Source organism: Sinohyriopsis cumingii, chromosome 9 (genome assembly GCF_028554795.1).
Source record: "Sinohyriopsis cumingii isolate HCF-2022 chromosome 9, ASM2855479v2, whole genome shotgun sequence".
Classification (NCBI taxonomy): Eukaryota; Metazoa; Mollusca; class Bivalvia; order Unionida; family Unionidae; genus Sinohyriopsis; species Sinohyriopsis cumingii.
Genome location: NC_142969.1, coordinates 74687797 through 74831975, shown reverse-complemented (window position 1 = coordinate 74831975; position 144179 = coordinate 74687797). Strand labels below are relative to the sequence as shown.

At 37.7% G+C, this 144179-nt stretch overlaps 1 protein-coding gene across 1 annotated transcript; it reads left to right on the top strand.

Moving 5' to 3' along the window:
* The first annotated feature begins 65892 nt into the window (after positions 1 to 65892).
* On the top strand, positions 65893 to 133716 carry LOC149792039 (uncharacterized). The gene is made up of 2 exons (XM_089970533.1): positions 65893 to 66173; positions 130059 to 133716. The coding sequence occupies exons 1-2, from the start codon at positions 66135 to 66137 to the stop codon at positions 131187 to 131189; spliced, it is 1170 nt and encodes a 389-aa protein (XP_089826659.1). The 5' UTR covers positions 65893 to 66134; the 3' UTR covers positions 131190 to 133716.
* The last annotated feature ends 10463 nt before the right edge of the window (positions 133717 to 144179 follow it).

Here is a 144179-nt window from a genome sequence, read left to right as displayed (position 1 = left end):
ACACACGCGAAGACGCAAAAAAACATAATCGCAATCTACTATCCACACACTCGAGGAAGCAAAACCAAACTCAAACTACGCTATCCACACACGCGTAGAAGCAAAATCATAACTATGATCTACTATCCACACGTGATGGCTTACAAACCCCAAAATATATAATCCACACACGCGAAGAAGCAAAACCAAACCCAAACTATACTATTCACACATGCGGAGAATCAAAAATCATAAACATAATCTACTATCCACGCACACCAAGAAGCAAAAACATAACCATATTCTAGTATCCACACACACCAAGAAGTAAAAAACATAACCTCAATACACTATCCACACACGCGAAGAAGCAAAAAAAATAATCACAATATACTATCCACACACGCCAAGAAGCCAAATTAAACCCATAATCTACTATCCACACACGCCAAGAAGGCAAATGAAACCCTAACTGTGCTATTCACACACGCGGAGAAGCAGAGAAAATGAACTAGCCACACACGCCGAGAAGCATAACAAACCCAAAATATACTATCCATACACGCGAGGAAGCAAAACCAAACCCACACTATATCATCTACACACGCGGAGAAGTAAAAATCATAACCAAAATCTACTATCAACACACGCCAAGAAGCAAAAAACATAACCTCTATATACTATCCACACACTCGGAGAAGCAAAACAAACATAACCACAATCTACTATCCACAAACGCGATGAAGCCAAATTAAACCCATAATCTACTATCCACAAACGCCAAGAAGCCAAATTAAACCCCAACTATACTATCCACACATTAGGAGAAGCAGAAACAAATCCAATAATCTACTATTCACACAGAAGGAAAGATAAAAAACACTCACTCTACTATCCACACAAACGTACGTGAGCATTTAAAAACCCAATAATCTACTGTCCACACACGCGGTGAAGCAAAATCAAACCCAAACTATACTATCCACACACACGGAGAAGCAAAAATCGTAACCATAATCTACTCTCCACACACACCAAGAAGCACAATCATGACCATAATCTACTATCCACACACGCCAAGAAGCAAAATACATAACCTGTATATAACAACTACACACGCGGAGAAGCAAAAAAATCATAATTACAATCTAGTATCCACGCACGCGAAGAAGCCAAATTAACCCATAATCTACTATCCACAAACGCCAAGAAGTTAAATTAAATCCTAACTCTACTATCCACACACGTGGAGAAGCAGAAACAAACCCAATGATTTACTATTCACACAGAAGGAAAGTTAAACAACCACACTCTACTATCCACACAAACATACGTGAGCGCATACAAATCCCTAAATCTAATATCCACACACGCGGAGAAGCAAAAGCAAACCCAAAATATACTATCCACAAACGCGGAGAAGCAAAATCATAACCATAATCTACTATTCACACACAACGTAAGTAAGGGCTTACAAACCCCAAAATATACTATCCACACACGCAGAGAAGCATTAAAGCCCCAGCATATACTATCCACACACGCGAAGAAGCAAAACCGAACCCAAACTAAACTATCCACATACGCAAAGAAGCAAAAATCATAACCATAATCTACTCTCCACGCACACCAAGAAGCACAATCATAACTATAATCTACTATCCACACACGCGGAGAAGCAAAAAAGAAAATAATCACAATCTACTATCCACACACGCGAAGAAGCCAAATTAAGCCCATAATTTATTCTCCACACACGCCAAGAAGCAAAATTAAACCCTAACAATACTATCCACACACGCACAGGAGCAGAAACAAACCCAATAATCTGCTATTCACACAGATGGAAAGTTAAACAACCACACACTCTACTATCCACACAAACGCACATGAGCTCTTACATACCCCAAAATCTACTATCCACACACGTGGAGAAGCAAAATCAAACCCAAACTATACTATCCACACACGTGTAGAAGCAATTATCATAACCATAATCTACTCTCCCCGCACACCAAGAAGCACAATGAAAACCATAATCTAATATCCACACACGCCAAGAAGCACAAAACATAACCTCAATATACTATCCACACACGCGAAGAAGCAAGAAAAATATAATCACAATCTACTATCCACACACGCGAAGAAGCCAAATTAAACCCATAATCTGCTATCCACACACGCCAAGAAGCCAAATTAAACCTTATCTATACTATCCACACACGCGGATAAACAGAAACAAACCCAATAATCTACTATTTACACAGAAGGAAAGTTAAAGAACCACACACTCTACTATCCACACAAACGTACGTGAGCGCTTACAAAACCCAATGATCTACTATCCACACAAGCATACGTGAGCGCTTACAAACACAAACACACACATAAACACACACAATCTCACCAGGAAAGGAGTAAGTGTTTATATTCACACTACTCCACACTCCATACAAATTGGCAACTTGAATAATCTCTTTTCTAGAGTTTTGGTTACCCCTGAAAAGGGCTGTTTTTTAGGTCGCCTGCGCAGCTAGTGCTTAAGCGACCGGTTAAATATACACAAACTGACATTCTGACATTACCCATATTATCACTAGAAAAAACGCGCGGACCTAAAAGAAACACTCACTCACTGTTTTTTACTGACAATCACTCATGTAAAATTTTTGACAAGCGACGGAAACAAAGGGCTTAGAGTCACACTTTCTAACCAAGATAAAGAAATAATATGCTTATAGACGCACTTCTGTTTTTTCTAACTGACTAACATACCATAGGCAATGGAATGAGTACTTCTTTTCTAGAGTATGGGGTACCTCTGAAATGGGCTGTATTTTGTGTGAACGAGGAGTATGGCAATCTTTTATGATCTAAGATTGCGGTCTCGTCTGGCGATAAGCTTTCTCACAGGATAGGGTCTGCTTCTTCTGAAAGAGAAGGAGAACTTTTTTGGTGTCGACACGGCAGCCGACAAAACCTCTCTTAGGGTCTGTTGTTTCTGAAGTCTCTACTTATCCGTCCATTCTTCTTTTTCCCTGTTAATTTCCTCTCTGAAGACCTCTTCTATCAGGTCTTCAGTGAGTTGTAACATTCTGACATTCTCTATCTCTTCAGGCTTCGGTATCAGGCTTTGCCTGACACGATGCAAATTCACGTAAGCTTCGTTCAGTTTGACTAATCTTGAGCACATCTTCGTAGGAGGATGAGTCGACAATGGATGGTCAGACTGGAGACTGCCCCGCTGTTATGGTTAAAGCGCGAATGCGAACGAAAACATCCATACACGGTTTCGAGTCCGAACGCTAAAATAGTTTAATGTGAGGGATAGAGAGAAGTCAAAGAGCATGGTTCATGATACCCATGGCAAACAAATGACAGATGCATTTTTTTTTCAAAACACGACATTTTTTATTCAAATAACTTGCAACTAACAATGAACAAATTTCTTAAAAATTAACAATTCGATTCAATAACAAACATTTTTTTCTCCAGTGACCATCTACTTTGGACAAGCTTGACAACGTTGTGAATTAAATTGAGATTTCCACTGTTGGAAATCATTGGGCCATTCATGTACACTACGTTTCCTAGCTAGAGACAAAAGATAACCATAATGGTCACAAAACCATTTATCTACTTTCTCATCGTTTCTAGAAGAATGGCGATCAAAATAAGTTACTAAATGTTCTAAAGAATCTCCCAGACTACGCTGATGCAAAAAATACACACAATATTGTCCACACACCAATGAATCTGTGCCTTGTAATTTCACATTACTGAATCGTGTGGTCTGAGCATTTCTTCTCGTAAAGTCAATCATATCGTTTTCAAAAGGGGGAAATCTATACGAATCAAAATACTCTACACATCCTTCTTGAGGAAAGTAGACGGCTACCCAGTGGGTTCATGGGAGATGGCTGTCGTCCGTGTTGATCACATAAGCTTGAAGGTCTTGAGGTTTGCGATGAGGCAGTTCATCTTTAGGCAGTTCATCTTTAGCGCACAAGACATGACTCCAAGAAGCAGTGTACGAACTGTGGTTCAAAAGATAATACAGTTCACAGGTATCCATGTTTGTGTTGTTTCGTTTTTCTTCTTGTTTTTTTTTTTCTTCACAGGTGATGATAAGTGATCAATTCGATCCTGACTTCCTCTTGGAAAATGTCTGACAAGCAAACTGCTATTAGATTCGACTTCGTACTCTGGTCCAAGAGAGTTTCGATGCGACGGATCTCCAGAGGCGTTAATGGAGGCCAAGAATGTTCACGCAAACCTTTATACCACTGATAAAACACGTCTTCTTCCGAGATGAGACCCCAAGCTTTGTCCAGATACTTGTCCAATTTTTCTTCTTGACTCAGCATCAGACATTTATCGTGTTGAATTTGACTGGGATGATTGTTTTGACATCCATAGCAATCTTTCTTGATCAATTCCGTACTTTTGTCTGCCAAGTGTTTGGCGAAACAGGAGACTAAATGCTGTTCTTGTTCGGGCCATCTGGACTTGATCACTGTGTCCTTTTCGTCTTTGTCTTAGGGTTCTACTTCCATGGTCTCCTCACATTCCATGTCCAAAGATTCTCCATTCTGTAAAGAGGGATAACAGTCTTCCATGGCTCTAATAGTCTATGATGACTTCTCTCAAACTGTTGATTTCTATGGTATTATCGAATTCGGCATACAGGAGGACGTTCACCGTCTGGTGTAGAGCTCCTGCAATGTCCTCATCACTGCCTTGGTCTGGAGTGAAATCAAAAGCCCACAAAGTGTAACCTCCTGCATAATCATCGTACGAAATGCCGTGACTGGTGTTGGTCCCTAACTGTCCGGTGGCTTCCTATAGGGACAAGCACAATCTCAAGTAATTATTTTGGTTAAAGTTAGGTTCGAAATGTCGGGTACACAAGGCCTTGCTATCGCGACTGACTTCGATTTTGGAGACTCTGTAGTGCTTAAACTGGAATGGACTTTGATCGTGGGCTCCGTTGAGTGCTGCATTGCTCACGATGCCAACGATTAAATGTTTGGGTAACTATCCTTGGAACAGATGATCTTCGATCTTGGATCGGAGTCCAGAGGAAATAGTGAAAGTTTTCACTTCCACAAATCGTATCGGATACTTGGTGGTCGTTCTGCTCAAAGTGTGACTGATGTCGTTTCCCACCTTAGGTAACACTTCCACACGACGCACGTAGAGTCTGGCTTCTTGGATGATGGTTTAGTACTCGTTAGCATGGGCCACCAAATGGAATGCGGTACTTTTACGATTCAGTCTCAGGCGGATATCCACACCGTTCAGTAAATACTTCTCTTGCAACTACATGTCCAAATGCAAACGATCCATCAGTTCTAAACTTCGTCCTTGCAGGATTTTCTTTCTACGGTCGTTAAAACCTACATTGTGAGGGTCGTCATCTGCTGTCAGAGCTGTGTCGTTAAACTTGTTCTCCCCTGCTGTGTCAGCTTTCCATACTACAGTAGCACCCAGATGAGTGTTCTTGTTCTCTTTTCCGTACGTCAACAGATTTTCCAGGTACAGTCGGTAAGGGTAAGTATCCATCCTACTGCTGACCAGTTTGTTATTCAAATACAAATCCACTCCACTGAACAACGAATGCATGAAATTGTTGACGGGAGCTACTTTAGCATCGGCTCCTGAAGCAGTGTCGTCCGTTTTGATCACTTTGACATACAGGTACAAGTAACTGCTATTCAGATCGATGTAATCTTCGGGTTGTCCTTTGATTTCAAACTCAATGGGAGCTGAATCCGTCAAAGAGGAAACGGGATGAAATTCAACCCATTGGGATTCTTGCATCGTCATCATGGTGGGTGGCATGGCAAACAGATCCAGTTCCGACTTGCAACATGCACAAGACTCTTGGTGCATCATTTCTGCTTCTAATATTTAATAATCAAAAATGTCTAAGTCTCGAGCAGTTCTTCTTTTCTTTGTCTTTCTAACTTTAGAAGTGTGAAGACTTGTGAAGGGGAGTTTTCTTCGTCGTCTCTTAAGGCCTTGTATTTGCTGTGGCGTCCGGGAAGCAGGAATGCCTGAATCCGTAGCGTTCAGGGAATTTATAGGAGTTTCTCGTCGACCCAAAATGTCTTTACCCGTTTTCAGCAGGACATATTTGCCTGCCCACAAGAATGCTTCTTTAGGGTTTTGTTTCTCGATGATGACATTTTGGAGAAATTCCTTACCGTGTGTCAATGCGGAATCTTTCAAGGCAAGCAATCCTCGTGTCACCATCGTCTTGACACCAGAGGTAAAACAAATGGGTACGAAATCGCAAATAATCGGAGGTAGTGGGTTTCAAATCGACGAGTAATAGGCGTGTGGAGTTTTCAGTGGCATCGTCGTATGCATGAGTTAGCCTAAGCGTTCCTAACTGTTTGGCTAAGACTTGTACTTGCGACTTATCTCTATGGGCTTTTAAACAAGACCACGTATTGAGCATTCAGACTGATGGTACGATGGGAATTACTTTGTAGAAACAAATTTTGAATGACACTGGCATTACGATGATGCCCTTTGCGCATAAACCACAGTTTAATTTCTTCTTCGTCTTCTCCTAACATGTCGAAAATGACCAGATGGGTTTGACGGGGGTCAGACACGATTCCGTCGTCTTCGTTGGGAATGCCTTCCACAAGCACGATGGAATCGCCTTGACTTTCTCGCAAGAGGTTGTACGCCGATTGCCACTCTTTGTAACACCACACGATTCGTTGAGGTGGACGATGGATCAAATGATGTTTATGTTCTATCAAACCTTTGACAAATTCGGTTTTGCCTCTACCGCTAGGTCCAGCAATCAGCATGTCAAAAGGATGACGAAGATACAAAGCCTCCCAACTGGCAGGATCTAAGTGTTTTTCGATGACTTTGAAAGTGGAAGAAGTGGGAGCAGAGACAGCAGAGGTAGCCATAGAGCAAGGAATGTCACTTGTGACACGAAGATAGACAAGACAAGAGTTTATATACTTTTTCAGGACACGTTTATCGATGTTTCAAAAATAAACAACGAAAGACTAAAATACATAAAACCAAAGGGTTAAGTACAATGATAAAATGCACATCAAAACGATCAACGTGAAATAGAAACAAGTCTTTGTACAACATGTTTTGGGTAACCAAGATGTCCTAGGGACAGTATGTAATGTTCTTATAGTCTCTACATCAGGTAATGTCTGGTTTTTTAAACGACTGGTAGGTCACCTCAATGACTTGGACCCACTAAAAGTAGGTAGTGACAATTTGGAGACCATCGATCATGTTCCAGGTATGCTGAATCTTGTTGTTTCCACTGGTGAAGTGACACACCGCAACTGAAGCACTTGACTTTATCCCCACGCCCAAGTAGAAAAATCCGGATGAACTGTAGATCTTGGACATTGTCCCTTTTTATATGCTGACCAATATCAATGTGACCGTACGGCAAAGTGAAGTGGTTGGGAAGCCTCACTCGCTTCTTGTACACGATTTGATAGACTTTTTCCAAGGGTCGACTGACGATTTGGTGAGTGGGTAAACGTACAATCTTGTTCAGTTGGTAGGTGGTCACTTTAAAGCTTTCATCCTCTCCAGACTGCTAGGTTTCTTTCAATACGGCAAAGTTCACCACTCGACTGGTGCGATAATTGAGAGTCAATCCTTTCACTTTACACTCCGTGTGCACTTCTCCTTATTTGTCCCGGTATTCGTAGCCGTAATGTTTAGGGCCGCCACTAGCCAAACTTAAAATCTTCTCGTCGGGGTGCTCGTCTGTCCTGACTCCTAAACGGTCTCATTCGATGCAGGGTGACGTTGACCTGGGCGATCGATGTAGATGCAACTGTCCGTGTCAAAGTACAGGACACGATCACCTAACCGTTCTAAAGCTTCGTACAATTTTAAACGAGCATAGGCTGTCACATAAGCCACAATGATGGCATTTCCAAATTCGTCGCTTGTACAAAGTCCAGATCTTCTTCCTAATTGACTAAGACCAAATCCTCACGAACGAAGTCCACGTGTTTCATGTATTTGGTTTTGTCCTGAATCATCTGGAAGTAACGGGACTGTAAACACGGTCGTTGTGCCATTTTGTCCCACAAGCAATTTAACATCACTTTGGCAAACGATCGCCTGCCTTCGTTTTTCTCGATGTGGTCTAAAGTGATACCTTCCAGCTCTCAGTATTTCTCTTTGAATGTATTTTGGTCTTCGGGAGTGTGACACTAAGAAGTATACCCGCTGGCTTCTTGTTTTAGTTTCAAAAAGGCATCCACGTAGTCTTCGAAAATGCCTTTCTGAGTTGGTCACCCTTGTGCTATTGTTGTGTCTTGGGAAAGTGGTAAATTTCGTATACTTCTAACAGTTGGTATCCCATGTCCAGAGCTTTGAACAATTCCAAGCTGACCCTCGTTCCAATCAAGGCGCGTTCTTCCTGGGTGTGCTGAAAAGGCTGGTCTTGGCTGCACGTTTCGGCACAAGTACGGTACAAGGGAAATATCAGATTTCCTTGGCAATAGTGAGGTAACACGGGATAGTACAAATCGGTGGGAGACAAAACTTTGCATTGATCAAGCCTTCGTATTGTCGAATGTGATCCAGGTCGATGTGTTCCGTCAACAATTGCGGGTGCCCTGTCAGAAAGCTACAATATTTGCAAACGTAAGGATACAACGAACACACGTCCAATTATCTGATTTCTTCTCCTTTCTCTTCGTCGGCGTGGTACAGCAAACAGGTGGCATTTGTCCGTCCTCCGTACAAACTGTCCTTCGGGTTCAAGGAGTCCATCAACTTGTAACTTTCCACGATGCGTTTAAACTCGGGATTGGTTTTCAAGCGGTGATCGTATTCGTGTTCCCACATTTCCACCACTTGGTATCCCTGCTGTTCTAACTTCAAGCGCCGCTGACATGTGGCCTTGTACAAGTCTTCCATGGTTCGTTGTAAAAACTGATGTTTAGTGCCACGTTCAGGGTAGCAGACGGGACATCCGTGAAATAAGCAACCGTTAAACTCGTACACAATCCTGGGGTTTTCTAAGTCTCAGCCATCGACCGAATACGTTCCGATGGTCTTTTAGCCCCCTCCGTTGCAGACATGCTGAATCCATTTGTCTTCCTTGAGGCACAAGTAATGTAACCAGCGTAGGGCTTTGACCGAGTACTGACGTTTGACAAAGTTGGTCGCTTGAGGACTGATGACAGCCACGGTGTTTTCCGGCATAAATCATTGCCTGTAACTAAGGAACATGCTTTGGCGATGGTGCAAGCTTCTTTCAAAGGATCGACCCCTCCGTGTTCCATGAACAGTTCTCAAAATTGTCCACAGCAACACCGTCAAATGTCCACGTCGGAAGGACAATACTTTAATATTTCTTCCAGAAAGTCGAATGGGTCCAAGGCGTGAACCTGGTACCAAGCGTAGAAAGCTTCTCGTTGTTCGGTGCGCATGTTGTCGGGGTCGTAGTCTTTAGCCTCAGGCAAATGGGATAGGACGGCATGTTGATTGGCTTCAGTATTGAAAAAGTGTGGAAAGTAGCCTTTGGCCATTTCTGTCATTCCTAACATTTTAGGCATTCGACTCAAAGGCATGGCCAAGTAGCTCATCGAATCTTTGAACTGTCCTTGTCCCACTTGCATGGAAATGAGTTTGGCTCCGTTCAGAGTGACTTTAGGACGTTAGGTGCCTTGTTCCGTATATTATCTGAGAAGAAACTGTCCATAGTATCCCGAGAAATTGTGAGCCATCACCGTGGCATGGCGATGACAATTTCCCTAACGTTCGATGTTCTCTTGGCTCCACGTCTCGTCGATGGGGTCTAATATGCATTAAGCGAATTCTGCTAGCGCGTCTGGTCCTCGGAAGAGTTTTTCACGTCCTCCAGGAATCTTACTGCAGTGAGGGTAATGACTAAAGGTTCTTTTACGCACTTTTCGCGCGCTCGATGAACCATGCAGAAATTAGGAATGTGAATGCCGGTCTCTTGCATGCATTCGAAATCAAAAAAGATGAAATTGCCTTTCTTCTTGTTAGCATTATCTTGTTGTTGGGGCTGGTATTTTTAAATGTAGCATTGGTGTTCCAAGTCCACGATTTGGTGACAAATGTGAGATCGTTTCTTTCCCGAACATACGTGTGCCTTGGTATTATTGGTACATATGCCTTGTCCACACGTACGGCACAAGCTCAGGAGTTAACAAGCACATTTCTTCTGTGAATCTTGCATCTTTAGATGTTGTTGGTAACATGTAGGGCTGGCAAATGTGCACTGACAAGCTGGACAATGCACTCGTCCTTGTCCATCGTCCAGACAGGGTTGAGAGGCCAAACATCCTGAGCATTTCGAACCAAAATGTTTGTGTTGCTCTCGATTGTTATAGCCATAGTCACATTTCTTACAGTAGTAACCGTATCACAGGAATCCGGTGATACTGGTAATGGTATCGAAATGTTCATCGTGACAATAGACGTGAATGTATTTTCCATCCTTAAAATGTTTGCCTCGAGACAACAGAGGTCCGTGCACTTCTTGAGGTGCACTTTCAAGGTGTAGCGTGGAGCTTGGACATCTTGCAATTTTTGCTTTTCAGGAATACCACAGGGTGTGTCTTTGGACAGGCCGGCTTGTTGTAACAGGAGTTCTGCTTCATTTCGTTGTTTGGCTCGTTCCGATTGTCGAATAGTTTTCCAGGCTCTTTTCCATTCTACCGTGTCGTTCTTGTTGGCATAGGTTCATCTTGACTGCAAAAAGTCAAATGACTACATGTTAAACACCATGGGCCACTAGCTAAACACATCTGGTCTTGAGGATTTGTTAATTCGGACGAGGCTTGTTTTGGTGTTACGAAGGTCCTCCACCAATAAAAGCTTTTTACGCCCAGTCCCTTGGGGAAGAGACACGTGGGTCATGGACAGTGTCGCTTTACCCTTGGTGATGTGAAACTGGTCATTGGAATGTTGCACGTGTTGAATCTTTTCGATGACCTTGGAAGGTGTCAGTTCTGCGGGACTGCTAAATTCGATCCAAACAGGAGATTTCAAGCTGTCGTGGTGTATGGAAAGTCTCAAGCGATCGTCTTCTTTGGCTTAACATTGGTGTTTCAGTGTGGTTAACAAAGAATCCCACACATCGGTGATGAACCCTTCTGCTTTCTCCAACGGTACGTCGGACTTGAAATCTTTAAACTTCACCGTGTAGGTAAATTTTCTAAATTTTCTAGAGGAACGCTTTTCTGTCTCTCGAATGTGGTAGTACATTTCAGGGTTGACTAAGGGTGGTGAACTTTGGATTGGTGTAGAATCGCTGGGTCTGGGTTCTGGTTCACTCATGTCATCTTCAAATTCACTGGCATGAATTTGTGCCTAGACTTGGCTATTGTACGAGGCGATAAATCACGTTTCTGCCTCTTATTTTCTTCTCCTTTCTTCACGATATGATGCGATCGTTTCATCTTGACTGCAAAATGTCAAAAAACTACATGTTAAACACCATGGGCCACTTTATATACATGACAGACCAGCTTATATAAAAGGGTGTGTGTCTTGTCTTCACTATTCATTTCACTCTCAAACCAAGCAGAACAATGGAAGAGCCTACACAGATCGAACTTTTGATCAGAGCTTTGCGAGGGGTCATCAGAAAATTTCTTCAGACAAGCAGACGGACTACTCGCTCTCCTTTCGAGATAAAAGTCAAGATACTTGCTATACCTGTAAGAAGAAATGGCATTGGTCTTCAGAGTGTCCAGACCGTCAAAAAAGCAAAACAGGGGCTAGAAGAGACAAAAGTCAAGATACATGTTATTATTGTCAAGAAAAAGAACATTGGTCTTCAGATTGCCCTAATAAACAACAGAAGCAAGAAGAAGAGAGGGATTGTGGAGAGGAAGAAGAAGAGGTACTCTCCCCAAGAAAGAACACAGACACGTGCAGAAAGAGAAACAGGAGAAGAAAAGAAGACAAGGAGAAAGTGAGGAAGAAGTGGAGGAAAAAACTGAAAATGAAGAAATTTAAAAAACAGAGAGAGTGAAGACAGACATTGACGAAGCCAAATACTTTTTAAAGTGTTATGTTGCATTGTAAAATTTGGATCAGAATAGACCAGGCATAAAATGTAATAGTCTCTTAGTTTTGATTTTTAGAATAAGAACCTACACTCACGCACTCATACATTCACACATACAATATGGGTAAAAAAAGGGCTTTTTGAGTGTTAATTGATGCTGGCAATTGAAATATTATCTCCATTAGAGAGAAATGGGTGGCCCTGAAAAGGGCCTTTGGGTATTGTCTGTTTAAAAAAACAAACTCAGGAACGGGAAGCAACCAACTTTAACTGCCTTAAGCCTTTGCCACGACCAAGGTCTACTTCTGGTTTGCCTCCCGTCAATGATGATTGGGTAGAAATCACTGGGCGTGGTAAGGCAGGTTTACTCACAGGATTGGGTTCTTTAGCTCGGGAAGGTCTTATTCTCTTCGGTCGTGATAAAGAAGTCTGATACATTTGTTTCAGACTCCTTAACTCTGCTAAAATGTTTAAGAGTACCGTGACCGTTTGACTTTCACTAACTTGTTTCTTAGCTGTTTCTTCTTCCTGTCGTTTCCTTCTTACCTCTTCTTTTCGTTGCTGTTGAAAAAGAAAAGCTTGTTATGCTTCCTTCTGCTGCTGTATAAATTTCTCCAATTCTTCTTTCTGTCTCTGTTTCAAATGAGCAGTGAGTGGTAAAGAAGGAGAAGGTACTGGCAAAGGTACTGGTACCGGAACAAATTCTTGTGAGGTAAGAAAATCCAAAATCAAAGTAGCCTCATCTGGAAGTAGGTCCATGTTAACTTGGGTAGTCGCTGATATTTCATCGCTTCTCGTCTCCACGACCGATGCACATCAATTCATCATCTTCTTAGTTTCCGTCATGAATGAAAACGGTGTCGCATGGACTGACTGCGCAAAGACGCTAGCGCCTCTATATAGGGGATATGACATCACAGACTGCTCTCTTCGGATTGGACGAATGACACCGTGTGGGGACTAAATTTTGTAACGAGTGTTTGGATTGGCCAACAAACTCAATCCGTTTCGATCCTGCCTTCCCCTATAAATAACCGCAGTTCACTACATTCCTTCACCTGTTCTCGTCATAAAGATGTGGACCGACTTAGAATCCTCTACTCTCGTATCGGTAATGCTGTTTCGTACGGACTTACCCATGTATGTCAGATCATCATGGACCATTGTCAGGATGACGGATACAAGCGTTTGGAGAAGAAGAATTTATGTGGAGAGAAAAAATTGTTTAAAAAGAGTTATGATCTACAGACCAGAAGTCAGACAAAGTTTGAGGAAAAGAAAAAGACGAATGCCATGTCCTATATGTTAACGAAATGATGTCAACATAAAGCCAAAGGCCCTTTTTAGGGCCCTTCATTTGCCTCGAAAAGAAATGACATTCTTGCCTCCCCATTTAAAAAAAAAAAATTTGTTTCAGTGTTTGTCTCTTGTATGTTGTCTGTGTTATATAAATCTCCCATGTTCAATTCCCATTGTCCCTGAGTGCCGGTCCTGTATTTCCCATGTTCAGTTCCCATTGAGGCTAGATGGTCCCACCATGTTCAATTCCCATTGTCCCTAGAGTGCCGGTCCTGTATTTCCCATGTTCAATTCCCATTGAGGATAGAGTGTCCCATCATGTTTCATTCCAATTGTCCCTAGAGTGCCTGTCCTGTATTTCCCATGTTCAGTTCCTATTGAGGCTAGACAGTCCCACCATGTTCAACTCCCATTGTCCCTAGAGTGCCTGTCCTGTATTTCCCATGTTCAATTCCCATTGAGGCTAAACAGTTCCACCATGTTCACTTCTCATTATCCCTAGAGTGGTGGTCATGTATTTCCCATGTTCAATTCCCACTGAGGCTAGACAATCCCACCATGTTCAATTCCCATTGTCCCTCTATAGCCCCACCCATGTTAAAATTCCCCTTGCGGCTTGGGTACAACCCTCCTAGTTTAACACTAAAGTCCCATTGAGGCTAGGGTATCCCACTATACTACTAATATGCAATGGTTTCTTTTGTCTTCATATATTTGTTGCTTTCAACACAATCGCCGCTATGGATTTTGTTACTGGAGTGGACTTATTGTGCATTCAAGAATTGCGGTAACATTGTATAAGACATTATTGTGCCCAACTTCATCAATGATAACGTTAAAATTTTTTAAGAATTCATCCTCTTTTTAAATACTGTTAATTTTCTATTCATTGAGCCATCTGCGCGGCTTTTAAATTGCTGGATATCGTGCATGCAGTATTTTATTAGAGAAAATAGTTTCTTTGTGTTTGAGAATCACACAAAAGGGGCATATTGATTGTTATTAATATGTGTAAAAAAAACCTCTTTCTAATATGTCAAGTTGTGTAATGTGTAGCCATCTCCGATTACAATCAATACGTATTAAACAAACGTTCAAACTGATCGGATAAAAGAAGGCATCAATTAAAGGCAACAGAGACACGGATAAACTGAAACAAACGGAGACAAAGAATATGAAAATTTAATCGAAAACTAAATATGCGAAAATCTTAAATTGGAACTGAAAGAGGAATTCAGCAATAGAAACCCAATCATTTCGAGAGTAAAACTAATAAACTCATTCATTATTTACGAGTTGTGTATCCTATCGATTCAGGACAATATCCACACTAAGGGTATTGACGAAATATGAGTGCAAAATTTTACGTTTCAATTACACTAGCTCGAAATGACGAATTTTCAAAAGAGTTATCAAACTACATCCCAAATAGTATTTAACATTCATTGAATTAAGTATGATCTTTGTCATTTTCCTCAAGGCTAATTATACGTAATTGTATCTTTATATCATGAGATAATTATACGTAATTGTATCTTTATATCATGAGATAATTATACGTAAGTGTATCTTTATATCATGAGATCAAACGAACCCAGTCTCATAAACATAATTGTAGTCCCTTATTTTGTAACCAAAATAACTCAGTCGCATAAACACAAACGTAGCCCCTTATTTTGTGTACAAAATAAGTGTACAAAATAAGTGTGCAAAATAAGTGTACAAAATAAGTGTACAAAATAAGTCAGTAACAAGAGTATGTATTTGAATATGAACAAAACTATTCTAGCACGTACAGAGTGTATGTACCTGTTTTATGTCTGGTTGGTATTGGAAACAAACTAGAAATGAAATATATTCAAAATGTTATAGAGTCCTTTAATTAAAGTTTGAGGCATCAAGGTTTGTTTAGTCACTCTCGAAAACGGTTAAACACTCTTGCTCAGTAAAATCAAAGGCAGTATGTATTATATGTGGTACAGCATATGATAAGATTCTAAAAAGTAGCCGGCCTGAAAATTTTACTTCTATCAACTCGATGACGACCAGAACAAACATGCATGCTAATATGTAGTTAATCAAATTATTCTGTAGTTCCTAAAGAGTAAAGATAGCAATAAATCAAAAACACATAACTCTTCAACAGTAGCAAAATGTCCAGCAAAATAATGTATGATTTTCTCAAAGCAGTATTACGATACACACACATACACATGCATGGACAGATGATCTATCTTGAAGTTTCTTCAAACGAATATATTGAGTATACCCAGTATATCTGGCAACAAAGGACACAAACGTGTTTTTGTACATCTACACCAACAGGTATGACGAGTGGTTGTTGTTGTTGTTGTTGTAGGGTTTAACGCCATTTTTCAGCACAAGATAGGCTATACATGGCGGCCAGTATAGATGGTGGAGGAAGAACCCGGGAAAACCCCCGGAAAGAACCACCGACCCACGAGAAGCTACTGGCAAGCTTTCTCACATAACCACATTAGCTGAATCCGAGACTCGAACTCCCGCAGACAGAGGTGAGATAGCAGTGATCCGTAACGGTAAGCGCTTTAGACCACTTGGCCACTCGGGGCCCCTATGACGGGTGGACCTGGTCTTGGCAGTAAATGTATAAAAAGTACATACCCATAGTTTAAACTTTGTTTTACGCAGCGTTGCAAGTAACTTCATTGACGCTCAGCGTTACAAGTAACTTCAGTGACGCTCATCTCTGTTTTTGTACAATTCCTCTCCGTCACAAATTTGGGTTTAGGAGAGATGTATGCGAGATTATTTTAAGAGCCGAACATCGTGATAACCCGTAATGGCACCGCCTAATATGCAAGTTTGCACGATGCTTGCAAAGCTGAATTGATGGCATTAGCATTGTATATATCAGCGTTAAGCCAATTGTTAATGCAAAAGAGCGCATGTTGTCGCATATACAATATGCAAGCGAGTCAGCGATCTCATTTCTCGTGCTCATGTCAGTCATGCATGTATTGATGTACAATACTTTGAATACTTTTCTATAATATTCTTTAACCTCTTTGCCTGCATACGTTTTCGCTGTCCGCCATGCATAAGTCATATAACCATGCATTATGTTATGTGTGTTTGTGGATAAGGATAAGATACGTAATTGGCTACATGAAGTGAAATGATTTGTCGAAATCATCTTCACGAACACATTCATGCTTTGTATAACCCATATAATTTTTGAGACAAATCAAATATATTTAACATAGATTTAACAACTAAATGTAAAAGAACACACATGCACACACACACACACACACACACACACACACACACACACACATATATATATATATATATATACGCACACACACACACACACACACATATAATATATATATATATATATATATATATATATATATATATATATATATATATATATATATATATATATATATATATATATATATATATATATATATATATATATATTTAAGCGTGTGTGTGTGTGATTTGGATATGTAACGTAGCTTTAACAATTTTTCAGTCATATCGCTACAATGTTTACAGTGTGACAGTATATAGTGATGTCTTGCACTGGGTCATCATGCCGCAGACATGTAGCATGATGTCGCACCCAGTTACATTATCCTGACACCAGGCCCACCAGTCCTAACACTAACCTCTTAATGCTGAGCGCCAAGCGAGGCAACTGTTGTTACCATTTTTGTAAGTCTTTGGTATGAATCGGCCGTTGATCGAACCAACGATCTTCCGCATCCGAGGCGGACGCTCTATCCACTAGGTCACCGGAGCGGTCGAGACTGAAAAAAGAAAACCGAAATTAAATAATGAAAACATACATAAAAATGTTTCGAAAAATGAAATTTCTCTACTGATATTTACTAAAATAAGAGCAATTATTTAAAAGGTAATAACAAAGGATTTAGTGTGTTTGCGTTTATAAAATCAATCTTTAGTGAATTGGATACGTCTGCGTAGTGCCTGCCTGAAGGTACCTATCCTTATGAAAACAATAATTATGATACTACAATTACCACTACTACCATTACTACTATATTTTACATCATAACGTAATGAAACTTGTTAAAGTAATGTCAGAGGATAAAGAACACTATAACATCTGTCCGTGCCAGATGATAATCAATAGTTTCATAATTCGTATGCTGTTACAAGACTGATGAAACTGATGTACCAGCTTGTTGTTGTTGTTGTTGTTGTTGTAGGTTTTAACGCCATTTTTCAGCACACGATAGGCTATACATGGCCGCCAGTATTAATTGTGGAGGAAGAACCCAGGAAAACCCTGGAAAGAAGCACCGACCCAGGAAAGCTACTGGCAAGCTTTCTCATATATCAGAGTATATTCCTGATGTAATGAATTCTCACAGTTGTTTTATGTAATTGATTAAATTATTGTTTACATGTACGGGGCTCGTGTTGGGTTGTTCTATACCTCTGCTCAGATCTATATCTATCCCACCTATAAGTTTCACTACTTATGTTTATATTTACTCGAACCGGACAATAACGTTGAGGGTGGTCAACCTCTAGATAACGAGAACGAAATTAAGCGGACACCTTGAAAGAAGGTACAATCCGCCAACCCACAAACCTCTTGCAAGAAGAGGAGACGTTGTGTAAGGAGAGAGAGAGAGACAGACAGACAGAGACAGACAGACAGAGACAGCGAGAGAGAGCATAGTTCAAAATTTTTACAGACGTACCTAAGGATTTTGTGCATGTACTTCACATGCTATTTATGGCGCAATGTATATAGTATCTGCCATTCGTAATACCTAGAGAAGGTGTCTCAAACTCAAACCACCCTGGGGGCAATGAGGGTATTTTCCATGGCTCGTGGGCCTCACCACCAGCAGCAGAGGGGGCGAACAGACCACTTGTCTGAAACCTAATTTGCTTAAAATATAAGCTTCTTCCGAAATAAAAAGAAAATAAGGTCACTACTAACCTGACCGAGAGTTGTGTTTACAAACCGGAGGTCCCCGCCCCCTCTGCTGCTATCAATTTATCCAAAAATTTTATCAAGTCCAATACGATATCTTGTTCTAGGATCATGTAAATTTATTGTTATGAACCCGTGCTGGGTTAATTGCGCATGTGAAAAGAAATTTCTGAATTTAATTATATCCATGTCACCGCTACACCAAGTTTGATGAATATTTCGCAACGTATGCATATCAACTCCATTAAACATAACTAAAATATTACAGTTATCTCTGATCACTTTTGGTATTTGTGTGTATCGCTGAGTATCATAAATCACATCAGTGTTTTTATGTCTGCCACGTGAAAAAATGATGGCAGGGTTTGATTGTTTGTCCAGCATCACATCATCGTATGCAACTAAATTATTAATAAATCCGTCTAAAACATCAACGGTCGGCGCTTCATCAATATCAATTATAAACTCTATAACATCATTATCTTCGTCCAGTAATCTTACGTTTTCATTGAAATCTTTGAGTACATCATAACATCGTTGATCATCAACTGATGGTGCTACCAAATATAACTTATTCCATTTTAGCCATCTCATTATCAAATTAAGTAATAATTGCGTCTTACCCGATCCAGATGGACCTATTATTATCATTCTGATCGTATCTGGCAACGCAGGATGGTGTTTAACTGGCTCTTGTTTTCGTGTCGCTGAGAAATCAATTATATCCATATATAAATAATATGAATCTATATTGTTTACGTTGCAGAGTTAAAACTCCAACTAATGATCGATCTACGGTTACAACAAAAAATGCGAGAATAGCATATGGTGGAAGGTGTGCAGTATGCAACAGAAAAAAGTTCGTTTTTACCCACAAAAGATGGTGGTGATATTGCTAAATTAATGTTAAAGTTCCCAGGAACCCCATGGGCTAAATACCCCGGAGAAAAACATCTACCAGGATATAATTATTGTGGTCCTGGTACTCGACTTGATATCAGGCTTGACAATCAGGATCAATTAAAACCAGGTGAGTATCCCATAAATGATATTGATAAAGCATGTCACGTTCATGATGTGGCTTATAAAAATAAAGATCTACAACATAGGCATATTGCAGATGTGAAGTTGATTCATTCGCTAGATTCCATAAAAAATAAAAATATCAGAGAATCATTAGCTAATTGGTTAGTAAAATCTGCGATAAAAGGTAAACTCGTATTAGGGGCTGGTAATTAATTATAAATGGAATAAATTTATTATAGTCCAAGGGGATAATGGAGGGGTAAAGCAGTAATTAGTAAACTCGCTGATGAAGAAGCGGTTAAACATTCTACTGCTAAAGCGTGGTTATCCAAACAAGCAATATGGCAAATTTACCTACCATCACCGAAACGAATTCAGTAAGCGTATTTCGATGTTAGTGTTCCAAATGAAGTTCATCAAGCAGATATTCTGTTTTTACCTTATGATACGATTAAAGTACGTAGACGTCAAATAACATACAAATACGCGTTAACTGTCATTGACGTTGCAATTAGATATAAAGAGGCAGAACCATTATCAACGAAAACATCATCTGAAGTAGCCGATGCGTTTGAACGAATTTATCAACGAGGACCATTACGATGGCCACAACTATTACAGGTTGATCCTGGCAAAGAATTTCTTGGTCCAGTATCATCGTTGATGAAACAACATAATGTCAAAATTAGACGAGGACACACTGCAATTCATCGTGATCAGGAAATTGTTGAACGATTTAATCGAACACTTGCTGACCGGTTATTTGGATATCAATACGCGAAGGAATTCATTCAAGATAAAAGATCTCGCGAATGGGTTGCAAGATTATCAAGTGTGATAGCCGCACTAAATAATGAGATGACTCGAACAACCAATATGAAACCTATCAACGCAATTACCAAAAAAAAATATACCTGTACAACGACGTGATTTTTCAACACAGCCAGTATTAGGTAATGTCACCGTAAGATATTTATATGAACGAGGTGAACTTGAAGGTGGTAAAAAAGAGCGACTAATCCTATTTGGAGCATTACGACTCACAAGATATCTAGCGTAACAAGATCCACTGGTAGACCAGCAATCTACAGACTAGATTCAACTGCTCCTCAACGTGGATTTGTACGTGAACAACTCCAAATAATTCACGAGGACACTCAATTACCACCGCATTCACTTAACTAGCACCCCTACGTCGATTACACTCAAGACAGGTCAACATCGTGTTTTCTCGTGTATGGCCAGGATGGTTATCTTTCCTATCTACGGTATATTGTCTTGGATCATTTTTCAGATACCTCCATAACATTATACAATTACAACTCGCACAGTGATTATTCTGCTGTTGTTTCAGCGTGTTAATAAATTCAGCGTCAAGATCAAAGTCGCGTATATTTGTTTTATTGCACTGTTTATAACCAGCTAATTTTTTTCTTATTATGTCACCGTCAACATCATCATCATTGATCACTGACTCGTTCATGATAATCCTTCGTAGTTGAGATATTCTTCTAACTCTAGATAATGCCAGATAAATCAAATTTGACCACTCGATACGATCATCGACGATCTAAACAACTGCATCAGTAATAGTTAATCCTTGAAATGAATAAATCGTCATAGCGTATCCTAGCGTCCACGGGGATTTATTTGTTTTTAGCGCATCTTCAACAACATTGCCATCAACTGCGAAACTATCGTTCAACACTAAATTCTGTTTCTTGATCTGTCCTGGTATATTAAATTCGATATTTTGTCGTCGCGTGTCTGCTGGTCGATAACATAACGGAACTGGCAACGTTGGAAACTTTTCTCGTTGTAACTGAAACAACCGCTGCAGAAGTGTGTCTCTGACTATCTTTCTACTTGCAACTATCAAATCGTTTGGTCTCCACGCGCGCAAAAAGTCGTTCATGGGTGTTTCTGAAATCACTTCACGCATTACTTCACCTTGAATTTTATTCGACTGTAGTCTGATTAATTTTTTAAACTCCCTTAATTCTGGATTAAGTGCTCTATGATCATCAGTCACTTCTTCGAAGTGGTCAACAAAATCTTTCAGCCATCCATGTGGAGATGGTCCAACAAAAGGTGGTGGTTGTCCGTGATCGCCACACATTATCACAGCAGTATTTCTGTTAATAGACAGTCAAGAAACGTTTTTAATGTTTATAACGGTACTGTACATATTTCATCCCAAACGATAATCCCGGGAATGTATTTCTCACCCATCCTTGAAGAAGTCCATGCATCACCCTTCCATCGGAAGAAGCTGTGATAGGTACAAGACTGCACTCCTCGTTGTTTCATCTCTCGAGCTAGTATACGTGTAGGAGTTAAAACGATCATATCTGAATTCTGAAATAATTCGATTGCTCGAGTCGTCTTACCAGAACCGCCTGGTCCGTTAAGATAAACCGTTTTTTTTTTTTTTCTGGTTATTGGATCGTACACCGATGGTGCAGAAGATAGCTTTAATGTTTGATATTTTTTGCAATAAATATCTTTAATCGTAACATCAGTGGATTCGGAATAATCGAGTATGTTTTCTTTTTTCATTCTCCACGAGCCCCACTGTGCACAAGTATTGATATGTTGTTGTTGTTTTTGTTGTTGTTGTTGTGCTGTTTAACGCCATTTTTCAGAACACGATAGGCTATACATGGCGGCCAGTATTAATGGTGGAGGAAGAACCCGGAAAAACCCCGGAAGGAACTACCGACACACGACCAGCTACTGGCAAGCTTTCTCACATACCCATATCGGCCGAATCCGAGACTCGAACCCACGCAGACAGAGGTGAGATGGCATTGGTCTGTAACGTAGAGCGCTTTAGACCACTCGGCCACTCGGGGCCCCAGTATCGATATGTAGTTGTTGTAACAATCCTGAATATTTTATATTGATATAAAACGAGTCCGTGGCAACGCTGACAGCGAGTGTAGAAACCTTATTTATCATCGATAATAGATTTATCGAAACATATGCGAGCATCGATGATCTTAAATGAGTATACTTAGGTGACTCACCGTCCATGTAGCTCACGATTGTGCCTAGTTGAGTTCCATTTGACAAGAAAGCCATTTCTCGACTTATAAACCTGTTTTTCTTCGTTGTATCAGCGATTATAAAATCTAACTCAGCATCGTCCATGATCAATCTTACACAATGTCGTTTATGATTGTATGATCCTCCTTATGTGAACCTGCCAATTATTTTTCTGCCAAAATCTTTCGTAATTTTATCCTCGTAATCTGTTTTATCCGGTTTTTCATCATCAGAATGCTGTTTTTGTTGTGGTAACCAAACTTCGGTTTGATTCCGATATGATATAATTGCTTCGCTGATCGTCAACGCTATTAACATCGCACAATCAAGCATATACCGTAACATTACTATTGGTCCCACATTTTTTATGAAAAATGTTTTCCAAACCAAACATAACAAATTGGATGAAGTCCCATAGCAAACTCGAATGACCCAATACGAGCGAATCCAGTTAGATCAAAATCCGGTAATGGTCCATTTATTGATACTCGTGTCATTTCATGCATCGGATGACGGAATCGCTCAAAGTACACAGAATAATCTCCGTACCCGAGAAAAATTCCGGGATATCACGCGACCATATCAACCGAAATAACATCTCTGTGATCGTATTTAGTATTCCATAATCCGCCGTGTCCGTATTCGACACAACTGGATATTATGTCATTGAGAAAATCAAATCTAGTTGGTTTCGACGAATTTTTCTTTCTAGCAAACTGAGCCGCAACTGACGGAACAGTAAAACAGTTGCTCAATAGTTCGTCAGTATCATCAGTATATTGCAGTGCAAGATTTTTCATTTTCTCGTGGAGAAGATCTTTTCGATAAATAACGCCATTAGGTCGTACAAACTGATCAAATTTATTTTTTTCTTCCACACATGATTCGTCGTTAGAACTCTGAAATCGCCATACTGACACAGGATCGTCTTTACTTATTTCGTTAATAAAATCGAACATGTCTCCGCGGTAAATTTTAACAGTTCGATTTCGTGGAAACACTGTTACTGTGCTAGTCTACGCGTGTGCGTTATGATCAATAATTTCGATCGAAGCACCTTTTGATTTATATTTTGATTCAAACAATATTGCTCCTGTTATCGTCGCTACGGTTATTGGGAACTTTAGTTTTTTCCCTATTTCAGTCACATCTTCAATTGACGCCCCGGTATCTTTAACCATTTCTCCCCACGTGTTTATTATTTTACGTCTTTTATCCGTTAAGCCGTTTCCACGAGTCGAAACTGTAAAATGTTCTATTACTCGTTCAGCCACACAGTTTATTTTTGAAAATTTCATCGGCGCCAGTTTATCAACGTTGGTATTTTCATTTATCACATAGATTCCATAAATAACCGCAGTCACAGGATACGCTTGCTCATAATATGGTTTGTCAATGCCAGTCAATAGACCTGGTTTGGAATCTTTGCTTAGTATGACAGTTTTTTCACCCTTGTGTACAGGATCATATTTGTCAAGGATAATCCAATTACCTGTTTCTGTTAGCACGACAAATTTTATTCTGAAAAGATATTTCGATTATCAATGTTGTCAATGATAGTTGCTGCTCGTTCGTCATTCATCGTAGCTTCGATGACACCGTTGCGTATAATCTTGAACGTTGACCAAACATGAGATGCACCATCTGTGTGAAATTCTTTCTTGGCGCCGTGAATTTTATTAATCAAACTTTTATTTTTCGGATCAACCAGATCTCGCATCGGTAGGTCGGGAGATATTCTGTAGAGATTAAATTTATCTGCGCTCCAGGGCTTGATTCGGGACAATCTATCGAACTCGCTCATATTATATTTCAAACAAGTATTTAAATGAAAAATATTATATATAATGTCTCAATGCAAATAGTTGATGATCGGTTCATTGACTCGCTGTAATAAATCCTGCAAAAACGAATTTTGCGGACAACACTTGCAGAGCGTTCATCATTGAAGCTTAGGACCTATACCTTGCCTGCTATGTGGTGTTGGAGTAGGAGGTAAAACACAATTATGTGATCGCTGTGGTGGTAAGCGATACAGGGAACTTAAAAGATATTATGATAAAAAAATTAATGACAGTGACAGATCTATAAAATCCGTAGAGGACTATCTAACTAAGTTTTCGTGCAAATTATGATTTAAACAAATACTATTATTATATAAATGGAGCAAATTATGAACGAGTTTGTGAAGCATCCTATGATAACGAAATACGGGGCAAATCGTAATGGTGTGATCAGAAATTGCTGGTTGAAGAGACCAGTTGGTGTTATTAGTAATACTGGTTATCTCCAGTTTAGTGCTGAGAATAAAAGATATTATTGTCATTGTTTCGTATTCAAATGTTTCTGTGGGGTGATCAAAGATGGTTTTGTGATTGATCATATTAAAGCAATCAAATTTAATAATAATTTATCTAATCTTCAGGCTGTCACACAAAGCAAGAACTCTGCACGGGGTGGGACAGGTAAATATGAAAAAAAAAGTTGCAAAGAGAGCGATTAAATCTGTCAATGTAGAGACCGGCGACGATATGATATTTCAGTCAATGAACGCGGCTGGAAAATATTTTGATATTAACTCGCGTATGGTAAAATATGTTGCAGATAAGAGAACGAAATCATCATTTTCATACCGGTTTAGAAACTGGATTTCGTTCTCTTATATTCCGTTGGTGTTAGATACAGATAACTCTGCCGCCATTGTGTACAAGTCAATGATGGAGGTAAATCGTCAAATTACCTCGAATTGTATCTATTAACTATTTATTTAATATTTGGGTCTATAGTATACGAGCAGACTACTTACCTGAAGAAGGGGGATAACTCCGTTGAGCATACTCATGTAATTGAGTTACTTCCCTTTGACCGTGTTTACGATCGTAAGCGGAAAATTGCTGCAATACATCTATCTCAAATTTGCGATGCATTTTAACCATCTACGTCGTAATTAATTACTCGTAGAAGGATATTCATGGTTTCTAACTTACAAACAGAAAACACAACTTGCAATTACATTGTATAATAGCAGATCCGTTGCAGAGATACATTTATCATTTTGATGAATGCGGAAAAACTCCCCCATTATGGGTTTTTCCGGGTTCCTTCACTATATATACTGGCCTTATACGCTGTGTTTTTGCCTCTAAACTTGCTAGGCTGCGGTGGCAAAAATTGAACTTTCCTGACCAACTACCCACATATAGTTTTTGGCACTATATATAGGGAAGAAGTGATTTTGGGGTCCGCCTCTAAACTTGCTAGGCTGTGGTGGCAATCTAGAAGTTATAGGGCCGCCTCTAAACTTGCTAGGCTGCGGTGGCAGACTAGGAGTTATGGGGTTGTACTGTCTTTATATGTATCCTTGAACTTGCTAGGCTGCGGTGGCATGCTAGGAGTTATGGGATTTATATGTATCCTCTAAACTTACTAGAATGCGATGGCAATCTAGGAGTTTATATGGGGATTTATGTCCTTGAACTCGTAGATTGCGGTGACAAGCTACGAGTTCTGGGTTGTGCTTTCCTTATATGTATCCTCTAAACTTACTGGAATGCAATGGCAATCTAGGAATTTATATGGGGATTTATGCCCTTGAACTCGTAGATTGCGGTGGCAAGTTACGAGTTCTGGGTTGTGCTGTCCTTATATGTGCCCTTGAACTCGTAGAATGCGGTGGCAAGCTACGAGTTCTGGGCTGTTCACCAAATACACCCTCTTGAGGCTCTAGGCCGTTGTTTCACGGGTTAGGGGCTCTCATAGGGGGTTGTGTTTCGTGTGCCCACTGAACTCGTAGAATGCGATGGCAAGCTACGAGTTCTGGGTTGTGCTGTCGTTGTGTATCCTAGAATGTGATGGCAAACTAGAAGTTTATTTTGTTTTGTTAATAGAAAAATAGAATAATAAGCTACATATCAGAATAAAAAAAAATATTTCTGAATATATTAATTATTGCAGCACTGATTGATTTATATGATTTTAAGTACCAACCACCCCATCAGAATTAACAAACTGATCAATTTACATGATTTTGAGTACCACGCACCTATCAGAATTAATAAACCGATCAATTTACATGCTTTTGAGTACCAACCACCCCATCAGAATTAACAAACTGATCGATTTGTACCAATCCACCCCATCAATTCCTGAATAAATAAAATATTTCTGAATAAATTATTTCAGATTATAATAATTATTTCAGAATAAATAAAATATGTCTGAAAAATCATTAAGATTTCACATACAGATTCACAATCAATTCCTGTCCCCTCAGGTCAATTGAGTGTCCAGGGTGGTCAGTTTGTTTAAAATTTATTCGTGTTAACATATTATTATGACACCGCAGATATTCAGGATTGGTTGGTACATGCACGATCAAATCTTCAGCGGGTACTTGTGGTGTGAACGTGTATAAAATGTATCCTTGTTGAGCCTGATTTGATTTTCCAAGATCTATTTGATAGCTGCCATCGATCACATCACGAACGAGATTAACCGCGATTGTCGATGTTATATTAACAATTCCTGGTGAAACGTGCCTGCCGCCGCCGTATGGGTCATTGTCATGTTTGAGAACAAGCGGAGGTGGGGCTATTTTTCTCCATGATTCGATGATTTTAGGAATTAATTAAGTACTTCCCTAATGAAAGTTTCATTAACATAATTATAATCTGATTCCAATTGATTTAGATGTTTTATTGACTCAATGATCTGTTGTTTAATATCATCATTATAATGTTGCGATAACGACAAAAACAAATTTTGTATATTATCGATTGATTGTTTTACCTCAGAATTAATAGGGCCGGAATACATTCATAAAACTCCAAATACCTTATTTCACCACTAAAAGTATAAACTTCATATGCACGGGTTCCATTCCACGGGTATAAATTTCGGTATTTAGGAGTTGTTATACATTTCTTTTCATTTATTGTAAAATCATCCCGACGTGGTTCTGGTGGTCCATGATATTCTGGCACAATATCAGGCCAACCTAGTACTGATCTTATCGGTGATTGATAAATATCAACGGCGTAATCAGGTGAATGTATTTTAATCGTTGCTGATAAAGTTGGCTCATGAACGTTAATTGATATTTTTGCTTCTTTTCCCGTTATTGATTTTATTCTACGCGCAAATTCTTCATTGATCTCTTTAATCTCATAACTGCCAGTGGGTATACCAATAACGTTCAAGTCAGGTGTTCCATCATCTTTATTTTTATTAGCAAATACAAGCAAATTATTTGCTGGTGTACCATTAAATAATTTCGATCTTATATTTGGCCAACTGTGATATACTCGTAATTGTTCTAGTGCAATTTCTTTAACTGGAATCGCAGTTGGAAAACTGATGTTAAATTTGGGATTAGTCGAACTTACTGAGATCATCGCTGTTTTCAGCGGAGTTGTGTTTGTCACGATCTGCTGGAGTAGCTCTAGTGATGTCATTATTTAATATATTTGTGCCTTTAATACCAGCACAGCTGTATATTTTAATCATTTCTGTGGACTCAAAATCAGATATAATTCCATCATTAAAACCTGTTGATAACAACGAAGATATCTTCGAGTATGCTACCGTCGCCGTGTGCAACTTTATCATGTAATCGGATAATTTTTTATTCGTGCAAGTACTTATTTTTTTGCAATGATATTTAGCACACCTGCAATTGATGTTGTAGCTGAAATACAGATTACTAGTCGTCGTCGATATTTCTTTATTTTTACCGTTTATTGTTCGACTCGATTTTTTAAGTCCGTTTGCCATTCACGTGCTTGATTGTACCTGTACGATACTGAGGTACTCATTATATTTTATGCAGTAAATAATTGAGGTGTTTCAGCTACAAATTCCAGACAACACCAGAAAAATGTTGCGGTTAATTTCTTATTTGCTGCAGGATAAATATTTCTTCGTTTCCGCTGTTTAATATGATAGACACAACTCTAGAAAACTTGTCGGTGGAATGACACCATGGACACGTTGTGAAAATCTCGAATTTTGCAGCACTGAACACAGACAGCCTGTGAACGCCAGTGACTGTTACGGTATATTTAATAGTTTTATTTTGCTGTGACCATGTTGCGAATCCAGATGACACCGTGTATACGATATTGGTAACATACCCGGGAGTTATTCCGGCTGGAATTTTAATCAGACTAATTTTGTTAACGATATCAGGAATTCCACGGACGACATCTTCTAGTGTTTTTTATAGTTGTGTCTATGTTAGTTTTGATATCAGAAAGTTTTATGTCAACGGCGTGCGGAGTGCCGAAAACTTTATCTATTACTTCATCGGTTTTTGAAAATTTCTTCGAAATCTTCCAAAAGCGCCTGTACTCGGTCCGCAACGTGGATAATTTACCGTCAACGGTATTGTAGTTAACGTCGACGTATTTTTTCGTGCGGCATCTTCGTCGGATGTTGGATCTCTTAACACTGTTATCTTGTTTCCGTTTATGCTGAGTTCACCTGTCATTGTGTCGCCGGTGTTTTTTTCACGATTAGCAACACTTTTTGTAATTTCATCTCTGATGGTTATAAATGATATACTTGAATCCTTGATTCCACCGCCGTTAGTAAACACATGAATGTTATCCGTGACCGCACTGAGTACTCGTCGAACTATATCATTCCATTTGATGTTGCTCGTTTTTAGCTTTCCGTATTGGTCCTGAAAAAGAACAACCTCATCCGGGTCAACTCCAGCCAGGTTCATAGTATCAGCGAGTTCATCTTTAGTCGCGTACTTCGACAAATCAATGTCGGATTTTTTTTCTTACTGGTAGAAGAAGATCTTCCGTAAATATCAACCATTAAAATTTAAGATCTGTTTAAAACGAAGCGGTTACTTGTATAATCATGCACGACTTTATGAGGTTCCGCGGAGGACTTTGATATAGCGTCGAGTACATTAATTACTTCACTGCCGCATATTGGCGGATCCGTCATTGTTTGTATTGGTAGCGTTGAATACCACACCGCTGTGTGAAGTGGCGCGACATACTTGATAAACTCACGAGGTGGAGCTAACCCGTACGAATCAAAATAAACGATTCCACGTGGATCAATTGCGTATGCGGTCCAATGAGTACCAGGTCCTGAATTAGCATCGAGATTAATAATACCTGTTTCAGCGCTGTTTGGTCGGTCCGGCAATTGATCTCGCATAAAAACACCTCTGAAATTTTTTATTTTTAGTTGTTTAACAGCATCAAGTAAATCAAAATTTGATGCTGGAATCAACGAAGTGATCCTGGAAGCCTCAGACCTCTTCCCCAACGAGATCCTAGTAATCTTAGTCGGGTTCCTCTTTTTTTTAATCCTTGCCCTGTTGCTTTCTTTAATGCCATTTCAGCAGCGGTTCCAACCGCACCTAATGCGGTTGCTTTTGCTACGACAGGTGCCGCTGCGGAAATTAACGCTGGAATAGCCGCGAGAAGTGGAAAAATACCGCCTGTTTTAATTGAATCTTTAACCGCACCCGCAGAGAAATTAAGTTTGACGCCTGTCTTTGATTGTTTAGCGCTGTTGAAATGTTTAAGTTGACGTTCTGATAATGATAATTTATTTTGACCACCCGTGATCTGATCTCGCTTTAGTGATAATTTCATTCCGCAGTTCTTTGCTGAATTTGATTGAAGGTTTTTAATCTGACCAGGAGTCAGACTGACACTAACGTGATGAAATGGCATTTTATGATAATACTCGAAATTTTCCAAATGGTGATTAAAGATTTTCCACTGGTGAATCAACGACTCTCATTCGACCACTACCACCTTCAAGTAACATCGCTTTGTCACTGAGTATAACAGCGACTGCTCTGTAGGTGCCGCGAATAAGGGGTGGACCAGCTATATCAGGAGGAGGGTCAGTAACACTAGCTCGAAAGTGTATATCAACAACAGATTGCTTGGATAAATCAAGATGCTCCAGCGAAAAGTAATAAATTGGATACAGATTTGTAAAATCTAACTGTGATATTTGCAGCCCAGTATCCACATTTTGATCACGTCCCATAAATGACATCAAACGATAATATGAACGCGCTACGTGATTTTGATTAAAATTTAACAATATATCTTCAGCTGGTTCTTCTTGTCCATTTATCCGCACGGAAACTTCATCAACTCCAAGTTTGTCAAATGTCATATGTGAACGTTCTTGATTATTCGTCCGATTATTATTTTGCAGCGCAATAAAAATATGTCGTGGCGCAGAAACACCCTGTTGTGATGCTATATTCCATGTGAATAAACCATTAACAGTACTTTGAGCAGCATCTGTGGTTACTGTTAACCATGATAGCAATGATTTACCGCACTGATCCGTAAAAGAGAGTAATTTTTGTTCTTCAGCAATAGATGGAATCATTACTGGCATCCACAATGAAAGCTTCGTTATATTTACTTTACCAGTATCAGCAGCACCAGCACCTCGCCAGATTGCATCACTATCATCACCTTTTTTTGCAAGCACAACTGTGTGTTTAGCTCCAAAGGTGACCTTTCTAACATTTCTGCAAAATCCAAAGATGTGAGACAATGGAATCGCACACGAAAAATTGCCATTATCTCCTAACAACGCTGCTAGGCGTGTTGCAAATCCTAAGTTGTAAGTTGCATTAACACTTTTTATAATATCTAAAGCAGCACCTGGTCTGGCTGCGTGTTCAAAATCACCTTTTTGTGGATCAACTGCAGTATCTCGTGGTGTTTGTAACATAATATACTGAACATGATCAGCGTTGTTGGTAATATCCTTGACAAACATCATTGTTGGACCGGCTGATCTTGTGTAATCATCAGAATATCTCGCTAGACCAATTATTGTTGTAGCAACATCAACATCAGTCTGAATAGATTCGATATTTTTTCCATCAATCATATATGTGGCGCTATTAAACAATGCCATAATCCCATTATTGACAAAACCAACTCGGTCATTGACGTCGTTGTTAGTATCATCCGCCTTTACAAGTTCACCTTCTACTTCAATAAACGCCCCAGCGGGCAAGAAATATCTACTTGTATCCTGAACCTCTAATTCGATTCTCCCCCGCTGATTCGGTTGTCTTGCGTCATAGGAATAAAATTGATAATCACGTACTGATTCATCTTTGAGGACCGGTGCATCCATGTCAAATGCTGGGTCGGACATACGCTTGAACATTTTATTATAATTACCATTTTTCCAAATGGTGATCTAAATTATCGTTGAAAGACCACTTCCCGCCATTAAATTTGCAGTTATATTTCTTTCTGCTTCTTCAGATAATTCCGCTAGTTTTTGATTTGCGGCTTGATTTGTTATTTTACTGACATTTACGGGCATAACTTCAGTGCTAGATAGTTTCATTGGTTGCTGCTGTTTTCTTCGTACTAATCGAGCTAGTCTGTCCTTGACAGTCGAGAACGCTTTACTAGCAAGATTACCAATAGCGCCAGGAATTTTATCACTAACAACCTCAATAGCCTTCATCCCTAATTGTTTTGCAATCGGTATTGCTTTTGGAGCCATCCTTCTAAATAGACCCTGAACAACATCACCAAATCCATCTCCGTAAATTGTTTTGTAATTTGGCAGTCGTGAGTTTACTACCCTGACCATGATTGGTCCACGTTGAGCAGTGTGTATAATCATTTTTATATACTGATTAATTAATTGTTTAGTCGCTGTGATAATCATCAACAATGTCAACAATAAGAGAACGATAAATGCTACGATCCATAATACCGCCTTGAAATAATCTTCGACAAATATCAGATATTTCATTAACAATTTCTGAAGAATTGTTTCCAGCTCGTTTTCCTCCAATCAGTATTTCTAGTCGTTCTACGTCAGAAAGAACACTGTCAGGACAGGCAATAAGACCACTCTCCAAACCGCTTCCAGTAGCGCCAGGAGGATCATCATCATCCTTTCCTGCCAACATCTGTTCCCTTTCTCTTTCAAACTTCTTAACTGGCTCCCTCAGTGCAGTACGTCGTCGGGTATATAATCGCTGCAGGGGTGAAGGTTTTTGCTGCCGTGAAGAAGATTGTTGTTGTTCTATTTGTTGCAGAGGTGGAGAAAGCTGATAGGAAAGTTATTGCTGGGGGGATTTCGGTGGAGAAGATTGTTGTTGTTCTATTTGTTCCAGCCTCTCTCTATAAAGTCGTTGTACTTCGTTATAAAGACCTGCATATTCCAAATCATCATGTCTGACTTGCCTTTTGGTTTTATATATGCGATATATCAACTTAATAAGATTATCATTGTTTTTTTTTTTTGGTGACCGGGTTTTAAAATACTGGATTTATCAAACATACCAATTACTATTTTTTCAGGTAAATCATCTTCTTCAGTATTTCTAATTTCTCTGATAAATTTTTCATTAAATTATTCGATTATTTTAATGTTTTCTGTTATTGGTGTAGACGCACATTCTTTTTACACGTCGGAGATTTCAGTACGAACTTTACCAATACCTTCAAGTGTTTCGTCATCAGGTAGAGGTTGATCTGCAGCTATTTCAGTTGGAACATCTCGTAGAATCTTTTTTGTTTTCTTGGTTCTTTCTGCTATTTTTTAAATCTGCGCAGTGGTTTGTTTTAATACTTGAAGAATACCCTTCTTCTTTTTCTTCTCCTCGTCCTCGTCATCCATTAATCCTTAAAATCTCCCCATACAGCTTTTTTAGTAATTGTTGTAATGGGTTTAAATAACTGTTCTGTGCCTTCTGTAAATTCAGCTTGGGCTTCTTGACGTTCTTGCAATTTTTGTCTAACAGAATCACGAACAGTAAGAAATGTTTTGATTGCTTTTAGTCTTTCTCGAGTTAATCTAGCAGTGTGAGATTCCTTGGCTGATGGAATTATTAATACGATAATTTTTAATTGATATCAGTAGACGGGGCGGGGACCTCTGGTATGTAAACACAACTCTCGATCAGGTTAGTAGTGACCTTATTTTTTATTTCGGAAGAAGCTTATACTTTAAGCAAATTAGGTTTCAGACAAGTGGTCTGTTCGCCCCCTCTGTTGCTCCACCTTTGTTATCTCTCATGGCACCTTGTCCACAGGATACGTCCTGTTGGGCCGCATGCGATCCGTGGGCTGCTTGTTTGAGACCGCTGAGTAAGAGAATGAAAACGGTGAACTGATAAGCAACCGGAAGACCACTGCACATGTTTATACTTGAGATGGTTTACAGGGTTATATCCCTTACACAAGTCATTCATCAATTTGCAGCGCTTTACATTTATTTTTATTTGCTTGTTTAATATTTCGTAACGGCAATTTTAATACAGTATTCATTGTACCATGTCGACACAATCTGCATTAATTGCCTATTAGAAGGAGACACAGAGATCACTGCCCCAGATGGCCTGGGTGCGAATCGAATCATCGATCTATTCATCACGTGTTATATACCGTAACAACTAAGCTACAGCTGCTTTTGAAAAGAATTTAGAAATTTACACTGTTTATCCTGTAACTCTTACTATTGATATAACAAATGTCTTGTTATCGAACTTATATCAATACTGCCTTTATACCTTCTTAGCCATGTTTGGTGCTGATTGTTAATATGTATGTTATGCGACTAATGTCTGTATGAGTCATCTTCTCAATCTCTGTCTCGTATTTCATATTTTCCTGACATAAATGATTGATATTCTCATTTTGTATTTCTATTCGTAGTATATAAGTTTATTTTGTCATGTATGCAATGTCAGAAGTCCAAAACCAAATCAAGAGTTATGGCTGCCTCCTATGATTTCAAAGTGATTGACGACAGATCATATTGTCACATATTGGTGACACGGCACCATCGCCATTTCTTTAACATGTAAAGTGGTGGCAATACTGATTCTGGCAAATTCGAATTTGTCAAACATTTCATAAATCAATTTAGTTTGCTCATCCTACACAACATAACCTTTGGTGTTAAACTGAGATGCAATTGGTTTACACACACCCCCTCTCTCTCTCTCTCTTTCTCTCTATCTCTATCTCTCTCTCCATATGTATGTATGTATGTATGTATGTATGTATATATATATATATATATATATATATATATATATATATATATATATATATATATATATATATATATACACATACATACAAACAAGCCATCTTTGGAGGGGGGATTCATTGGTTTTCAAATATCGGAAGTTACACGTATAATCAAAATAGTTTTTGAATGCGAGGTGCGCCAAGTCTAAAAGATTTTAAATGATCCATATTATATCATTCCTGTTCGCACACTTTAACATAAATTTTAATTCGTTCAAAAATGATGTAAAACAGAATATTCCCTAAATAATGTACGTATCAGCTAGTTTTAGCGACAAGTCCTAAATGTGTATTGTTGATGTTGTTTCAGCACACGATAGGCTACACATGGCGGCCAGTATTAATGGTGGATGAAGAACCCGGGAAAACCCCAGAAAGAGCCACCGATCCACGAGAAGCTACTGGCAAGATTTCTCACATACCCACATTGGCTGAATCCGAGACTCAAACGCATGCAGACAGAGGTGAGATGGCTGTGATCCTTAACATAGAGCTTTAGACCACTCAGCCACTCGGGGGCCCCCTATAATATGTATGTATGTATGTATGTATGTATGTATGTATGTATGTATGTATGTATGTATGTATGTGTCGGCCTCTCCGGTGGCCTAAGTGGTTAGAGCGTCAGGCTCGGTATCGGGAGATTTCGGGTTCGAACCCCGTCAAAGTGATATAAAATACTTATACAAATGTAGCTAGCAGCTACCTGACTTGACTTTCGGCATTTAGAGGTTAATTGTAGGACTGGTCGGCTTGGTTGTAGGTGGTACACGATACTACATGCCTCGGCATGATGTCCCACTGCTGAACATCAGCATGAACTGCCACAATGCAGATATCGTGGAGATATGACTGAAAAATTGTTAAAGCTACGGTACAAATCTAAGTCAAAAACAGACAGGCATAGGTAGCGCACGTATCAACCCGTGTTAACTCGCACTTTCACTTTTTAAGCACCTGACCACATCAAGGAAAATATTTTATCTAGACAATATTTTTAAAGGTTTACATAATGTGCCAGTTTGCATGCATACGTGAGCCGTCACAGGTACCCACAGCCAACCTTTCTACGTGCGATTACCTGTAGAGGGTGACTACATCCAGCGAAATATCTTATTTAGACAAAAGGCTCTATACTATGTTACACCATGCATAACATCACATAAACAAATGATGTATCGAAAGTTTCAGTATCCGCCTTTCTGTCTGCTTGCTATTCAGGGTAATGAATTAGAACATCCAGCAAAATTGATCAATTGCGACACATTCAATGCGCCAAGTTATAAGTGTACTATCATATTTACACTCTTGAGTTAGAAAAATGCCCAACATAAATGGAATCAACGATAAAAGTCAGGCTTAACAAATGCTCGAACTGGAATATGCAGCCTTAATTATTATTACTGGACCGCCAACGCAAGACCGAAAACAAGAAAAGAGAGCCAGGCCCCATTGATCCCAACAGCAGAGCAAGCCAATACGTCGAGGTCCCCCAAAGCATGGAGAATCACGCCTTGCTTGCAAGCCAATAGCAGTTTAATTCCATGCGCCAACCCCTACTGGTCCCGCAGCTGAACAATCCAAGCGGCCGAATTCTGCCAGGCTACCGGCAAGTACAAGACTTGTCAACAAGCGAACTTGGGAGGCGAATCATGCTCGCAAGCATTGGGCGTCAGTTGACGCTAGGCTGCTCATTCTCTTGAACGAAAGCGGCCAGTATGTAAGGCCACGGAATTTACCACGGCTGTTGTCTGGATAGCCTAGATCCACCGTACCGTACCCTGGAAATCGACCATTGATGATGGTCAAGGTCATGACCTGTCAAATATAACTTTAACAAGACGTGTGTCAAGCCTAACTTGATCTTCAAACTCATTCTGCAGAATAATATGATAGAATGGGACACCGTCGTAAACAACACGATGTACCTGCGAAATATAGAGCTTTCGTGACCTTGAAAGCAGACCACCTCAAGAGCCAGATCGCAACAACCATCATAGAAATGGTTGGAAGATTAGAAAAGTTTGCGGGAAAAGGGTCGGACTGGAATGTAGTCACCTCTGAATTGGTAAAGCGTCTGATCTTGCAATATCAACCATTTTCCAGCAACAGGCATATCACAAAACCACTAGGTCTCCCTTGAGACATTGTCAACAGGCGACAATATATGCTTCTAGTGAGCACCAGATTTTCGCCAATCCGAATATCAGCGATTACGACTAGTACTACGGTGAGCTAATATTCGTTAATACATGTTCTTTCTTTTTAAATGTCTCAGATGTAACACATTTTGGGGGCCTTTTGGTTGGCTCAAACTTTCTACCCTCTTCCAATTACAGACAAGGAGCTGGACAAAGCCATATATCTGCTGCCGATCTAAGACGAGGAAGAGCAGCATGTCCGGTTCAAGTTTCTTTCCTGAATGGTGTCTATAAATCGATAAAAACAATAATAACCAGTCGATGCTTCCATGTCTTCTTCTGTTCTTGGCTCATTTGAAAAACTGTCACTGTATCGAGATAAGCCTAAGCGGACGACTCCCAGTCCTCAAAGAACCAACTCTTTTCTTAGGTACCTGTTTAAAGCGGTACCTGCCGGTTTTTAGCGTCTAAAATCCCAGTGATAGCAAATAAACTCGACCAGACCTACAGCTACACATAGCAGACAGAGATTCAGAGCACATTCAGCTACGTATACATGACTGTCTTATCAACCAACAAGAGAAACATTTCTTTAATGAACCGGAGGTTATGTGCCAGTACCAGCTTCAGAACGTGTTTGTAGTTTCATGTGGGACCCATGGAAAAGAAACCGGAAACACTAGTTCGGATAAAAACGATTGAACCGGCTTCATGTGCCAATTTCGTCTAGGTCATTCCAAACAAAAGGAAAACACATTTGACTTCTCCGCGGCTCAGAGAGAGACCATCGAGAGCCATCAGCTATCAAACAACAGAACGGCATCAGCAGTTGCAAATAGTCCCTAGAGACTTTTATGAATAACCTGTTGCTAAACTGTCCGCGATGTCCCAACCCTGACCCACAGGTTCGTCTATCCGTATAAGAAAATAGACAGCCAGGATTGATTTGAATAACCACAGCTGTAAGTTATAAACAAGTTGCTTGCTGTTATATAAGCTCTAGATCTGGCCTTATTTCCAAATATAAAATGTTATGAAAGCAACCTTATGGTCCGATCCTGGGTATTGTATTGTATACAAGGTTTTCATATCATGGCATGGTTAATAAAAGTATTTATTTCTATCATTAGAGCAGTCTTTGGAATCATTTTCATTTCGTATGTAGACAGCATCTGAGAGCAATTCTTTACTTAAAACATAGTCATTGGAATTAAATAATGCGCATTGTCTTTTGTGTCCTAAACTTCTATTTGTGGAGTATTGTGAATTCATTCAAAGACATTCTGAATTTTGGTATGGTGGTACATACAAGCTATCGGTACATCAGCCTATTCAGGACTATTGGAAAAAAAAACATTAAGGGTAGTGGCCTATTACGATACTGCATTATAAAAATGTGACTTATTAATAACTGTTTCTTTACAAATATGTCATGTTCTGAGTGGTGCCTAAGTAATATCATAATACTCTCCCGATATATATTATTTACAACGAGATATTTCGTTACTTCGTATATTTAATATAATTTTAATCAATGCATATCGGTCAGACAGTCAATCAGTCTATGATGCATTTTCGTTAAATCATTTAGTCAGTCAGCCTGGCAGTGATATGTCAATGTGTGAGTGCGTGGGACAACGCGTAGCAGACATGCTGCATCATGTCCGACCCAGTCACTTTATCTTTAAACAAGGCCGACCAATCCTAACACTAACATAGTATCACTTGTATAAGTCTTCGGTATGACTCGAACCCACGACCTCTCGCATTCGAGGCGGACGCTCTAACCACTAGGCTACCGGCGCGATCCAGAGTGAGATGTCAGTCACTTGGAGATAACCATTTAAAAGCGATGTAATTTTTGATATACAAGTCTGCATTAGGGATATATAGTTAACAACAATCATGGCCACGATCCTATGAAAATTGGAAACATAAAGCAACAAACCAATTAGCTGGATTGCTTTTTAAAAATATCGAATAGCATTACGTTAATTATAGTAATAATGAAGTTTACGGAAGATGTATTCAAACATAAAATAATATTAAGCACGTGGTTTACTCGTAAATGGCACAAATAGTTTAACATTATTAGACACAAACGCACAATGAGTGATGATGGGAATGTTGTATGTAGACTTTTAAGACAGAACAATATGTGTACTTTTGATCGGATCACAGGCTGGAGTTAGTTGTATCGTCCCTAACATCTCTCATAATCGATTTTGATCGTGAAAAGTAATATGTTTATCTAGCATAACCTGATATCTCATCGAGAATCACCACATTGTGTGGAAAACAAATTGTATCAAGGTTTTCGTGGCCGTGAAGTCACAAACTGTACATTGGATTACAAAAGATCTGAAGATAGGTTTATCCCCTCTGTTGGGTGTATATTTGAAATAATCCATAATATCATCTGTTTACCTTGATTTTTGTTATAGGAATATGGAGTAACTGTGTACTTATATATGCGACAATTAACTACTGTGTCCCTATGTGCGTCTGTATACTACGTATGAATGCATATGCTATCAATTGTGTAGCATCGTTGTTTGGTGATATATGCAGTTGTGATAGGTTATAAGGGTTGATACTTGCAAGGGTTGATACGTGCAAGCAAGACGCAGTGATCTGAAGACCAGAGTTTCGAATCTCTGCCAGGTACTAAGGAAAATATATTTAACCTGTATGCTACAAGAATATAGCCTTCAAAGTGTTTTATATGTATTGTTATATAATAATTTGACAAATTAATAATGTTAGCATTAATTAGCATATATAAACAATGTTACAAAAGTAGGCTTATCTACTAACTAGATCAGAGATGAATTATTTTCCACGGACTAATCAATAATATTGTTCCTATGTATCACCTTTTTTGTTATGCTATGTATCACCTTTTTTGTTATGCTATCTTCGCCGATTAAAGAAGACACTCAACGTTTTACGGACTGTTTAGTTGTTCTATGAAGACCAATTAATTTCGGAGTAATCATGAGCGGAACTAACCTCTGTCCCTAAACAAATTCATGTCTTGTGACATAACTTAAACCAACCAGTTTTGTGATTAATCACGTGAATTTTATGTCCAGAGTTATTAGTGATCAGTAAAAGGTTAAAAGGTTGCATGTATAAATGAAGTTTCCCATGGAGTATATATCGGATTTAATAAAAATAATACAGTAAGTTATATTTTTTGTGAATTCAGCTTATAAACGTGTGATTGTTAAACATATACATGAACATTTGTCTACCAAGCTCAACGGTATGACAATGAACTGATGTTGAAAGCGCTAGTTCATGTCATGGATATTTTGTGTATTTTAATGTCATGCATTATACCTGAATTAAATGTCGTTGGGTTTCGTTACCAAGTACTCGCGAGTGGTTTATTGGTTGATTTACGTCGGAACACAAAAACGCTAACTACTACAACCGCGGAATGCGAAGAAGGAAAGTCGAAGTGGGCGTTCGCGTGTTGGTGCTTACTAGTCGAAATAATCTTTTGTCCAAAGGAAAGCCCCATGCTATGTCAAACAGGTCGATGGAAAAATGGACTACAGAATCGACAAGCAAATAAGTTTTGAGACTACTGCAGGCCGATATGCTGAAACTGTAAGTGGAAAGGCCTGACTAACAGTTGAATATGAATTTTGAATGTAGCATATAATGCAGTCATAGAAGACAAATGGATTAAGAAGCCTGAATTCGACCCCAGTATAGAAACTCACCACTGAGTGACCACGGGGTACGAAAATGAAGGAGTAGATAAGGTCAGCCTGTGCAGAGTTACCTGACGGTCAACGTGAGCAAATCATGGCGGTCTTATTTACGACGAACGAGGCTGTAGCTAAAATGATAGACCTAGGTATTGTTGAGAGAGAAAGATGAAACAAACCGCTTTGCAAAGCCTTTCTTCAACTAAACAAAGTCATCATATTAAATTCGGAACCCATTCCATATATGGATAACTTGTTTTTCAAATTGGCAAGCTAGCTCTCACCAAATGATATTGGCAGTTGCCCATCGCTGATAGCGGTATTCGTAAATGGTCTTTACCGGTTTAAAGACATGTGGTTCGGTTTGGTCATGGACACTGCGTTGTGCGTTCGTCCAATTAGCAAATTTGTTAAAGGAAAGGAAAAGATACATAGTTTCGTTGATGATAATGAAGCATAGACGTATACCTCCGAATAGCGTATTAATGTATCAATCAATATGTTCGGCAAACGCCTGAAGACAAACCTCACTTCACGGCCCACCAAGTCTAGTATATCATTTTCTAACCAGGATTGATCAGGCTATAACTTAAGCGGGTCTGTGCAGATAAATAGTTAATGGGGATACTGTGGGCCAAAAGTTAATATAAGGGAAACACCCATTGCAGATAAAATCCCACCAGAAAAAAATAAAGAAGTGATTAGTGATGCTACTTAACACACAAAAAATAAAGAAAAAAATTGATCGTTTCTTGATCAGGTTTATCAGTAAATTCCATTGACAGACTTAACTATGAAATGGTAACCCATTAAAGGATATTGGAGTTCATGTTCCCAACGCTTTTAAGGAGAATTGATTAGTGCACCAATCCTAAAGTTGCCAGAACTGGATAAATTGTTTCTATTGAGAAGTGATGCGTCCGACGCCTCAAAAGGATATGCGCAAGAGGGCCTAATGCTAACCATTCAGCATGCTAGCAAGAAGTTGCTGTTTCAGGAGAAAAACTAATCCCTAATTGAAAATGAATATTCGGCACAGGTGTGAGGAATGATGAAATTGTATACTAACCTATTTGGAAGGACATTTGCCCTTGGGACGTATCTGGACATTTGCCCTTGGGACGTATCTTATGTAGCTGAATAAAACAAAAGTCTTTAAAGTCATATTGTTTCCATATCGACGCACTTCGAAGGTCGGGGAATGCATGTGCCGATGTCTTTAACAGAGTTTCATTGTCGTGTATTTTGTCATATGATATAGCATTGTAAATAATCTCTCAGTTTGTATTTTCGTTCACATTCCGTGATTTTCTAAAATAATTACCATTTGTTAAAGAGGTATTGTATTGTCACGGAATTGTTTTTACTTAATGTTTATGCACTATGCCTTGTAGTCCCAAATTTATATATTCTAGAATATCAAATCTACTTTTTTGTGTGGCTACGATAACATATTACTATGAGTATTCTTTATATCCTTTTTGTATTTTGTAGCTCTCCAATTCGTAATGATACAATTGTCTCCCTTTGATTGTTAAATTATGGTTATCATTTGATAGTTATCCTCTTTCAAGAATAAACTATCATATATTGTTTCTGTGTATATCACGTGTATAAACGTGTATATCGAAGATGTAGTAAACCTTCATTAAATAAATTCGCAATTGTTACAGCAGTAGTTAGACCCTAGCATTCAATTGCAGCATATAATAATGTAGACTGCACATGAACTGTTCACTTTCCACTCAGCTGGTGTCATTTTGCACTATCCAAATTGATAGACTAAACAAATCGAGTAGATACTGGTAAAAGTAAAAGGTAAGTTAATGTTTATCATGACACAGTTTCGAAATTCAAAGTGGGGATTAACAATGACAAAAGTGCTTTTTCGTACATGTGAAATAATAGGTTCACAGAAATAAAGAAAACAATAGATGAAGCAACGTAAAACTAAGAGACAGAGATGCAGAGAACCACACACACAAGGGGTTAGAGTATATGAGTATATCTTGAAAATGACCTTTGATTTATATATTGCTGATGTAAAAGACAGGATAAAGGAACTATCCGAATTGGCCAACCCAATGGGACTATCTTTTTTCTGTAATAGATACAAAATCCAGATAGCAACGATCACACAGGTAGACCAGCATCAAACACTACTAGAGTGGTACAAGAACAAAACGAAATATTAGGACCATGATGTAATGACTTCATACCTGTATATCTCAGGCAGGTCAGAGAAGAACGTAGCAATAAATAAATATCAATAATACTACCATTTTGAAAGTTACAGTATAGGCAATATAAATGGAGCATTTAGTTTATACAATTTAAATATGGCAGATAATGTATGCAATGTAAAAGCAGTTAGTTTATATAATATAAATATAACAGTTAATTTATGAAATATGAATGTGTGAGTTAGTTATGCAAATAATAATGCAGCAGATGATGACCTTGTGAACAATTCTCCCAGATTTCGTTAGGTATTGAAGCATGCAAATACAAGCAAGTAGTTGTGGCGGTGAAGGTCTGGTGTGCAATCCGTCACATGCAGGGAATGTTATACTTTACCGTAACATAAGACATTCAGATATTGTATTAATCTTGAAGAATATATCAAACTTAATTCGTAAAAAATAAAATTGTATTCGGGACGATACCAACAAAATGAGAATCTCAGAACTAATATGCATTTTGTTAATGTATCCCTTCATGTGCTGTTTGTGTTTTCTGTTTTCTTCTTCTCATTTTTTTTTTTTTGGCCCAACACCATTTCTCTTTTTTCGTGTTATTTGATGTGACACATTTTGGGGTTTTGCCGGATGAACATTATAGTCATAGCAGAATTGTTGATACTATACATAAAACAAAATTACTGATGGTGTCATCAGATGTGCGGTTTGTTTACGAAGTTAATTGCATACAAGCTATAAAAGAGTAGTGTATAACGTCCTTAATACGCATGACTGAGTCAACGGTTATTGCAACATGGAATTGTTGTGGCTAGGAATCTCATAATACGCATGACTGAGTCAACGGTTATTGCAACATGGAATTGTCGTGGCTAGGAATCTCATAATACGCATGACTGAGTCAACGGTAATTGCAACATGGAATTGTAGTGGTTAGGAAACTCATAACACGCATGACTGAGTCAACGGCTATTGCAACATGGAATTGTAATGGCTAGGAATCTCATAATACGCATGACTGAGTCAACAATTATTGCAACATGGAATTGTAATGGCTAGGAATCTCATAATACGCATGACTGAGTCAACGGTTGTTGCAACATGGAATTGTAATGGCTAGGAATCTCATAATACGCATCACTGAGTCAACGGTTATTGCAACATTGGAATTGTCGTGGCTAGGAATCTCATAATACGCATGACTGAGTCAACATTTATTGCAACATGGAATTGTAATGGCTAGGAATCTCATAATACGCATGACTGAGTCAACGGTTATTGCAACATGGAATTGTCGTGGCTAGGAATCTCATAATACGCATGACTGAGTCAACGGTTATTGCAACATGGAATTGTAGTGGTTAGGAAACTCATAACACGAATGACTGAGTCAACGGCTATTGCAACATGGAATTGTAATGGCTAGGAATCTCATAATACGCATGACTGAGTCAACAATTATTGCAACATGGAATTGTAATGGCTAGGAATCTCATAATACGCATGACTGAGTCAACGGTTGTTGCAACATGGAATTGTAATGGCTAGGAATCTCATAATACGCATGACTGAGTCAACGGTTATTGCAACATGGAATTGTCGTGGCTAGGAATCTCATAATACGCATGACTGAGTCAACATTTATTGCAACATGGAATTGTAATGGCTAGGAATCTCATAATACGCATGACTGAGTCAACGGTTATTGCAACATGGAATTGTAATGGTTAGGAATCTCATAAAACGCATGACTGAGTCAACAATTATTGCAAAATGGAATTGTCGTGGCTAGGAATCTCATAATACGCATGACTGAGTCAACAATTATTGCAACATGGAATTGTAATGGCTAGGAATCTCATAATACGTATGACTGTGTCAACAATTATTGCAACATGGAATTGTAATGACTAGGAATCTCATAATACGCATGACTGAGTCAACCATTATTGCAACATGGAATTGTAGTGGTTAGGAATCTCATAATACGCATGACTGAGTCAACGGTTATTGCAACATGGAATTGTAGTGGTTAGGAATCTCATAATACGCATGACTGTGTCAACCATTATTGCAACATGGAATTGTCGTGGCTAGGAATCTCATAATACGCATGACTGAGTCAACGGTTATTGCAACATGGAATTGTCGTGGCTAGGAATCTCATAATACGCATGACTGAGTCAACGGTTATTGCAACATGGAATTGTCGTGGCTAGGAATCTCATAATGCGCATGACTGAGTCAACGGTTATTGCAACATGGAATTGTCGTGGCTAGGAATCCCATAATACGCATGACTGAGTCAACGGTTCTTGCAACATGGAATTGTCGTGGCTAGGAATCTCATAATACGCATGACTGAGTCAACGGTTATTGCAACATCGAATTTTCGTGGCTAGGAATCTCATAATACGCATGACTGTGTCAACAATTATTGCAACATGGAATTGTCATGGCTAGGAATCTCATAATACGCATGACTGAGTCAACGGTTATTGCAACATGGAATTGTCGTGGCTAGGAATCTCATAATACGCATGACTGAGTCAACGGTTATTGCAACATGGAATTGTCGTGGCTAGGAATCTCATAGTACGCATGACTGTGTCAACGGTTATTGCACCATGGAATTGTCGTGGCTAGGAATCTCATAATACGCATGACTGTGTCAACAATTATTGCAACATGGAATTGTCGTGGCTAGGAATCTCATAATACGCATGACTGTGTCAACAATTATTGCAACATGGAATTGTCATGGCTAGGAATCTCATGATACGCATGACTGAGTCAACGGTTATTGCAACATGGAATTTTTGTGGCTAGGAATCTCATAGTACGCATGACTGAGTCAACGGTTATTGCAACATGGAATTGTCGTGGCTAGGAATCTCATAATACGCATGACTGAGTCAACGGTTATTGCAACATGGAATTGTCGTGGCTAGGAATCTCATAATACGCATGACTGTGTCAACAATTATTGCAACATGGAATTGTCGTGGCTAGGAATCTCATAATACGCATGACTGAGTCAACGGTTATTGCAACATGGAATTGTCGTGGTTAGGAATCTCATAATACGCATGACTGAGTCAACTGTTATTGCAACATGGAATTGTCGTGGCTAGGAATCTCATCATACGCATGACTGTGTAAACGGTTATTGCACCATGGAATTGTCGTGGCTAGGAATCTCATAATACGCATGACTGAGTCAACAATTATTGCAAAATGGAATTGTCGTGGCTAGGAATCTCATAATACGCATGACTGAGTCAACAATTATTGCAACATGGAATTGTAATGGCTCGGAATCTCATAATACGTATGACTGTGTCAACAATTATTGCAACATGGAATTGTAATGACTAGAAATCTCATAATACGCATGACTGAGTCAACCATTATTGCAACATGGAATTGTAGTGGTTAGGAATCTCATAATACGCATGACTGAGTCAACGGTCATTCCAACATGGAATGGTAGTGGTTAGGAATCTCATAACACGCATGACTGAGTCAACGGTTATTGCAACATGGAATTGTAGTGGTTAGGAATCTCATAATAGGCATGACTGTGTCAACCATTATTGCAACATGGAATTGTCATGGCTAGGAATCTCATAATACGCATGACTGAGTCAACGGTTATTGCAACATGGAATTGTCGTGACTAGGAATCTCATAATACGCATGACTGAGTCAACGGTTATTGCAACATGGAATTGTCGTGGCTAGGAATCTCATAATACGCATGATTGAGTCAACGGTTATTGCAACATGGAATTGTCGTGGCTAGGAATCTCATAATACGCATGACTGAGTCAACGGTTATTGCAACATGGAATTGTCGTGGCTAGGAATCTCATAATACGCATGACTGAGTCAACGGTTATTGCAACATGGAATTTTCGTGGCTAGGAATCTCATAATACGCATGACTGTGTCAACAATTATTGCAACATGGAATTGTCATGGCTAGGAATCTCATAATACGCATGACTGAGTCAACGCTTATTGCAACATGGAATTATCGTGGCTAGGAATCTCATAATACGCATGACTGAGTCAACGGTTATTGCAACATGGAATTGTCGTGGCTAGGAATCTCATCATACGCATGACTGAGTCAACGGTTATTGCACCATGGAATTGTCGTGGCTAGGAATCTCATAATACGCATGACTGTGTCAACAATTATTGCAACATGGAATTATCGTGGCTAGGAATCTCATAATACGCATGACTGTGTCAACAATTATTGCAACATGGAATTGTCGTGGCTAGCGATCTCATAATACGCATGACTGAGTCAACAATGATTGCAACATGGAATTGTCGTGGCTAGGAGTCTCATAACACGCATGACTGAGTCAACGGTTATTGCAACATGGAATTGTTGTGGCTAGGAATCTCATAATACGCATGACTGTGTCAACAATTATTGCAACATGGAATTGTCGTGGCTAGGAATCTCATAATACGCATGACTGAGTCAACGGTTATTGCAACATGGAATTGTCGTGGCTAGGAATCTCATAACACGCATGACTGAGTCAACATTTATTGCAACATGGAATTGAAATGGCTAGGAATCTCATAATACGCATGACTGAGTCAACGGTTATTGCAACATGGAATTGTAATGGCTAGGAATCTCATAATACGCATGACTGAGTCAACAATTATTGCAACATGGAATTGTCGTGGCTAGGAATCTCATAATACGCATGACTGTGTCAACAATTATTGCAACATGGAATTGTCATGGCTAGGAATCTCATAATACGTATGACTGTGTCAACAATTATTGCAACATGGAATTGTAATGACTAGGAATCTCATAATACGCATGACTGAGTCAACCATTATTGCAACATGGAATTGTAGTGGTTAGGAATCTCAGAATACGCATGACTGAGTCAACGGTTATTGCAACATGGAATTGTAGTGGTTAGGAATCTCATAACACGCATGACTGAGTCAACGGTTATTGCAACATGGAATTGTCGTTTTTAGGAATCTCATAACACGTATGACTGAGTCAACGGTTATTGCAACATGGAATTGTCGTGGCTAGGAATCTCATAATACGCATGACTGAGTCAACAATTATTGCAACATGGAATTGTCGTGGCTAGGAATCTCATAATACGCATGACTGAGTCAACGGTTATTGCAACATGGAATTGTAGTGGTTAGGAATCTCATAATACGCATGACTGAGTCAACGGTTATTGCAACATGGAATTGTCGTGGCTAGGAATCTCATAATACGCATGACTGAGTCAACGGTTATTGCAACATGGAATTGTCGTGGCTATGAATCTCATAATACGCATGACTGTGTCAACAATTATTGCAACATGGAATTGTCGTGGCTAGGAATCTCATAATACGCATGACTGTGTCAACATTTATTGCAACATGGAATTGTCGTGGCTAGGATCTCATAATACGCATGACTGTGTCAACAATTATAGCAACATGGAATTGTCCTGCCTAGGAATCTCATAATACGCATGACTGTGTCAACAATTATTGCAACATGGAATTGTCGTGGCTAGGAATCTCATAATACGCATGACTGTGTCAACAATTATTGCAACATGGAATTGTCATGGCTAGGAATCTCATGATACGCATGACTGAGTCAACGGTTATTGCAACATGGAATTTTTGTGGCTAGGAATCTCATAGTACGCATGACTGAGTCAACGGTTATTGCAACATGGAATTGTCGTGGCTAGGAATCTCATAATACGCATGACTGAGTCAACGGTTATTGCAACATGGAATTGTCGTGGCTAGGAATCTCATAATACGCATGACTGTGTCAACAATTATTGCAACATGGAATTGTCGTGGCTAGGAATCTCATAATACGCATGACTGTGTCAACAATTATTGCAACATGGAATTGTCGTGGCTAGGAATCTCATAATACGCATGACTGTGTCAACACTTATTGCAACATGGAATTGTCCTGGCTAGGAATCTCATAATACGCATGACTGTGTCAACAATTATTGCAACATGGAATTGTCATGGCTAAGAATCTCATAATACGCATGACTGAGTCAACGGTTATTGCAACATGGAATTGTCGTGGCTAGGAATCTCATAATACGCATGACTGAGTCAACGGTTATTGCAACATGGAATTGTAGTGGTTAGGAATCTCATAATACGCATGACTGAGTCAACGGTTATTGCAACATGGAATTGTCGTGGCTAGGAATCTCATAATACGCATGACTGAGTCAACGTTTATTGCAACATGGAATTGTCGTGGCTAGGAATCTCATAATACGCATGACTGTGTCAACAATTATTGCAACATGGAATTGTCGTGGCTAGGAATCTCATAATACGCATGACTGTGTCAACATTTATTGCAACATGGAATTGTCGTGGCTAGGATCTCTTAATACGCATGACTGTGTCAACAATTATTGCAACATGGAATTGTCCTGCCTAGGAATCTCATAATACGCATGACTGTGTCAAGAATTATTGCAACATGGAATTGTCGTGGCTAGGAATCTCATAATACGCATGACTGTGTCAACAATTATTGCAACATTTAATTGTCATGGCTAGGAATCTCATGATACGCATGACTGAGTCAACGGTTATTGCAACATGGAATTGTCGTGGCTAGGAATCTCATAGTACGCATGACTGAGTCAACGGTTATTGCAACATGGAATTGTCGTGGCTAGGAATCTCATAATACGCATGACTGAGTCAACGGTTATTGCAACATGGAATTATCGTGGCTAGGAATCTCATAATACGCATGACTGTGTCAACAATTATTGCAACATGGAATTGTCATGGCTAGGAATCTCATAATACGCATGACTGAGTCAACGGTCATTGCAACATGGAATTGTCGTGGCTAGGAATCTCATAATACGCATGACTGTGTCAACAATTATTGCAACATGGAATTGTCGTGGCTAGGAATCTCATAATACGCATGACTGTGTCAACAATTATTGCAACATGGAATTGTCGTGGCTAGGAATCTCATAATACGTATGACTGTGTCAACAATTATTGCAACATGGAATTGTAATGACTAGGAATCTCATAATACGCATGACTGAGTCAACCATTATTGCAACATGGAATTGTCGTGGTTAGGAATCTCATAACACGTATGACTGTGTCAACGGTTACTGCAACATGGAATTGTCGTGGCTAGGAATCTCATCATACGCATGACTGAGTCAACGGTTATTGCACCATGGAATTGTCGTGGCTAGGAATCTCATAATACGCATGACTGTGTCAACAATTATTGCAACATGGAATTGTCGTGGTTAGGAATCTCATAATACGCATGACTGAGTCAACTGTTATTGCAACATGGAATTGTCGTGGCTAGGAATCTCATCATACGCATGACTGTGTAAACGGTTATTGCACCATGGAATTGTCGTGGCTAGGAATCTCATAATACGCATGACTGAGTCAACAATTATTGCAAAATGGAATTGTCGTGGCTAGGAATCTCATAATACGCATGACTGAGTCAACAATTATTGCAACATGGAATTGTAATGGCTCGGAATCTCATAATACGTATGACTGTGTCAACAATTATTGCAACATGGAATTGTAATGACTAGGAATCTCATAATACGCATGACTGAGTCAACCATTATTGCAACATGGAATTGTAGTGGTTAGGAATCTCATAATACGCATGACTGAGTCAACGGTCATTGCAACATGGAATGGTAGTGGTTAGGAATCTCATAACACGCATGACTGAGTCAACAATTATTGCAACATGGAATTGTAGTGGTTAGGAATCTCATAATAGGCATGACTATGTCAACCATTATTGCAACATGGAATTGTCGTGGCTAGGAATCTCATAATACGCATGACTGAGTCAACGGTTATTGCAACATGGAATTGTCGTGACTAGGAATCTCATAATACGCATGACTGAGTCAACGGTTATTGCAACATGGAATTGTCGTGGCTAGGAATCTCATAATACGCATGATTGAGTCAACGGTTATTGCAACATGGAATTGTCGTGGCTAGGAATCTCATAATACGCATGACTGAGTCAACGGTTATTGCAACATGGAATTGTCGTGGCTAGGAATCTCATAATACGCATGACTGAGTCAACGGTTATTGCAACATGGAATTTTCGTGGCTAGGAATCTCATAATACGCATGACTGTGTCAACAATTATTGCAACATGGAATTGTCATGGCTAGGAATCTCATAATACGCATGACTGAGTCAACGGTTATTGCAACATGGAATTGTCGTGGCTAGGAATCTCATAATACGCATGACTGAGTCAACGGTTATTGCAACATGGAATTGTCGTGGCTAGGAATCTCATCATACGCATGACTGAGTCAACGGTTATTGCACCATGGAATTGTCGTGGCTAGGAATCTCATAATACGCATGACTGTGTCAACAATTATTGCAACATGGAATTATCGTGGCTAGGAATCTCATAATACGCATGACTGTGTCAACAATTATTGCAACATGGAATTGTCGTGGCTAGCGATCTCATAATACGCATGACTGAGTCAACAATGATTGCAACATGGAATTGTCGTGGCTAGGAGTCTCATAACACGCATGACTGAGTCAACGGTTATTGCAACATGGAATTGTAATGGCTAGGAATCTCATAATACGCATGACTGTGTCAACAATTATTGCAACATGGAATTGTCGTGGCTAGGAATCTCATAATACGCATGACTGAGTCAACGGTTATTGCAACATGGAATTGTCGTGGCTAGGAATCTCATAACACGCATGACTGAGTCAACATTTATTGCAACATGGAATTGAAATGGCTAGGAATCTCATAATACGCATGACTGAGTCAACGGTTATTGCAACATGGAATTGTAATGGCTAGGAATCTCATAATACGCATGACTGAGTCAACAATTATTGCAACATGGAATTGTCGTGGCTAGGAATCTCATAATACGCATGACTGTGTCAACAATTATTGCAACATGGAATTGTCATGGCTAGGAATCTCATAATACGTATGACTGTGTCAACAATTATTGCAACATGGAATTGTAATGACTAGGAATCTCATAATACGCATGACTGAGTCAACCATTATTGCAACATGGAATTGTAGTGGTTAGGAATCTCAGAATACGCATGACTGAGTCAACGGTTATTGCAACATGGAATTGTAGTGGTTAGGAATCTCATAACACGCATGACTGAGTCAACGGTTATTGCAACATGGAATTGTCGTTTTTAGGAATCTCATAACACGTATGACTGAGTCAACGGTTATTGCAACATGGAATTGTCGTGGCTAGGAATCTCATAATACGCATCACTGAGTCAACAATTATTGCAACATGGAATTGTCGTGGCTAGGAATCTCATAATACGCATGACTGAGTCAACGGTTATTGCAACATGGAATTGTAGTGGTTAGGAATCTCATAATACGCATGACTGAGTCAACGGTTATTGCAACATGGAATTGTCGTGGCTAGGAATCTCATAATACGCATCACTGAGTCAACGGTTATTGCAACATGGAATTGTCGTGGCTAGGAATCTCATAATACGCATGACTGAGTCAACATTTATTGCAACATGGAATTGTAATGGCTAGGAATCTCATAATACGCATGACTGAGTCAACGGTTATTGCAACATGGAATTGTAATGGTTAGGAATCTCATAAAACGCATGACTGAGTCAACAATTATTGCAAAATGGAATTGTCGTGGCTAGGAATCTCATAATACGCATGACTGAGTCAACAATTATTGCAACATGGAATTGTAATGGCTAGGAATCTCATAATACGTATGACTGTGTCAACAATTATTGCAACATGGAATTGTAATGACTAGGAATCTCATAATACGCATGACTGAGTCAACCATTATTGCAACATGGAATTGTAGTGGTTAGGAATCTCATAATACGCATGACTGAGTCAACGGTTATTGCAACATGGAATTGTAGTGGTTAGGAATCTCATAATACGCATGACTGTGTCAACCATTATTGCAACATGGAATTGTCGTGGCTAGGAATCTCATAATACGCATGACTGAGTCAACGGTTATTGCAACATGGAATTGTCGTGGCTAGGAATCTCATAATACGCATGACTGAGTCAACGGTTATTGCAACATGGAATTGTCGTGGCTAGGAATCTCATAATGCGCATGACTGAGTCAACGGTTATTGCAACATGGAATTGTCGTGGCTAGGAATCCCATAATACGCATGACTGAGTCAACGGTTCTTGCAACATGGAATTGTCGTGGCTAGGAATCTCATAATACGCATGACTGAGTCAACGGTTATTGCAACATCGAATTTTCGTGGCTAGGAATCTCATAATACGCATGACTGTGTCAACAATTATTGCAACATGGAATTGTCATGGCTAGGAATCTCATAATACGCATGACTGAGTCAACGGTTATTGCAACATGGAATTGTCGTGGCTAGGAATCTCATAATACGCATGACTGAGTCAACGGTTATTGCAACATGGAATTGTCGTGGCTAGGAATCTCATAGTACGCATGACTGTGTCAACGGTTATTGCACCATGGAATTGTCGTGGCTAGGAATCTCATAATACGCATGACTGTGTCAACAATTATTGCAACATGGAATTGTCGTGGCTAGGAATCTCATAATACGCATGACTGTGTCAACAATTATTGCAACATGGAATTGTCATGGCTAGGAATCTCATGATACGCATGACTGAGTCAACGGTTATTGCAACATGGAATTTTTGTGGCTAGGAATCTCATAGTACGCATGACTGAGTCAACGGTTATTGCAACATGGAATTGTCGTGGCTAGGAATCTCATAATACGCATGACTGAGTCAACGGTTATTGCAACATGGAATTGTCGTGGCTAGGAATCTCATAATACGCATGACTGTGTCAACAATTATTGCAACATGGAATTGTCGTGGCTAGGAATCTCATAATACGCATGACTGAGTCAACGGTTATTGCAACATGGAATTGTCGTGGTTAGGAATCTCATAATACGCATGACTGAGTCAACTGTTATTGCAACATGGAATTGTCGTGGCTAGGAATCTCATCATACGCATGACTGTGTAAACGGTTATTGCACCATGGAATTGTCGTGGCTAGGAATCTCATAATACGCATGACTGAGTCAACAATTATTGCAAAATGGAATTGTCGTGGCTAGGAATCTCATAATACGCATGACTGAGTCAACAATTATTGCAACATGGAATTGTAATGGCTCGGAATCTCATAATACGTATGACTGTGTCAACAATTATTGCAACATGGAATTGTAATGACTAGAAATCTCATAATACGCATGACTGAGTCAACCATTATTGCAACATGGAATTGTAGTGGTTAGGAATCTCATAATACGCATGACTGAGTCAACGGTCATTCCAACATGGAATGGTAGTGGTTAGGAATCTCATAACACGCATGACTGAGTCAACGGTTATTGCAACATGGAATTGTAGTGGTTAGGAATCTCATAATAGGCATGACTGTGTCAACCATTATTGCAACATGGAATTGTCATGGCTAGGAATCTCATAATACGCATGACTGAGTCAACGGTTATTGCAACATGGAATTGTCGTGACTAGGAATCTCATAATACGCATGACTGAGTCAACGGTTATTGCAACATGGAATTGTCGTGGCTAGGAATCTCATAATACGCATGATTGAGTCAACGGTTATTGCAACATGGAATTGTCGTGGCTAGGAATCTCATAATACGCATGACTGAGTCAACGGTTATTGCAACATGGAATTGTCGTGGCTAGGAATCTCATAATACGCATGACTGAGTCAACGGTTATTGCAACATGGAATTTTCGTGGCTAGGAATCTCATAATACGCATGACTGTGTCAACAATTATTGCAACATGGAATTGTCATGGCTAGGAATCTCATAATACGCATGACTGAGTCAACGCTTATTGCAACATGGAATTATCGTGGCTAGGAATCTCATAATACGCATGACTGAGTCAACGGTTATTGCAACATGGAATTGTCGTGGCTAGGAATCTCATCATACGCATGACTGAGTCAACGGTTATTGCACCATGGAATTGTCGTGGCTAGGAATCTCATAATACGCATGACTGTGTCAACAATTATTGCAACATGGAATTATCGTGGCTAGGAATCTCATAATACGCATGACTGTGTCAACAATTATTGCAACATGGAATTGTCGTGGCTAGCGATCTCATAATACGCATGACTGAGTCAACAATGATTGCAACATGGAATTGTCGTGGCTAGGAGTCTCATAACACGCATGACTGAGTCAACGGTTATTGCAACATGGAATTGTTGTGGCTAGGAATCTCATAATACGCATGACTGTGTCAACAATTATTGCAACATGGAATTGTCGTGGCTAGGAATCTCATAATACGCATGACTGAGTCAACGGTTATTGCAACATGGAATTGTCGTGGCTAGGAATCTCATAACACGCATGACTGAGTCAACATTTATTGCAACATGGAATTGAAATGGCTAGGAATCTCATAATACGCATGACTGAGTCAACGGTTATTGCAACATGGAATTGTAATGGCTAGGAATCTCATAATACGCATGACTGAGTCAACAATTATTGCAACATGGAATTGTCGTGGCTAGGAATCTCATAATACGCATGACTGTGTCAACAATTATTGCAACATGGAATTGTCATGGCTAGGAATCTCATAATACGTATGACTGTGTCAACAATTATTGCAACATGGAATTGTAATGACTAGGAATCTCATAATACGCATGACTGAGTCAACCATTATTGCAACATGGAATTGTAGTGGTTAGGAATCTCAGAATACGCATGACTGAGTCAACGGTTATTGCAACATGGAATTGTAGTGGTTAGGAATCTCATAACACGCATGACTGAGTCAACGGTTATTGCAACATGGAATTGTCGTTTTTAGGAATCTCATAACACGTATGACTGAGTCAACGGTTATTGCAACATGGAATTGTCGTGGCTAGGAATCTCATAATACGCATGACTGAGTCAACAATTATTGCAACATGGAATTGTCGTGGCTAGGAATCTCATAATACGCATGACTGAGTCAACGGTTATTGCAACATGGAATTGTAGTGGTTAGGAATCTCATAATACGCATGACTGAGTCAACGGTTATTGCAACATGGAATTGTCGTGGCTAGGAATCTCATAATACGCATGACTGAGTCAACGGTTATTGCAACATGGAATTGTCGTGGCTATGAATCTCATAATACGCATGACTGTGTCAACAATTATTGCAACATGGAATTGTCGTGGCTAGGAATCTCATAATACGCATGACTGTGTCAACATTTATTGCAACATGGAATTGTCGTGGCTAGGATCTCATAATACGCATGACTGTGTCAACAATTATAGCAACATGGAATTGTCCTGCCTAGGAATCTCATAATACGCATGACTGTGTCAACAATTATTGCAACATGGAATTGTCGTGGCTAGGAATCTCATAATACGCATGACTGTGTCAACAATTATTGCAACATGGAATTGTCATGGCTAGGAATCTCATGATACGCATGACTGAGTCAACGGTTATTGCAACATGGAATTTTTGTGGCTAGGAATCTCATAGTACGCATGACTGAGTCAACGGTTATTGCAACATGGAATTGTCGTGGCTAGGAATCTCATAATACGCATGACTGAGTCAACGGTTATTGCAACATGGAATTGTCGTGGCTAGGAATCTCATAATACGCATGACTGTGTCAACAATTATTGCAACATGGAATTGTCGTGGCTAGGAATCTCATAATACGCATGACTGTGTCAACAATTATTGCAACATGGAATTGTCGTGGCTAGGAATCTCATAATACGCATGACTGTGTCAACACTTATTGCAACATGGAATTGTCCTGGCTAGGAATCTCATAATACGCATGACTGTGTCAACAATTATTGCAACATGGAATTGTCATGGCTAAGAATCTCATAATACGCATGACTGAGTCAACGGTTATTGCAACATGGAATTGTCGTGGCTAGGAATCTCATAATACGCATGACTGAGTCAACGGTTATTGCAACATGGAATTGTAGTGGTTAGGAATCTCATAATACGCATGACTGAGTCAACGGTTATTGCAACATGGAATTGTCGTGGCTAGGAATCTCATAATACGCATGACTGAGTCAACGTTTATTGCAACATGGAATTGTCGTGGCTAGGAATCTCATAATACGCATGACTGTGTCAACAATTATTGCAACATGGAATTGTCGTGGCTAGGAATCTCATAATACGCATGACTGTGTCAACATTTATTGCAACATGGAATTGTCGTGGCTAGGATCTCTTAATACGCATGACTGTGTCAACAATTATTGCAACATGGAATTGTCCTGCCTAGGAATCTCATAATACGCATGACTGTGTCAAGAATTATTGCAACATGGAATTGTCGTGGCTAGGAATCTCATAATACGCATGACTGTGTCAACAATTATTGCAACATTTAATTGTCATGGCTAGGAATCTCATGATACGCATGACTGAGTCAACGGTTATTGCAACATGGAATTGTCGTGGCTAGGAATCTCATAGTACGCATGACTGAGTCAACGGTTATTGCAACATGGAATTGTCGTGGCTAGGAATCTCATAATACGCATGACTGAGTCAACGGTTATTGCAACATGGAATTATCGTGGCTAGGAATCTCATAATACGCATGACTGTGTCAACAATTATTGCAACATGGAATTGTCATGGCTAGGAATCTCATAATACGCATGACTGAGTCAACGGTCATTGCAACATGGAATTGTCGTGGCTAGGAATCTCATAATACGCATGACTGTGTCAACAATTATTGCAACATGGAATTGTCGTGGCTAGGAATCTCATAATACGCATGACTGTGTCAACAATTATTGCAACATGGAATTGTCGTGGCTAGGAATCTCATAATACGTATGACTGTGTCAACAATTATTGCAACATGGAATTGTAATGACTAGGAATCTCATAATACGCATGACTGAGTCAACCATTATTGCAACATGGAATTGTCGTGGTTAGGAATCTCATAACACGTATGACTGTGTCAACGGTTACTGCAACATGGAATTGTCGTGGCTAGGAATCTCATCATACGCATGACTGAGTCAACGGTTATTGCACCATGGAATTGTCGTGGCTAGGAATCTCATAATACGCATGACTGTGTCAACAATTATTGCAACATGGAATTGTCGTGGCTAGGAATCTCATAATACGCATGACTGAGTCAACGGTTATTGCAACATGGAATTGTCGTGGTTAGGAATCTCATAATACGCATGACTGAGTCAACTGTTATTGCAACATGGAATTGTCGTGGCTAGGAATCTCATCATACGCATGACTGTGTAAACGGTTATTGCACCATGGAATTGTCGTGGCTAGGAATCTCATAATACGCATGACTGAGTCAACAATTATTGCAAAATGGAATTGTCGTGGCTAGGAATCTCATAATACGCATGACTGAGTCAACAATTATTGCAACATGGAATTGTAATGGCTCGGAATCTCATAATACGTATGACTGTGTCAACAATTATTGCAACATGGAATTGTAATGACTAGGAATCTCATAATACGCATGACTGAGTCAACCATTATTGCAACATGGAATTGTAGTGGTTAGGAATCTCATAATACGCATGACTGAGTCAACGGTCATTGCAACATGGAATGGTAGTGGTTAGGAATCTCATAACACGCATGACTGAGTCAACAATTATTGCAACATGGAATTGTAGTGGTTAGGAATCTCATAATAGGCATGACTATGTCAACCATTATTGCAACATGGAATTGTCGTGGCTAGGAATCTCATAATACGCATGACTGAGTCAACGGTTATTGCAACATGGAATTGTCGTGACTAGGAATCTCATAATACGCATGACTGAGTCAACGGTTATTGCAACATGGAATTGTCGTGGCTAGGAATCTCATAATACGCATGATTGAGTCAACGGTTATTGCAACATGGAATTGTCGTGGCTAGGAATCTCATAATACGCATGACTGAGTCAACGGTTATTGCAACATGGAATTGTCGTGGCTAGGAATCTCATAATACGCATGACTGAGTCAACGGTTATTGCAACATGGAATTTTCGTGGCTAGGAATCTCATAATACGCATGACTGTGTCAACAATTATTGCAACATGGAATTGTCATGGCTAGGAATCTCATAATACGCATGACTGAGTCAACGGTTATTGCAACATGGAATTGTCGTGGCTAGGAATCTCATAATACGCATGACTGAGTCAACGGTTATTGCAACATGGAATTGTCGTGGCTAGGAATCTCATCATACGCATGACTGAGTCAACGGTTATTGCACCATGGAATTGTCGTGGCTAGGAATCTCATAATACGCATGACTGTGTCAACAATTATTGCAACATGGAATTATCGTGGCTAGGAATCTCATAATACGCATGACTGTGTCAACAATTATTGCAACATGGAATTGTCGTGGCTAGCGATCTCATAATACGCATGACTGAGTCAACAATGATTGCAACATGGAATTGTCGTGGCTAGGAGTCTCATAACACGCATGACTGAGTCAACGGTTATTGCAACATGGAATTGTAATGGCTAGGAATCTCATAATACGCATGACTGTGTCAACAATTATTGCAACATGGAATTGTCGTGGCTAGGAATCTCATAATACGCATGACTGAGTCAACGGTTATTGCAACATGGAATTGTCGTGGCTAGGAATCTCATAACACGCATGACTGAGTCAACATTTATTGCAACATGGAATTGAAATGGCTAGGAATCTCATAATACGCATGACTGAGTCAACGGTTATTGCAACATGGAATTGTAATGGCTAGGAATCTCATAATACGCATGACTGAGTCAACAATTATTGCAACATGGAATTGTCGTGGCTAGGAATCTCATAATACGCATGACTGTGTCAACAATTATTGCAACATGGAATTGTCATGGCTAGGAATCTCATAATACGTATGACTGTGTCAACAATTATTGCAACATGGAATTGTAATGACTAGGAATCTCATAATACGCATGACTGAGTCAACCATTATTGCAACATGGAATTGTAGTGGTTAGGAATCTCAGAATACGCATGACTGAGTCAACGGTTATTGCAACATGGAATTGTAGTGGTTAGGAATCTCATAACACGCATGACTGAGTCAACGGTTATTGCAACATGGAATTGTCGTTTTTAGGAATCTCATAACACGTATGACTGAGTCAACGGTTATTGCAACATGGAATTGTCGTGGCTAGGAATCTCATAATACGCATCACTGAGTCAACAATTATTGCAACATGGAATTGTCGTGGCTAGGAATCTCATAATACGCATGACTGAGTCAACGGTTATTGCAACATGGAATTGTAGTGGTTAGGAATCTCATAATACGCATGACTGAGTCAACGGTTATTGCAACATGGAATTGTCGTGGCTAGGAATCTCATAATACGCATCACTGAGTCAACGGTTATTGCAACATGGAATTGTCGTGGCTAGGAATCTCATAATACGCATGACTGTGTCAACAATTATTGCAACATGGAATTGTCGTGGCTAGGAATTTCATAATACGCATGACTGTGTCAACATTTATTGCAACATGGAATTGTGGTGGCTAGGATCTCATAATACGCATGACTGTGTCAACAATTATTGCAACATGGAATTGTCCTGCCTAGGAATCTCATAATACGCATGACTGTGTCAACAATTATTGCAACATGGAATTGTCGTGGCTAGGAATCTCATAATACGCATGACTGTGTCAACAATTATTGCAACATGGAATTGTCATGGCTAGGAATCTCATGATACGCATGACTGAGTCAACGGTTATTGCAACATGGAATTTTTGTGGCTAGGAATCTCATAGTACGCATGACTGAGTCAACGGTTATTGCAACATGGAATTGTCGTGGCTAGGAATCTCATAATACGCATGACTGAGTCAACGGTTATTGCAACATGGAATTGTCGTGGCTAGGAATCTCATAATACGCATGACTGTGTCAACAATTATTGCAACATGGAATTGTCGTGGCTAGGAATCTCATAATACGCATGACTGTGTCAACAATTATTGCAACATGGAATTGTCGTGGCTAGGAATCTCATAATACGCATGACTGTGTCAACACTTATTGCAACATGGAATTGTCCTGGCTAGGAATCTCATAATACGCATGACTGTGTCAACAATTATTGCAACATGGAATTGTCATGGCTTGGAATCTCATAATACGCATGACTGAGTCAACGGTTATTGCAACATGGAATTGTCGTGGCTAGGAATCTCATAATACGCATGACTGAGTCAACGGTTATTGCAACATGGAATTGTAGTGGTTAGGAATCTCATAATACGCATGACTGAGTCAACGGTTATTGCAACATGGAATTGTCGTGGCTAGGAATCTCATAATACGCATGACTGAGTCAACGGTTATTGCAACATGGAATTGTCGTGGCTAGGAATCTCATAATACGCATGACTGTGTCAACAATTATTGCAACATGGAATAGTCGTGGCTAGGAATCTCATAATACGCATGACTGTGTCAACATTTATTGCAACATGGAATTGTCGTGGCTAGGATCTCTTAATACGCATGACTGTGTCAACAATTATTGCAACATGGAATTGTCCTGCCTAGGAATCTCATAATACGCATGACTGTGTCAACAATTATTGCAACATGGAATTGTCGTGGCTAGGAATCTCATAATACGCATGACTGTGTCAACAATTATTGCAACATGGAATTGTCATGGCTAGGAATCTCATGATACGCATGACTGAGTCAACGGTTATTGCAACATGGAATTGTCGTGGCTAGGAATCTCATAGTACGCATGACTGAGTCAACGGTTATTGCAACATGGAATTGTCGTGGCTAGGAATCTCATAATACGCATGACTGAGTCAACGGTTATTGCAACATGGAATTGTCGTGGCTAGGAATCTCATAATACGCATGACTGTGTCAACAGTTATTGCAACATGGAATTGTCGTGGCTAGGAATCTCATAATACGCATGACTGTGTCAACAATTATTGCAACATGGAATTGTCGTGGCTAGGAATCTCATAATACGCATGACTGTGTCAACACTTATTGCAACATGGAATTGTCCTGGCTAGGAATCTGATAATACGCATGACTGTGTCAACAATTATTGCAACATGGAATTGTCATGGCTAGGAATCTCATAATACGCATGACTGAGTCAACGGTTATTGCAACATGGAATTGTCGTGGCTAGGAATCTCATAATACGCATGACTGAGTCAACGGTTATTGCAACATGGAATTGTAGTGGTTAGGAATCTCATAATACGCATGACTGTGTCAACAATTATTGCAACATGGAATTGTCGTGGCTAGGAATCTCATAATACGCATGACTGTGTCAACAATTATTGCAACATGGAATTGTCGTGGCTAGGAATCTCATAATACGCATGACTGTGTCAACAATTATTGCAACATGGAATTGTCCTGGCTAGGAATCTCATAATACGCATGACTGTGTCAACAATTATTGCAACATGGAATTGTCATGGCTAGGAATCTCATAATACGCATGACTGAGTCAACGGTTATTGCAACATGGAATTGTCGTGGCTAGGAATCTCATAATACGCATGACTGTGTCAACAATTATTGCAACATGGAATTGTCGTGGCTAGGAATCTCATAATACGCATGACTGTGTCAACAATTATTGCAACATGGAATTGTCATGGCTAGGAATCTCATAATACGCATGACTGAGTCAACGGTTATTGCAACATGGAATTGTCGTGGCTAGGAATCTCATAATACGCATGACTGTGTCAACAATTATTGCAACATGGAATTGTCGTGGCTAGGAATCTCATAATACGCATGACTGAGTCAACGGTTATTGCAACATGGAATTGTCGTGGCTAGGAATCTCATAATACGCATGACTGTGTCAACAATTATTGCAACATGGAATTGTCGTGGCTAGGAATCTCAATGAAAGAAGATATGATAATCAGTATGGTTTCTTCAAGAAACAAACTTTATTCAGAAATTTGAAAATAAAAATTGACTAGCTGAGAATATGAGTTTTTGTATAGTAAATCTGTACTAGTTCAAGACATTATGCCGTATTATTCAATATTATTGTCCAGTTAACTTAGCTTGTAATGACAAATATGACAATCAGTGCAATTGCCACTGACATATCCATTGGGTACCACAGGTTGACACTAATAAAAAAAAAAAAAATATATATATATATATATATATATATATATATATATATATATATATATATATATATATATTGGAAGAAGCATAACCTCGGAGATCCTCAGGTACACCTGGCGGATATGTAAAGGAGGAAAACAAGCTAGATAATAAATTTAAAACGTGTCAGAAAATTATTGAATGCGGGGTATACCTTTGATCAATGGCGCGTGAAAATACATCAGATATTATCAGGAAAATAAACTAAATTTAGATATAAGCAATTTAGAAGAGAATAACAGTGTCAGTGAAGTAAAAGAACTGGGTAAATAAAGACGAAATAAAACATGGATGGGGTGAAGGTAACTTGTTAGTTAAATGTATTCAAGTAATAGAGAGAGTGACTAAGTGATTTTAGGATTGTAAAAAACATAAAGTAATGGTAAACTGAAATCTCTCTTGTTACATGAAATTGTTCTTTAAGAGGCAGTCTTAATGGATGAGGTAATGCTATGTTATATAAATGTATTTAAAAGATAAGAAATTGATTTCGTCGATCTTTATATCCAACTCAAATACTCATACATTCGAAGACAGAATGGTTTACAGAAACGTTCCTTAAATGGACTATATCACAAGCAGGATCTGCATATGTTCTACGGAAATCCCTACTGAATGCCTAACGACAAAATCCATGACTGATTCGCGATAGAATTTTATAAATCCATAAGGAAAGAAGACGGAGAGTTTCTTGTACGGGACATGATTATGAATTTGATGAATGTCTCCACTCAGGAAAAAGGAGTTATGGTATGTGTAACAAAGATAGTATAGCTAAGCAATATGCTTCGATTAAAAGACTAGTTTCAGTTGTAAATGTATCATTTATTTTCAAAGGAAATCAGTCAATATAAACATTTCTGACAAGGAATATCATATTGGGGCATTAAATATAATTTGAAAAATGTGTTGAACATTACGTGGAATAGAATAAACTTATTTGATTGATCCCGACATAAAAGATTATAAAAATATTCTTTATCAAAATTCTTTGTGCTTTTTTGATCCTGGATGAACATATATTATTTGCGTAAAATGTTTAAAGACTTAAACGAAAAGATAAATCCTAGAGTGTATATCATATCTGCATTTGCATTTAATAACACTTGTACTAGTAATTGTTTTGCATATTTATATATTTGTTTGTTAGCAAGGAATACACATTTATATAGCACTAAAGTAGTAAGAATCAATGGATACAGGGTATCTGAGCTACATCAAAGTTAGGTATCCATGGATACACAGTAAAAATAAAAACTAGTAAAAAATGTAAGACAAATATAGGTTATTTCCTAGCAATCGATTCTAGCACAAAACGATATATAAAAAATACCTTTGCAAATCAGCAATAAGATTTAATCCATTATGATATCCATTTAATTAAGTGCAATTAATAGGACAGTGTAATGTATATGGAGATGACAACAACAATAGAAAATAGCAATAAATATGTAGATGATAACAGGAATGGAAAATAGAAATGTGTATGGAGATGAAAGAATGAATAGAAAATGAAAATGTATATGGAGATGAAAACATGAATAGAAAATAGTAAAGTATATGGACAAGAATACATAAAAACAAAATTGAAATGTGTATGGAAATTAACAAATGAACAGAAAATAGTAGAGTATATGGAGATGAAACATGAATAGAAAATCGAAATGTATATGGAGATGAAAATATGAATAGAAGATGGTAATTTATATGAAGATGAAAACATGAAAAGAAAATAGAAATATACATGGAGACGATAACATGAATACAAAATAGAAATGTATGTGGACATCAAAACATGAAAAGAAAATAGTAATGCACGTGGAGATGAAAGCATGAATAGAAAATAGTAATGAATATGGAGATGAAAGAATGAATAGAACATAGTAATGCGGAGATGAAAAGAATTCTTGGAAAAATTAATAGCAGACTTCTTTGAAAACTGAAGAGAAGCTTTAACATAGGATAGTAACTAATTAACAGTTACTTTGTCCCAAGCATATGGTGTCAGTGGACAAACATCTGATTAAATCACGGTTTCTGACATTTTCCAATGGTGATGTTCTGTTATACAAGTCATATTACGACTTTGATGTTTTCCTGACCTTTAAAGCTGCATTTGTGCATTTTGAAAATTTAAATAACGTTTTTTTTTTCATCCAATGATATCCATATTTTACACAAAACATTTGCCAATATATTTTGTGTTTATTGGTGAGATTTGGATTATAACGTAGCCATAACACTTTGTCAGTCATATCGCTGCGATGTCTGCAGTGTGTAGGTAATAGTAATGTCTAGCACTGGGGCAACATACCACAGACATGTAACATGATGTCACACCCAGGAAACTTACACTGACGCCAGGCCGACCAGTCATTACACTTAATTCTTATTACTGAGCGCCTAGTGAGGCACCTGTTAGTACCATTGTTATAAGTCTTTGGTATGACTCGGTCTGCGTTCGAGCAGGCCACCTGCCGCATCCAACGCGGACGCTCTGACTACTGGGTCACCGCAGTTTTCCACCGTATATTTTGAATACAAGATTTCGAATAATGAGTCTTCCCCTCATGCAGAAATGATTCCAAACATCATATGCTTGAAAACTCGCAATTCCAAGGGAGAAATTGTTCTATCTGACTGAGTCTCTCTCTCTCTCTCTCGCGATCTCGCTATCTATCTATCTATATCTATATCTACATCTATATATATATATATATATATATATATATATATATATATATATATATATATATATATATATATATATATATATATATCTCGAAAATGTCAAAAATAGATAGTGCATAATTGTATTGTTCTTCTCTAAATCTGAAATAAGTTGTGTCATCCAAATTGTAAGTTTAACTGTCATCGTATGCTTTTAACCAAACCTACTGTGTACACCAGCTGGGATAGAGTGACTGAGAAACGTGCGGGTTTGCCAGCTCAACGCTTCACTAGTTGTGTGGGCTTTTAAAGATAATACTACAAAGTAAATTGTATCAGTGGTAATGCAGATTCTTGTTGCAGCGGATATAATAGTCTCAAAGCCATTATTCACCGCCATACATACTGCGTATTTGTTTCGGAGGTAGAAATTTGGCACGGTGCGCAAATATTGTGCTTGTTCAGGCGTAGATTAAGTTCCAAATCAAACGACTGTCTGCAGCGAAGATGTGGAGGAGTTTCAGAGTTTTCAAACCATGTCAGAGGGTAGGTAAAATTCCTATAATAAATGTGTCAATATTCAAGTAAATAAAACGCAAAATCGATAATCCAGACATTCCTGAGAAAATCAAATTGACGTGTATTTATAATGTAAAGTCATTTTGTATCTTATATCGATGCCTGCTTAGTTTAATAGTACTTATGTGGGTAGACTACAGAAAACAATCGTTCCGTAATTGGAAACATCTGTTTATATAAAGTGTTTCGAACATGCTTGTGAAATAGGTTCTTACATCTGAAAGAGAGTTGGCCATAAACACTGTTATACTTTCAAAATGATACTTGGAATATCCTGGCAATTTTGTTGACTCCTACTAAGGATGTAAATAGTGCTCATCGTCAATTACTACTAAGATCTTGGTTGTTCTCATGTTGTAATACCTTAACATAAATCACCCCATAGGTTGTCTCCCCTGATACCAATGTAATCGAACATTTTGAAGATATGTCAGAAGTATAAGCATTAAAATAAAGAGAAAAAAGAAGGAAAAATCAAAAACAAAATCATAATCATTAAGTAGGGAAGTGTTTGCCTTATACTAGATTAAAATGGGACATAATGCTTCTTAAGACACCCCAATCTTTATGGCGATTTATTCGTTTTTTTATCCTACAAATACTCAAATCTTAAAAAGCTGAAAGGGATCAGTTTGATTATATCCGAATCATTTTCAGTGTCTAACAACAAACAAAACAGACACGGAACGTAACTTTTCACAGCTAATTAATTACTTAAACTAATAAATTCTAATGTATTTTTAGAAATTTAAGAATTGACGAAATTAAAACAAAAAACAATTCTGCTTTTGTTTTGCTTTTGATGGTACCTTGTCAACTTTTCTTGACGTAAATGGGGTTATTATGACACTATAACAACAAAACGTAAAGGCAGCTCACAAGATTCTTTAATTTCGTCCGAATTCTTTTTTATTATTTTCTTTAAGCCGTCTAAGCACAGATTTGAATAGGGACTACGTATACTTTTGAAGGCCAACGTTATTTGATTTGCAGCTGGAAAAGACGGGAATATACCTGTTTATATCATATTTTGTTTATTGATTGATATCACCTAATTATGACATCACAATTCGAATAATATCAACAAGTGTGTTAGGATATGTTACTATATTGACAGGCGTAGAACCGTTTTCCACGTGCACACTCGTTAGTTCAATTCATAAAGCGCATTTACTTTCCAAGCACCATCAACCAGAATGACCAAAATCTCAACCGCGAACTCCTCTCCATTCCAAAAAGCAAACACACAACACAAAAAGTAAATACAGTATATAATGTATATCTTGCCATTAACAACAGATATATAACTAGTAATACTCCACTTGGTACACGCCATGAACATATGAACATATTGTAGACATGTTTATATGGCCTTTTGAAAATTAGAAATTTCATGAAGTGAACTTATAATTAGCATACTCGTCAAAGTATTGTGTCCTAGATTTTTAAATAAGGTTAAACTTGTAAATAAAGTCTTCAAGATTCCTTTCATTTCAGTCTGTAGAACTATTTACTGCTGTGTTCAGATATGCTTTGAGAGGAATATGTTATTTATTGTATTCAGTGGAACTAAAAAGTGCTCATATATTCTGGTCTAACACTATAGATTGGTATCATTATGAATTATGGATTATATGATTGTAATAAATCGAAACTGTTGGCATATCAGCTCATTCAAGGCTATTGGTACATCAACACATTCAATATTTGAATTCATTTGGAACACCACTAGATTTCATTCTGAACACAGAATATTTGGACCTAATGTACAGATAGTAGGATTATTTGGGATTAAATTCACAGTGCTGTAAGTTCCTATTTTTCACTGTATAACACAGAAAATAAAATTATTCGTTTTTTAATTGTAGTAAACTTGTTGATTTTTCTTATTTTTCTTATCGTTTTTAAAGACCATAAAGTCGTGCTAATTAATTATTAGTAGTAGTAGTATTGACGGTCAGATTATTACTTAATATTATATGTTTGAACTTATGTATGTCCTATTCATAAAAAACAACAAGACCCTTTTGTTTACGTCGCCATACTTATTTCATTATTTTGTTTGATGATATTTTACTAAGAAAGAAAAACTATGGAAACGGGTTATATCAGCTTTCACTGAAGGCTCATTCAGCAAATGTTCTTGCTGTTGTTCATTGATTAATTCATGTGACAAATCACGCTTGACGATTTGGCAACCATGCAACTTCACATGAAGAATCTATTTATGATCAAGGTAAATATTGCTTAAATAGTCCATTTAGCATATTTAATGCATCCTATACCATAAAACATATCAATAAAATAAACATGCATAAGTTTATATATATGTTAAATGTTTAAACAATGTAAAAAGAAAGTGAGTGCATATTCATTCATTTTTACTTTTTTAAATGAAGATAGAAAGGTATTAAAAACATGTTTTTTCTTCTCTTTGACCACCCTAATCCGGAACACAGATCTCTGGCATTGTTATTGAACAGGGCAATGGGCGTCCCTAACGCTGATAAATTTTTTATAGGTTTCTCTGATCTAATGTAGTTTAGCACCTGATATACGTTGATGTCGTTATCCTCGAATGGCGGCTCTTAAGAGAATCTAAGGTGCCTTTGTTGTGGTCCGACAACAATTGTCGCAAGGGCACTGAGTACACGCTGATATTTATTTCGAAGGTGTATCTTTACAAAATAGTTTTCATTTTATTTTCTTTAATGTTTTACATTTACGCTGACAGAATTTAGCTTTCAATAGGAGCTGTGTATCCAATGTTATCCTGGTCCCTTTAGAAACATACAAATCCAAGTACGGTATTTCAGTTGGTTGACAATGGGTCTAATAATCTAGGCAAGTAAACGAATATCAGAGTACTAACATGTGAAAATTTACACAACATCTACAATAAATATCCACATGAGGTCAGCATATGCTATATTTATTTTACACACATGTAACACAAACTTTATATTTCCTTTCTATTGATTTTTTTACCATGTTGCCTTAACAACAATGAAATATGATCTTGTCATTGAAAATTCGATCCAAATGACATGACCCGGATTATGAAACAGGACCGTACGAAACTTCATCATAATGTAATTATCATATATATATATATATATATATATATATATATATATATATATATATATATATATATTATCCTAGCCATGACTTTAACGCTTACATATGATAGATACAAAGTACACCCACAAGCTATGATTTTGTATAGCCTTTTATTTAATTATCCGTAACAGCTTTTAAGTGATAGTTAAAAGTTTTCTGCTCTGCCTTATTTTATATCAAATTCTCGAAAAGAATAGGGCACAGAACACTAGAAGTGGCTACACATCCCTCTTGTTTTTTCTCTATCACACGTACACACATATACAACCCAACTTACTGTGCAGAATTAATCGAGGAAAGAAGTATAATCCATGAAACTATTTGATTATTTATAATTGTTATGCGTAGGTAGAAAGGGGTACATTATAATCAGTCACCGTATAGCATGCAGCCACGAACTCAATTAAGGATCAAAGTGAAGAGATATATCTAGCCCTTCGTGTTTATTTCCATTAAATATAACACCAGCTATCATACATATTACACCCTTATCCATTATTTGTTTGCAAATGTTTACAACAACATTGTTATTTAAAATAGTGATGGGAAAATATAGAAACAGCTAGGTCATTAATAAAGTTTCATAGTATAATCTTTTAGATGCCATTAATGCTCTCATATACATTTACTTTAAACCATTTTACCCAATGTTTAACGCGTCTAATTCCGTTATATCAATATTTCATCTTCCTCCATCTTCGTGATCGATGTAATTATTGCTGTACAGCCGAAATTCATATTTACATGAGGACATCAGCTTGGACGGAAATAAAAGAGTGTATGTGTGTGTTTGTGGGGGGGGGGGGGGTTGGGGGGGGAATTTTCTAAGTAGCTTTTGACAACTTGTCAGACGTATCGCTTCAATGTCTGCAGTTTCGCAGTGTCTAGCACTGGGGCATCATGTAGCAGACATGCAGCATGATGACCCACCCAATCATATTATCCTGACACCAGGAATATTAGTCCTCACAATACCATCTGAATGCTGAGCGCCACGCAGGCCAGCTGCCTGTGCCATTTTTATAACTTTTGTATGATTAGGCAGAGGTTCGAACCCGAGACTTCTCTCAATCGAGACGGACACTCTGCCCACTTAGGCACTCTGAGAGGTCGGTACAAGATGTAGTTATTCTAATATGAAACAAATTTTCTGTGCACTATTTATAGAACCCAAAGCCTATGTCAACTCCCTTCAAATTCACAGTTTGACTTTCATTATGCATGTCCGCCCATTTGTTTACCATGTACTTTATGAGCGGGAAAACTTTGTCTTTAGAAGGACAACACTTGTGTTGACTTCAGTATATTTTTTACTCAGACCACGGATGTTTGTACATTCAGAAAAGAATAGATTACATCTAGGATATTGGTTAAAGTTTATCAAACGTGCTAGAAGATGCATTATTCAATGATAAGAAACTTGACGTGAACTATATATGAGAAAAGGTGTGGATTACTGCGCTCAGTGGGAAATAAAAGGTGTTATACATACACTATTTACTGACAAAATGATATACTACTGAAGGTAAAACGGAGAATTCGCAGTGGGTACATAGGTCAAAGCAACTTACACATAATAACGACGTAAACATTTCCATTTGATTTCAGTTCACTTATTCGACAATACCGATGATCAGCAGAGGAAAAACAAGAAGATAATATATATGATTAATAGAGTAATTTTAAATAGTTTTAATGAGATGGCTAAGTTTTATACATTGTTCGCTTTTATTTTTCTTACAACCAGTAATACCTGCCACGGTCATCCGTTTAGGAAGAAAACAAATTACATTATAAGCAAGAATTAGCTATGAAACATCTATTTTAATGAACGCCACACATGTCTCATTATTCCCATGTTATTACTTCCTGGAGGTCACTGCCCCTCCTCACACATTAGTTTGTTTATTACTCCTTCCCAATAGAGGAAATCTACCACTTGTTTCTACCTGAATTATTTCCTCCTCCAATGCCATCAACATCAGGTCTGACTTTCTGACATCCATTAATTTACCGATCAAGAAGGATTTTCTGCCATTTAAATATTTGCTAATGCAGGTTGTTATGCATACCAATATTGTCTAGGGGGGTTTCAGAGTATGCCTGTCGATTCCAGTGAGCTATAAATATGTGCTTACAAGTTTTAAACCAAATCACAATAAAGAACCTGTTTTCGAGTTAAGATTAATTTATTAACGATGATTAAATCAGGTTACTACCATAGCGACGTGGGGATATATTGTGCAGTATGTCATGTGAGAGGAATTATAACATAGATCAAGAAGGAAAATGCTGCGGCGTGAAGCCTTAGGACGTAAAAGATAAACAAATAAGTGGTCATTCGATTCATATTTCATAAGTTCTTGATTTAACATCAGTCTTCATATGTATTTAATTGTTGCCTAGTTACAGTTCGTGAGTAACCTTTTCTTTGGATTATTCATTGGAAATACAAGTACTGATTGACTTTGGACTAAAATATTATCGTTAGATTTATTGCGAATTCTTTCAAAGAAGGTTTTGGCAATGCCAATATGAAACTATCGACTTTTAGCACTTCAACGTGTTCAATGATTTTGATACATCAGCACGATCGATACCTGGAATTAATTCACTATTTACTTGGACTTGTGATCCAACGTTATGGATTATTTTGGATTTACTTCACATTACTGCACGTTCCTCTTAATGTTTCGTTTTATAGCTGAGTGAATTATACTGTTTGTTACAAGTTGTAAAGAATTATAGTTAGTACATTAGCAATGTAAATTAAACAATAATACCTGGTGCAAAATGTGTTATTTTTGCCACATAATTTTGTTCTTTTTGTGGTAATTCAAGTTTGTGTTAGATTGTTGTTGTTGTTGTGTGGTTTAACGCCATTGTTCAGCACACGATAGGCTATGCCAGGCGGCCATTATTAATGGTGGAGGAAGAACCCGGGAAAACCCTGGGAAGAACCACCGACCCACGAGAAGCTACTGGCAAGCTTTCTCACATACCCACATTGGCCGAATCCTAGACTCGAACCCACGCAGATAGAGATGTTTGTGTTAGAAGGCATTTGCTTGACATGACAGATTTTCTCTTGATAGTATGTTTTCAATAGGAAATTGGGATATAATTCTAATTTTACCTATTAAAGTGAAGAATATAATCTACGAACCAACAGAGCGTGTCTCCTAGCAATTTGTTTTACAGATATGAAAAAGGAAGTATATGTAACCTACGTACACAAATGTCATGTCAGAAACAATAGCAACCCTGAGCAAACAACAGACGCTTAGGATATGTATTAAGCAAACTTCTTAAACACGCGTCATGTAATAGCTTTTGTGTTTCTTATATCTGCGAATTAGATGCTGAAACCTGCATTGTAACTGAACCTTTCAAACCCGGCTTAACTTTTTAATTTGCCATTCCACGCTGAAGCCAAAACCAGCGTTACTGAATTCAGCAAATGTTAATACCACTTTGTACAGAATACAAGTATTGGTGTTAATTGACTAGCAAACGATCATTCTACTTTCTACAGAGTAAAAAGTATTCGTGCTCATTTATTAGCAAACTTTCAGTTAAAATCATATAAAAACTAAACAACTACACTGATGAACAATGGTAGGACTCAGTAGCCCAATGATGAGCCCAATGAGTGTCGTGTGTCCTAGAGGAGACGTCACACTGTGCACGTATTTAGGAGGTAAATGTTACGTATTACTGTATCAATAGGGAAGTATAGTTGTGATTTGTTTTATCCAATTGATCCAACGCGATTTGCTTCAAGGTCCATTTTACTCTGCATCACAGTGGTCGTTGTTGGGGTCGTGTGATGCCATAGAGATAATATAATGTCCACCAACATGAAGACTAGTAATGGATATCTAAGAGCTATGTAGAGTTTTTCCTACTCCCGTACCTAACTTTGAAATAGAAATGCAAATTTCTAAATAAAGGAATCTTGAGAATGTATATCCCTTGTGTGCATCTATTGAAGAACATATGTGTTTTTAGATCAAATGACCGCATCCAAATATAAAACTGCATGTGTATATTAGTCGCCTTACCAATTTCATACACGCTTTGAACAAAATGGAATTCGCATTCATTTATATTTTTATTTGCAGTAATTTGAAGTATCTGCATGGATGTTGAGGATTGTGAATATTTTCATGCGATGCTTTCCTAGCTAAATATTTATCACAAGCCAACAAAAGTCCAGGTTTTTCCATATCGTATTCATTATATTTAGTCTCTAGTTTGGCTTAAATGGACAAATCGGACCCGTCTTCATACATAATAATCAGGAGCTTTCTGTTTTCATAGCTTTGTCGAGGCAGTAGTGACTTATAAAGGGGATTTCTGGCCCAAAACCCTATTTCATATTGGACAGCAAAATTACCGCCCTTTCCATAGCCTCCTTAAGTTATTTATAAACAACTACGAAAACAAATTTTGTTGAGACAAGAAACATTTTTAATTGTTGATTACCCGTCGAGGATATGATATTCAATCGTCGCCGTCGTCAAACAAAATAGGTGCTTATCCAAAAGCAACCCTATGTATAAGATTGCTCATATATTTCATACAAAGTTTTACTACGAAATTGTTGGACATTTTTATATATGATTTTTCACACAAAATTGCTAGATATTTCTCGAGATAGTTTTAAAGTTTCAGGTTTTGCAATAATTTAACTCTCATCGACCTGACAAAACAGATACATATTTATTTTACCGTTGATAAGATACTTAGGTCCTAACATTTAATTCAGTTTCCATGAGGAACTATTGTCTTATTAAAGTAACATTGTTTTAGCTCATCATCTACTGCACTCTTTGCGTATTTGTTTTTGCCGTATTGGATTCTTTTCGTCGTTAAGCACAAACTTCATATGTTCATCTTCATCTTTAACGTGATATCTTTCACCGTAATATCTTCCATTTTATTTCATATTTCACTCAAAATTTGTTGAATAATGTTTCTCATATTTCAAAGCTCTGTTTGGAATCGTATCAACAAGTAAATCGTCTTTGACTCGTAGTTCCTGTATCAGATCTTGTATGAAAAACATTTCCCCTCTGACATAACCTCTAAGTTGATGCAATATTTTGTTATAAAGTCGCTGTTGCTATCCTACAAAACTCGTTCTTGTTATCTTAACACATTCTCGGTCTAGCTGATCAACATCAGCGATATGAATCTCATTTTGAGGGTTTAGCATAAAATTATGAAAATCTTTTGCGACTTTGATTGATTTTGATTGACTTTGACTATGATTGACTTTGATTGACGGAGGATCAATTTCTTTAAACCGTCAAGTGTATATATCTGAAACATCGTCAAACCTGGTTAAGTAACTTAGCTCTAAAAACATGAATCCAAAAATACTCGTACTTGTCTGTGTTTTTTTTTTTCAGGATCAAGTGTAAATTGATAAGAAGAACTAACATAAATACTAGGTGTTATATATAGCATCATCTATCTTAAATCATCATTTGATCCTTCTAAACCCAAGGAAAATCTTCGTCCAACATTAGCATTTATTCGACTTTGCACTTGAAATTTCCGAATCGCAACGGCCTCTGGACACTGCCTTTCGATCACAAATCTAGATGTTTCTCTGTTTGTAATCCACTTTAACGTGTCAGATAAAGGACTATTAAACTCCAATGCATATTCTGTCATAGTTTTCCAAATAATAACTTGATACACTTGCTACAAAACCCCAACGGTTATTTATAGCATCGGCAAGATGTCGAATGTCACTGGCACCATTTTTAGCTCTTTTGTATTGCCACTAATCTCTTGTTCAACACTATCCACGTACTGTTTCTTGGTAGCATCGGATGTATCAACGGATACATACATGGAAGTTATCTTATTGGCATCCTTATCGATCGCACCTGTAAATGTACCACCGGGTTTTTAAAGATAATTGGCATCTTCAGAAGCAATCGTACTCGCTGTTGTTGCACATATCTCAGTGTTAGCATAAAATTTATTTGTAAGATCTAATATGGGGACTAGATTATAAGTCGTTGTTATTTTATTCGAGCCCATGCTTAAGATACATGTCATCGTATCACTGGATTATATATATATCCGGATCGTCCCACAGGATAATGACAACTTACTGTAATCAGCCGAGCTAAGTTGTTCGTAACTTACCTCTTGCGAGATTTTATGTTAAAGGGAGGGTTTTCAGTTTCAAGATTTACAATATGTTTTTACTCATGTTGATAATTCCTGTCTTCTTTCCACCCCACAACGATAACGTACCATTACCGACAGTATTACGTTTGGCAATACTTACTGCTTGTGAGCTACCTGCATTAATAGGTGGATATGTTGTCTCAACGTATATCACTCGCAGCCCTGACAGGAAAATGTGTTTTTTTATAGATCTAACACTAGTTGTTCTGTCATGAAAACATTAACCGTCGTTATGACACCGTATTTGTTGCAATAATTTGTTCGATCAAATATGTTGTTGTATTGCAGTTGTTTCAGCAGATGTACCAACTAACGTACCAAATGTTTTGTTGTTCTTCGTTATTGTAATTGCTGCTGACAATCTGTTACTGAAAGATATATTTAATCACGATCGAGTTTATATCTACACGATGAATCCCCAACAGGACAAATACAGATTATTAAACAAGTACAACGTAATCTAACACATGAACTTGGTGATGGCGAAGATATATTTGTTATAAGGACACCTGAATATCTTGTTCCTGTTGCCGATCAAGACTCGGTCGAACATACGAGTATCGTTTTTGATGATATCCAGTTGAGTAATGCTGAAATGGATACGATCAAGTCTTACTTTCTTTGTGGAGAAATCGAAGATGTAATGCAATTTATATTGTCCAGAGTTTTTATAACGTTGATCGTTTTATCAGAAGAAATACGGGTTGTTTTATATCGTTCAAACAACTTGACAACATTGACGTGCAGAATAAATCACGATAATAATGCAGTGATATTTCTAGAGAAACATTTGCTGAGCTGTAGGATAGGTCCACTCATGGAAATCAGATTTTATTCAATGAACTTGCGAGAGATACCAAGCATACGTTTCGACGCGGATTTGACAAGTTCTTAGACCGGAAAGAAGTATAAAATTAATGTGTGTTATTAACAATGATGGACAAGGAAGGCGCGGATAAATCTCTAAAGAAACATGTGGCTACTAGAGCTGCAATTAAGAACAACGTTGAGCGAGAACGTGTTGGACAACAACAAACCGCATCAAAACCAGCAACACTCTTTAGGCCCATCACCGAATCTGCACTTGGCAAGCATGTCGGTACTGATAAAGTATCACCTGAGGAAATAAAAATACTAAAATAAAAAGGTTTGCAAAGACTACTCGAGGAATGACAAAAAAAAACTTTCATGGGATATTGGTGAGCGAATTTGTAAAATTCATTCTTTGGAATATTTTAACTTTGAGATTAAAAGAAAGATGTTAATTTTAACAATACACGAAAAATAAGATTATGGACTAAAAATGAAAAAGATAATTTTCCGAAAATATTGAATAATTTAATACAAAATGATTCTGCAACGGAAATTGATGTTGCTGAATAATATTATCAAACATTACGACAAGGTGTTATTGCCAAGATATATTTTGAAGTCTTTGATAGAGTTTGAAAATCTGAAAAGGTTTCACAGCTGCAAAACATTTGCGACAATGACGAAATAAATAGAAGATGAGGAATTAAATAAAATGGAAAAAGAAAATCAGAGGAGTATAAGATATGATAAATAATTTGAGACGGATTCTGAAGAGGATGTTGTGGAACAAACATCAGGTAAAGGATTACAGATATGTCACTCGGCAGGTAATATTATTAATCGACTGATATTGGTAATATCACAAAAATAAGCTGTAATCACCATCACCGAAATCAATAATGGCATAGCTGAAATACTTGTTCATCTCAGATAGAAAGGATCTTTAACGACGGACGAGTATTATCTGTTACACAGCGACCTGATTTGCTAACTCAGACTTGTTATTATATTCATATATGTGAATAACAAATAAAAATGCCGTCGATGACGCTGCCACTCGACTTATCTCAGACAACATCAAACAGCACAACCTGTTACATATTCTATAATCATGTTATTGAACTTGCTCCCGGTGCGCCAGCGTCCCAAAAGCATTGTGAGATATTATTAGTATCTGCTACTGTAAGTGACTCCATTACAAATGTTTAAACTAACGTCAAGAACGATTTTACGTTCGGGTTGAAAACCAATGGAGTCATCGACTGGAAATCTGTTAAGATACCACGAGGCGCCTACAACGTCACAGATATCATACAAAAATCAAATATGTTATAACTGCTGGCAGTAGTGGTCTATCATCTGATAATTTCGAGATCATTTCAAACCACCACACGATTCGAGAAAGAATAACACTAAAAAATAAATTGTTTATCGATATAGTAGCCAACACACAATTGGATCATTGATCGAATTCAATAAACAACATTACGGATCTGATACATGTGCGACAATATCATATGACAGCATGTTAGCCGTCAACATCACGTATGTAAATACAATCTTGATAAAATGTTCTATTGCAACTAGACCACACACAGCACGACTTAGCCAAGAAAAACGGTTTATTTGTTTAGCCCTGATGTTCCTTCGGGTTCGTTAATGCAAGTAACTCGGAGACAGATAATATACTATTCTAATAGTGTCGAAAATCGAAAATCGTATATCACGATCACACTTACCGATCAGTAAGGTCGTCAGATTCATCTTAGCAATGAAAATTTATGCTTACTATCTTCATCTGCGCGTCAACGGCTGAACAAAGTCAATTATATCAGACATTTATAAAACAAAATGAAACAACGAAATCTTTGTCACAGAAAAATTGTAGTCGGCTATTTTGGAAATATATTTTTATAAATAATAGAAAATATACCTGGAATAGCTCACAAAGATGCAGACGCGTTAAAAGCTTTTGCAACAGGAGCGGCACCTGCAGTAGGAACAGCTGTCGAACAAAAGGTCGCTGATAAAATCAAAGGTGGGGTGCCAAGAGGTTCAGATATAATAAAAAAAATTTCTCAAAGTGCTCCATCAACAGAAACAGCACGTGCGATGATAACAAGAAAAGTATTGTCTCCTGCTGTCAAAGATGTTGTTAGAAAGTTAATAACACGATGTCGCTGAGTTTTAGGTTGTTTAAATTAAGCACGCTTTTGTCTAACGATTACAATAACAAATGTCTCTGAAAATATCGTAAACATGCTGATGAGATACAGAGTTCGAATACATTGAATATCTCGAAAAAACACTAACGAGCCGAACAAGATGGATATCCGAACATTTAATACATGAAACGAAGATGTGTTTTATTGCCAAACAAGACAGTAATCGAAGTACAAGGAAGTATCACGACAATGGCTACATTTCCAGAGGCATTTGGTTGCTGGTGTTGATATTTCATTAGTGGATAACGGATGGAGTTTATTCAAAAGCATAAGGTTTATCAAATTAAAGTGGCAAATTCAACCGATAGCACATGGTGAATAACAACAGCTCATATGGAACAGTTACCGAGACATATTTGTTGTTTTTTATAAAAAGGAAAATCGTGGCAGCCAGTAACTAAACAGTTCTGATTTTACTAGCTTTGTAATAAGGCGAATATTCGTCAGAAAAACATCTAATCAATATCCTGAACGAGCGATCGAATGAAATGTTACGAATTATAATACCAGAACCGTGTCTCGTGCTTATATGCAACCGACGGAGGCGATGAAATACATAATCTAGCATTAGCTCAAGCTTATCGAAAAATGGTTTCACTAAAATAGATTTTAAAACGTATCGCGTTCACCAAAATTACTTCTAACACTATGCCAGATAAATTAAATGTTGAAAGATAAGCCGTTTATATTTGATTTGTCAATGGCACAAATAACAGCATTTGCCAGATCGAAAGCTATCCATCTTTAATCGATCGGAATAAAGATAGCTACTTTAGCAAAACATTACTGCCAAAGTTATTTCGTGTGCTATGAACGTTGGGTTTAGCTGCAGCGTCATATGCAATATCGGAAGCGACAAAATAGCTGTATCCGAAGACGTAGTCACCAGTGACACAATCAAACAGTTGCTGTAACAGGTTTATATATAAAATCTAACTTTTACCTGATCAATGATTATAAACAATGCCGACAACATGACTATGTAAAACGCCGATGACAAAAAAAAAGAACCACAAGAACGAAGAGCAACACAGTCTGGGGCGGGTTAATAGACCCGCTTCTAGCAGGGATTGCAAGAAGGGTATTGCCAATCTGTTAGGGAGAGGACACAAAAAGCAGGTATACCCAATGTGAAGACGGACTCGTGGAATTCGGGGCCAAGGACTGATGCTACGGGGAAAGAGAAGATGAACTCGTCCGCATTAAATAATTTTGAAATTACTGATAAACTTAAAGGTATCAGCAGCTTTATCGGTGTATTTTCCACAGACAAACTAGCAAATAGATAACCAACTGCTGATCAAAGCTGTGTCATCAGTATAAAAGATTTCAAGGACGGATCTGGAAAGCATTTGGTAGCACTCTCCGACAACAATTTTGTTACTCGTTTGGTTTTCCTCGGAGTGATGTACATCACAAATTATATAATAAAAACTATACTTCTCATCAATTTCATCCAGTTAGAACTTCATCTTCTTGTTATTAATGCGTTATGTTTATCTTGCAGATGTCCAGGTTTGTTGGCGAACCAGTTAACTTTTTAAAGTTTATTTTGCAATAAATCCCGTTTCTTATTGTCAGCAATGTTCGTAAAGCTACACAATATTAGTTTTGTCTGACACCAAGTATAAAACGACAACATACTGTCTCAAATGTAGAATCAAAACCAATAACATTGATGTAACCACATAAACAACCGCTAATAACAAAAAAGATGCTAAAATGTTATGTGATGTCTGTGGTAAAAGACACAGCATGTTCCTTAAACAAGATAAATCAGGTAATATAATCACCGGCGTTTGTGCAATAAAAAACCAGAGTGTTAGATATATTTGTTATCTACCGAGTGATAAGAAAACGTAGTAATAAAATTTAGTTAAATGGCGCTGTTACCGTGATAGTTTTAACAATTGGATACCAACCATTAAAATTAAATAGCTTTGAAAAGATCGCTGTAAGTCTTCTTGTATTTTAGAAGAACAGTCTTGCATTGGACATATTAGCACAATGATATCAGCTATCGTCTTCCATGATCTATTAAATCTGTCAAAATGTTTAAAATCTAAACAAAATAAAATGACGTTTTATGTTTTTGACGACCATAATCTTCAAGTTGTTTTATACGTATAAACGACTTTAGCATCTCCCAAAATATATACTTCTCTGGGACAGTAAAATGATTTTTTTTATCGCTTTGGCATTTATGATATTTGACGTTATTTTATATAGTGATTGCGCTGCAATATAAACTTGTTCATGTCGAGGTATAATACATTGTTCATCAGGAAGCTGATCATCTGGTACAGGAAACAAACATGTTTCTTTATCAAGTTGTGATTGTTCTACAATCTGCTGTAAAGCACCATTATTAATCAGCAGACCACTAGCGGTCCGAGTAATATTTTGTTTCACATTTGTCTCAAGATCAATAACAGTTCGAAGATCAGCTATTTATTGAAACTTATCATATTCATCAGCAACATTATACATAAAATATTTGTTTAACAAAGGGTAATACAAATGCCAGACGAAATAAGGAGTATTGTCAGAGCTAAAATCTCAAATATGAACATGTTTTTTTGACGTGGTTAACGTTTTTTGTGAACAATGACCAAACGGATCTGTTAGCAGATTTTGCGGTATTGGAACCTGAAAACGATGACAGAAATTATTTGTCTGATATGACAGGGAAATTGTCATGAAATGGGCCCACTGTAGATTGACCCGATAAAATCTTGGAGACATTTTAAAGTTTCATGTACGAGAAAACTGTGTTTTGTGTTAAAAAGTTGAATAACATGGAATGATTTGTTACTCGAGATAATGTTCTGAACACATGCCAACTTGAAGAGGCTATAAGAAATATGTTCGTGGAGTTATTAACGCTCTGGCCCACTTCGAAGTAGAATGAGAAAAAAATAATCCTATTATGCTTACCAATGTCTAAGTTGACCAGTGTTGAAATAGGGAAAGATTTCTATCGAATAGGACATAGAAGCTCTAAACAGATACGTATTCTTGTCACCAGCTAAAGAAGACAGTTAAAGCCTTGTCACTTGCTCCATGTTATTTGTAAGGACCCTTTCTGTCGTCTATTGTATAGCTAGCCTAAATCCGAAACATTGTATCAAATAAGTTGACACGAAATGTGCCAAAGCAGCCGGTATATGGCAGTCCAAGAAACATCTGCTTTACTTCATTCATAAACAAATTTAATCAACCAAAACGTAAAGCGCCTACTAAGCGAGTGTACATGATTTGTTTGCGAATCAAAACTGCTAGAGTCTGCGTCCATTGTTTGTTTACAATAGAACGTAGTTCCTTTATGAAGTTGCGAGTAAAATATTGAACGATTCTGACAATGCAGAGTTAACGGAGTAAAAAATAATGAGAATATAATAATAAAATATTTCTCAGCTATTATTATTGAAGGAAATGATATTTCTAAATTAGTTGCTATAACTAATCTGGGAGTTTGAATGTTTGTACGTTTCCAGCATTATCTCGTCTGCAGTTTTTTTCCGAGTTAGCAAGATCAAGATCGTTAAGACGATTATCAACTTTATTGCTGTTGATATGATCAATACCTAAACCACTTGGGATGAGTCCATGAAATATCTCGTAAACTAAACGATGTGAGTAATATAATAAGATTTGATTAGTTTGTGTACCTGTAACCATAACCATCAGACTACCGGTATTACGGACACGACCAATATTGTTTCTTGTTCGGACGATTCCGAGAACACCTTCTCTGTAACAATTGTATATTGGATTTAAGTTCATCTCTGAGATAAATTTGAGATGTCCTGATCATTGACATTATAAACTTGCAATCCACCTGGAATGTCACCATTGAACAGTGCCCGGATAATAAATTCATGTAAAACATTTTTGTATGTTCAATATCATCTTCCACTTTTACTGTTTCATGTAACCGTCCGATGTTAATATTCCGATCCCATTTTTCGTTTTGAGATTTATAACGACATCAGGTTCATTGGCGGCATACACGTTATATTTTGGATGACACCAGAATATTTCCTGGCATTTTTGGATCGTTTATGATGATAGGATGTTGGTATAAATTTGCCATGATATAATATACGTTTTTCAAATCTCTAATTGACAATTTCGTTATCGTACTATCAGGGAAATATAAAACACAATATTGTATGATGTAGAAACTTGCAGATATAGCGAAACGATGTAGGTTTGTGACAAAATATCATCCGAAAACAATTGCAACAGAATTTGCCAGATTTGACATCAGTTTTATATTTGATATCAACTTCAACTAGCAAATTTCTCATCATCAAATCTATTTCATCTACGTCAACCAACAGTAAAATCTGAACTTGAAACGCACAAGTGTCTGAACATTATTGTGCAAGTACATGTTCCTTTTTCAAAGATGAGTCTTTCATTGGATCGGCAATTTAATCAGATTTAAACATCTTAGAAGCAATTTTAAGAACTAGCTGATCCTTAAATTACTTCACTATCCCGCCGAGTTTTGATTGGAACAAACTTGATGTCATTGTCAGATGATATATTTCAAGAGATACAGACACAGTAGAGTAATGTACAACATCTCGATTAGACTGGAGATTTTTTAAACTAGTGGAAAATTTGTTTCATACTAATAAAATACAATTCTCTTCGAAATAACCCATATGTCGATCTGCCAGCGAAAATTAAAAACACAATATGTTCTATAAATGTCATGAACATCGATAAAAAGTGTTTTCAACGGGCATTTTTATCAGCGTTATTTCCAGTAGATAAACAAGCAAACAGAGTAACAAATTTCATCTATCATTAATACTATCTAAACTTTTCCGGAATTGTATTTCCAGTTTCGGAGTATCAAATTCCAAACTTTGAGAAACAAAACATTTTACCTTTACCAGGAGGTATTAATTTATATGGATTCGTTGATGATACATAAAAGATCTGCCCAAGATATATCATCGATCGAGCCAAATCAGATCTTGTAAGATTTAAACAAACAACAATACACTTGCGATTTTATAAAAGCCACTATGTGTGGATTAAAAACTTTAACGGGTTATTTGTTGGGCAGTATAACAAATGCAAACAAAAGAAATTTGTTTGCGTCAGATACTTCCACTGATGCAAGTCACAGCTGATATTATATCGTGATCATGAATATTGTTCTTACGTGCAACGGATATCCATACCAGGTAAAGATGAAAATATATTGCAGTTTACAAATTAGATACATAATATGAAAGTTCCTTTTATAATCTACTGCGTATTTGAGTCCATTCTTCTTCCTGTTCTAGGAGGAGAAATTAACCCTGACAAATCTTCTACAAGAAACATAGAAGAGCATGTTCCATGTGAAGTCGCATATAATATTGTATCCGCTGTTGTCAAACTTTTATCAAAACCTGTTAAACTTTATCGTAGAACTAGTCCTGCTCTGTGGTTGTTAAAAGCCTTTATCAATGAGGTTGACGAAATTACGATATTGCTCGATAGGACAGTGAAAATGATACCCCTAGCCGTAAAAAAATAGAATTTAATTCCGCAAAACATGCCACGCCTGCAAGCATGAGTTCACGTCTGGACTTGTCCAGGAACGAGTAAAATATCAGTGCCATATTATAGGTGAATACCGTGGCCCAGATCATGACAAATACAATCTTAAACATAACGCACCAGATTCCGTTCCTGTTGCTGCTCATAATTTGCGTGAATACGATTATATAGTTATAGTACATGGATTCGGTAACAAATTTATCATAAAAAGTAATATGGTAAAGTATAAGTGTCCAGCTTATGGCGGCATCATTAGATTAACTCATGAAAGTTTGTGGAAAATATGATAACTTGACTGATCATTTCGGTCACAAAGCATATTTACGTAAAAGACAAGGTATATTTTCATACGAGTATCTTGACGATTAGATCAAATTTGATGAAACAAGTTTACCTGACCAGGAAAAGTTTTATTCCAGGTTAAATCTTGAGAGTGCCAGCAATGACGACTATCATTACGCTCAAAAAATTTGGAATGAATTCGAATATAAAACCTTCGTTGATTATCATGACCTATAAACTTGAAGCTAAAAAGACCAGTTTCTGTTGGTATGGAAGTACTTGAACTGTCAAAATGGCTGCTGTGCCAATTTCGAAGCGATTTTGTTAAGGTTAAATGGCCCGGTGCAGAGCGGTTATTTTTAGAGATACTGACCTGCTGATATACAAGAGAGAATATGATTATATTTACAAAGAATTTTGTGAACACCAGGATCTATTTGAACTTTCAGATTATGTCACAAATAGCGGATAGCATTGTGATGACAGCAAACAAGTAACAGGAAAGCTTAAAGATGAAGTTTGTATGAAAATTAAAATGGAGTTCATCGGATTACGTAGTATCATGTACTGTCTAAAATTATCAGATAATACGCTTTAGAAAAGTGACAAGGGATTTAAAAAAAATTTGGCCGGGAAGGTCATAGTATTTGATGATTATAAGTTATAGTGGTCATGTCGAAATGATGACAACAAAATCAAATTACCATACCATTAAAACGGATGTTATAATAAGGTATGACCTTTTATATTTCGATGATGAACGATATTGTTCTGATGGCATTAATATATTCGCGTTCGGATATATATAAAAAAATGTGATTTTGATTTTAGCAAAGTAGATATTTTAGACTGGTTGATACAGTGAATCCCTAGCAATTTTGTGTGAAATATCAGATTTAAAAATTGCTAGCAATGACGTAGTAAATTTTTTGTGAAATGTCATTTAATATTCTCTAGTAATTTTGTGTGAAATGTCATTTAATATTCTCTAGTAATTTTGTGTGAAATGTCATTTAATATTCTCTAGTAATTTTTTGTGAAATGGATGAGTAGTCTTATAGAAGGGGAGTCATTTCTGATTCAAACACTATTATGTTTGAAGACGGCGACGATTCTATAACGTGTCTTCGACGGGTTATCAACTATAAAATGCATTTTACTAACTTGTTGGGGGGGGGGAATTATGTTGTTGTCTAATACAAGAAAACAAATGGGTCAGAAACCCACGTACGGACCTCTACGGAGGCGGATTAAATATTTTCCAATCTGTTCTGTCCTTGCCTGAACAAATTACTGTTTTGCAATCCAGCTGAAGTAGGGAATAACTAGAAAGTTTCGTCGTCACACGCGACTAGTATACCTAGCGTATATGGGCCTGAACAAAACCTATGGTCCTATCAATTGAAGGACCGAACAAATCAAATATCTGATTAACAACATGGCAACCTGGTGCTTCCTCATTTAAATGACTTTGCAATAGGCTCGAAAGCTATGCAACCATATCACATATTTAATGCGTATTATGTGTACATTTATAGGAAGATAATCTTGTATAAGTATGATCATTCCTAATTATTTTGTGAGATAGCTAACGTTCTCAGCATTGCATGTTCTAGAAAGGGACAAAAACAGTTATCTTTATGCATAAACTAATTTGGCTGAATGTATGTAGAACAAGAATGTATGTGCGGTAAATTATTATGATCAATCCCATATGACTGAGAAGCAATTAAATAGTTTACGAAGAAAAAATAATATCTAACTGATACATACTCATACATTTATTCCAAGGACATCAAGGGTAGCAATGGCTACTTGTGAAACAAGTTAAAACAAGAACTGGTTCTAACGAAGACTTAAATAACCCTCAAATTTATAAATATCTGAAAACAATTCTCTGTTTCTATTTATTGCTTTCTTGGGGGGAGAGGAATGGGTCTTCATGAGGTAACGATTCTGCTTAACTGTCTATGTTCAGAGAAAACTTCAAGCCTCCACCCCCATATTTTTGGTCATGGTTTCTGAAGATTATATTTGGATATTCGGGTACTTTGAAAGCGTAAGAATCTTTCACAAAGCGAATGAAAACGTGAATTTTCATCCAAATATGTGTAATATATATATATATATATATATATATATATATATATATATATATATATATATATATATATATATATATATATATATATATATATATTACGCAAATCTGGTTTGACTGGATTGAATTTGTTTCTTACTGACAATTATCAGATGTTTAACGTGACACATCCATCATTTAACAATAAAAATGAATATAATGTTTTATTTGCATTGCTTACATGGTTTTTAAGGCAAATCTAATATATGTGCTCCTCTTGTGAACCATTAAAGTTATTAACTGAAATGGATTTCGGATTTTAAAATTTAGACTTGTGCGACACCAATAAAATTGCAAGTATTTGGGCTGCACCTCATGCCAAACAGCATATGAAAAATATAATTTTGAAAAGTGTTACACACTTTGCAGGTATACGTATGTTCATTTAAACTGTTCATCATCATTGCCAACAGCAAAACCAAAAACAAGTTAGACTAAACTTAAAAAGATACTATATATGTTTCGTTTCCTTGAGCTCCGTTCGCAAAAAGTATTTATATAACTTATGCTCTGCCCGTTACGGTACTAAAAGGCATGGGCCGTCAGCATCTCTAGTACTCCCTTTTGCAGCTGCAATGCTGTTTCTATCAAAGGGGTATATGGATGCTCTTCAATCCTTTTTTGTATTCTAACTCGCATTTGATAAAATGATGAGTATTGCATTTAATAATGTGGACACGATAACGGAGGGAAAAATGTCGTTGAAGATATATTTCATGTTTATTTTCAGATAAAATCTCCAGGTAGATGTTTGCAGCAGCACTTCGAATTGATACTCATAGTTGTTATTTTGTTGGTATGTTTCTTAATAGTATTATCTTTATACCAGAAAGAAGGACTCAATTATGTGGAGAAGAGTGATTATGTTTTTCGGAAAGAAAACAAACCATTCGGACGATTTATTGGCACACTTAAAGAAAGAAATGTGGATGAAGGTAAAAAGTTCAACCATGCAACCATTCCACCTTTTACTTCATTTACGTCATGGATAGATTGACAGGAAAAATAGTTCAAAACTGGACCATTGAAAACTGAATATCTTTCAGGCCCCACATGCAACCAGTAATTTTTACAAATGAAACCAACCTGGGAGGCTAGTGTCGTCAGAAGGGATGGAATGCATTCACTTTGAAGCAAACAGCCCTTGAAGGTGTTCCTGTTCTCAGATATATGTACCTTCATGCCATAAATCACTACGATTCATTATGCTATGGCTACTCAAATTCTGATATTATCTTCAATGATGGAATTATTAAATCTTGTCACAATAAGGAAATTTGTAGAAGTTAACCATGGGCCAGATATCATCAGTGGTCGTAAAACAAATGTGGACTACAAGCTACCATGTAATGCATCCGACTGGACGAACATTACCCTTTTGTCCCAGAAAGGTGACCTTGTCGATCATTATTCTGCTGATTATTCCATCACAACCAATGTATTTCCCGTTACAAGACATGGAGGAAATATTACTTATTCGCATGAGAACAGACAACTGGATAATTCAGATTTCGCTACTACAAATTATCAATATTATATAGACTCTACGCTGATTATACTTGCATTACATTAAAATACAATAGCAGGAAATGTCGTAAGCGAGTCGAAATAAAATACATATAAAATGAAGAGCTTGTGCGCAAAGTTAGGAATCTAAAGATAAATGTAAATCAGGGAAAAACATATTGTGCAAGGTACATTACAAGCTAGTACGATTGATGCCCATTTTGCAAAACATGCAACGGTATCGCTTCGCCTGTATCTGAAAACATATTTTCCCACACTATCTTTATGAAGAGTATATCCTGCTGTTTTGTATTAATCTTATATAATTAGCCTATATAACACACTAACATACTGCTTTTATGACAAATGGCAAAGTACATATTCCATCTCCCTAAGATTTGTTTATCTGAGATTACTTTCCTTTGTACACTACATACAGAGCGACAGTAAGTGCCATTTATTTATGTTAGTAAATAAAACTATTTCAGGTTAAGTTAATAATAATCGTTTCGTTTAGTCTCAGTATCCAATAGCCATTCTATAATATTATTACAGTAAAAGATAGATATGTTTAACCCTATTATGTTTTACTGTTTTAATTATTTAATATAAACGAGTTTACTTCATCACCTTAATGGATTAAGTTCATTTGGCTTTTCAAAAGGTTGTTATTTTTACTTTTATGAAACCATATTTGATGCCACGTGTCTTACACTGTTTTAAACGACTGTAAAAATATATAATCTCTCTCTCTCTCCCTTTTAATGTGATCGCATTCGCGATAGAAGTAACCTAATCGTGCGATTATAAGAGAAGGGGGTTACAACCCGACACCAATACTTCCAACCCAACTGATATGATTATATTAGTTGAATAGGTAAACACTCTGGAAATATCTTAGATAAAATTTGTGTCACTAAAGACGAATTATGAGTGCAGAGCTAATTCATTCGCTACTTTGGTCATGTTATTTATAAAAAGGAATACAATCATTTAACTTGTGAAGGAAATTATCAACACCCTTACAGTCTCACATATAACAACCGTACGGTCTCACATATAACAACCTTACAGTCTCACATATAACAATCGTACAGTCTCACATATAACAAACATTTGATTATATATATGAATTCATGCACGCTAAAGACGACAAAAAATGTCAAATTATAGAAGGGCTAAAGTATTTATTTGAAAGGGAGGAGCAGCAGGGGGGGCGAATCGGACATTTGTCTCAATCGTCATTTGGTTTAATTGTTACTTTCTGCACTCAGCGGATCCGGTGTCGTCAGCGCCTGGTAAAAAAAAAAACGACGTCGTCTTCGTTGTCATCGTCGAGGGGGCCAAATCGACAATTGTCCGGAACGTCATTTGGTTTAATTAATACCCTCTGCGCGACGATCCCCGGCGTCGTCAGCGTCCGGTAAAAAAGCGCGACGACCGCGTCGATGTCATCGCCCCCCCCCCCCCCCCCGCTGCTAAGGGGTTACAATGATTTTACAAACAGAGTGATCACTAACTCCTCCTCTTGTAGATCAATTAGGTTATTTGACTGATCGGTAATTCTAAAATTAGTTCTCGTTAAAAACCGATTATGGCATCGCATATAGACCGGATTAATCGGACTCTCAACGATTAAAAATCCCGGAGGGGCTGTTGGTGAAAATGAATAAAGGATATACCCCTGTTGAGCCTGATTTGATTGCTTGGTATCCACCTGGTAACTCCCTTCGATAACATCACACACTAGATTGATTGCTATCACCGATGCAATATTTACGTTGTATGGAGCAATATGCCTACCATCCTCTCCGTTATTGTGTTTGAGAATAGTTGATGGGGCGAGAAAATCATTAAGAGATTTTTTTAGTTCTGGCGCTTTGTATCCTGGAAACTTGAAATCGAGTAAATCGGCTTCTGTGATATTATACTCGGTTAGGAATTTTTGCTTATTATCATCGCTGTTAGCGGATATTGTTTTAACGATTAGTTCATTAATATATTCCATGTCTGATATAAGTTGATTTAACACCTCAACGTGTTTTCGTGCTTTCGTTTTCCGTAGCTGTTCTAGTTGTGATTGGTAATCACGATTAATCTCGGCAAACGCACTAGTGATATCATTTAAACCAACTGTGACCAGGGCGGATAATTTAGGAGTTTCCTTATACGGAAATATCCATTGCATGGTATTCCTGTCTTGAAATATAAACCTACTGGGTAATAACGCGCCTTTTATAATAGACAAATCAGTTCGATACCGGGGGGTAATCTCATGATACGATTGCGCATTCGTGTGTAAGTCCGCGGAGATTTCATGAGGTGGATTCTTAGGCCATCCTAGTATGGTTCTTATTGAACTGTTGTAAATATCAACCATATACCCCGGTGTGCATATTTCAATCGTCGACGATAACGTCGGTTCATGAACCGTAATAGCGATTTTTGATTCCTTCCCTGTGATCGATTTTATCCTGCGTTGAAATTCTGTATTGATTTGTTCTATTTGGTATGACCCAGTCTGGGGTCCCATCGGGTTTATTTGTCCATGCAAAAACCAGCGAGTTATTAGGTTGTTGTCCGTTAAATGCATCCGCTCGGATATTAGGCCAACTGTGATATATTCGCAATTTTGCCAGCGCTATTTCCTTCACTGGAACCGGCGACGGGAAGTTCACACTGAATTCGGGTTTCGTTGATGTCACTGATATCATACTTGTTTGTACCGGAGTGGTGTTCTCCGCGATCCGTTCAAGCAACTGAAACCCTTCGGGGTTCAGCGACATTATTATTATTCGTTGTTTTTAGTGTTTAATATTAATGACCAGAGCCCATTGAAGTGGTTCCGGCTTCCAGTTGAAAATCCTCGATTTTTGACATCGCGGAGCTATACAACTGGACCATCGTGGAGAATTCAACATCGGATATGAACAAATTATCAATCGACAACGAGATCAACCCGGATAATTTCGAGTACGCGTCGGATACTATTTGATGTTTTACTGTATACTCGTTGAGTTTTTTCTGAAAACACGATGATATCTTTTTAGTGATTGCGTTGGCGACTCCAGCAATTGTTGTCATCGCGGAGATAGCGATTGGAACAGCGATCGGGGCTATCGTGGTCACCGTGGATAAAATGACACCGGTACCGGCTACTATACCTGACACCGAGTACACGACCGCGTCGATGGTGGTTATTTTTCGGCGGTATTTTTTTATTTTTGCGCGGTATTGTTCGGAAAGCGTTTTCAAGTTCGCGGAGAATTCTTTTGCGGTATCGAATCGATATTGATGTGACGTCGGTGATACCTCCGATTCAATTACCCTGGTGGTCATTTTTATTTTAAAAGAGCTAGTGTTTTAATTACTTAGATCCGCTACAAATTCCACATACCATGTAATGTTTGCCCTGGTTAAATTTCTATCAACGGCATAAATTGTAAACGGTTCAGTTGCGTCCTTGTCTATAATTGTTGATATTGTATTGTTAAACCCGGATGAACTCGACGATAATATATTAAACTGCATCATTGAAACCAGTGTCAATCGATAAATGCCCTTAACAGTTGCGGTAGTATTTACTGTATTCTGTGTAGGAGTCCAAGTGAATGATCCATGCCGAATCGTGTATACTGTGTTGATGGCGTTCTCATGAGGGATTTTTATTTTTTCGAGTTGCTCTGTCATTCTCGGTAGTCTGTCTTTAATCGCTTCAACATCAGTTGTAACTATTCCTACTCCCCGCCAACTCGCGTCTATATTATTCTTGTTCGCTGCAACATTAGTTTTGATTGTTTCTATTTCCCCTCTATACGCGTTTATATTATTCTTGTTCGCTTCAACATTAGTTTTGATTGTTTCTATTTCCCGTGTATTCTCGGTCATACTTTTTTTGTTCGCTGCAACATCAAGTTTGATTGTTCCTATTTCATATGTGTGCACGTCTGTACTTTTCTTGTTCGCTGCAACATCAGTTTTGATTATTCCTATCCCCCGCCAATACGCGTCTACATTTTTTTGTTCGCTTCAACATCAGTTTTGATTGTTTCTATTTCCCGTGTATACGCGTCTATATTAATAAGGAGTGTATTTATTTCCTTTGTATGCGTGTCTACACTCCTTCTGTTCGCTGCAACATCAGTTATGATCGCGCTTATTTCCTGTCCATGTGCGTCTATATTATTTATGATCGTTGCAACATTAGTGCTGATTGTTTCTATTTCCTGCTCATGCGCGTCTACATTATTCTTGTTCGCTGCAACATCAGTTTTGATTGTTTCTATTTCCTGTCCATACGCAGTGATATCATTTATAGTTGTTGTAATCTCATCCAGCTTGGTATTTTTTTTACCAAAGAATTTATCAAAGTTGTCATCGATCCTGTTAACATTTTTTCGTAACGTGTAAAATTGGCCCGACAGCGTTGTAAACTCCGAAATAGTAGTTTTTATCCCCGCAAGATTCGGTTCGGTTACCGTCGGGGTCCCAAAAAAACTAGCGGTAGTGAGTTGTATATCGGTGACAGATTTTTTCACCTCGGCGAATTTATTCACCCGCGCGTCAAGTTCGGTCACCGATCTATCTAACTTTATAAAACCGTCTTGGACTAATGTTACCCTATCCGTCACCGTCGACAGATGTTCACCCGGTTTGAGTCGTCCGTCGCTGGTATACAACGCGATAGCGTTCTCGGCGGCGTCACGCTGTCGTGTTAAAACGTCATCCAGCGACACATTACTGGATTTCAATTTACCCTGGCGGTCTTGAAATACAACTATTTCACCTGGGTCAACACTGGTTAGGTTCAACGTATCGGCGATTTCATCCTCGATTAGTTTTTTTATGTCATCGGTGGCGGGCGTTTCCGTGGATTTTTTCAGCGCCGAAATAGGTCGTCCCCAAATATCAATCATCGTTATTGTAAAAAAAAACGGTGTTTTTAATTAACCCGCCGGGCCTCTACGACCCCACTAGTGTATTCGTTTACAACCACATGAGGTGGTTTCCGCGATGATGAAATCGTCGCGAGTACGTTCAATACCTCACGGCCACATATCGGTGGGTCACTTAATCGCTGTGTTGGCAGCGTGGAATAAAAAACCGGGGCTGAACACGCCCGGATATACCGCATGAACTCGTTCGGCGGGGCTAACCCGTATGAATCAAAATAGACGATCGCACGCGGATCAATCGCGTACGCAACCCAATGAGTTCCCGCTCCGGAGGACCCATCGAGGTTAATTATGCCGGTTTCAATATTCCTTGGTGCCGCCGGTAATTGATCCCTCATAAAAACACCTCTGAAGTTTTTTATCGCTAATGCGTCTGCGGCATCTATTAAATCAAAATTAGACATAGGAGTCATTAAACGGTTCCCGGTAGTCTTAGACCCTTTCCCGAATACCATGAATACGGGGTTCCCGGTAGTCTTAGACCCTTTCCGGCCACGGATCGTTTTTTTTATAGCCTTTCCCGGTTGCCTTCTTCAATGCCATTCCCGCCGCGGTTCCAACGGCCCCCAACGCCGCCGCCTTAGCCACTGCTGGTGCGGCCGCGGCAATCAACGCCGGAATCGCAGCTAACAGCGGAAATATCCCACCGGTCTTTTCCATGTTTTTAATCGCTGCGGCCGAAAAATCTATTTGAGCACCCTTTTTATTCTTCATCGCATCGTTGAAATGTTTTATTTGACGCGCCGTTAACGATATCTTATGATTACCGCCTGCCATCTGCGACGGCTTCAGCGTTATTGTGGTTCCGCATTGTTTAGCCGACTTTGATCGTAATTTCTTGACTTGACCATCAGTCAACTCTACACTGACGACACTATACGACATTTTATTGTAAACGTGTTTGTGTTTTCAATTACATGTTTTCCACTGGTGCATCAATGATTCTCATTCGTCCACCAACACCTTCCAACAGCATTGATTTATCCCTGAGAATGACAGCAACCGCTCTATAATTAACACCACCCGGGGCTATACGAGCTCTAAAGTGTATATCAACGACGGATTGTCTCGTTAAATCAAGATGTTCCAACGAAAAGTAATAAATCGGATACAGGTTTTTAAAATCAAGTTGTGATATTTGCAAACCAGTGTCGACGTTTTGATCACGACCCATATATGACAGCAATCGATGGTACACACGTGCGACATGGTTGTCGCCGTAATTAAGCTGTATATCCTCGGATGGTTCCTGTTGTCCGTTTATTCTCAGCGAAACATCCCTGACTCCTAATTGATCAAATATCATATGGCTGCGTTCTTGATTACCCAATCGTTCCCTATTCTGTAACGCAACAAATATATGACGCGGGGCTGAAACGCCCTGTTTTGATGCCAAGTGCCATGTAAATGCATCAGCGACATTATCCTCTTTAGCATCAGTTGTTACCGCTAGCCAACTCAACAACGATTTCCCTCCCTGTTCCATAAATGATAACAATCGTGCTTCCGTGGTAACTGATGGAGTCAACACCGGCAGCCACAATGCCATTTTAGTTAAAACGACTTTACCGTCAGCGACACCAGCAGCACGCCATATTGCATTGTTATCATCGCCCCTTCGCGTTAGCGCGATTGTATGCTTAGCCCCATAGATAACTTTTCTGACATTTCTGCAAAACCCAAATATGTGATGGAGTGGAATCGCGCATGAAAACTTTCGGCGTGGTCTTTGCAACATTCCTACTCGTGCTGCGAATCCCATATTGTAATTATCGTTAATACTTTTCATAATATTGAAATCAGCGCCTGGTTTTGCTCTGCGGTCTGGGTTATTTGCTTCAGCCTGTGGGTCAACTGCGGTATTTTCTTTTATCAGCACGTTAACGTACTGAAGATGATCAGCGCTAGTAGTGGCGTCCTTCGCGAACATCATAGATGGGCCCGCCGATCTTGTATAATCGTCCGAGTATCTCGCTAACCCAATTATCGTCGTTGCAACATCAACCTCGCGTTCTATTGATTCAATTTCTCGCCCGTCAATAAGATATCTGGCGCTCTCAAATAACGCCATGATACCGTTGTTGACGAAACCAACTCGAACACGATTGTCATCTGCGTATGGTGCATTATCGGCAGCATTTGTTACAAGTTCTCCCTCAATTTCGATAAACGCTTCACACGGCAAAAAGTGCTTGCTGGTATCTTGGACTTGAAGTTCAATTCGCGATCGTAGGTCGGCTTGTGGTGGTTGATAGGAATAAAATTGATAATCGCGGACAGAATCATCCCTGCGCACTGGGGCGTCCATATCAAACGCGGGATCAGCGGTTCGCGCAAACATTTTTATTATTTATCATGTTGATGTTTTCAATTGCGATTTTTTCGTCGTAAATTCTTTGAATTCTGTTTAAGACCACTCCCCGCTATTGCGTTCATGAGCGCGTTGGTTCCCGCATCGGCGGATGACGGAGTCGCCAACGACTCTAATTTTTCTTCCACGGCGTTATTTATTACTTTACTGACATTTGCAGGCATCACTGTCGTTGATGGCATCACCGGTGGTTTCTGTTTTCTTTTTCTCACCAACGACATTAGTTTGTCCTTTGCTGCAGAAAACGCCTTTCCGGCAACATCTCCAATAGCGCTGATTCCCTTATCACGAATAACATCAATAGCCTTCATTCCTAATTGTTTGGCTAACGGCGCTACTTTTGGAGCCATTCTTGTAAATAACCCCGCAATGGTATTACCGAGACCATCTCCATAGTACGCGCGGTAAACAGGCAATCGCGAGTTTACCACGTAGACGAGTACTGGTTTATCGTGGTTGTAATGTATGATCATCTTTATTATAAAAATACCGGTTTTCCAATTAATCATCCACGAGTTCGTCTATGAGCGTTCGATACGCACTAATGTCCATGATACCGCCCGTAAATAACCGCTTGCAAATATCAGCTGCCTCATTGATTATTTCCGGAGAGTTATTTCCGGCTCGTTTTCCTCCGATTAGTACCTCTAGCCGTGATATATCACTGAGAACACTATTAGGACAGGTAACGCCATAGTATTCTTTACCAACAGAGTATCCTTTTCCTTTTTTTAGTTTTACCCTTTTTTTAACTTCCTTGTGGAATGCGTCGTAATCGGCATTACCACGATGTGGTAATGCATTCTCATGTTAACTCGCTAAATACACTATTCTTTGTCCAATCCTTTAACGTCTTCATATTTTTCTCGTAACCGCTATTGATATGCTCCTTATCTCGTATGCTCTTAGCAAAATTAGAGGCGGTAAAATCAACTAATTCTTCCCTGCTGCTGAAGCCTCTAATTTGATCTATTGTGCTCTTCTTGAGTACATTACGGGGTATATTCCCCCTTTTCTCTTTTTCTTCCGGTGTTTCTTCTTCTGGTTCTCTTGCGGTAGCACCTAGTTCTTCTTCTGGTTCTCTTGCGGTAGTACCTAGTTCTTCTTCGTCGGCCATTGTAACATAAGGTTCTTGTGGGTCCATTATAGCGAGTGGTGGTGGCCTCCGTGTTGTTTCTAAAGACCTCTTCGTTTGTTCGGTCTGAGCCGCTATCTTTTCAAGTACGCCAAGCAGTGACGCCTTTTTCTTTCTTTCTTCGTCGGGAATATCCCCGTATATCGCTGTTTTCACGTCTTTGGTTGCACTCGTTATCGGAGCAAAGAGTTGTTCGCTTCCAACAGTAAAATCGGTTTGTAGTTGCTGCCGCGTTTGAAGTTGTTCTCGGACCCTGTCTCGTAACGGTATGAACTTTTTAAGCGCCGCTAGCCGCTCTCTGGCTAGCCGAGTAGTAAGTGATTCGCCTACCATTATTGCAAATTGCTCCGCAATTTCTAATTTCCCGCCGAGTGTACCATCGGGGGCTCCACGGAGTTTTCGTCTATAATCCTTCTAATGTTTTTGATCTTACTAGAAATCTCCCGGCGTCGTTCATAAACACGTCCGAGTTTTTTTCGTATTATTTCAACGGCAGTGAATAGTCCAATGAATGCATTTGCGTCATTGTGGTACAAGTTTTCATTAATCGCATGTTGTAATCGTTTTATAAAAAGTACTCGCGGGCCAGGGTAAAACGCCCCCGTTTCGATTGTTCGTTAATAATCTCATAATCGGATAATATTTTTTCGCTGTCGAGACCATCAGATAATTCAATTCCTTGATTTTTTAATTTTGAAATCTCGGCTAATATATTATTGATGTCTTCGATATTCATATTCTTATAAAACATCTTGTTTTTAAATTAAAAAAAATTGAACCCCCGCACAGTGTGTTAATTCGTCAGCGCCATAGGCGCCGGTGGCCTTTGTCACTCGCTGATTTCTGTTATATATGAAAATCGAATTCTGTGCCCAGTCTTTTTTGAGATCGCTGAATTCTGTATTCCTTCTGCAACAAATCGTACTGAGGCTCTACAAATGTCAAAGCATCTACTGGCTTCATTCATCGACTGAAAAGTTTTTTCTTCGTAAGTTGTTGTATCAAATGACTTTACGGGTTTTGCTTTCTTTGAGTATTTACCAGTTTGGCCTTTTTTGACATTCTGACTTTGCGAGATAGCTTGTAGGTTTATAAGAGAATTATCAGTCTTATTATTATTAATATGATCAATCACAAGCCCATTCTCGATTAATCCGTTAAATGCTTCAAATACCATCCTATGAACATAATAATTCTTCTTTCCGGCACCAAACATCAAATAACCCTGATTATTTACGGTACCAACCGGCTTCTTCAGTCTGCGGTTTCTAACAACGCCGTCGCGAGATGCCTCGTAATTAACGAGCACAGGATGCGGCTGAAATTCTTGGTCCATTTGTATAATAATACTATTTGTCTAATTCATTATTTGGTTTAATTATAAACCTTTCAACGTAGTCCTGAGGAGTTTTGATGACGAAGTCGGCGGTGGGGTCAATGACGGCGTTTTTAATTCGCTTGTCATAATAGCGTTTTAGTTCCCTGTATCGTTTGCCGCCGCAATTGATACATAATTGTGATTTACCACGCACCCCAACGTGACAAACCAAGCACGGGAGGGGGCCAAGAGAACCATTACGAACGCTTTGTAAATGATACCCGCAGAATTCACCTCTACATGATTTATTGCACGGGGTTATCGACCCAATCATTAACCATTTGCAGTGATTCATTATACTGTATTCTTTTATTTAAATACTTGTTTTAATTATATGGATGAGTTCGAGAGATTAGCAGCAATTAAGCCCTGGAAAAATATTAGGTTTAATCTCGATAGAGTCCTCAAGGACACACCAAAAGCGTTAATAAACGATAGAACCCTGTTGAATAAAATCCGTGATTGTATCAATGAATTCAAGCGTGATGGTGCATCTCATAGTTGGTCAACATTTCGAATTGATGGTGTTGTTAATGCTACCATGAACGACAAACGCGCGGCAACGATAATATCACAACTTGGCTCCAGCGAGTATTTCTTCAGAGTAAAATTCATTGTCCGGGTGGAATCAGGTAATTGGATCATACGTGATAAATTTGAACCAGTTCTCAGCGACAAGAAAACAGTCATTGTTAGCCGCGACTCCATGCCCGGGTTGTTAACCGGAATTGACAGACCTTACTATGAACGAGCGTATCCTGAAACAGCAGTTGTTTATGGAATATACCCGTTAAATAAGAAACCCGATATCGGAAAACTAGCGCCGATGAAACAGTCAACAGGGATAAATTGTGTAGCGGAACGAATAATAGAGCATTTTACAAATGCATGTCGAGGAAACAAATTGACTGATTTACGACGTAGCAAAATCAACCAGTGGGAGGAGACAGTGCGCGAGCGAGGAGCAACCATCAGCGACATAGCGAGATTAGAAACGTCGTTGAGATTTCCAATAACCGTTACAACGATAACCGGTGAAGTATTATACGAATCGAAGTACAAATCAAAAGGAGCCCCAATCAAAATTATTGATCATAACGAACACGCATGGACGCCCGCGATCACAGTGTTTCCACGGGATAGAACGGTAAAGTATATCCCGGGGAAATTTATACAAGATGGTTTTCTCGCGGAGAGGAAACTATTTGATGCTATCGCTTATTTGTGTAAAAGCGACCCTGTATCAGTGTGGTTACTTCGCAGCGCTGAAAACGATGCGGATACTTTTGATCAGTTTGTAAGACCAAACGGTGAATTATATCGCACTGAAGCGTTTCACAACAAGATGAAAAAAACCGCCATGGAATTTGAAGAGCATGATGAACAACTGCTAACAAATTGTTTTACGATTTCATCGGTTGCGGCTCATGTTGCAGCAAAGAAAAATGCGTGGAGTCCAACACGCAAGGAATTTCTACCAAATGTACAATCCAGTTGTTTGGAATATTATCACGGTGGACTATGGAACACTGAATACAACCGCGACGCTATGATTTCCGTTGATATGGTTGCCTGTTATCCAGCGAGTTTTCTCGGGTATGGATCCGCCGCTGAGTATTTCAAACGATTTGGACACCCCAGACATGAAATGATTCGTGTTGCTATTAATGGACCACTGCCTGATTTTGATTTAACCGGATTCGCTCGCATAGTATCATTTGAATTCGCGGCAGGACTTCATCGCTGTTGTTATATTTGGATCGGTAGACACATGGCTGAAAAAAAGTGGTTGCCAATAGTGCTGCTACGGTATATGATTGATTGTAGCATGCTAATTTCGTTGATTGTCAGTGACGCGATTATATCATACCGAGCGCAGACTGAAGTCTGGTTACCAGAACCGGAGCGTCTAGATAGCATAATTGACGAGTCCAGAAAACACATTGATGCCGACGAGGAATATATCGTCGAATGGTCCAGGAGGATATTCAACCAACGAAACCGCGAGGCAAAAGATCTCGGTAGAAGAATAATTGGTAAGTTCACACAAGGTGGAAAAAACTGCGACTACAAACGATATTGCTCACGGCTGATTATAGATGACGCAGAATATGATTTCGTAATCAAGGACGCAGTGGCGAAAAATAGATACGTGAACTGCGAAACAGCTTTCTTGTCCAATGGAACTAGGTTGGGTACAGTTGTTACCTACAGCGATGGAGACAGCCCGGCATACCCGCATTTGAGGGCGTCTATGCTGGGTTATGCTTGCATAAATTTATTCTCGATGATAAATAAATTTCCCGACACCGCGGTTAGAGTAGCCGTTGATTCGTTTTATGTTGACGTAAAGTACAAGGAAAACGTAGCCGGGTTTACTAGTCCGGACGAGAGTTGGGGTACATGGAGAATTAAAAATGAAATACGACGCGATTATTCCCCGTCAGCAGATGTCACCGTTGAAAACAATTACCTACGCGGTGATTATCAGAATGGTCTAATGCACCACCGTGTTCTGATCCAATTTGTAGGCACAAAACAGTTTATTTAAGCGGCTGTGGCGGGTCAGGAAAGACGACTCGGGCAATTGAATTATTTCGAACGCGGGCAAGTATAATCGTGCTTACACCGACCCATAGACTAGCGCGAGAGATAAAACAACGAAATGTTGACGCCATTACTTATCACAGCTTTTTTCGATACAGCGGTGGTGAGTGGACTCCTGATCGAATGGGTGAAAAATTTATTCCTGAGGTTATCATCTGGGATGAAATATGTACTGTTTCGTTAGACGTTTTACAAATGTTTCTTGAGTGGTTGCTGCGCGCGAATACAGCGGTGATCATGTGTGGCGACCATGGCCAACCACCACCATTTGTCGGCGAGGGTCCACATGATTGGTTAAAGGGTTTTGTGGACTATTATGAAGAAACCGATACTGATTACCGAGCACTTGATGAACAACTGCGCGAGGTTAAAAAATTAATCAGATTACAGCCGGATAGAATTCAGTGTGAAATAGTCCGCGAGGTGATTCCGGAAACGCCGTTAAATGAATTCTGGGAAACATGGAGACCAAACGATTTGATTGTAGCGAGTAGAAAGATAGTCAGAGACACACTTCAGCAAAAGTTGTTTACGTTGCATAAGGAAAAGTTTCCAACGCGCCCAGTGCCGTTATGTTATAGACCCGCGGATACAAGGCGGCTGAACATTGAAGTTGAAATTCCGGCCCCGACAGCGTCAGGGACAAAAAAACAAATTCTCGTGCTGAATGATATCGTGCTCGTTGATATCAGCGTCGTCGAGGACGCGCTACGTGCTGATAAATCCCCGTGGACGCTAGGATACGCAACGACAATACATTCCTCGCAGGGACTGACTATCACGGACACAATTGTTTGGATAGTTGATAATCGCATCGAATGGTCAAATCTAGTCTATCTTGCAGTGTCCAGAGTACGGAGGATAAATCAGCTTCGAAGAATTGTTATTGACGGAGTCACCGACGGAGTCACTGACGGAGTCATCGATGCAAGCGTCATTGACAGAAAACTCTCGGGTTACCGCCAACAGGATAAAAAAAAACAGCGGCGTTTTGATATTGATGCCGAATTAATAATTGCGTTACGACAACAACAGAATAATCACTGCGCGAGTTGCAATTGTGTAATGAGTTGGCGTTATTCGGATAAAGACGCTCGCCAATTTACCGTGGACAGGATCGATAACAGTCTCGGTCATGTCAAAAACAATGTGAGGTTGACCTGTCTTGAGTGCAATAGATGCAACGGCGCTAGTTAAGACCACGCGGGGGTAATTGAGTATCGTCAGGTATCACTTGTAGTTGCTCGCGTGTAAACCTCCGCTGTGGGGCAGTTGGATCCAGTCTATAGATCGGTGGTCTACCAGTTGATCGTGTTATCGTTGATATGTTATGTGTGGTAACACTCCAGATAGGATCAGTAGCTCTTTTTTTACCGCCTTCAAGCTCTCCTGGTTCATACAGATATCTAACAGTGACATCGCCGAGAATCGGCTTGGAAACGCTATCTATTTTTGATCTTCCGGGTATATACTTTTCTTTAATCGCGTCGCTGGGCTTCATGTTGATTGCTCGGGTAATCTCGTTATTTAACGCGGCAATTACGCCTGGCAACCTTTTGACCCATTCACGAGATCGTTTTTCTTGGATGAATTCCTTCGCGTATTGATATCCAAATAACCGTTCAGCAACAGTCCGATTGAATCGTTCAACAATTGCCTGATCACGATGTAGCGCAGTATGACCTCGTCGTATCACGACGCTATGATGTTTCAGCGTTGATAGAACAGCGCCGCGAAATTCACTACCGGGATCAACTTGTAATAGATTTGGCCAGCGCAGAGGACCTCTTCGATAAATCCGCTCAAACGCATCGGCTACTTCAGTTGCTGACTTTGTTTTTAACGGCTCCGCTTGTTTGTATCGACTCGCAACATCAACTACGGTTAGCGCGTATTTGTAACCGTTGTCATGCGGAAGAAATAGTATATCAGCCTGATGAACTTCATTAGGTACGCTAACATCAAAGCGCGAGAAGTTGATTTGTTTAGGCGGTGGTAGATAGATTTGCCATATAGCCTGTTTGGATAACCAATTAGCCGCAGTGGCCTTTGTTACCTTTGCAGCGCTTGCAAGCTTACCAATTGCGGCCTTCCCCTTCCAGTATCCTCTCGGAGAATAATAGATGGATTCCATGTTGTTATTATAAACGCTAGCGTTTTCAATTACCAGCGCGAGAAGCTCCGCTTCCAATCATTAATTTACCTTTCATAGCCGATTTTACCAACCATGCGGCCAATTTTTCTTTGAAGGATTTATCAGGAATAGCATTTAGCGCGTGAATTAATTTTACGTCCGCGATATGACGCTGTTGCAGATCGCTACTTTTGTAAGCAACATCATGAGCATGACACGCCTTATCGATAGCGTTTATTGGATACTCACCGGGCCGGGGTTGATTTTGATCATCGAGTCTGATATCTAATCGCGTTCCGGGGCCACAGTAGCTATATCCTGGGAGGTGTTTTTCCCCTGGATACTTTGCCCACGGGGTTCCGGGGAGTTTTGATAACTTGGCTGCAATATCACCTCCTCGCTTTTTTTAAAACATCTCCGGGTCTAATAGAAATAAATCTAAATTTCTTTATACCGCATTGTACACACTTGCCAGTAAGCGCCGATCTGTTATTTCTTGTTGTAACGGTTGTCATATCATTTGTGCCAGTAAGCACTCTACACTTTACACAATATAGATCCATAATTTATGTATAGAGACATGAATATAATTGACTTTTCAGCGACTAAAACAAGAGAACCAGTTAAGCATGTTGCAGCGTTACCAAACTCGATCCGGATGATTATCATCGGACCATCTGGATCCGGCAAGACGCAATTGTTACTCAATTTAATAATGAGATGGATGAAATGGGATAAATTGTATTTAATCGCCCCTAGCGTAGATGATCAACGATGCTACGAGGTGTTGAAAGATTTCAACGAGAATGCATCAGCGATCGCTGAAAAAAAATGTCATCGAGTTTATTACGGATATCAATGATGCACCGGGTATCGATGATATTGATGGCGACGTTAACAATCTAGTCGTGTACGATGATGTTATGTTAGACAATCAAAAAAACCCAGCTAGGATATTTTCCAGAGGCAGGCATAAAAACACTGACGTGATATATGTCACTCAACGATACACTCAAATTCCAAAAGTAATCAGAGACAACTGTAATATTCTTGCTGTGTTCAACGGCGTTGATACACACACGCTACGAAATATTTGGCAAACATGGTGCGGCGGTGACATGGACTTTAATGTTTTTCGAAACTTTTTTAGTCATGCTCAGTCGACCCCACATGGATTTGTAACGATAAATTTACATGATCCTCGGACACGATATCGTATCGGACTTGACCAAATATTCGGTTAAATTGTAAGATCATCGTAAATAACCTCTTAGCAGCAGGGGGGGGCGATGACATCGACGCGGTCGTCGCGCTTTTTTACCGGACGCTGACGACGCCGGGGATCGTCGCGCAGAGGGTATTAATTAAACCAAATGACGTTCCGGACAATTGTCGATTTGGCACCCTCGACGATGACAACGACGACGACGTCGTTTTTTTTTACCAGGCGCTGACGACACCGGATCCGCTGAGTGCAGAAAGTAACAATTAAACCAAATGACGATTCAGACAAATGTCCGATTCGCCCCCCCTGCTGCTGGAGGAATTAATATTAATTTATCTTATGAAGGTATTTCTTAACCGCAAGAAAATTTACACCACAAAAAAAGTCTGCATCGTTCTTATATACATCAATATATGCATCAATACATACATACATACAAACATACATACATACATACATGAAGGAATGAACACACGTACGGACACGGTGCTAGAATCAGTTGGTCAAACAATATGGTTGAGCCAGAAACTGTGAAAGGATATATATATATATATATATATATATATATATATATATATATATATATATATATATATATATATATATATATATATATATATATATGCGTGTCTATGTGTGTCTGAGTGTTTTTGAATATGTGTGTACAAATATAGTCAATTAGATTTCCCACGCATGAAACATATTCAACAATCATTATTTGCGTTCCTAGTCCTTCGCACCATCGTACACATATTCATGTAGAAGGGAATGAAATATATTTGATAGGGAGGATTACTAACACTAGTTATTGTTACAATAACACGTTTTTGTGTCATCAAACACTCACTCTTACAAACGAAACAGATTGTGGTACATAATGGATGTAATTATTACTTACACACGGTTGTAGAAAAATCGAATCCCAGATAATGTCATGGAAATCTTTAGAGGAAGTAGTCTGATATGCTCCACTGAAGCCAAACATGTATCGTCAGATGCAAAAATTACATCAACGACAACTTCGACGCTAACGGCAGAGGAGTCTAACTTGGAAATGTTTCGGGTCAGTTTCGAGAGACTGTGGAAGATCTGCGATTTTTGCTTACTTTTTCAAAGTAACAACCCGTTTTCAGGGTCCCAAATATATGTCAGAAAAGTGATTTAACACAATATTTACTCAAATATTGTGTGTTTTAAGTGCGTGTGTCTTTTTCAAATTTTTTTATCTTTCTAGGCTAAAACACAAACCCATAACCAAACGTCCACCATCTTCTAAAAAAGATGTATTTATCTGTGTATCTGTATGGATATTCTTGCCCTTTTCCCTCTTTACTCTAATTTAGAGGTTATATATATGTGGGTGTGAGCGTACCGTTAGACTCCTCTGCCGTTAGCGTCGAAGTTCGAAGTACCGTCTCTCTTCTTAAGTCCTCTAGCTGCTTTATATTCCCTTTCACACGCCATACTAGTTAATTACCTTTTCCGATAAGAGTGGCTGTAGCTCAGTTGTACGAACCTGGTTGTTATCGTTATCATAATCTAGTACAGCATTTTTTAGTACATGGTTTAAAATGTAACGAAGCGAATTCATATGCGCGTATGCGTAACTTATATCATTGCATTCGTACTTAATGGTGCATCGTGTAGTCTCCAGTTATTGATCATAGATTATTTTTAGGCTCTGTGCGGCTGTGTGTAACCAGGTCCCTGCTGTCAATGGTAATGTTCGCTCAGGGTGTGATAAAGGTTTTCACCCAGTGAGGGGCGAAAGCATTGAAGCATAGGGGCCAACAGGTCTGCTGGGAATAGTGAGACTATTGTGAGGTCACTCGGCAGACTAGAAGTAGGGGTCCATGGTAGCTCCTGGGCGATCCGACGAGAACTTTGGAACCGGAAATGCGACATGATTGTCAACTGGACCTTAGCAATTTCTTGACGTTTTAAACAATATTCATCATCACTGAAGGAAATAATTAATGCGTTAATAGTATGCAAGTGAAGAGCAATTTGTGCAAACTATATTTTAATCCATTTGTGATCTTTCAAACATATTTGTGTTCAACTATATATTTTGACAACCTTGACAATAGATCATTAGATTGATAACCCATGTTGTTAGATATATAAATCCATCATATCTATCCCAAGCGTTAATTATTGTTGTAATACTTTTTGAAGTTGCTTGTTTGTATTAGTTTCAGTTATGAACGATTTATTTTCTTATTTCTGTTTAGCTCTGTATGCGTCATTCTCTTCAATCCATTGTTGGGCTTTTGTGCACTAATATGGTGTCGGTCGCATTCATTCATTGTTCAATAAAAAAAGAAACTACTCAGTATCTTGTTTTCAGTGTCTCGCTAAATCCTATCCCAGTTCGGCCACATATGATGCACATTTATTGATCCACACCTTTACAATTACGCAGTAACAAAATCAGATATGTGGCCTGTTTTTAGGACACATCACATTAACTGGCGAGACTGGCCATGAGAAACTGCTTGAACCGGATCATAATTATGCAATTATATTTAAGCAGTCATCATTCCAATGAGATGATCTGAGATTTTGTTTGAAAATCCCAACAAACATAACTTAGGTTTTATTTTAAAGTGTCCGACTTCGGGAAAATATATTCGATAGTAAAATAAGTACATGATATTTGTGTTACCAGATATTAGTAATGTAAAATAAATGCCAACTAAAAAAATTGACAAATAGTTACAAAGCATTTGGTGCATCATGCTAATAAAGAAAGGTTAAGCAAAGTGCCAATGCTCAAATAATAAAGTAGAAAGGTTTGATTTGGAAATTCTGTTCGTACGTAAATTGTCAATTGCCATACAAAATGATCGCTTCGTGAAACATTAGAATCATATATTATATGATTATTACGAAATACGCATAATCTAATATATGTATGATTGGAAATCAAGGAAATGTGGAGTTGTTCCTTTAGCAAGTCACAGGCCAGCGAGAGAGAGAGAGAGAGAGAGAGACAGAGACAGAGACAGAGAGACAGAGAGAGAGAGAGAGAAATTATATTTTAAACATGGAGGAGATTATTCAGAATACATCTTCGACATTTACTTTTTAAAGTTTAAGGCCCGCTCACTCTGTTTGCCGGCTACATATATACAAACCTTCCATCGTTCTGACCTACTCCAGATATACTCAAGATATCATAGCACGTTATGTCATCAACAAGCAGTTCAATAACTACTAGTATTTCCCAAAGACCAGTTTTAACATAAGATATTCAGATATGACGGTCGATACTTTTAATTATATTAACTACTAAGTTCCAATATTCACTAACATCTTCCAAGTGACAGTATTAGCATTAAATAATGCTATGATCTGACGTCCAGTTCCAAAAAACGCTCCTGATAACCTCCTATGACTTGTTATTGTATCGGCTACAGGTATCTCCCGACAGCCATTCTACCATACCCTGTTTCTCTGTTGACATGTCCCAACACCCATTCTAGTCTGCCTCTAATACCTTCCCCGATGACCAGTTCTTACATCAACTACTCCATCCCTTGTTCCGATTTCGTGGTGCTAATATTATGCTGGAGCAACGTATTATTAGGACAGAATTTTTTAGTACAAATAATATGATTGAAATTTTCTCTAAATTGTATTAAAAGTAAGTTTTTGATTAAATTATATTGAAAGTAATTTTCTATTAAAATATATTGAGATTAAATCTATTTATTTCGGTATTACAATTATATACTATTTAATACAGATTGCGCCCGTATGAGCAGAAAGGCAAAACCCTTTTGTACATACATTTCCCTTGTATCATAGAGTCAGCAAAAACCACACTCGCTAAGTTGTGTAAGTAACCGCATTGCGGAAGCCTAAAATTCCCGACTAAGCTATTAGCTCCGTGGTAGATTTGTCTGTCTAATGACGTACATAGACCCAGACGATAGTCTGTAAGAAACTATGAAGCCTCACTTTGAGATTCTGGTGAACACAAGAGCTACGCACATATCCATATTTGTTTTTGTCCTAAGAAACTGATATAAAAAGCGTCAGAGCCACGCACACGCCAGTTTGTTCGCCAGAAACTCAAACAGTCTTCTGTCTTTACAAGTAAGATTATCGTCTATGTACAATGTTTCATATATTATAAGGATTTTTAGTGTTATAAGAATTTTAGTGTTAAGATGTTAATCTAACATCAGTACGTTTCAACATTAGATTATGTTAATATTTCTTTACTATTCTTTAATATAATGTATTGGAAAGTTTAATTGTTTGAAAAACCTATATTTACTTGTAATTATATTATTGATTATATTAAAAAGCAACGTTCGCTACCAACTTCATACTCAGTAATAGTTAATTTAGTAATAAAACACTTTTTAAATAATAGAGTTTAATATGTTGACATTTTAGAATAAATTCAGTAACATATATTTCAATTACTGTATTAGTCTAAAATATTGAATTTTAGATTCTTTAGCTTTGGTGAAATTATTCGATATTTAATTATCTGTGTTATATTCTAAAAGGCAAGTAAGTGAAGGAATATCGTAGTTATATATGTATCTCCTATATCTGCAATTTAAGCTAATGTAGATTGATATTGAAATGTAATTTTATATGTTGAGTATTTCAATAAAAGTTTGTTTGCCAGAGACTCAAACATGCATCTGTCTTTACAACATCCCGTACCCATGCAAGCCAATTCCCAAGATGTAGCCACATCTTTATCGTCAAGTGACACCTCTTTCAAGAGTATTGAACTTCGTCTTTCCTTCTCGCTCTCTCTCTCTCTCTCTCTCTCTCTCTCTCTCTCTCTCTCTCTCTCCGTTGTGTTTTGAAAACAGCTTGACCAAGAATATATGAGACAAACAATCCATCTCATAAAAGCTGTGGAGAATAGAACGAAGGGAAGATATCATGAATAAAGGTTTCACCCCACATAATTACAACCTAAGGAACAGAATCGATACACAGCTCTAAAGGCCATCAGATTTTACAACTACCAGCTACGCCGCATTAGCCCCAGAAGCGACAGCGCCACCACCTACACACGTCAGCCGCTTTATTCCATCGACGCCATTCATATTAGACATTGAAGCAGCCATCAATATATCGCCTGTGACAATTTATCCACCAATGACCACCTCTCAAACGATTTCGACGAGCTCCACAATTACCTTGACCACACCTGCCTTAGCGCCAGTGATTCAACTTACGCCAACGCCCACTCCAGCACCGCTGACCCAGCGCCCGGCTGAATTCGCCACAACATCGTTCGAAAGTCCCAGCCAGCTAAAATCATCGTTCCCCAGATGTAGCCACATCTTTATCGTCAAGTGACACCTCTTTCAAGAGGATTTAACTTCGTCTTTCCTTCTTACTCTCTCTCTCTCTCTCTCTCTCTCTCTCTCTCTCTCTCTCTCTCTCTCTCTCTCCGTTGGGTTTTGAAAAAACAGCTTGAACAAGAATATATGAGACATACAAACCGTCTCATACAAGCTGATGGACAATCCTTTCTCGTAAAGGCCTATGGATAAATCTTTTCCTATGGACAAAAATCTTTTCTCATGAATAATTCTTTTTTCGTAAAAGCAACATTAATATCAGATCATGTTTTTGTACTAAAAATATCATCTAAGTGCCACAATATATTTCGTTATCATGAAACTGTGATACTATAGTTCCAAAATATCAACCATATGTCTTGAAAAGTTTTTGATCCTGAAAGACATGCTGATAAATATCATTACAAGTCGTACAATGTTATCAGAAATGATCAAAGAAATACATATGGCTCTATGGTCTTTACTGGAAGACTTGGAACTTTAAGGTTCATGATAATGTAAACTTATAAGAAAAATATAATAAATAGAAGCATGATTATTTATGATCGAATTCTTCAATATTTTCTCTTCATAAAATATCCTAAGTTTGAATATAAGCAATGATGTTTGTTATAGAGTGGTGTGTACTTACTGTTAATACCTTATGCATGTACGAAAATGTGTTCGGGTTTCCTCGTGGTGTCATCGTTTCCCGATGTTGTTTGTTATTTTCAGCTGTAGCAATTTCACAGTTCATATTTTGATTCACCCACTGTTGCGTGAACATATTGCTTGCACTGAGAAACCCGATTACTTAGAGTTCCCAGGCCAAGGATTTCACCATGACCAGAGTGTTTGTAGAGCAAAGTCTCTCTGTATTATCACGATACAGTTGAGCTCTTCCAGGACGTTGTCCACCTTCCTGAAGCAATCTTCAGCAGTAGAGCGGTTTCAAGTGGCGTCGTAGAACTCAGAGGCGCTTCGTGCAGCTGGATGCTGCGGACAGTTGTTTTGTTGGATCAGAAAAAGGTTTTGGTTTTTGTGGCAGTGATGGACGAAAGGCTCGGGACAACAGGTAAGCATGGAAGCAAACTTCGGCGAAAAGGCTGGGGCGGACTATGTGTAATTGCTATTTGTTCTGTCCTGTCGACGAAGTTGTCGAACCGGAAATGGATCGTTATCGTCAAATAGATGTCACGGGATACATCATATTTTGCTGGTTAGAATTAGTATAATTGAATATCACTCTAAGAGTGAAAACTAACTAGGTATGAAATATACTTATCCATGAACCATTTATTGTTTACTTTTCTTTATAAAATATATTTATTGATTATCCCTAGTGATAGCGCCATACAGAAACCACATTTGTTGACTAGTTCCATACGTTCCCTCTTGTGTACTTATTCGTTACTCTACCTAATTCAGTTAATACATATATAATATTCATATATACCTTACTGAAGGTTGTTTCGTAAATCAATTGTTGTGCTAATGCACATGAGTATATGGTTAGCTTCATTCATCTTTTAATTACGCTGTAAATAAACATTTCATTCACGAATCATACAAACCACTCGATTCAAGTGACGTTAATGAAAGTCTATGGCGTCGTCTGAAATGATTGCTTTAGCAGAATGTGATTGCGTCGATTGTAGGACGTTTTTAACATCACATACACACGCTCACACACATACCTTGCTTACGATACACCAAAATATTCATCTGTTTCCGTTGTTATATCTTATTTGGTGTACTGTATATTTTACCACAGCGTACTTAGTTATGATTTGAATTAAAATGTAAAGGGTTGCGAAGGTTCCATGCCGTTCGCTTATACTCGCGCAGATAGCCGTGTGGCAATATGAATGTACTAATCTATTACCCGAATAGAGTTTGTAAATCCGTTTTATTGGATTCAATTGGTACCCTTTGTTTTCCATGCACGTCTGTTATATTTTAAGGGCAGGTACTTAAACTATTTTATTGAAAATTAAGTCACACATATTAATAGAAGGTAATATATGTGGAGGGAACATTTTGTCTTCCAAAGTATATGTGCTGTATAGACTTATTCAATCCAATGAACCAAACTTGGTTTATATTCGTAATCGACGAAATAATCCACCTAATTTACCATATTTGGTTTATACACTTAATTCACCTAATAAAAAAAATCATATTTAGTCTATACATCAATCCGCCATATAAACCATATTTAGTTGACAAACTTAATCCACCTAATAAACCAGATTTGGTTTATAGATTTAATCCACCTAACAAACCAAACTTGGTTTCTACTCTTAATGCACCTAATAAACCATATTTAGTTTAGAGACTTCGTTCTTTCCTTTCTACATCACTGATTTATTTATGATCGAACTCTTCAATACTTTTTCTTCAAAACTATCTTAATTTTGAATGCAGAACTAGAATGTCCTTACGGAAAGTTGAGTATTTAATATTAATGCCTTATATATGAACAAAAATGTACTCGGGATTCGTCATGTTTGTTAAATATAGCCGTGGTGATTTCAAAATACCGTTTTTGTTTCGCCAACTGTTGCATGGGCATATTACTTTCAGTGAGAAACCCGATCACACAGAGTTCCCTGGCCTATGATTTGAACATAACCGGAGTGTTTTTATAGTAAATGCTCTCTGTATTATCACAATGCAGTGTAGCTAGGTTTGTTTGTGGGGATTTGTGGAGTTTTTTGTGCTGTCATTTTACTCAGAAAGTTATCCACCATACAGAAGCAGTCATCAGAAGTAAGCTGTTTCAATGGGGCGTCCTTTAACTCATAGGGGTTTCGTGCAACCCGGTACCTGCGGACGGTAGTGATGCTGTCTCAGAAGAAAGTATTGGTTTTCTCGTAGTGATGGACCAAAGGTTCAGGTCTAACTGGTATGAAAGAAAAGATTTCATCAGCATTAGCGGGCCATGTGTAGTAGCTCTTAGTCAATTTGAGAGAGTTGTCGAACCGGAAAAATATCGTGGTCAAGATATACACGTCACGCGATACAAATCGTATTTCCTTATATAAATCAGTATCCCTATAAGAGTGGAGATCACTTTGATATAGTTCATACCCGTCCATGAACAACACATTGTTCATGATTTCTTATAAAATCTGTATATTGGTCATCTTTGGTGATAGCTCCATGCAGCAATAAGATTTATTTATGAATCGCATGCGTTCATTCTCGGCTATTTATTCCGTGGAATTACGTGCTCTGGTTAGTTTAATTCAGGAAATATATTATTTTTATATCATGTTCTTGAAGGCTGCATGCATCATTCTGTTAAATCAGTTGTTGTGATTAAGGCCACGAGTATAGTGGCAGCTTCATTCATGGTTCATTTACTTTATAAATAAACATCTTGTTTACCAAGTTGTTTTTATTCTCATCGATACATGCAATCCCAACCCGGATTTATCTTGTCACAATGCCTTTAAAACTTCACGTTAAGCATTTCTCAGGAAAAATGATTCTGATTGTATATTTCAAAAGTAGAAAGAAGCAAGTGATGACTATTTATTTGCTATACGAACTGCACCGTTGCCTTTCGCAAACGATTTTTTCAAACTAGTATGAACGCTAAATGTATAAAATATATATTTATATACCCTTTTAGACTGAATTGCTACTAATTCTACCACAATAATGTAAATCGTGTATCTAGTTGATTTTGAAAACCAACGTTAATTGAGGAGTAAGAAGACCAGGTAGGTCTATATCCTAATGTTACAAAAAGTATGTAAGAATATAGAGAGATAAACGTAATGTCTAAGTGGCACTGGGGCTAGCAAAATATTAAAATCTTAAGTTAAAATGGAGTTATAAAACAATATATGTTCGTTTATACTGAGCTTCGATTTAATCATGTTACCTAAGTAAGCTCATATAGGTTTCTAGCTTGACGAAATATTTACCTCAGTGCCATTGATCTTTCTGTTTAAGGGACAATGCGAAACACGCTGTCACGAAACAATGAATGAGTGCCATATAATATATGTTCCACTTGCGAATGTCAGTGTAAGATAAGGCCTCAGACGTACATATTTTTATTTTCATCAAACTATGTCAGCCATATGCAAATTAAAATTAAGAGTATGGCTCTTTACACAGACAACACATGAAACTGCTATCGTACTAAGTTTTATAATAAGCGTTAATCGCAAACACAGTTCATGATACAAAAACTCAGGAAAAACATGGGTAGAGACATAATTTCAGACAGGTAAAAAAACTCGTTATTACTCTATGAAGATATTCATACCAGATCCTAGACTCAGATATACCTTACATTTACGTTCCACGTTTAATTGAAACATGAAGTGCTACTTAGTTAATCAGCTTCATATATCATGACTTTAAAGGGGTAAAGGATAAATGATGTTTATTTTTAGATATACTGGTATCATAATTGAGAGGTTTATGTTCCAGTTAGATTTACTCCACCTGGAAATATCTGTCAAACCTGTTTTATTTAGTCAAGCCTCAATATCAGTCGTTGCAAAACTTTTCGGGCCACCGCCACCTTGTTTCCATAAACTCATCTTCAGAACCCTCTACCATACCCCGTAAAAGCGCCCCATTTACTCCCCACTTGCCTATTAGATCCTCCCTGCGTAATCCCATCTCTCCCTAGGGGCTGTACCACCCACTTTGAGAAGCACTGCTCAAAATAACTGTTGTTGTTGTTTTTGTTGTTGTTGTTGTTGTAGGGTTTAAACGCCATTTTTCAGCACACGATAGGCTATACATGGCGGCCAGTATTAATGGTGGAAGAAGAATCCTGGAAAACCCCGGAAAGAACCACCGACCCACTATAACTTTTATTGGTTGGTGTGAACATTATTGCATAATTAAGACTGAGTCAAGCTAAACAAAACGATTCAAGTGACGTTAATGAAAGCCTATGGCGACATCTGTAATGATCTGTCACTCTGTTTAGATGTATTTTCATTGATTTAAGGGCGCTTTTAACATCACACACACACATATATCTCCAATAATACCTAGCTTACGATTCACAAACTATTCACTTATTTACTTCGTAATATCTCAGTGGGTGTACTGTATATTTTGCACAGGGTACTTGATTGTGATTTGAGTTGAAATGGAAAGGGTTGTGACGCTTCAATGCATTTTGCATATCCTGGTGTCTATGGCCGTGTGGCAATATGAATTTAATCATCAAATACCCGAAGAGAGTGTGTAAACCGAGCTTTAATGGATTCGTTTGGTACCATTCGTAATTGCTTGTTGTGTGCCTTTTCAAAGGCATGTACATTCATAATTTATTGAAAATGAAGTCGTCATAATAAAAGGTAACATCTGTCGACGGAACATTGTTGTCTCGCAGGATAGATTTGGTTTATAGATTTAATCCATCCAATAAGCCATAATTGGTTTATAGTCTTATTCCGTTTAACAAACAACGTTTAATCTAGAAACTAAATGTAGTTTATAATCCTTGCCTGAGTTCTCCTGGATCGAGCTTTCTTTTGTACATCACTTATCGAGAAGTGTGTCGAACCAAATACCGAGAACAAAAGTTGCAATAAATATAAAGACAATAATATGTAGTGCATATTTAATATGTTTTACTTTCCCCATTATTATGTGTTATGCGTTATTGTAGACTGGACATAGCCTTATCCAAAATATAAAGTTCACTGGCTACCTGACGAACAGTTTTCATTTCGGGAAACAAATAATACATAGCTAATATTTTCTCTAACAGAGTGGGTTAAATATTAGGATCATTATCTTAGTTGAGCGCGGGACCTTAAAATTACCCCATACAATTACCTGCTGTTCCTAACGTTTGCCATATACTTTATTATAATTTCAGCAGCAATTTTCATCCTTTATGTAACACAGATTGTTCTAGGTGGAAATATTATATTAAATAGGCACAGCATTGTCCGAAAATGCTAATTGTGGACCAGATCAGGTAGAGAGGTTTAATATCTGATTTAATTGGGAAACTGCTCACTACTACAATGCCATTTGAAGCAGAAATCATTTCTAACATTGTGTTCAATATTTCAAATATTATTCACCGGAAATACAAAGTGCACACATCAGCTCAATTATGGGACAGAAACAATTAATAATAATTATATCGATTTCAGGAAAGGACATCTTAGATTATATTTTTGAAGATTGTTGGCACATCTCGTCATAGCTTCTAAAGGCACATCAACACATTCTGTTTGATCTTATATATAACAGCGCTGGTATTTAATTGGAATTTTATTCATTAGGACTGGATATGAACGTTTTGGGCTATTTAGTATTTAACTCGCAATACATTGAGATTTTTTCAAACTTGTCACTTTGTATTCATGGATGATACATTACTTGTTGAATTTTATAAAACTTGTTGGTTTTCGCTCGTTGCTATTGATTTCCTTAGGACCATAGAGTCCTAGCAAAGAGGATGAAGGAAAGGATATAAAAAGAGGAAGCATTTTGCTCAGGGAAACAAAAATAATCCACCGTTTGAATTCGAATGCAGGTTATATACTGTTTGGCATACAAAAACCATCAGGACAGAATAAAACAACGACTCAGAGTAGACTTTAGCATCACTCATCTTGCTCTATTGCCAAACATTATTGTAAGGACACCTGCAGCATCGTCAATATGCATAAACATGGTATGTTGTTCCACTGTGTCATAAAAAAGTGAAAAAACAAAATACTTATCGAAAACATTCAGCAGACATGACATGAACACCTAAGTCCAATAAACATGATGCCATATTTGCATTCTTGACTTGACACGCACGTTTCTAGATTTACTGAGATATGTTGATATATGAAACAATCTGGTGACTACATACTTCCGGATAGGTTTTATGCAATGGTGAGCAATATCAAATACAATTATTTTCTCAGCAATTTAGGCTCTGCGCTGTAACATTAATGTAACAGTATAACTTTGTGAAAATTTCCTATATAGACAAATATATATAGTTACTATCAGAAAATAATCTTTTGAAATAGTATGATAAAGTGGCTGCAGCGCACAATCACAAGTTATTAGCGTATTGTATTATCAGTCTGACAATAATCGATCAGTTTAGAGTGAAATAATTTACAATATGCTTGACGTTCACCGTTGTGTTTTTCTTGATAATGAATTGCCGAAATAAGCTGGAATACTGTGATAATTTAGAAAACAAATACCCTGTCCTCAAATAGCTTGAAACATAGTCTTACACTGATGTTATACGTGGGCTAGCACGAAAATCCAGACCCCCGCCCAACCCCCCAACCCCCCAGGTTAAAGGGAGAGTCGATATGTTCACAATGCAATGTAAGTGATCTAGCTAATTAATGCAAACAGAAGATCGTTTTGAAGCCACTTATCATGATTCTCTTTTATCTGGATGTATCTTGAAATCTGAAATCTGCTTTGTAATTAAACGTTCTTAGAGATCAAACATTTCAAACAAACAGCTTGTGCTTGGCATATCCCCCACAATAGTAACGGAAACTCTTTGAAACATGGCACACATACCTTAAACTATTTCCATTTTTATTTGTTTACTTTCAAACTATTTAGAACATTACGTTGGTTTCCGAGCTATTCATATTTACAATTGCAATGCATTCATATTGCATCCTCTCTTCAGGATAGCAACGAATTAACCGAAGAGATAAGACCAAGAATTAAGTCAGCCTCTGTGTTTTTATGTAAATTGTATTTTAGGTGCACACTTTCAAAACTGACAAACTAATACATAGCATATAACTGATTGCAATACTTTTTCTTAATTTATGAGGGTGCTTAATATCAAGGCCATGTTAAGCGTCACCTAAGCAGTATGTCTTTGGTGTTCTTGTAAAACATGTTCATGCAGAACTTAGTCTGTTATAAGTTAGATACACAATTTAAATTTTTTTTTTGATGAGTTGTTTAAACTATTACTACGTTTCATAATTCACAAGACTATATATTTAGAGCTATTACTGTGAACAATTATGACTGGATAAAATTAAGTATTGGTAAAATCAATCTTTGTCAAGATCTTTTCGTTTCAGCGACCAAGATCAATATTATGCAACGTTTAACGTCCTGTAAGGACTACAAGATGTTTAGCAAACCGTGGCCAATTTTACAGATGAAAGAATTTAACTGTTGTTCAGTTTTCATTGCTTCTGGATTTTGAGATTATGCCATTGAAACAATTTCCAAAGAACAGTGTGAGGGACAGTGCGTCCAGTCGGTGTAAGGGAGAAATGAATGGAAATATATGTTAAAATAATTTAATATAGTTTTTAATTTGCTTGCGTCACTATTGTATTATACAATTACTTGATAATGGTATGTGTACAGCTGCGCTGTTTTGATGTGTAAAATGACAAGCGGTTTATCGTCGAAATCCAAACTAGTTTTACTGATCTAGCTAATTTCCGATTTTAATATTTAGCGCAATCATATCAGTAAACCAGTGAATTCACGGGAAAATAGAATAATTCTCGGGTAGTATTCAAATTATAGTGTATTTGTCTTTGTGTCCTTCTATTAATAAGATAGTGTGTGAACTTTTAGAGTCTACGAGCAATGTTTAAATTTGAACTTTATATTTCTCCTCTCCCATTACAAAATTCTGTCGCACACAACTATGATTTAACCATAACTCGAAATATGTCGTTTGATTCCTCGTGTTGTCGTACATTATAAGAATGAGTTGATACTGTCCTAGTAATTTGCTCTCTTGGATGTGTATTGCCCTCCTGTCGCTAACCAACATGGTCATGCGGTGGAATATTACTGCTCCAGAATTTCTAATATATGTATATATATATATATATATATATATATATATATATATATATATATATATATATATATATATATTGGACGAAACATAACATAGGAGATGCTCATTTACACCTGACAGAAATTTAATACAGAAAACCGAACTAGTTAGGAAATAAAAACGTGACACAAAATTATTGAACACAGGGAATAGCTTTGATCAGTCTCTGAAAATAAATCAGATATTGTCAGGAAAAGTAAATAAATTTAGATATAAGCAATTTAGAAAGAAAGAGCAGTGTCAGTGGAGTAAAAGAACTGATAAATAAAGTGGAAATAAAACATGGATGGAGTGAAGTGTTTCTTGTTAGTTAAGTATATTCAAGTAGTAGAGAGAGAGACTAAGTATTGTTAGGAATGTAGAAAATATAAATTAATTGTACACTGAAACATATCTTGTTAGAGACAATGGTTCCTTAAGAGGCAGTCACAACATTTAGATGAGGTAATGCGATTTTATATGAATGTATTTAAAACGTAAAACGTTGTTTTGTCGATCTTTATACTTATACATTCGAGGACAGAATGGTTTACAGAAACTTTCCTTAAATTGCCTATATCACATGTAGAATCTGCATATGTTCTACGGAAATCCCTAAAGAATGCCTAAAAGATTCCGCGGTTATGATTGAGACGAAAGATGTCGGAGAGTTTCTTGTACGGGACACGAGCCTTTGTTATGAACTTGATGAATGTATCCACACAGTAGGAAGGAGTTATGGTACGCATACCAAAGATATTAAAGCAAAGCAATACTTATCGAATTGGAGATCAATTTCAGTTCTAAAGTTGTCTTCAATTTACAAAACGATAAATCAAAAGAGACATTTCGGACAAGGACTGCCATGTATGGGCATTTGAACATACTTTGAAAAATGTGTTGAAAACTACGTGAATTAGAAGAAAATGATTTGATTACTCCCAACGTAATAGATTTGTTATTGCTGAGGGCCTATCGCGGCATCTGGTAATGAAGTTATTATAAGTCTTTGGCATGACTCGGTCTCAGTTCGAACACGCGACCGCCAACATTCGACGCGGACGCTCTCTCCACTAGGCCCCCTGAGCGGTCCGCAGTATATTTTGAATATAAGACTTCGAACAATGAGACTTCCCTAAGACAGAAATGACTCCAAACATCATATGCATGAAATCGCAATTTCTAGGAGAAAATGCTGTCTGTCTGTGTGTGTCTTTATCACTCGATATATGTATATAAAGAATAAAAATAAAGACTAGAACAAATATGGCGAATAACAGTGCACTGTATCCAGCAAGATAGCACGTGCTTCAGGGATTGATTAAGATAAATGCATTAAACTTACAACGAACAGTACAAAACTAATCTCTAACTAGCATGAGCACTTTCGACTCTTAATGAGTCTTTTTCAAAGGCTAATACAACATATAGACAAGACAAACAAATGATACACAAAAGCCGTTGTGTTTGCAAAACTTCACGTGGATGTTTCTACAAGAAGAAATTCGTTAAATATATTAACTTTCAACTGGTTTATTTAAACTTGTTGCTGATGCTGGAAAATATTTATATTGACCTAGAAATTGATGAGCCTTATATATATATATGTCTAAAATAGATATTACTTAAATAGTTTGTTCTTCCCTAAATCTGAAGTTGGCAATGTCATGCCATCCAATCATAAGTTTAATTGACATTCTTACTTTTAAGCAAGCCTACTGCTTGCACCAAATGTGATAGACTGACTGGGAATAGTGCAGGTACGCCAGCTCTACGCTTCCCTGGTTGTATGGGGCTTTTAAAGATAGCTGTAGAAAGTAAGCTTTATCAGTGGTAATACTGATTTTTGTTGCCGCGGACATAATAATATCGAAGCCATTTTTCACTGCCTTTAATATTGCGTGATTGTTTCAGAGTCACAAATTCGCCAGTGCGCGAGTCTTGTGCCTGTTATTGCCTAGATATAATGCCAAATCAAAAGACTCTCTGCTGCGAAGTCTTTGATAAAAGTCTCATAAGATGTCGAGGATTTTCCGAGGTTTCCAACCATGTCATAGGGTAGGTATAATTACTATAATTCTTTAATAAATGAACCATTTTTCAAGTAAATACAACGCACAATCAGTAGTCTAAACTTTCCAGAGAAAATCAAATCGACCTATAATATAAAGTTATTTTATGTATCCTATATCGATGTCTGCTAAATAAGATAGTATTTATGTGGATCGACTACTGAAAAACATCGTTCCGTCATTGGAAACATCTTTTTATATAAAGGTTTTCGAACATGTTTATGAAATAGGCTCTAACATCTGAAAGTGAGTTGACCATAAACATGTTATACTCGAAATATCAAGGATGTAAACAGTGGTCATCTTCAATTACTACTACTAAGATCTTGGTTGTTATCATGTTATCATAGCTGAACACTCGTCACTCTAGAGCGCGTCTCCAATTATAACAATGTAAACAATATTTTAAAGCTGCGAAGAAACAAACACAAAATAATATTCATTAAAATATTTAAGCAATATCGTAGACATTTGAAGTGTATGCTTATTTTTGGTTACAATGTCACATCATGTCCTTTACGACACCCAAACCTTTATGACGATTTATCCTTTGTTTATCCTACGAGTACTCAAGTCTTAACAAACTGACAGGGATTGGTTCGCATACACCACAGACACTTTCAGAGAGTCTACGATGACAAAGAAGACACGGAATGCAACATTTCACAGCTTGTCACCAGTAATGAATTACTTACACCAATAACCTCCAATTTATTTCAGGATATTTAAGAAAAGACAAAATTGAATAAATTATTGTGCTTTTGTTTTTGCGTTTGATGACACCTTGTCAGCTATATTTGACGTAAATGGGGTTATTATGACATTATAACAACAGCTCAAAATATTCTCTAATAGCGTCCGTGTTCTTGTTTTCTCTTTTCTTTAAGCCTACTTAACTCAGACTGGAATATGGACCACGTCTCCTTTCGAAAGTCAAAGTTATTGGATTTGCATTTGGAAGAGACGGTGATATACCTGTTGATATCATCTTTTGTTTAAGCGTTGATACCACCCAAATATGACATCACAATGCGAATGACGTTATAAATGTGTTAAGAAATAGTACTATATTGTTAGGCGTATAACCGTTTACCCACGTGCACACTCGTTAGATCAATTCATAAAGCACATTTACTTGACAAGCACAATCAGTCAGAATGACCAAAATCTCAACCCCTAACTTCCCTCCATCCCAAAAAACAAACACACATGACCTTTTGATCTTATAAATTTCTTGAAGTGAACTTATAATCAACATCCTGGGCATTGTATTGGTTCCTTCGATTTTTAAATAAGGTTGAACTTGTAAACAAAGTCTTCAAGATTCCTTTCATTTCAATCCGTGGAACTATTTACTGTTGTGTTCAGTTAGACGATGTTTTTATTCATTTTTTTATCATAGCTAAAATGTGTTCATATATTCTGGTCTAAAATATTAATGTATTATTATTGTGATTATGGAATATATCCTTGTGATAGATACTAACTGATGGCATATCAGACCATTCAAGGCTATTGGTGTGTTTGTGTGATTAGGATTTTTGACGTAGCTTCAAAAATGTTTCAGTCATATTGCTACGATGTCTGCATTGTGGCAGGTTATAGTGCTGTCTAGCATTGGGGCATCATGCCGCAGACACGTAGCATGATGTCCCACCCAGACACACTATCCTGACACCAGGCTGACCAGTCTTAACACTAACCTCTTAATGCTGAGCGCATATCGAGGAATCTGTAATTACCATTCTTGTAAGTTTTTGGTATGACTCGGCCGGGGTTCGAATCTACGACCTATCGCTACCGAGGCGGACGCTCTAACACTAGGCCACCGGAGTGGTCAAGGCTATTGGTACATCAACAAGTTCAATATTGGAATTCGTTTCGAACAACAATGGAATTCATTCGGAAGACTCAAAAGTTTAGACTTGTTATATAATTATTAGGTTGACTTGTGATTTAGTTCACAGACCTTTAAGTTACTCTCTTTCATTATATAACACAGAGGATGAAATTATTTTGCTGTTGAATTGTAGTAAACTTGTTAGTTTTCTTTTCTCGTGTAATTTGTTTAAGATCATATAGTCGTACCAATTATTATTATTATTATTATTGCCGATTAGTTTGTTACTTAGCAACATTAGTTTGAACTTTTATATGTGCTCTTTTAAAAAAGACAACCAGACCCTTTTGTTTACGTCATGATAATTATTTAAGTATTTGCGTGATAATATTTTGCTAATAAAGAAAAACTATTTAAACGGGTTATATCAGCTATAACTGAAGGCCCATTTAGCAATTTTTCTCTTTGTTGAGTGAATAATTTCTGTGTTAAATCACGTTTGAGGATTTTGCAACTATTCAACTTGACATGAAGAATATGTTTATGGTCATGGTAAATATTGTTTAAATAGTCCATTCGATCGACCTATTTGGTACATCCTATACATAAATACCATTAAACCTATCAATAAAATAAGCATGCATAAGTGTATTTATATTTTAATTTCAGCAATCTGAACGCATATTCATTCATATTTACTTTTATACATGAAGCCATAAAGGTCTTGCAAAGCATGGTTTTACTTCTCCTTGACCAACTTTAACCGGAACACAAATCTTTGGAATTTTATTTGAACAGCTTGCTCTCAGATTCAGGGCAATTTACGCTTCTAACTCTGAGAGATTTTACATAGGTTTCACTGATTTACGTTTCACTGATTTACGTTTCGTTTAGCACATGGTATGCGTTTATGTCGTTATCCTCGAAACGTATATGCCGCAGCTCTTAATAGAATTTAAGGTTGTTTTGTTTTGGTCCTACTCCAGTTATCGAACAGACCTTATTTGGAAGGTGTATCTAATAATTGGTTTTTCATTTTATTTTCTTTAATATTTTATATTTACGCTGTTATAATTTAACTTTTTATAGGATCTATATATACATTGTTATCTTGGTCTGCCGCTAATCCCATTAGAAACATAATAAATCCAGTTACGGAATTTAAGTTGTTTGACAATGGGTCTAATGATCCAGGCTAGTAAATGAATGTCAAAGTACTAACATGTGAAAATTTACACAACATCTACAATAAATATCCACATGAGGTCAGCATATCCTATATTTATTTTACACACATGTAGCACAAATTTTTATCTTTCCTTCCTACTGGTGTATCTAACGTGTTGAATGGGCAACCATGAACTATGACCTTGTCCTGGAAAATTCAATCCACATAGTCTATAATATGACATATACCGGATCATGGAGCAGGAATATACGAAGCTTCGTCACGACATTACCATCATTTGGTTTGTTTTTTTTTTTTTTTTTTTTTGTTTTTTTTTGCTTTTTTTTTTTGAAGTTCCGGAACAATTATGGACTATGTTGATCTAAGACGTCCAACTTGATGAAAATCCTATACAAAATAAATTATTTTAAGAAGTTATGATTAAAAAGTAAGTTTAAGGTTGTTATATATACATGTGATGGGTACAAAGTACACTTTCAAGCTATGATTTTGCGGGGCTTTTTATTTAATTATCTGTAACAGCAGCTTTAAGTGACAGTCTGGACATGCACCCCAAATATTGACCTGTGACTTTCAAAACTGGACGTCAACAGACCAACTAGTATCAATAAATAAGTTTACGAATGTCATACAGACAATACGCTGGTGTCAGTAAACAATTCCAAGTAGAACAATGCAGAAAGATTGCGTGAAATTGTTAAACAAGTATGTATAAATACTGATTGCAAAGGGTTTTATTTGTCAAGACGGTCAAGAGAGAGAGAGAGAGATAGCACATGTAAATAAATGCATTACAATCATATATATATATATATATATATATATATATATATATATATATATATATATATATATATATATATATATGATTATAATGCATTCATTTCCATGATGTGAATATATATATATATATATATATATATATATATATATATATATATATATATATATATATATATATATATAGAGAGAGAGAGAGAGAGAGAGAGAGAGAGAGAGAGAGATTGTAATGCATCAAATTTCATGAACAATGCTGAATTTTCATAATGTCGAAAATCTATGGAAAAATGTGTCTTTAGAAGGACGGAAATATTGCAGACTTCAGTATGATTTTTATTCAGACTACAGATTATTGCACTTTTAAATGAATCGATTACGTATAGGGTATTATTTAAAGTTTACCAAGCATGCTAGAATTATAGGTTACTGCATTTGTATGGGAAAATATGAACGCGTTTTGGGATGGAATACTGCACGACAAATGCAGTAACCTTTTTATTGTATGCTCATTTTTTATTCTACCTAAGGTTTAATTATATAAACAAAATACACTACAAGAAACAAAGTAAATGAATGTATGCCGCATTCCAAACTAAATACACAAGCGCATATTCATCATTACACAAATCAACATTATTACTGCGCACATAACTCCGCCCAGATAAACTTGAACTTAGTCGCGCGCTCGACATAACTTTCGAAAGAAAATGGCGTGTCTAGTTAAAATTGAAATTTGGAGCCATAATGTGAATGAATGGGCATAGCAACAACTTTCCCATCTGATCTGGAATAATAGATTTTGGTATTTTTCTCGATTCTAGGAAATTTCGTGATTATGGAATGGATTTGCACGTGACGATTCCACATGAAATACATGAGATTGAAGAAGCTAGGGACATCTGCAAATGTGTTTCTGTTTCTGTCATTGAATGTTTGAAATCATAATGTGGGAAAAATATGAAGTCTTTCAATTGCAATTATCAAAAAGACGCTACGGAATTTAATGCTTATTTCATTTTGAGTGCAGTAAGGAGGGTGCAACTGCACTTATCAAAATTACAGCACAATTTCGAAATGTGTAATCCAGATTGAAAACCTATGACATGGCTCATGTAATTCGGATTTGCAGAATTAAGAAAGTACATTATTAGGAAATTCAGGATGTAAAACTGTAAGTATATTTTATTTTGCCATTCTTATCACCAGCTAAAGAAGAGAGTATATGGCTTGTCACTTGTATGTTATTTGTAAGGACCTTATCTCGCGTCTGTTATATAATGTTGCTAGCCTAAATCCGTAACATTGTATCAGCGCGGAATGTGCCAAAGCAGCTGGTATGTGGCAGTACACGAAACATCTGTTTTAGTTCATTCAGAAACAAATTTAAACAACCACAACGCAAAGAACCTCTTGCGCGAGTGTACATGATTTGTGTACAAATCAAAAGTGCTGGCGTCTTCGTCCATTTTTTGTTTACAATAGGAAGTAGTTCCTTTATGCACGTGAATTCTATATGTGTATTGTCGCGCGGATTCAATATCGGGTAATACTGCACGATTCTGACAATGTAAAGTTAACGGGGCAAAAAAATGAGCATATAATAAAATGCACTATTCAATGGCAATCATTTGAAGATAGGAGGACACCGTACGACTCTATGATAAGAAATATGAGGTCGAATATATATGGAACGAGGCGTGAATTAAAGCGTTTAATTGGAAATAAAAAGGGGTGTTACACATGTGCTATTTACTGAAAAGAAAATACTACTGGAGTTAAAACAGAAAGACAGATATTTTCACTGGGTGCCTAGATCAAAGCAGCTTGCACATAATAAAGCATAAACATTTTTTTTACTTTACTTTATTAGATCATAACGATGTTCAGCAAGGGAAAAGAATGAGACAAATATCGACACAATTTATGTTTCGTAGAGTTCCCTTAAAACGATTTAACGAGATTGTTAAGAAGTTTTATCCATTTTTCGAGTCTACTTTCTTACAAGATTTATATATGCCACGGTCAAAAGGTTAGGAAGAAAACAAACATTATATTATAAGCTAGTCGCAGTCAAATATATATTTTAATGAAAACCACACATCTATCCTTATTTCCATGTCATTACGACCTGGAGGCCATTGACTCTCTTCTCATACTAGTTTGCTTATTGCATTTTTCCAATTCAAGATACATAATATTTAAATGTGTATTTTGCTAATGCAGATTGTTATCTATACCAATATAGGGTGTTGTGCATGCCTGTAGATTGGAATGAGATTCAAATAGGAGCTTGCCTATTTTAAAATAAAGCTCAATCAAGAATCTGTTTACAGGTTAAGAATAATTTCTTAACGGACGATTAAGTCAGTTTACTTCCGTTGCGACGCGAGGCTGTATTGCGCAATATGTCATGTGAGAGGTATTGCTACATAGATCAAGTCGGAATTTACTACGGAGTGAGGCCAAAGAGTGTACAAAAAGACAAAGAAGTGGACATTTGATTTAATGTTTGCTCTAAAAATAATTTAGAGTAATCTTTTCTTTGGCTTATGCGTTGGAATTACAAAGTACTGATTGGTGTTGGTCTAAAATATTATTCTGGGATTATTGTGAATTCATTCATTTTGGCGATGTCATTACGAAACGCAATTGCAATTGACACTTTCAGAACCGGTTTAAAGGCGCCTTTTTAATTTGCCATTCCACGCTGAAGCCAAGACCATAGTTACTTAACTCAGATAAAGTTAGTAATTATTTATACAGAGTACAAGAAACTGCTCATTGATTAGCAAACGTTGAATTAAAATCAGAGAAATATATTATTCATGATTTTCGTAGGAACTATGGTAGGACTCAGACGCTGACGGGCCCAAATATTATGGTCAAACCTGGAGAAGATGACATACTGTGCATATATTTACCGTTATAATGTTTCGTATTTATATATTTATAGGAGAGTATAGTTGTGTTGTTTTTATCTATTTGCTCCAACGTGTATTGCTCCAGGGGTTACTTTAAGTTGCAAGATAGTAGTCGTAGTGGGGATCGTGTGATGCATTATATTCTAAATATTATATCCAATAAGAAAGAGTTTTGTCACATTCATGGCATGAAGACATGTATTTGATATGTAAGACTCTTAGTAAAAGCTATGCAAATTTGTTCGAACCCCCGCAATTAACATTAAAATGGAAATGCGAATTTCTAAATAATTGATTCTTGAGAATGTACATCCCTTGGGCGCATCTGTTGCAAAACGTAAGTGGTTTTCTTAAGATATATTTCCCGCATCCAAATATAAAACTGCATGTACATAATTTTCGCCATAACATTTTCATACACGCTTTGAAAAAATGGAATCCTCATTCATTTGTATTTTGGCCTGCTGTAGTTTGAAGTATCTGCCCGGTTGTTGAGGACTGTGAATGTTTTCATTCGATGCTTTCATAGCCAAACATTTATAACATGCCAACAAAAGTCCAGGCTTGTTCCTCATTGATTTTCCTTATCGTTCCTCTCTAGTCCGGCTTTAATTGACACATCGAACAAGTCCTCATACAAAATAGTCAGAAGCTATCTGGTTCAATTGGTTTGTAGAGGCGGATTAAACATCCAATCCTTGCCTGAACAAATAATTATTTTGCAATCTAGCTGACATAGGTAACGACTCCTCGTTACACAAAGCTAGTATACCTAGCGTATATGTGCCTGAACAAATACGTATGGTCCCATCATTTAAAAAAACCGAACCCCTCAAACTTCTGATTAACAGCATTGCAACTTGGAGCGATCGCATTAAAATTAAGTTTCAGTAGGCCACAAACGATGCAACCACGTTATATATTTAATGCGCATGATATGTGCATTTGTAAGTGAGCCAGCCTGTATAAATATTAGGACAGAATTTTTTAGTACAGGTAATAAGATTGAAATTTTCTCTAAATTGTATTAAACGTAAGTTGATAAATTATATTGAAAGTAAATTTCTATTAAAATATATTAAGATTGGATCCATTTATTCGTTATTACAATTATATACTACTTAATACAGATTGCTTTCTTATGAACAAGTACAAACCGTCTTATACATACATTTCCCTTGTATCCTAAAGTCAGCACACAAAAAACTACATGTAAAGTACCGCATTGCGGAAACCTAAAAATTCCTAAGGTATAAGTTACACGCGCTGTCGTGGTATAGTTGTCTGGCTAATGACGTACATAGACCCAGACGATAATCTGTAAGAGACTACGAAGCCTCACTTTGAGATTCTGGCCAACGCAAAGAGCTAGGCGCGTACCATATTTGGCTTTGTCTTAAGAAACTGATATATAAGCCCCAGCCACGGGCTGACACTAGCTTTGCTAGCCAGAAAACTCAAGTGGCTTTTGTCTTTGCAGGTAAGATAACCACCTAGGTACAAATTTTCATAGTATACGACTTTTTAGTGTTATAAGAATTTTTAGTGTTAAGATGTTAATCTAACATCAGTACGTTTAAACATTAGATCATTTTAATATCTCTTTACTATAATTTAACATAATGTATTAGAAAGTTTAACTGTTTGAAGAACTCATATTTACTTATAATTATATTATTGATTATAGTAAAAGCAACTTTCTCATGCCAAGCTTCCCCAACATGTAGCTGTATTTTCAACATCATCAAGTGACACCTCGTTCAAGAGGATTGAACTTCCTTTCTTCTTTCTTCTCTCTCTCTCTCTCTCTCTCTCTCTCTCTCTCTCTCTCTCTCGGATTTTGGAAACAGATTGACTTAGAGTTTACGAAACAAATCTTCACATAAAAGCTGGTGAAGAAAATTCTTCGTAAAATAAATATGATGATTTCTATCGCGTTTGTGAGAAAGCTACATTTATCAGCATTGCATGTTCAAAAAAGGGACAAAAACAGTTATTTATATGCATAAGGTAATTAGAATTAATGAATATAGAATAGTAACGTATGTGCAATAAATTAGTATGCTCAATCTTATATGCTCAAGAAGAAATTAAATAGTTTAGGATGAAAAACTATCTAACTTATACACGTTCCTGCATTTCTTCTAAGGACATCAAGGGTAAATGTGGCTGCTTCTGAGGCAGGTACAAACATTAATTCGTTCTAACAAAGACTTGGATAACCCTCAAATTTATACATATCTGAAAATAAATAATGTTTTTTTTAATTTTTGTTGTGGTGAGGGCTATTCATGAGGTAGCGATTCTGATCAAGGTTCTATATTCCCAGAAAAACTTCACGCCCCACCCCCAGATTTGTGGTCATGGTGTCTGCAGATTAAATTCAGACACGGGGGAAGTTTGAAAGTGTAAGCATCTTTCACGACGCGAATGAAAACCTGAATTCCCATCCAAACATTGTAATACAAATATTAAGCAAATATGGTATGACTGGATTGGTCTGCAGCCTTGCTGACCAGTACCAGATGTTTAACCTGACACATCCAGCATTTTACGCTATAAATGTAATCCAGCATTTTACGTTATATATGAATATAGTGTATTATTTGCATTGCTTTCACCGTTATTAAGAGAAATACAATATAATTTCTCCCCTCTCGAACCATTAAAGTTAATATAAAATTGGTTTCGGATTTTAAAATTTAGAATCGTGCGACCCCAATAAAAATGCATGTTTTCAGGCTAAGATTGTCAAGACAAGATAAGATTTTACGCTTTTAAATTAATTCACTTCATGTGAAATGGCACATAAAAATGTAATTTTGAAAAGGATTACACACTTTTCAGGCAGAAGCGTTATCAGAAAACATATTATTTAAAGTGTTTATCATCAGTGCCACCAACAACACCATATAATTGAGGTCCAAGATAATAATGACAAATGATAAAGAAATGTTTGATAATTTTGATTTCCTTGAGCTTTGCTGGGAACAATATTTATGAAACGTTTGCTCTGCTCATACCGGTACTAAAAGGCATGAGCATTCAGCATCCTTGACATCCCTTTCCCACCTGCAATGATGTTCCTCTTAAAGTGCTTGTTTTGGAGATTTTTCAGTTTATTACATTATTCTAAACTGCACTCGATAATCTGTTGAATATTGGATATATTAATGTGGACATAACAGATGGTAGTTTCAGGTATATTTTGTATTTATTTTCAGATAAAATCCCCAGGCAGATATCTGCAGCGGAAGAGAGAATGGATCCTCATATTTGTTATTACGTGGGTATGTTTGTTAATATTATTATCTGTATACAAGAAAGAAGGACACAATTATATGGAGAAGAGCGATAATATTTTGGAGGGAGAACAGAAACTATTCGGACAATTTATTGGCACAATTAACGAAAGAAATGTGGATAATGATAACAAGATCAACCATCCAACGTTTCCACTTTTGACATTATTTGCGTCATGGATAGATAGAAAAGAAAAATACATAGTTCAAAACAGGACCATTGAAAACTGGATATCTTTCAGGCCGCATGTGCAACCAGTAATTTTTACAAACGACACCAAACTGGGACGACAGTGCAGTCAGAGGGGATGGAATGCACTCACTTTGAAACAAACGGCCCTTGAAGGTGTTCCTGTTCTCAAATATATGTATATTGATACGATACGTCACTACAATTCAACATTCTATGGCTACTCAAATTCCGATATTCTCTTCAATGATGGACTTATTAAGACTCTTGTCACAGTAAGGGAATTTATAAAAGTTAATCATGGGCCAGTTATCATCACTGGTCGTAGAACCAATGTCGACTACAAGCTACCATGTAATGCATCCAACTGGAAGAACATCACCATTTTGTCCCAAACAGGTGACCTAGTCGATCACTTTTCTGCTGATTACTTCATCACAACGAAAGATTTCCCGTGGCAAGAAATGGAGGAAATATTAATTGGTCGTATGCGAACAGACAATTGGATAATTCAGTTTTCGCTGCTCAAAAATATCACTGTAATAGACTCAACGCTGACCATACTGGCATTACATCAAACTACAGAAGCAGGAAATGCCGAAAGCGAGTCGAAACCAGATAAATTGTACAATGAAAAGCTTGTGCGCAAAGTTAGAAATATAACGATAAATGTAAATCAGGGACAAACAGATTGTGCAGGGTATATTACAATATTCACAAGGTCGAAGCTAGTTCGATTGATTAGACACACGCCGCAAAGTATATGCAACGCTGTCGCATCGCCTGTATCTGAATACATATCTTTCCACACTGTCTGCATGAACTGCATACTCTGCTATCTCTTATTAATTGTATATAATTAACCTGTATGCACACTAACATATTGCTTTTGTGACAAATGTCAAAATATATATTCCACCACCCGTTGATTTGCTTAACTGAGATAACTTTCCTTGGTACACTAAATATAGAGCGACAGTATGTACGACTTATTTCAGTTAGTAAATAAAAATAGTTCAGGTTAATTGAATGATAACTGTTTCGTGTAGTATTGGTATACGATAGCCATGCTATACTAGTATTACACTAAACGATAGAACATATTTAACCCCATAATTTTGTAATATTTAATTATTTAAAATAAACAAGTGTAATTCATCACCTGCCTGGATTAAGTTAATCTGGCTTATAATTTGTTTGTTATTTTTACGAAGCCGTGTTTGAGGTTACGCATCTAACAATCATTTAAAAGAATTTACAACATATATCGTCTCCCTCTTTTATTTTTTACTGAGATCGCTTTCACGATAGATGTGAACTGGTCTAGCGATTGTAAATGAAGGAGGTTACAACCCGACGTCAATACTTCAAAATCATCTGATGTGATTACATTAGCTGATTAGGTAAACATTTTGGAAATATGTTAAATACAATCTATGTCACTAAATACAAATTATGAGTGCAGAGCCAAATCGTTTGTTACTTTTGCCAAGTTTGTTTATAAACGTGAGTACAATTCATATCATTTAACTTGTGAAGGAAATTATCAACAACCGTACGGTCTCACATATAACAACCGTACGGTCTCACATATAACAACCGTACGGTCTCACATATAACAACCATTTTACTTCATATATGAATTCATGCACTCTAAAGACGATCAAATAAATCAAAAACGTCTAACAGCGAATGGGTAAACCATCTTTTATTTTGAAGGGAGGAATCAATATCAATTTATTTTACGAAGGAATTTCATAATGACAAGGATATTAACATGAAATAGAGCAGCGTGGCATCGTTCTTACATACATACATACATACATACATACATGTAGGAAATAACTCACGTTCGCAAAAGTTACTAGCAGAAGTTCGCCGAACAATATGCTATAGCCAGAAACAGTGTGAAAGGATAATACGTGTATGTGTGTCTGAGTGTGTTTGAATATGAATGTACGTATATATAGTCACGTAGAATTACCACACATGAGACTTATTCAACAATCATTATTTACGTTCCTAGTTATTCACACCACCGTACGCATATTCATGTGAAAGGGAGTAAATTATATTTGATAGGTAAGATTACTAACACTCTTTCTTACTAATAGAACACGTTTTTGTGTCATCAAACACTCATCAAACTTTCGCCCTTGCAAACAAAGCAGATTATGGTACAGAATGTATGTAATTATTTCTTACACACGCCTGTAGAAAAATCGAATCCCAGATAATGTTATGAAAATCTTTATATGAAGTAGTCTGATATGACCACTGAAGCCAAGTCACTATCAACACGTGCATAAATTACAAGAAAGACAACTTCACTGCCAGAGGAATCTGACGAGAAAACGGTTCAAGACAGTTGTTAGAGACTATAGAAGATCTGCGATTTTTGCTTACTTTTTCAAAGTAAGAACCCGATTTAGGGCCCCAAATATCTATCAGAAAAATGATTATACTCAATAATTGCCAAAATATTTTGTATTTTATGTGCGTGTGTCTCTTTCCAAGATTAGGCATTTCTGGGCTAAAACAGAACTCACATAACCCAACTTCTACCTTGTTCGAAAGTAGATGTGTATATTTGTGTATATGTGTAAATATTCTTGCTCTTTTTTTCCGTACGCTTCCTTATGGGTTATATATATGTAGGCGTGATTGTGAAACTTAAGTCCCTCTTCTTAAGTTCTCTAGCTGCTTTATATTCCCTTTCACACTGCATGCTATTTAATTGCTTTTTTCGATAAAGGTGGCTTGTGGCTTGGGGCTCAGTTGTATGAACCTGGTTGTTATAATAATAATAATCTCGTACAGTATTTTTTAGTAATGATTTAATATGTAACGAAGCAAATTCATATGCGCGCATGCGTAACTTATATCATAGCAATCGTACTTAACGGTGAATCGTGTAGTCTATAGTCATTGTTTATAGATTATTTTGGGGCTATGTGTGGCTGTGTGTAACCAGTTCCCTGCTGTCAACGGTAATGTACGCTCAGGGTTTGATAATGGCTTTCACCCAGTGAGGGGCGAAAACATTGAAGCATAGGGGCCAACAGGTCTGCTGGGAATAGTGAGACTATTGTGGGATCACTCGGCAGACTAGAAGTAGGGGTCCATGGTAGCTCCTGGGCGATTCGACGAGAACTTTGTGACCCGAAATGCGACATGATGGTCAACTGAACATTACTGAAGGAAATAAATAATTCACTAATAGTAATGTTGAAGTTACATTTTTGTATTAGTTTCAATCTGAAACGATTTATTTCCTTATTTCTGTTTAGCTCTATGTGCGTAATTCTCGTCAATCCATTGTTGGACTTTTGTGCACTAATATGGTGTCGCGTTCTTTCATCGTTCAATAACAAAAGAAACGACTCAGTATCTTGTTTTCAGTGTCTCGCTAAATCTTATCCCAATTTGGTCACATCCTGATGCAATATGTTATCTACACCTTTACAACTGCGTTGTGCCACAATCAGATATGTGACCTGTTTCTAGGACACGTCACATTAACTGGCACGACCGACCATGCGAAACTGCTTGAACCAGTTTCTAAGGATGAAATTATATTTAAGCACTCAGCATCCCAATGAGGTGATCTGAGATTTTGTTTGAAAATCCAAAAATAAGGAGGAGATTTTTCAGAATACATATTCGAAATTTACTTTTTAAAGTTATTGACCCGCTCACTCTGTTTTCCGGCTGCATATATACAAAACTTCCATCTTTATAACCTGCTCCAGATAAACACACCATTGTACTGTCCCAACGCCCATTCTCGTCTGCATCGGATACCTTCCCCAGTTCTTATCACGATCCATTTTCGTGGCGAAATATAACATTCGGCATACAAATATCGCAGGAACCATGGGAGAAAAAAAAAATACATCATTCACTGGACAATCACATGTGCCGTTCACGTGTGTATAAATGTGATTTAAACAGGTGAACAAATTATGAAAGCAAGTATGCAAGTGGGTTACAAATATTATTGATGTCTAACATATACTGTAAAAGTATGTCTTTTATATGAATACCAGTTTGTATGTGAATGTAATGCATGAGAACTGGCTGTTAGATCCTATTTACCGAAGTATATTTATGTAAAGATTTCAGAGAATATAATTTCACCTATCGTGACAGATAGAAGTAAATGTACTTTGAACTCGATATGTAAATGTACATTGAATTCAATATATAGATGCTTATTAAACCAGCATAAAGTTTGGAAGTTACCACGAAAATAACTACTAAAATATATTTAATTTTTTTTTATTTTGTTATTGAACACGTGGCAATTTGTTTACGTTTGTGTGAATCTTGTAGTAATCGTCATTGCATGGATGGATGAATAAGACGGTAAGCAAGTATTCATCACATAAAGTTTATGATTGAGTGATTTCAGATGTTGATCATGTACCTGTTACCAATGACCTTGGATTACTATCATGTACCAAGCTGACAGTAACATGTCACGTATCATTCACAATGCTGAGAAATAGCCATGTGATAAGAACTTAAAGGTTAGAATTCATTATCGAGCTTACAACATGAATCCCTGCACATTCCAGCCAAACTATATATATATATATATATATATATATATATATATATATATATATATATATATATATATAGTGATATGGCATTGGATGCAATATAAAGACAAATTTAAAGCTATTGTAATCATGTGAAGACCTTCCCCGTACGACTTTAAACATATTGCCTCTTGCAAAATAGAAATTATTATTGACAAGACAAGACAGCCGCTGAGATACCGTTCAAATTTTATGGCATACCGACACGTTGGACCGTACACTTAACTTCAAGCAAACATCTTAATATAATGTCTTAATTCGTGTTCAGAATTAGAAGACTACTCTCGAAAGCATATTTATATCATTGCGACTTAGATGCATTATGTTTTACACTTAGAATGAGTTAGTATTTAAATTTGTTGTCAAAGTATGAATTTGGAAGGAAAATTATACCAACATAATTGTTGTATCATTTTCCTTCCAAATTCATACTTTGAAACAAATTTAAATATAACTAATTCTAAGTGTAAAACATAATGCATCTAAGTCGCAAATGATATAAATATGCTTTCGAGAGTAGTCTTCTAATTCTGAACACGAATTAAGACATTATATTCAAGATGTTTGCTTGAAGTTAAGTGTACGGTCCAACGTGTCGGTATGCCATAAAATTTGAACGGTATCTCAGCGGCTGTCTTGTCTTGTCGGATTAGTCGGGAGAAGGTTGCGGGTTCAAGTCCTGCCATAAGGACCAGCTCTGGTAAACTGTAATGGTTTGTCCTGACCAACGTAATTTATTCTTCTTGGTTTTGTACGAAGAAAGCTTGATGTATTACTATGCAGAAAAAGACAATTAGCTAAACAACCTGCACATTTTAAACTGGAGCAGTGTGTTGCTAATGTCACGCTGGAACAGTGTGTTGCTAATGTCACGCTGGAGCAGTGTGTTGCTAACGTCACGCTGGAGCAGTGTGTTGCTAATGTAACGCTGGAGCAATGTGTTGCTAAAATCGCGCTGGAGAAGTGTGTTGCTAATGTCATGCTGGAGAAGTGTGTTACTAATTTCACGCTTGAGCAGTGTGTTGCTAATGTCACGCTGGAGCAGTGTGTTGCTAATGTCATGCTGGAGCAGTGTGTTGCTAATGTCATGCTGGAGCCATGTATTGCTCATGTAACGCTGGAGCAGTGTGTTGCTAATGTCATGCTGGAGCAGTGTGTTGCTAATGTCATCCTGGAGCAATGTGCCACTAAATTCAAATCCTCTTCTTATACTAAATATATCACCTTAGTGCTACAATCGATTTCGTTATCATGAAACTGTAATACTATAGTTCCAAAATATCAACCATATGTCTTGAAAAGTTTTTGATCCTGAAAGACAAGCTGATAAATATCATTACAACTCGTACAATGTTATCAGAAATGATCAAAGAAATACATATGGATCTATGGTCTTTATTGGGAGACTTGGAACTTGTTATATACGTGTCATAATAATGTAACCTTATAATAAAAATATTATAAACGGGAGCATGATTATTTATGATTTAACTCTTCGATATTATTTCATAAAATATCTTGTTTGAATATAAACTATGATGTTTTTATAGAGTTGTGTGTAGTTAATTTAGTACAGTATGCATGTGCGAAAATGTATTCGGGCTTCGTTGTAGCGTCAACCTTTCCCGAGGTTGTTTGTTATTTTGCAGCCATGGCAATTTCACAGTCATATTTTGGTTCATCCACTGTTGCATGAGCATATTGCTTGTAGTGAAAAACCAGATTACCTAGAGCTCCCACGCCAAGGATTTAACATAACCAGAATGTATGTAGAGTAAATGCGAGCTGTATTATCACAATATATTTTATTGCAACCCGGATGCTGCGGACAGTAATGAAGCGGGCTCAGAAGAAAGTATTGGTTTTCTTGCAATGATAGACCAAAGGTTCAGGACAAGCTGGCATGAAGAAAAACATTTTATCAAAATAGCAGGAGCGGGCCATGTCCAGTGGCTCTTTGTCAATTAGACGAGAGTTGTCGAACAGGAAATATATCGTGATCGTCAAATACACGTCACACGAAACATACTGTATTTTCCTTACAAAAATCACTATCGATATAAGAGTGAAAATCAGTTAGATATGTTTCACACACGTCCATCAACCATACATTGTTATATATAAATTATATATATATTGGTCATATCGGATGATCGCTCCATGCAGCAATACAATTTGTTTATGAATCTCATGCGTTGATTCTCGCTTAGTTATTCAGTGGAATTACGTGCCGTGGTTAGTTTAGTTCAGGAAATATATTATTTTTATAATGCGTTTTTGAAGGCTGCATGCATAATTCTGTTAAATCCATTGTTGTGATTAAGGCCACGAGTATAGTGTCGGCTTCATTCATGGTTCATTTACTTTATAAATAAATATCTTGTTTACCAAGTTGTTTTCATTCTCATCGATACATGCAATCCCAACCCGGATTTATCTTGTTACAATGCTTAAAACTTCACGTTAAGCATTTTCTCTGGATAAATGATTCTGATTATATATTTCAAAAGTAGAAAGAAGCAAGTGATGACTATTGATTTGCTATAGGAACTGCGCCGTTAACTTTCGCAAACGATTATTTCAAACTAGTATGAATGCCAAATGTATAAAATATATATTTATATACTCTTTTAGACTGAATTGATACTAATTCTACCACAATAATGTAATTCGTGTATCTAGTCTGATATTTTAAAAGTAAAACCCAGAAAACCAACATTAATCGAGGAGTAGGAAAACCAGATAGGTCTATTCCGAGTATCCTTCGCACAGTATATCATAAAGTTACACAAGGTATATTAGAATCTACAGTGATGCACGTAATGTATCAATTGGTACTTGGGCTATCTCAATGTTAAATCGTATGGTAAAATGGAAATAGATAACAAACTATGTTGTTTTTTTTATAGAGCTTCTATTTAATCATGTTAAATAAGTTAGCACTTGCAGGTTTCTAGCCTGAGGGAATACTTGCCTCCATTGTGTTATTGAATTTCCTTTTTAAAGGAAAATAAATGAGTGCAAAATAATACATTTTCCACATGCGAATTTCAGTGTAAGTCGATGCCTCTGATGTACATATGTTTTTGCATTAACAATGTCAGCCATATGCAAATTAAAATTAACAATATGGCTCTTTACGTAGATAACACATGCACCTGCCATCATAATAACTTAATAGTGATTTCACCCCAGTACTCCTTAATCTTCCGGTGTGATATACTACACACGCAGATGTCAACGTACCTAAAAGGGGTAAAGTATAAGCGATGTTTACTGTCAAGTATGCTGTTATCATAATTGAGAGGTTTATGTTCCAGGTAGATTTACTTCACCAGGAATATCTATCCACCTGGTTTGTGTTAGTCAAGGCTCTAAATCAGTCGCTGATAAACTTATTCGGGCCACCGTGACCTTGGTTCCATAAATTCGTCCTCAGAGCCCCTTAGTTCATCCCGTTTAAGCGCCCCAATTGCCTTATATTGCCTCCCTCGGTAATGCCACCGCTCCCCAGAGGGCGGTACCGCCCACTTTGGGAACCACTGCTCTATATAATTGGTATTGTTTGGTGTTAGCGTTATTACACAGTTAAGATTGAGTACAGTAAAACAAACGATTCAAGTGACGATAATAAAGACATATTTCGTCATCTATAATGATCTGTCACTCTGTTTTGAAAATTGTGTTTTCATTGATTTAAGGGCGCTTTTAGCATCACACACATACATCTATAATAATACCTACCGTATGGTTCACAAAATATCCGTCTGTTTACTTCGTTATATCCTAATGGTGTAATATATATTTTGCAAGGGTAGATTGTTATGATTTAGGTTAAAATGGTAAGGATTGTGAAGGATCCATGCCTTTTGCATATCCCTATGCCAATTGCCGTGTGGCAAAATAAATGTAATCATCCACCACCCGAACAGTGTGTAAACCGAGTTTTGTAGGATACATTTTGTACCCTTAGTAATTGAATGTTGTGCGTCTTTTATTTTTAAGGCATGTACGTGAATAATTTTATTGAAAATGAAGTCAATAATCATAATAAGATTAACCTTTGTGGATTGGACAATGTTTTCTTGCAGAAAAGATTTGATTTATAGACTTAATCCGTCTAATAAGACAGATGTGGTTTATAGTCGTAATCCATTTAATAAACCATATTTAGTGTATACACTTAATCCAACTAAAAGCCATATTTAACTTAAAGACTTTCTACAACTAATAAACAGTTGATTCAGAAACATAATATTAATTAATAATCCACACCTTAATTCTCTTCGATCGAGCTTTCCTGTCCACATCACTGATCGAGAAATGCGTCAATGTATGTACCGAGAACAAAGGTTGCAGTAAACATGACGATAATTTGATGTAATTTATATTTAATTTGTATTTGTTAGCTTCCTTTCTACATGATTATGTGCTATGTATTTTTTAATTCGGACTTGACCTTATCCAAACTCAAGTTCATGTATTACCTAACCAGTAGCTTTTATTTAGGTAAACAAATAATGCATAGCTAATATTTCCTCTATCAGATTGGGTTAAATATTAGAATCGTTATCTTTTTTTCGTCTGGGACATTGAAATTACCCCATACAAGTACATGCTGCGCCTGATGTTTACCACATTCTTTAATACAACTTTAGTAACACACTTTACCCTTTAAGTAACATAGAATGTTCTAGAGTGTACTTTTCAACTAAGTAGATATAGTACTTTCAGAAATACTAATTGTGACGTAGGTCGTGTAGAGTGATTTATAATCTTGTTTTTTTAATAAACTATTCATTCCTGCGATAATATCTGAAGAGAAATCTATTGTATTGTTGTGTACACTATTTCATTTGAAGGGAGGTTATTTATTTAAATTATTATGCACCGGAAATACAAATAATATTCTGGCATAGAAACTGTAATTAAGAATTATAGTGACTTCCGGAAAGGGCAACTTGTATGTTGTTATGGTAATTCATCAAAATACAGTTGGCACATATCCATATCATAGGCTACTAAAGGCACATCAACACATTCTGTGTTGGACCTTATTTATAACACCACTGTAATTTAATTGGAACTTTATTCATTAGAACTGGATATAGAACGTTTTAGACAATTCGGTATTTTATTCGCGAGGTATGGGTTCTTTTTAAAATGTCACTTTTTATTCATAGGTAATAAATTATTTGTTGAATGTTACAAAAATTAGGTTTATGCTGTTTTTATTACTTAGCTTACCCCTTGCAAATAAGTACAAAGATACAACACTGATCGAAAACATCAAGTCGAACCTAATATGTTACGACTCATCTTGTTCAAAACCAATAAATTGCATGCCATATCCGCATTCTTGATTTGACACTTTGACACGTACATTTATTTTCTAGAATTGCTGAGACATGGTGATATATGAAACAATCTGGTGACTAGATAATCCCCGATGAGTTTCTTGCAAAGTTGAGTAATATAAAATGCAACGTTTTTCTCTCGCAATAACGGTAAAGTATAATTTTGTGCAAAACATGTCGTATATAGACAAATATAAACACTTACTGGCAGAAAACACTGTTTAGAAATAGTCTAATACAGTGGTTGCATTGCATAATCACCAGTCCTTTGCGTATTGTATTATCATTCTTACAAGAATCGATCAGTTTTGAAAGAAATAATTTACAATATTCTTGCGACACACAATTTTTATTCTTGATAATTAATTGCAGGAGAGAGATCGAATACTTTGATAATTTAGTAAACAAATACCCTGCCCTCAAACAGTTTGAATAATAGTCTTGTTCTGACGTTAAAAATGAAATAACATAATCCATTTTGAAGAAAAAGTATCATGAGCTAAACTGGAGAATATATATATATATATATATATATATATATATATATATATATATATATATATATATATATATATATATATATATATATATATATAAGAAACACCTTGAAACATCACACACATACCTTAAACTATTTCCATTTTTATGTGTTGACTTTAAAAATATTTAAAACATTACGTTGGTTTCCCACCTCTTCAGATTCACAATTGCAATACATCCATATTACATTTCTTTCTTCAGGATAACAACCGATTAACCGACGTGAGAAGACCAAAAATTAAGTCAGCCTCTATGTTCTTATCTAAGTTGTATTTTAATTTCACACTTTCAAAACAGAACAACTATTAAACAGTATGTGTAAACAGTTCATGCCACTGTTAATGGACAGGATTTGAAAAGGATGAGATTTGTCCCCAACTTAGCAATACATTTAAGTAATTGTTGAGCCGTTATTATTGTTCTACCAGTCACTCTTTGTCCACAGTAACATATACGCATATGATGTAATGAAACACGGTGAAGTCATCATCATCGTCATTGGTGACTCAGTCTCCGGAGACCATGCGAATAGCGCCCTTAGGGTGTTGTCTGTGTCTGGGGTGTTGACATCGTCTGCTGTGGTGTGCAGGCCTGTACGTGAGTGACAGTCCCTATTGGAGTTGGTGCAGATATAATGGGAAGTCTGAGTTACATTGGTTGCTGCGGCGTTCTTCTTTCTCTCACGTTTCTCTGCCGCCAACTGGTCTCTCCTCGCATCAGCGACTGATATGCTCTTGTTTACCGTCAGTCTCCAGGTGTCTCGGTCCTCGGCCAGCACTTCCCAGCCATCGGGTGAAATATTGCATGCCTTCATGTTCCTCTTGCATACATCCTTGAAACGGAGTGAGGGACGGCCGACTCTTCTCATGCCAGTGGCCAGCTGTCCATATAGGATGTCCTTTGGCAGCTTTCCATCCTCCATGCGTCGGACGTGTCCCAGCCATCGAAGGCGGAGTTTGCTCAGCAGGGAGTACATGCTGAGGATACTTGCACGCTGCAGGATCTCGCTGTGTGGAACACGGCCTTGCCAGCTGATTTTCAGGATGCGTTTTAGGCACCGTATATGGAAGGAGTTGAGCCGGCGCTCTTGCCTCATGTAGGTACTCCAGGTCTCACTTCCATATAAAAGAGTGCTGAGAACGCAGGCCTTGTAGACTTGGACCTTGGTGTGCTCTGTCAGCGCGTTGTTTTGCCACACCCTCTTCGTTAGTCGTGCCATGATGGTGTTTGCCTTTCCAAGCCTTCTGTCCAGCTCCATATCAATCGAGAGAGTGTTTCTGATGGTTGACCCCAGGTAGGTAAAGTTGTTGACTGCTTCCAGGGTGACACCGTTGATTTTGATGGAAGGGGCAATGGTGGTATCTTGCAGGCTGACATTTGTTTTTTCCAAGCTGATGGTGAGACCAAACTGCAAACAGGCATCAGGAAAACGGTCTCCCAGTCTCTGGAGGGCTTCCTCGGTGTGGGTCACAAGAGCTGCGTCATCTGCAAAAAGCATCTCCCTAACGAGCACAGCTCTCACTTTTGTCTTTAAGCGCAGTCGTGGCTGGTTGAACAGCCTTCCGTCAGACCTGGTGTGTAGATATATGCCATCCGTGGACGAGTCGAAGGCGAAAGACAGGAGCAGGGAAAAGAAGATCCCGAAAAGGGTTAGTGTCAGTACGCAGCCCTGCTTCACGCCGCTGTTAATTGGGAAGGAAGTTGAGGAGGATCCATCATACAGGACTGTTCCCTTCATATCTGCATGGAAAGAGATTATCATGATGCGGAGTTTTGGGGGGCAACCGATCTTACTGAGAAGTTCAAAAAGGCCCTTCCTGCTGACCAAGTCAAAGGCCTTGGTGAGGTCGATGAACCTCATGTAGAGTGGTTGACCTTGCTCTCTGCTCTTCTCTTGGAGTTGTAGTAGGGAGAAGATCATGTATGTCGTAGACCTGCCTGCTCTGAAGCCTCACTGGGATTCCGGGTACACACAGTCCGCCACTAACTGCAGCCTGTTGAGTACACTTTACCAACGATGCTCATGAGCAAGATCCCTCTGTAATTATTACAGTCACTGCAGTCGCCTTTGTTTTTGTAAAGGGTCACACTTGTGATATCGCGCATGTCTTGGGTGGCTGCTCCTTCCTCCCAGCAGAGGCAAAGTAGTTCATGCAGTGGTTTAAGCAATGTTGGTTTCCCACGTTTGATTGCTTCGGGCGAGATGCTGTCAATACCTGGTGCTTTGTCGTTTGGGAGGGATTCGATTGTTTGCTGAGCTCCTCTAAAGTTGGCACTTTGTCGAGCTCCTCCATGGTGGGCAGATTCTTTATGCTGCTGAGGGCTGCATCGGTGACTGACGTTTCTCGGGAGTATAGCTCTGAATAGTGCTCCACCCATCTGGCCATCTGTTGCCCACGGTCTGTGATCTTCTCTCCCATCAGAGATTCCAGTGGAGCGGCCCCTTTCACTTTAGGGTCTAGAGCCTTCTTGGTGCCACTGTACATGCCTTGGATGTTTCCGGACTCGGCTTCTGCGCTGTATCCCTTCACACAGTTGTTGAAAGTACTCGTTCGCACACTGTCTAGCGATGCGTTGGGTGTTGCTTCGGGCACTTCTGAGAACAGCAAGCGTCCGTTTATTAGGGCAATTTTTTAAGCTATGAAGGCTTTTTGTTTCTCCTCGATTTGTGGTTGCATCCTTGATAGGTGTGCGTTGAACCCGTCCTGGCTGGGTCGTTCCTTCTTGCCAAACGTGGACATCGCTGTATTGTAGATGACACCCTTCATGGCGCTCCACTTGGCAGTAGCATCGCTCTGAGGCAGGTCCTGGAGAGCCTTGTCCAGGGTGGACACATATTCCTCCACCTTGGCGGGGACCGAAATCTGCGCAGTGTTTATGCGAGGGTGTGCATTTTGGTTTTCAGCCGTGTAGTGTGTGTGGCTGTAGTCGCACTCGCACGAGGGCATGGTCGGAATCGCTGTCTGTACTGTGGTAGGTTCTGTTAGAGAGAACGCTGTTATGGGCAGAGCGCCTGGTGATGACCAAGTCTAGTTGGTGCCAGCGATGAGACCTGGGGTGTTTCCATGACACTTTGTGTTGTGGCTTACACTTGAAGAAGGTGTTTGTGACGCACAGGGCATGGTAGGTGCATAGCTTCAGCAGTCTCTGACCGTTTTCGTTGGTCTTTCCAGTGCCACGATATCTGATGCAGGTAGGCCATGACTCCTGGTCCGCACCTACCCTGGCATTAAAGTCGCCGAGGAGGAGTAGTGGTTTGCTTTTTGGGCATCCTTTGATCTGTTCGTCCAGCTGCCCATATAACTGATCCTTTGTGTCTTCTGACGACGTGAGGGTGGGGGCGTAGACA

Coding starts and splice junctions, on each gene's coding strand:
- LOC149792039 (XM_089970533.1), top strand. CDS start 66,135: ATGTGGAGGAGTTTCAGAGTTTTCAAACCATGTCAGAGG. Junction 66,174..130,058: donor TTTTCAAACCATGTCAGAGG/GTAGGTAAAATT, acceptor ATTTATTTTCAG/ATAAAATCCCCAGGCAGATA.